Genomic DNA, 138,896 nt, shown 5'->3' on the forward strand with positions numbered 1-138,896 from the left:
ACTGAGGAGATGAGCCTCCCAACCCCTTCTCTGGCAGTGGCCCCTCATCTCTAGCATCAGAACTACCAGGAGGGCTTAGTCAGTAGGGTTGGGCAGGGCCTGTGATAATTTGCATTTCCGGCAAGTTCTTAGGTGATGGTGATGGTGATGCTGCTTCATTTTGAACCACTGATCTCGGGCAGCGGCTCATAGAACCGAGAAACGCCTGGCCCCATATACCCACCCACCCTGGTCCCGCAGGCTGTTAGCTCAAACTTCTTGCACCATCCAACCCTGATGCAAAGCCTTGACGGTGCCAATGGAGTCGCAGATACAGATCTTGCTGACTTGGCCTCCATATCTTCAGCTCTCTGAACTGGAGGCACATGCTTCTGGAAGCCCTTATGAAATGGGTAGAGATTTTAAAACTTTGAGACTCCAAATGTGAAGCAAAAATGAACATAGCACCTGTTCTTAAACTTTTTTCCTCAGCATCTCATTACGTTCTTAAACATTATGGAGATCCCCAAGGCTGATGTTTGTTTAGGTTTTTTTTTTAAGATTTATTTTTATTTATTTATCCATACAAGAACTGGGGTGTAGGCCAGAAGTGCAGTGGGGTGGGGGTGGGGGAGTGAGAGGATTCATCAGAGACCACCACCAGAGACAGAGTGGGGAGAAGAACAGGCAGATCTACTGAAACAAACTGCTGAGGAGGGCAGTGGGCGAGACAGGAGAGGTCTGCTGAGCCATGTGGGTCAGCTCTCTGGCTGGGGATTGAACTCCTGCCACAGTGGCTGGTGATAGCTTCATAGTGCTAAGACATTAACTCCTGCGCCACCAGGGAGGTCCTGTTTAGGTTTTTTTCTATTGCTATTCACCATATTAAAAATTAGAACTACACATACTTATTCATTAGAAATAATAAAACACTATTACATGTTACATAAAATTTTAACTATTTTCTAAAATAAAATATTTAATGAGAAGGTGGCATTTTTTTTTTTTTTTTTTGCACATCTTACTGATGTCTGGTATTAACGGAAGACTAGGTTACTAGAATGCAACTATTGCATCTAATCTGTAGTTACATAAAAATTCATTAGTCTGACTTGTTCCCTTATCCTTGAGTGATTTTGTAACATGCATTGTTGGTTGGAAAGTATTGATGTAGCCAATGACGAAAGCTTTTAAATAATGGCACATTTCATTGTACAGTATATTAAAAAAAAAAAAAAAAAACCCTTTCTTAACACCACCCATCACAACAGAAAGGTTCTAGGATCGGGAAGCCACCAGAGGATTTTGTTTTCCAAAATCCTTTCTCCTGAGAGCTTAAATTTTATCATTGTCAACAAATAGTAAATTTCGTTGAAGCACCTGCCTCCTTGTCCTGGTTTTCAAGAAGATGCCTGCCCATTACCTGTGTCTGCACAGCCGGGGACGGTCATTGATGCAGGTGTGCAGTGGGGACGACAGGGGCTCCCTGTGGGGTTACAAGAGTACTAAGAGGCGTGGATTCCGGGGTTAAAGTTTAACAAAATCAGGGTTTTACCTCATCGCGTTCTTGTCTGAAAGGGGCTTGCGCCCCCAGCTACAGGGAACACGGAGGAGGAGGGGCGGGATGGCTCCACTGCTTTCCGAGGGCACCTGCCGTTGGTGGCTTTTGCACCGCCAGTGCCAGTGCCAGCTCCAGCAGAGCGGAGCAAGGCAGAGACTGTCTTGATATCACTTCAGAGAGCTTTTGGACATCCTGCAACGGTTTCTGGGGCGCCCTTAGTGTGTGGAGGGTGAGGACGCGTGTGCATCCCTCTGCCTCCGAGGGCAGACCCTCTGCTCTGGGAGCTCAGCAACTCATAGGTCAGCCTGAGCTTACACACTGCAACTTTGTGTGCTTACAGTGAGAGAAACGTCAGGAGACCATGCCCTTGGGTGGTGGTTGGGAACCCGCGGTGGCGGGCAGCAGCAGCTCCCGCATCCTGATGCCAGTGCCCTGCAGACTCAGTGCCCTGCAGGCCCCGCGCCCCGGCCGGGGAGCAGCTGCCCGCTCATCACTGACACCAACACTTTCTTGCCAACTCCTTTTTTCTGGAACCCCCAGGCTATACTTCTTAGTTTGGCAAGATTTGGTGACCTTTTTTCATTTTGGTGTGTTTTTGTGTTTAAAAAACTTAAATTATACACAGGAAGTACGTGTGCGTATGAGTCTGCAGTTTCACAAGATGCCGCGGGAGGGCGCCCGTGCACACCCCAGCCTAAGAAATCCAACATTGCGTTTGTTGAGTTTCAGTGTTTTTTTTTTTTTTTAATTTAATTTTATTTATTTGTTTGTTTTGTTTTGTTTATTTATTTATACAAGCACTGGGTACAGTCAGAAGTGCGGGAGGGTGAGAGAATTCACCAGAGCCAGAGCGGGGAGCAGAGCAGGCAGAAGGACTGAAGTACACTGCTGAGGGGAGCAGCGGGCGGCAGGAGATGTCTGGGCGCCATGCGGGACCCTCCTCTGGTGGCCGGGGAGCAGCCGGGGATTGAACTGGCGCTACAGAGGCTGCGGGCAGCATCACAACCCAGCGCTCAACCGCTGCGCCACCGGGGAGGCCCGAGTTTCAGTGTTTTTATAACTGATGACAAAATAGGCGTTTTCCAGTTGTTAGATGTTAGGTCATTGTGTCTAGGTTGTCTTTATTTTAAAATATCCCTCTTAATTATTACATAGGACAGGTAATTTTGAACTTGACTGTTCGCCCTGTACTGCCAGGTTCCCCTGCGTGGCACAGGGTGAGAAAGCTTACTCAGAGCCCCAGTGCATTGGAGCAGTGAGAGGCCTAGAGGGGCTACACCAAGAAACTCCCCAAGGAGGGTGAATCTAGATGTAGCCCCATTACTAGGGCAGCTCGTGTTTAGAGTCAAGCGAGCGAAGATAAGAAGGCAACGAGCAAGAAGCAGCTGTCCCTGGGACATCTGGGAGGTCAGGGGAGGCCTCGGGGTTTTGCTCATCGAAGTCTAGTATCTATTGCTGTTTTCAGCACATGCTGCTTCAGCATGGGTAGATCCTCACACCAGGACTTTTGCCCTGCGAACTGCTTATCTTAAACTGTCCTGTCCCTACCCTGGGTGAAGGGCACAGAAAAGTCAAAGCTCGGACACAGAAAAATCCACGCTCCCGTAATCTGCTATGTGTCGAGCCCAGTGCTTTACTCCTTTACTCCCTGGACTCTCACTCTTCACTCTCACTCTCACTCTCTTCCTAGTCCAAGTGTGTGGTGGCCACGCCTCTCTCTGTCCCCAGTCCCCGCTCTGAACACTCTCTTCCCCTCCTTGGCTTGTCTGGCACTTGGCTGCCCTGGGCCCTCCCCCGGGCCAGGAGCCTGGTAGTGGGGCACGTTGTCAGTGCTTTAAACTTCTGCTTCTCCGGCCTCAGACCCACCCCCAGCTCCATTAGAGCCCCCCACCTGCAGCCCCACCCACAGCGCAAGCCCACTGACCTCAGTGTCTTCATTCCTTTATCTGCTTCCTCGCTGCTGTCAGCCTCTCCCCCACCCCGTCCCTCCAGCTCCCAGCTCCTGCCAGCAACAGTCCCTTTGTCACACACACCCCTTGGTCCCGCCCATGGCCAGAGCCTTTAAGCATCTCACGCTAACCACCTCCTCTTCTCAAAACAGCAGTACTGATCTCCCGGGGGGCCAGAAAGCGGACGCTGGGGCTCCGTCCCGGCCCACTGAGCCAGAACCTGCAGTTTAACAAGCTCCGGGGACGTTTGCACATCTGAGCACCCATGTCCTCACCGGGACACCCTCACCCCTTGTGCCCTCTCACCCTTTGACCTGGACCCCTTCCCACTATCACCCACCTTGTCCTCACTTCCCTCTTGACCCAACTCAGACTGCTGGTTATTTTTTTTTCTTTTAAGATTTATTTATGCAGACAAGAGCTGGGGTACAGGCCAGAGGTGCGGGGCGGAGGGGGTGAGAGGACTCTGACCAGAGGCAGAGTGGGGAACAGAACAGGCAGATGGACGAAATCCACTGCTGAGGGGAGCAGCGGGCGAGATAGGAGAGGTCTGCTGCGCCAAGTGGGTAGCTCCCTGGCCGGCCGGGGATCCAACTCATGCTGCAGAGCCTCACAGGGCCTCACAGGGCTGTGCTTAACAGCTCTTGCGCCAGCAGGGAGGCCCAGACTGCGTTTATTTTAATCACTCCTTTAAAACAGTCCTTGGAAACCTCCGTGGCTTCCCTTCTCCCCTCCGCTGTAATTGAACTGGCATCCTCTGACTAGGTGGACTTTGGAACCACACCTGTGTTTACACCTCTGCGGCTCCACAGAAGGCCGGCAGGTCACTAACAGACCAGGACATGCTGTGCCCATTGCCAGGTGCCCTCAGCCACTAAAGGATGGTGATGGCAGCTAATCCGTGTAGTGAGAGGCTCAGGTGGGATAAGGGGATATGCATGGAAATTATTTCTAAATTATAATCTCCTGTGTGTTATAGTCCTTACCTCTGGGCCAGGAGAGAAGAGTAGTTTGTCTTATTGCAGGTCCAAAACCCTTGATGCGGTGAACACAGGCATCAAACATTCAAGCGTGCTCGGCTTGTTGGTGAGGTAACGTCTTCCTCCTCTGTTCTGCGTGTTTGGCATCGATCACTTTCACCATGACATTCACTGACCTTGAAGCCTCCTGCAGAGATGTTGCTTCTTGGTGATTGTGTTTTGTGGGTCCTGTGACCAAGACTTTGCTCTTTTGTTTCACAGTGAATTGATTTTTTAGAGCAAGCCTGCCGTGTCATTTATTAATAATGCATGAAGAAGAAACTTTAAGTGGAAGGTTTAAAACACCAGCATTGATGGTCCTGCCCGTCATTGTTTTCCTGAGACCGAATGCCTTTTCCTCCTTCATCAGACTTGCTCAGGCTGCGTGCGCGTGCTCGGCGGGCGGGGAGAGGGCTGCGCTCCCTGGTCCCGGCTCTCCCCGCAGCCAAGAAGGCGAAGCGCAGTCATCTGAGAGTCCATCAGTGTTTTTTTCTCTTTGACTAAATGGTCCTGTTTTAGGTATTCTATCTAGAAATATTTTCCCATGGCCTAAAATCCCAAAGTATCCCGCCTCTCTGAAAGGCAATAGGACAAGGTGCTTTTTCTGTTTAAGCCCATAACTTGTAGATTCATACCTGGTCTCGAGCCAATCAGCTTACTGTATCTGTGTAGACAGAATAAAGGTGGTTTTCCTGCATCACTTCCCAGATACGGCTTTTTCTTAAAGAGTTTGACTCCTTCTCTGGTGTAACATATAATACACTTGGTTTTATATTGAGCATTGCATAATCATGTGGCTAACAAGTACACAATATAGGCTGGTGGGCAGAGAACTCAGGCCGTGTAGATGTGAATGAACTGAAAACTGAGAGCTCCCGTCTCTCCCTTAATTCCCGCGCACATTTCTCTGACTCCTTTCCTGCGGAGCGCGGCTTGGAGGGACTATCTGGTCTGGAATTGTGAGTGTCCAGAAAGGGCGCGTCCTGCCAGCCTTCCTCCTGTCTTTAGCGCAGTGGATCGCTTTTAGCTGCATGTCAACGACATCTTCATATGATGAAAACCCAGAGCCCTCGAGGCTCCGGGGTTCGCCGTGGGGCTGGTTTGTCGTCATGTGGAAGGAAGAGTTTGCACTTTGCCTTAGTGACTGTAGTTTCTGCATCCTTCTTCCTGTGGATTCTGAATCTCTTCATATATTTCTCTTTGCAGATTTCACCCAGAGACTGACTTCACGATAGAAACACCCACAGCTGTGTCAATGGTGGGGGACAGATAGTGGCGGCCGGCGAAGGACACACCCGCGGCCCCAGACGATGAGCATGCTCAAGCCCAGCGGGCTCAAGGCCCCCTCCAAGATCCTCAAGCCCGGGGGCTCGGCCTTGAAGGCCCCCACCACTGGTACCTGCTTTTCCTTATAGCAATAAATTCGTGTCCTTTACGAAGACTTTGCATTTGAAATTTTAAAAAATCTTACAAATATCATATTCTTGAAACTATTTGAAAAGGTTTTCATCAAAAGATGTGGAGTTTTAGATCTTGAAGTCATCCGTGAAGAGTTTGGTTTGTCTGACTGAGTTGATTTGGTCTAAGATGCTAAAATTGTCATGTTCAGTAACATCAGGGTTCGATCCTTGCCAGGTTTAGGTACTTGTCTTTCCCCCCACGTGTCTTCCTGAATTCTCCAGGACCTTTCTCCTCGGGCCTTAGGGGTATGGAGAAAACAGACTAGTCGGGCTTAAAGGGATGATTGACCTAGAGCAGGCAGCCCTGCGGCTCAAGCCTGGCGCGGGAGGGCAAGCACCCCACTGTACAGATGAACCCACGCTCCCTGTGCCTTCCCCGCCGCCCCCATTTCAGTTTACACCCCCTGCATCTTCTGTGAGTGAGCTGGGGGGAGGGTGTCTGGTGCTTGCTTTCGGCTCCCTCTGTGCTGTTTGCGCACAGCTGGCTCTGTTAGCCCCCCCTCCAGGTGGCCAGGCGTTTCCTGACAGGAGCGAGTCAGCACGGGCTTTCTCAGGTTCTTCCTGAAGTCACTCCCTGGCCTACCCGACAGCAGGGAGCTTTGAGGGTTTTGGTGTTTGCTGCTCCTTTTTACCCGTGCCCAGAGCACCAGCCTGGCCCAGGGCAGGAGCACAGTAAATACTTGTTGATGGAGTGACCGCCCCCCGTGACTTACACGTTACATGTCAGGACACAGCCGGTGCCGATCAGAGACACCCCGAGACATCGTAGAGGGGAGGAAAGCTTTACTGAGAGACGCTGTGAAGAAAGGGCTTTGTGACCTTGGGGCAGGCGGGCAGAAAAGGCACCCCTTAATCTCCTTCCCGCCCCTCCTTCCTCTTAAGACCCCTTCAGATACCAGCCTGGCCTCGGAGCCTTCCCTGTTTCTCTCATTCCTGATTTAGATTTGTCTTTCTCATCGGCCGTTTTCACGTGCACCCCTTCGAACATGAAGTCCTCGAGTCAGGGCATCAGCGAGCAGTTTGACTTGGTGTGGCAATGGATGAAGTGCTTTTTTTTACCACTTTGTTCACAAAAGAGAGAGAAACAGAGCATCTCTAGAAGGCCGCTTTTCATTTCCTCGAGTTCCTGCTCCTCTGGGGAAGGCGGTGTCTGCTTGGGTAGGAGACCCATCTTTTCCGACCCCCTGCTCTGTGTTCAGTTGCAGCTCCAGCAGAGAAAACCGTGTCCAGTGAGAAAGCGTCGGGCACTCCAGCCTCTGAGACACAAGAGGAATTTGTGGATGACTTCCGAGTTGGGGAGCGAGTTTGGGTGAACGGCAATAAACCTGGATTTATCCAGTTTCTTGGAGAAACCCAGTTTGCACCAGGCCAGTGGGCTGGGATTGTCTTAGACGAGCCCATTGGCAAGAATGATGGCTCGGTGGCCGGAGTTCGGTACTTCCAATGCGAACCTTTAAAGGGCATATTCACCCGGCCCTCCAAGCTAACCAGGAAGGTGCAAGCCGAAGATGAAGCCAACGGCCTGCAGATGCCCCTCGCGGCCAGAGGGACTTCGCCTCTGCCCGCTCCCAGCGCCTCCCCGGCCACTCCCGCGAGCACGCCCCACAAACCCGTCCAGCCAGCCCCGAAGGAGCCTCCAGCTCCCACGCAGATGAGCAACCTGACAAAAACCGCCAGCGAGTCCATCTCCAACCTCTCCGAGGCCGGCTCAATCAAGAAGGGAGAGCGAGAGCTCAAAATCGGAGACAGGGTGTTGGTGAGTCCAGAAGCCTCGCGGCTGGCAGGCAGGGCTGAGATCGTCAGCGGCCGGGGGCTGAGCCTGGCACACAGTTTAGGGCCTGTACAGGAGGAACCCAGTCCTCTGTGGGGCGAGAACCCACTTTCCTAGTTTAGTCTGTGTGAGCACAGGGCCGACTGCAGACCCGCCATGCCTGCCAACGTGGGCTTGCATGGCCCACGCTAGTTCAGCTACAGTCAAGCCCAAAGAATATTGAACTTTCAACTTATAAATATGAGGGTAATTTTCCTTGCCAAAGCAGCCTTTAGCTGTGTTTAAAGAAGTATCTTTAAAAAAAAAAAAAAGGTAGTATCTTGTTCTATGGGTTTTTTTTAAAAAGATTTATTTATTTATTTATTAAGATTTATTTATTTATGCATACAAGAACCGGGGTACAGGCCAGATGTGCGGGAGGGTGAGAGGATTCACCAGAGACAGAGTGGGGAACAGAACAGGCAGACTGACTGAAATACACTGCTGAGGGGAGCAGCGGGGAGACAGGAGAGGTCTGCTGCGCCCTGTGGGCTGCTCTGTGGTCGGCAGGGATCGAACTGGCACTGCAGAGGCTGCAGACAGCGTCACAGTGCTGTGCTTAACTGCTGTGGACCAGCACAGCAGTAGACAATGAGGCCACCTCAGGGTTGAGAGAAGCGTGCAGGGTGGTCAGGGCGTCGGTGAAAGAAATGACAAACAGACCCACTTCAAGAGTCAAAATCTGAGGGTAATTTTCTTTGAGTTTGTGACCAATATGTATATGTTTTCCAAAAGCACAGGGACAAAGAATATCAATGAAATCAGCTTGCTCATTGGCTCAGTCTATCACCATCAGGGAGGTGATCTACATAACAAGCAATGACTTTTATAGAAGAAAGAAGGAAGTTTAGAAAGACAATAAGGGATTAAAGTTTGTAGTTCTAAAAAGACAGGATAAGATTTTTAGCATTCTTGTAGTGGTTCCTGGTGGTCGTTATCTTTTGATAAGCTTCTGTCTTTTCAGGGAACTTCTGCTGTACTTCCTCTGCTTCAGGGTGTTATGCTGTTCTCCCCCTGCGGGACCTAGGGACCATGGTGAAAGCCATTCCTAAAGGTCACTGAAGGGGGAGGTGCAGCAGGTATGTAGGGTTTTGCTGTTCTCCCCCTGCGCGCTGGTTGCCCAGCCGGACCTAGGGACGGTTAGCCCTAAAGGTCACTGCAGGGGGAGGTGCAGCACTTAACCACCTACGCCACCAAGGAGGCCCAAGCTTTATTTATTTATGCATGTAAGAACTGGGGTATAGGCCAGATGTGTGGGGGTGAGAAGACTCACCAGAGACAGAGTGAGGAGTAGAACAGGTGGATCTACTGAAACACACTGCTGAGGGGAGCAGCGGGGAGACAGGAGAGGTCTGCTGCTCCATGTGGGTTGCTCTCTGGCTGGCTGGCGATTGAACTCGTGCTGCAGTGGCTGGTGATACCTTGACAGCACTGTCTTTAACCCCTGTGCCACCAGGGACGCCCTTGTTCTGGTTTTTAAGTTTTTGTTAAGGCGAGCGTGTGGGTCTCTGAAGCCCTGGCCCATGCCCTGCCCTTCTCGGGATGTGCCGCCTGATGTGTTTCAGAATTTCCGTGCCTTATAAATGATCACATTTGGGAAGATGCTGTTGCTTCTGTCTTACTGATGGCAGCAACATCGCCCGTCAGGTCTGCGCTGTGTGTCCAGGGACGGCTGGTCTGACACAGTGATCTGGGCTCTGGTTTTAACCGTGAGGCATGTGGCATGGTGCTGAAAACCCAGGCCCAGGCCTCTCTCTGCCTTTGTGACCTCAGCAGGTCATTTGACTTCTTGGCTGCCTCAACTGTAGCGTGAGGTCAGGCCCCATAGCACTGCTGTGAGGATTGCACGACACGGTGCCGGGTCTCATGGTGTGTGGTGCCACAGGTGGCGTGAGCTCAGGGCGTGACCCTGTGCTTCTGAATCACGTGCAGTGATGGCAGCCAGTGCTGCTTCAAGCAAATAATGAAAGAGACAAGGGAAAAATAAATCGGCGTACATATAATTCCAGTGCCCGGGACATAGTAAACAAGAAATGGCAGCTGTTTTTGTCATTGGTGAGATGTGAGGGTTACGGTGGATCCGAAGGTGAGCAGGAGTGTCCAGGCAGAAGAAAGTGGTGGTGGTGAGAGGGAGTGCCCTGGCCCTGGCCCTGGCTCTGGTTCTAGTTCTGGCTCTGGCAGGGGGAGGGGCAGACTCCCAGAGGAGGGACGGCGTTGGCGTGGCCGGAAGTTGGATGCTGAGGGAGAGGGCGCGCTGGGTGGTGCTGCCCGGGGTGGGCTCGGGGGGATGTCGCTTGGGTTATAAAGGACAGTCTAGGAGCTTCCTCTGGACTGGAAGTGACCTTGGCCGGTAACCCGGATGGAGATGGGGCAGAGCTCGGGTTTCAGTGATGGCACAGCCCCTGCGGGGACGGGAAATCGAAACATCTGATTAGCAATTCTGCTACTTCAAAAAGAATTTCGTTAATTATCAAAATCCTAATGGAACTGTATCTGCTCAATGATTGTTACTAAGGATTGATCTAGAACTTGCCGAGCTCCCCAGAGTGCCCGGGTGGCTCCTGGCTTGTCGGCAGGTGCAGGGCGCAGGGCTCTCCTGCCTTCTCACAGCTCCTGCCTGAACTTGAGCAGACGGCTCTCCTGTTAGGGGTGATGGCTCGGAAGGTGACCCTGCTAACGCCCAGTCCTGAGTGTCCCCCGCTGCTGGCCCTCGGCAGTGTGGATGAGAAGCGTGGTGGGCCACGCCGCTGCTGCGCACGCAGCCCCTCACCGGCCTCCCGCCTTGGTGTGGGGATCAGCCCACTTGTCCTCGAGCATCGCCTGGATCCCACTGTGGGAGCTGCTGTGGCGTGTGCTGTGCCACTGCTGTTTGGGCTGAGGTCAGGCTCCTGACGCCCAGACCAGGGCCCTGGGGTGACAAATCACACTGAGCGCTTTTGACGTGATCTTGCTGCCTTCTGGGGGCTGTTTGACATTCCCAGGATATGACATCAGGCTCTTGAGAGACTTGACTGCCCCAGCTCCGCGGGGCTGTCTCGTGGCTGGGCCTGTGTGTTCTCGGCCCATGACCATATATGAGAGGGAGACTTTGCAGCCTCTCACCGTTGCCCTGAGCTGCTCCCGGGGCTCTCCCACGGAGGCTCTCACTGTGAGAGGAGAAACAGTCTTCCTGAGGATAAAAAACATCTTTATTCAGAGGACCATGTAGCTTGTGCTTGGGCCTTCACAGCTGCATTTCCCCCAGGGACACCTTTTTGGTGTTTGTCTTCATTTGCACAACATCCTCTCCGTGAGGTTCTTCTACAACATGTCTGTTTAGAAAACACATCTCACAGTTTACTTTGGCTGATTCTGGGCATTTCTATGCTGGTAAATACCGCTGTTCATTTACAATAATAAGCTGGTGTTTGGCATCGCATGGCCAGGCCACATGTAATCATATTTAGCTTGCTCCCATTTTTCTGAGTCAGATCATATATAAACATTTAAAATTGTAAAAGATGCTGCCAAACTGTAATCTAAAAAGCCTTTATTTATGTTCCCCCAGTGTACAATTATACTCTTTCTAATCTTTTTTTTTTTTTTTTTTTTTTTTTAAGGATTTATCTACCTATGCATACAAGAGCTGGGGTATAGGCCAGAGGTGCAGGGGGGTGAGAGGATTCACCAGAGACAGAGTGGGGAGCAGAACAGGCAGATTGACAAAATGCACTGCTGAGGGAGCAGTGGGGAGACAGGAGAGGTCTGCTGCGCCATGTGGGTTGCTCCCTGGCCGGCTGGGGATCGAACCTGTGCTGCAGAGACTGCGGATAGCCTCATAGTGCTGTGCTCAACCCCTTGTGCCACCAGGGAGGCCCTCATTTGTTTTTTTCCCCCCTATTTTTTGCAGTCCCCTTGATGACGAACCCCCAGACCTTTGAGTCTGGTTGGGACATATGTGCATTCTGTCTCTGCTCACCACCTCCCTGGGAATTCCTTGGGTTCTTATGGGTGGGCTTGTGCTCTGGGAAGCTCTTCTGACTCGGCCCATCCCTGGATTGCTGATACAGGGGCTCTCAGCAGAAGGGTCAGGCATGCTGTGTGGTCCAGAGGCGAGGAGGCAGGTGCTCACACTGTTCAAAGTTTTTAGAGACCTTGGCATCTTTTCATCTTTACCAGCAGGAGAGGGTTCCTGAGCCTGCCTCGTGCCTTTGCTGTGGAACCTCCCGCATAACCTTGAAATAGCAGATACACCCCAAGGTGAAGTTTGCAATGAGGGTTGCTGCAGATGTTGATTTTAGTTTTGAGCTTTTTCACTTTCAATTTCCAGAAGCCTTAACCTCACTCAGCATAGCCTTGAAGGATTGTCTGGGAGGGAAAGGCGGAGTTGGCTGCATCTGGCTGCTTCCCTGGCTGGCTCACAGCCAGTCCTGCAGTCGTGCTGCTCTGCTCCTGCTTTCTGCAGTGAGAGCGCAGAAGCAGCGTGTGCTTTCCCCATACACTTCTGGGACGTGGGAGTCTCGAAGCTGTCCACCTGCCCGTCAAGTTTCATGTCTTTGGCCTCACGGTCCATCCTCCTCCTGGTCCTGTTGACCAGAACAGCTGGGATCAGCCAGTACCCCCGTGGCTGCCGGTCCAGATAACTGTCCGCGCTGGCTCCCGCCCCTCCATGCTGGCCTTCACGCAGCTGCGCCCGTGTCGAGCCATACCTGCGCCCTGCCTGCTGGCGCTGTGGACTGGCTTTCACAGTGTTTGAAGAATTCTCTGCAGACTCAGTGCACAAACCTACCCCAGCATCTTAACCTGAAGGCGCCTAGCGGCTTCTGTCCAGCCCGAGGACTCTGTGGGCTCCTGGGCTGGGGAGCGTCCTGCCCAGGCCATGGCCAGGCCTGAGCCTAAGGTTGGAATGCTATTGCCAGAGCACGTGCAGCCCGAGCTCCGCTTTTGGGGCTCTTGAGGCATAATTATAAAAATGCCTTGGGCCTGAGATTCTCGGTTGCTTATGATTTTTTTTTTTATAGAGGCATGCTTTATTTATTTGTTTGCTGGTTTGTTTGTTTGTTTTTGTTTATACATGCACTGGGTACAGTCAGAAGTGCGGGAGGGTGAGAGAATTCACCAGAGCCAGAGCGGGGAGCAGAGCAGGCAGAAGGACCGAAGTACACTGCTGAGGGGAGCAGCGGGCGGCAGGAGAGGTCTGCACGCCATGTGGGACCCTCCTCGGGTGGCCGGGGAGCAGCCGGGGATCGAACCGGCGCCGCAGAGGCCGCGGGCAGCTTCGCAACCCAGCGCTCAACCGTTGCGCCACCGGGGAGGCCCATCGGTTGCTTATGATTTTATACAAATTAGAAAAGTGAACTTTACAAAACTCATTTTGCTCAGGTGGGCTTCCCTGGTGGTGCAAGGGGTAAGTCAGCACTATGAAGCTACCCGCAGTCACTGCAGCACGAGTGCGATCCCCGGCCAGGGAGGTGACCCACATGGCGCAGCAGACCTCTCCTGTCTCCCTACTGCTCCCCTCAGCAGTGTTCAGTAGATCCACCAGTTCTGCTTCCCACTCTGTCTCTGGTGAGTTCTCTCACACCCCTGACCCCACCTCTGGCCTGGACCCCCAGCTCTTCTATGTATAAATAAGTAAATAAATATTTTAAAAAAAGCAATAGGGCCGCCCTGATGGTGCAAGGGGTTAAGGTGCAGCACTATGAAGCTATCTGCAGCCACTGCAGCACAAGTTTGATCCCTGGCCAGGGAGGAAGCTGACCCACAGGGCACAGCAGACCTCTCCTGTCTCCCCGCTGTTCCCCTCAGCAGTGTATTTCAGTCGATCCTCCTGTTCTCCTCACTCTGTCTCTGGTGAATCTCACCCTCCCAACCCCTGCACCTCTGGCCTACACCCCAGCTCTTGTATGCATAAATAAATAAAATATTTTTAAAAAGATTGATTTATGCATACAAGAGCTGGGGTACAGGCCAGAGATGCTGGAGGTGAGAGGATTCACCAGGGACAAAGCAGGTAACAGAACAGGCAGATCTACTGAAATACACTGCTGAGGGGAGCAGCGGGCAAGACAGGAAAGGTCTGCGCCATGTGGGTTGCTCCCTGGCCAGCCGGCGATTGAACTCGTGCTGCAGAGGCTTTGGATTGCTTAGTAGTGCGGTGCTTAACCCCTTGCGCCACCAGGGAGACCCAAAATAAATACCTTTTTTTTTTTAAAAAGTCAGCATTTATGCCCACTCTTGAGATAACCAGTTGACCCCCACACCTCTCCCCCGCTTCTTGGTGTTCTTGAGGTCCCGGCTCCTGTAGGAGCTTATGTGCCTTTCAGAAGGAAGATTAATTTCAGGAGTTAAAGTTAAGCATAACTTTTTCATCTGTAGCCTGCTTGTTGTAAGGAGGTGAGAGTTGATAAGAGACCGCTACACAACCTCTGATCTCACTGCATTAATTTTTTAGGAGGTCTGCTTGCCATCACGAGTTACAGTTAGAGACTGGCCCATTTATTCAGGCTCGAAAAAGCACAGTGGCCGTGGCGGCTGTTTAACACCCTCTGGCTCATTCAGCAAGAACAGGAGGGCCGGGTGCGGCTCCGGGTACTGTGGCGTCGGCACAGCCAGACTAACTCAGGGTTCTATGGTCCTGCAAGTTGCATCAAAATAAAACCTGAGGGCCTCCCCAGTGGCGCAGCGGTTGAGCGCTCGGTTGCGAAGCTGCCCGCGGCCTCTGCCGCGCCGGTTCGATCCCCGGCTGCTCCCCGGCCACCAGAGGAGGGTCCCACATGGCGCACAGACCTCTCCTGCCGCCCGCTGCTCCCCTCAGCAGTGTCCTTCGGTCCTTCTGCCTGCTCTGCTCCCCGCTCTGGCTCTGGTGAATTCTCTCACCCTCCCGCGCTTCTTACTGTACCCAGTGCATGTATAAACAAAAAACAAACAAACAAATAAATAAAAAACATGCCTCTATTAAAAAAAAATAAATAAACCCTGAATTCTCCACAGGACCTGGGGGTCCCACGTGGCCTGGACGCTGCCCATCCTGTGACCTCACCCTGCCTTTTTCGCTCCACTGGAGCGACTCTGGCCTCCCTACCATCTCCTCAGCACCCCAGCCTCATCCCCACCTAGGACTTGCTGTTTCTTCTGCTTGGAATGTTCCATCCCCAAGTCTTCTCACAGCCAGTTCCTGTTGTCACGCAAGTCTTGGTGCAGAGGTCACCTCCTCAGGCCATTTCCTGCCCTCCGCCCCCAACCCTCATAGCACCACAGCATCACCCTCCACACTATTAGACGTGATCTTGCCATGTCCTTACTTGCGCATTGCCCTTCTTCCCTGACCAGAAAGTCTGGGCCCTTCTCCCCCTTCACTGTTGCAGCCCCGGCGTGTGGGCAGCGCCTGACATGGAGCAGGTGCTCCTGGGCACCGCTGAGGGCGCAGGGGCTGTGAGTGCAGGTGCCATGTTGTTCCCTGGAGGGCGCGGGTGAACTGTGAAGTATGACAAGAGGTACTGTGAGGACCAGCAGGTGAAGACTGGGGTGTGGGGATCCCCTCTCTGAGAGAGTTGCCAAGGCTGGGTTGGCTTGCTAGTTGAGGAAATAGAAAATGCCTGTGTTTCACAGGTGAGTAAGTTTGAAGTCAGGGCTAAATGTGTATTGGGTAAATACCAGTTAACCTTTACAAGCAGCTGCTTAGCATAGAATATGGCAGGTAAGAAGCCACCTCACAGGGTTCCTGGGGTCAGCCCCTCCTACCACTCACTGGGCGTTTTACAGCTTTATAGGTCAAGGCACAGAGAGATTTAGAAGCTTGTTTGGGACTTGATAATGGACCTAGGGACAGTTCAGAGAGGGCTGGATGTCTCCCCTTCCCATCAGTCCACCCATTCATTAGCCCAGCAAATTTGCCTTGTTCTGACTCGCTGTAAGAGCTCGCAAGGAGGGCCTCCCCTGGTGGCGCAGCAGTTGAGCACTGGGCTGTGAGGTTGCCCACAGCCTCTGCAGCGCTGGTTCAATCCCCGGCCCTCGGTGAGGGTCCCACATGGTGTGCGGACCTCTCCTGCCACGCCCACTGCTCCCCTCAGCAGTGTATTTCTTCGTTAGTCTGCCTGTTCTGTTCCCTGCTCTGGCTCTGGTGAATTCTCTCAACCTCCCGTGCTTCTGACTGTACCCAGTGCTTGTATAAATAAGTCTTAAAAAAAAAAAAAAAGCTCTCAAGGAAGTGTTTGCTCTGTCCCCCAGCACTCTGCAGAGCCCCTTACAATGCTGGTCACCCTTTGCTGAGACCGTGTGTCTGGGTCTCTCCTCATCAATGTCCTGTTTGTCTCTATGCCCCGAATGCCCAGGCCCTCTGGTATGTGTTGAATGAATGAATGGGAACAGAAAACCTGAGCTTTGTTAGCACATGAAAATAGTGACTAGGTTTTCCTGTTGTTGAGTTTCTAGTTTAAGCTAATTTTGTTCCCAGTGGTGACCTCTCATTTGGACTTAAAGCGAGCACAGTTTTAGGAGGTGCACGCTACCGCCATGTCTGAGTTCACTGGAGATTACTCTGTCTCAAAGTTGAAGGCTGCGCCCTTTACTAATCCTGAAATCTGCCCCTCAAACATAATTTGAACACTGAATTTCATTTAATGTAAATGCAAGTCCTAGAAGATGCTGGAGTCTCCTGGGCACATGAGAAATAAAACTAACTTCGAAAAACATGTTGAAATGTTTAGGGAAAAAATTGCAGAATGACTAAGTAGGAAAGTGTTGGAGCAATTTTAGGACTTCATGTGACTTTTTGTCTGGGTGTTTTGAACAATTATGATGATGAACTTGGATGGAGGTGGGAGCTTGCTGTCTGTTAGGAGAGTCAAAGGTTCCAAGTTTGGTGGGATTAAAAAGTCAGGAAACTACCCATCCATCTCAAACCCCCTGGCTTGGTGTTAGCTCCACCCCCTCCCCCCAGGGCAAATGGGTATTGTATTACCTGCATTTAGGCAAATAGTTGCTCCTCTGCTGTTTGTGGTTCCCCCCTCTTCTTTTTTTAAATCCTCCAATCTGGGCCTCCCCTGTGGCCTAGGGGTTAAGTCCCAGCACTGTCACCACTGCGTCCTGATTTCCATCCCGGCCAAGGCGCTGACCCACATGGTGCAGCAGACCTCTCCTGTCTCCCCGCTGCTCCCCTCAGCAGTGTATTTCTGTACCTCTGTCTGTTCGCCACTCTGTCTCTGGCGAATCCTCTCACCCCCGCCCCCTGCACCTGGCCTATACCCCAGTTCTTGTATGCATAAATAAATAAATCTTAAAAAAAAAAGAAGCAAGACCTAAAAATAAGCCTAGTGTTAGTCTTAAGAAACTAGGACGGGAAGAAAATAAACCAAAGGAAAATTGGAAAAAAGGAACTAGTAAGGGTGGAAAGTGAATGAAGTAAAACAGAACTTCAGACACAAACTAAAGGGGGAACCTACCAGCTGTTCCCCCCAGTGGGAGCGAGCCACCTGCCCAGGGTGACCGAAACGAGCACAGTCCCTTAGCCTTTCTTCTAGAACCCAACAAAATGATTTTTAAATTTATTAAATAATGAAACCTACTTAGCCCGTTCAGGGCCTGTTCAGGGGGCTGGCGTGATATGCTGGAGGGCGTCTACACAGTGGGGCCTGTGCAGGTCATGGGAGAAAACAAGGGTCAGGGCGAGTGGATGGCACGTGCTGCCAGCTCCTCATGCCTGCTGGTGGGGGCAGGCCATAGTGCCCGCGGGTCGCGAGGACGGGGGTCTGGGTGGGCAGCCTGGCATGGAGTCCCCTGGCCATGCACGTCTGCCAGGTGAGCCTCGCCTGTCTCCGGAGAGACCCCTGGAGAGTTGAGGCAAAGGCAGAGAAGGGCTGCAGGGAGAGGTGAGGGCCCGCGGGACTGAGACGTGGGTTGCGACCGCAGAGAATTATGATCCTACGCGGGGGAATTGTGTTCATCTCTTCACCTCCATGTTCTCCTCTTCCAGGTTGGCGGCACTAAGGCTGGCGTCGTCCGGTTTCTCGGGGAGACCGACTTTGCCAAGGGGGAGTGGTGTGGCGTGGAGCTAGACGAGCCTCTTGGGAAGAACGATGGGGCTGTGGCTGGAACCAGGTTTGTGGGGAAACATGTTGTCCGCCCAAGGCTGAGGCTGGACACCCCAAGGGCCGCCTGGGCTGGCTCCCACCCCCTGGACAGCAGCTGTTCCTTTGTCTCAGTAACTTGTGGGGTTTGTCTGGGGAGATTTAAAGTGTTCAGTTTGCTTCATTTTTCATTTTAAGGCTTATTTTTTTAGAGCAGGTCTAGGCTCAGCAGAACTGGGAGGAAGGTGTCCCCACCTTCACCCCACGCGCCCAGTGTCCCCACACCGCCTCCTGTCATCAGTTTCACCTCAGAGGGCCCATCTGTCACGGCTGATGGAGCTGCTGGCCACGTCCTCCCAGCTCAGGGCCCAGGACTGGAGCCGGGGTCACTCGTGCTGCTCTGTTGAGTCACATGTGTGCAGACGTGTGTCCACCTCCATAGTGTCATGCACACAGGAGTTTTAGTTTATTTTTCAAAACAGAAAGGAAATACTATGTCATCCTTTCAACACTCTCTCCACAGCCCTCGGCCTTTGGATGCATTTCTGGGTGTGGGGTGAGGAGCAGGAAGTTCCCACTTCAGGGAAGTAGCCACAGCCTCTCTGATGCCCCAAGCTCTGACTGTGGCAGCGGGCAGGGCCCGGCAGCTCTGGCCTGCCATGAGGATGCCTCCTCTGGCTCCGGGGCAGGTGGGAGGCCTGTGTGGATGGGTGCAGGGTGCAGGGCACCTGTGCTGCTGTCAGGGTGTCTGGCGTTGGGCACAGGTGAGGGATAGACTGTGTGCCAACGGCACACATCCACATTAATGTGGAGCTCAAGTATTAAGACGTAGTTAACGTTTTGTTCACAAAATGTGTGCAGGTTGATTTCCAACATATGGGCTTTACCCAACAAATACAGTGATAATGGCTCGAGAAAAGTCTCATTGCTGCGACGTTAGGAAGCCTCCCCCTCTTGACATTAAACCACTGATTCCCCCCCCCCCCCCCAATTCTCGTGATCTCCAACGGGACGATGGTGTCCTCCCGCCTCTGCTTGGGTGAATCTGCCCTAGTTGGCTGCTCCCCCTTCATCTGGTGAAGGCTCTTGGTTCTGTGAGGTGGGGCCACACTATGGTGAACCCCTGTGCTGCAGACATGTCAGGCAATAGAAACGTCACTCCCCGCTCGGGACTCCAGGGAGATGAGGGGCTCCGTGGCGAGCGATGTGCTGGTGTTTCTGCACCACCCTGAGGTTGCCGCCCACGTCTCTGGCCTTTACTTACCCGCAAGCGGCCGTTCACCCCAGGGGTGGCTGGGCTGAGGCCTTAGGAGCTTTCCGGTTGTGCGTGTTGTGACTGCTCCCGTTTTGTGTTCTGAAGGTATTTCCAGTGTCAGCCCAAGTATGGCCTGTTCGCTCCCGTCCACAAAGTCACCAAGATTGGCTTCCCCTCTACCACACCCGCCAAGGCCAAGGCCGCCGCCGTGAGGCGCGTGATGGCCACCACGCCCGCCAGCCTGAAGCGCAGCCCCTCCGCCTCCTCGCTCAGCTCCATGAGCTCCGTGGCCTCCTCCGTGAGCAGCAAGCCCAGCCGCACAGGACTCGTAAGTGCCCCACTGCACCCCGCACCCTGCATTGCTGGCAGCTGGGAGTCGCCCCAGCTCTGTGCCGAGTGTTAGTCACGGCTGCGAGGACTCTGACAAGTTTCACAAAGTAAAACTTTAACCAGATAAACCTTGAGCAAAGCATTTTAACGCCCCCTGTAGGCTCCTGAGGCTCTAGGCGGTGCCGGTTCTTGGTGACGGTGTAGTAGCTGCTGTTCAGTCTACCTGAGGGGGTGGTTGCTTCTCTCGGAAGTTATTTGGACACAGGAACGACAGGAAAGTTGGAGCATTCCTTCTCGTCACGGGCACAGGTCGCTTTCAGTTTTAGGAACTTTTGAGAAAAGGTGTGTCCTCGGGGGTTTTATGTCTGATGGATCCGGCCTGCCCTACCCTCCGAGGGCAGCTCCAGCATGGGGGTCCCTCTGGCCTGAGGACACAGGGCTCCGGAACACGGAAGGACTCTCAGCAAAGTCGTGTTTTGTTTGTTTCCTCCCCCCATCTCCTCTCCCCTCCCATCCAGGTCACCCTCATCCCGTCCCTGGTGTGCACTTGTGTGTGTGTGGGGGGCGGGGGGCACTGGGTATTCGGGCTTTGGCCCTTCAGTTTACTTCCAGAGGTCAGCTAGCCTAGCTCTGAATTTGAAATGGCAGCAGCAGATTACGCCCCAAGGTGGAATCTGGGTCTCTGTACCCCGAGAGGGCTGTGGGTCAGAGCGTCATCCTGTCTGACTTGGGGGCCAGCTGCTGGCCCATGAGCTCTTCCTTGTGGCCGCTGGGCAGGGCGAGCAAGCGGGGAAGTCACTCCCTGCGCTGGCCAGTGCTCGCCTGGCTGGGCCGGCTCTTGCGTCCAGACCAAATAGTGCCTGTTTCCCACGGAAAGGAGTCTGCCTCCGCTCCAGCACGGATGTGGGGGGAAAACTGGACAAGAGCACGAAGTGGAGACGATGAAGCTCTGCTGTGTGGGTCACAGGCCTCAGCGGGACGTCCCGGAGAGCCGCCGGCATCCACGCGGGCCAGCGTTCTCTTGCCAGCCTCGTTATTGCGTCCTCTTCTTTGGAAAATACTCAGGCTCCGCTTGCTTTTCAGACAAGTTCCCCTCCCTCACCTCATTCAGGGAAGAAAACAGACAGATGTGAAATGAGTCTCCCTACGTAACAGCTTATGTTTGTATAACTTCTCCCTGGGGGAGGGAGGGGCTTGGTCTATAAACCAAAAGTCACTGCAAAAAATATACCAAGAATATAGGATAATTGTGTCACTTCCTAGAGTACATCTCAGCAATTATAACCCCAAGTACAAATATAAGAAAAAGAGATTCTGTCATGCAAAGTGACTGTGAAGTTCGTGGAGGGGCCCAGGCTTCCTGCTATCTGGGCCCCTTGGGTGTCTCCACTTACCTCCCCACGTGCCCTTCGGCCCAGACAGCTCCCTGCTCTCACTAGTAAGTAATTAGCTACAAAAGACTTTGTTATTTATGTCCTAGCAGCTCAGCAGCTGTTTGAAAAAAGTGACACACAGTAATTGACAGAACCATGTTCTCGCTCACTGGTGAACACCCACAGCATCACGCCCTGTCCGCCCTGGGGGTGCCACCACATCACTGCCTGCTTTCCTGGGCCACGGGACTTCACAGAGTCGCGTTGTCATGCCAGAGCCAGGCTGCGCTTCGGACAGACGTGGCCTCATCCAGAGGAACGTGTGACCTTGCGCGGGACCTGGAGCGCCCCAGGCTAGTGGTGTTCGTGGTGCCCGGCAGCTGTCAGTGCTGTCAGTCGAAACCCCCCCCCACACACAGAGCCCTGGGGTCTCTCTGCGGCCTCAGATGGGGTATGTCCAGGCAGATGTGATAGTACCGTAAAGCATAATTGAACCGTACAGTGAAATTGGAAAATCAAGGTCAGATGGTTAATACAGAACAGGAAACTCCCCCACCCGTCTGTTAAGTAATTCAAGAAATTGCACTAAATAGAAACAGCAAAGGAAACTTGGGATTGAATGGATTCCTCTGCTCCCATAGTTTTCGGTCAGCCTGTTGATTGGTGGCAGACCTCACCCACGTCTGCATCCTGGCCGAGGGCTTGGGCAGACTGATGGAGAGCAGAGAACCCAGGCCACACTGGGGCTCTGATTGCAGAAGCAGAAGTCGGGTTGATCGCATCCTGGGCCAGCGACCCCGAGTGAACATCCATGGACAGGGATGAGGCCTTCCTGTGGCTGCTGCTGGCTTCTGGAGCCCAGCTTGAGAGCACAGTTCAGTGCCCAGTGACCTGATAGCCTTTCATGGGGAACCACGTTCTCTGCGCTTTCACATGACAGTTGACCTCAAGACTGAGGAGTCGGGTCTATGGAACAGCAAAGGGGAACAGGATGGAACTGACATGTCTTCTCCCCCTTCCCCTACTTCTCGTTCTCCTCAGATGTCTCTTTTCCCTTTTTCCTCTTTCATGTTGATTTGTAAGCGACCAAAGCAGGTTTTTTGCTTGCACTCAGAAAGCCAGACTCGGAACCGCGAGACGTGTCTTTACATGGAGGAGGTGATTTGAGGTGGCCATCATGCGAGTCAGCGCGATAGGCATCCCAAAACCTGACTCCCCGAGTGGCGGGCATGCTGGGGCTTTGTCAGGGGAGGACCGTGAGGACATGCAGGGCTTCCCATGTCCAGTCCAGGGAGGGGGGATAGTCCAGGCAACAGGAGCCAGGGGGCTTGCCTTTCCCAGCAGGGGACACAGAGGATCTTACTCGGGATGTGACAGTCCGTTTCCTCAGTTCCCAGGACTGCAGGGGGAGCCGGTCAGCAGCTGATCACCAGGAGGGGTAAGAGCAAGGGGTGGGAGTTTAACCCCACTTGCTCCTGACTCCAGGCTGGGCAGGGGGCTCCAGCTCCCCCGTGTGCACTGCGTGGACGTCCCCATGCACACTCACGCTCGCCCACACTCTGGAAGACAGACACAGCTCCCCTCCCAAGCCTCGTGACTCTGCTGCTGGGGTTCGTCCTCAAGACTGGACTCCTGGCTAGGGGCTCCCCTGCTGTTCAATTTGAAAAAAAGATGAAGAAAATCCCAACAGATCCAGCCAGCCCGTTGAAGGAAGGCTTATGACTGACTCCCAGGGTGAGCTGGGTTACTTAGTGGGATTGTAACAGCTTAAGAAGTTGAACAGAAAGTCTCAGCCTCAAGCCTAAGGATCAAAAGATTGACCAAAATGTGGTAACAAGAAGTCACTGGTAATGAAGCTCAGGCCAAAGTGGAGTTGAAAGCCAGTCGCTAAATGGCACCTGTGGAATTTCTCTAGATTCCTACAAGGTCCTGCAGCAGAGCTCAGGTACTTTGATTTGAGCCACTCGCTCTCCTTTTAAACATCTTCTGAACATTCCAGGACCACTTTGCATCGATGTGTTCTTTGTGAAATTTGCAGACGAGAGGCACAGGCCCTCTTGTTTCTTGATGAGAAGCTCGGCTAGTAACCGGCACGGGCCCCGCTCAGCTTTGCCAGGAGACGCCCGCCCTGCATGCTCCGCTCGCTTCCTGCTTCCCTGCTGGCCTCATTGCCCTTCACGTCTCTAACTTTCCTTTGCAGTTGACCGAAACCTCGTCCCGCTACGCCCGCAAGATCTCCGGCACCACTGCCCTCCAGGAGGCCCTGAAGGAGAAGCAGCAGCACATTGAGCAGCTGCTGGCGGAGCGGGATCTAGAAAGGGCGGAGGTGGCCAAGGCCACGAGCCACGTGGGGGAAATAGAGCAGGAGCTAGCACTGGCCCGGGATGGACACGACCAGGTGAAGTCTGGGCGCTGACCTCGTTGTGGAGATGGTGATGGTCTCTAAATGAGGGAGGAGTCCAGGCACCGTGCCTGGTGCTTGGGGCCAGGGAGCGAGTCTTGAGAGCACCGGGGACGAGGACAGATGTGTTGAGAGCACTGGGGACGAGGACAGATGTGTCGCTGGGCTGGCATGAGCTGTGACCCGGGCACCAGTGTGCCTCATCTAGAGATGAAGTTTGGTTCTCCTGGCGTCTCCCTTAGTGTTTGGTCTCCACGTCCAGGTTTCTGGCCTGTCTGCATGAGGCGAGCTTGTTGGCCAGGGCCCTCCCAGGGAGGCCAGCTCCTGGTTTGTAGGTTGTCCTCTGTACGAGCTTGCAAAGAGAACACTGGTTTAACCTTGCCCTCTATTGTTTTAATGATGTGGCTTTTCATTGTCTAGTTTCCAGGAGTACTGATTGAGAGTCAGCTCGTAGAAAGCATTTTAACATGCCAGGGTTTTAGGGGAACGCCAGCTCCAGTGGTAGCCCTTAGCCATAGCCCTTTGGAGGCAGCCCCAGGGCAGATAACGGCCACTCACCAACTCCCTTGCCTTTCCCAGCACGTCCTGGAGCTGGAAGCCAAAATGGACCAGCTGCGGACTATGGTGGAAGCGGCTGACAGGGAGAAGGTGGAGCTGCTCAACCAACTTGAAGAGGAGAAAAGGTGATGATGCCTGGACCATACCCTGGCATGCGTGTCCTTTCCGTGCCAGCACATGAGGAAAAGCTCTTCCTGTCGATCACCTTGTTGGTGTCCAGCCTTAGACAGAAATGGCTGACCCCTTGTCCAGCGGGAATTGATCTCTTGATACTGTGTGGTTTTAGATCTAGTATCATGTAGATTAATAATATCAATCAGATATTGGCCTGATTGATCGAACATATTCACTGAGCACCTACTATGTGCCCCACACCCCCTGAGGATCGCTTTGCGTGGGGAGTTCATTCACCCCAGCTCCCATCCAGAGCCATTCCCACTGAGGAGGTCCTGCATCCAAGTCACCAAGTGTTTCTGAAACCCCTCCCATGCATTGATGAAACCATATCCTGCCTGGTGGTAACACGAAGTCCCTGTACTTGAGAAATTCAGCACCTCATTAGGAAAACAAAACTGTCATGTGAAGCAATTAGAATTATCCAGGTCAGGATGCAAACAAGTCGCTGAATTATGTCAAAGGAAACAAATTTGATTCTTTAAAAAGTCAGTTCTTTGAGACCATGAATAAGCAAAATCTCCAAAAAATGTGCATGGAAACCATTTGAGGGTTTTGGGACATTTGTCCTCTGGAGTGTTGAGTGCATCCTCTGTGACTCCATAGTAATGAGCATCACTAGGACTCAGTACAGCCACAGCACCACGAGGGATGCAGTGGAGGCGGATGCCTGAAATCCCCTTCACTCTGGGAGAACGGCCCACCTAAGGGATGGACACCTCCTACAATTGCCCCCAAGTAAAAGGTGGACCCTCCTGAGCCCTTGCACAGCACCCGCTCTCCTGTTTCGCACTGGGTAGTCCGAAATGCATTCCTGCCCCCACCCCCAGAACAACCTTGAGGGCTTTCGCCTGTGATTCTATTTCTGATTTAACTAACTAGACTTGTCTTCTATTTCGTTTTTCTAGAAATGCTTGTGAGTAGGAAAGATTTTCGTTTTGCATGTAGGTCTTGCACCTTGTCCTCCTTTTCTGCTCTTACACCTGATTTCATAAAGATTCATGATATGGATCATGCCAGATCATCTAACTCCCCGACCGTGTACTTCGTGGTGGTGTGATGGTGTTGACTGAAACCCACACCCTTATCGGGGGGTCTGAATCAGGGGATGTGAACTTCAGAAGCAGAGATAGCCTTTGGTTGTTTCTCCCCCACATCAAGCTCAGGCTTCCCCTCAATCTTGGCGCGGGGGTTGCTCTGAGCTTTCAGGCAAGGGCCTCTGCGCGTGTGCCTGCTCGTCTCTTCTCAGCCCCTGATGTGGGTGGTAGGAGATTTGTCTTCTAGGCTGTTTTCCCCTCTGCCGTGTCATTGCAGGTGGAAATGAGGGACTTGACTCACACACGGTGTTTTTCAGATCACTGCCAGATACATGACACATGTTGATCAGAGATTTTCCTCCAGGCTGGTCTGTTGCTTAGATCTACTCTGTGGCTGCAACCAGGGCCTGGCAACTCACCCCTCTCGGCTCATACCTCCTGGAGTCAGTACCTGGCTCTGACGTTGGCGTGTCCTGAGCAGTGTCGTACTTTCGGGTCTGCAGAGCAGAGGCCCAGAGATGCATTCTTTATTTTCTGTGTCTCTAAGACAATTTCTTTCCACCATCATCAGCTAAGTCCACCACACTGTGATGATAGTTTTGTTATTGTGTTTCTGTAGTTTTTTGTTTGTTTTTTGTAAGGCAGGTGTGTCCCTTAGTTGATTTCTTAAGTGTTTTGTCTTGATTTGATTCCACAGGAAGGTTGAGGACCTTCAATTCCGGGTCGAGGAAGAATCCATCACTAAAGGCGACCTTGAGGTAAAACCCCTCCAGCTTGGGAAAGCTTTTGTGGGTGCCACACCCAGACATATGGATGAGAGCCTTGTGCCCACTGGTGCGTGTGTCAGAGCAGGCTGTGGAGGGGGCAGCAGCCGACGGTGCCTGTGCCCGCCCGGTGGCGCCAGCTCCTTCCATGGCCCCTTTCTCTCCCCTCCCGATTCAGAACCACAAATTGGGGTTAATCAAGTCCTAGATCTGGCAGTATGCTGCAGGCGAGACCGCCGTGCCTCTGGTGATCGGAAATGGCATGTTAAAGAGCATTTCTTGTTCCGTCCAAATGGTCCAAAACAAAAACTTTTGCTTTATTTCAGCTTTGCTTCCAGCAAAAGCATAAATCCTTTACTACCCTGTACAAGGGGCACATGTATGTTCTGGTAGTTGAGCTTTTAAAAGGAATTACCAGAAAAAAAAAATAGCAACTTATGTTTCAGTTTCTTTTCCTTCCACACCATAGATATTAAATTCATAGACTTTCCTTTAACTTTAAACTTCTCATCTCTTAATTGTTTACTTTAATAATTTTAATTAGACACCCGAATTCAATGGTTTTGATGCTTTTCAAACCACTGCCAGATATATGACACATGTAAATTACTAAATTTTTCAAATTTTGTGGGGTTTTGGTACTTTAATCTGCAGTGTTTTAGTAAAAATTGCACCTGTCTGTGCTCTCAGAATACACATTTTTGCCACCTTTATAGAGTTCTCCCACACCAGGCTTAACTTTCAAGAGCCCTGCCAAGTAGAGTTATCATTTCTTTGAAAGTAAATATGCAGTTAACAAAGAGTAAGCGAAACATTTTCTGGGTCTGCGCTTCATAAGGCCCAGAATTTAATGGTGATCAGTACTGTCACAGCTATCTCCTCACTCATCTCCCACACGGTCACTTTCCTTTACTTGACTCCTGTGTTGTTCTCATCCATTTTTAAACACCCAGAGTCTCATTAGAAGTCTCATAGCCGCATCTAATTCATATGAAATACAGCCTCGTGGTGTCTGGGGAGGGACATGTTCAGATATTTACTTACATCAACACTAGACTAGTATAGTCTGTCTGGTCAACTTACCTGAACTAATCAAAATTATTTTGAAACCCTAACACTTACTGGAACTTTAGTTGAGTCTTTTGTTGTTGTTTAATTTTTTTATTTTTTTACTGATAGCAAAAGAGCCAGATTTCTGAAGATCCTGAGAATGTAAGAGGGACTTCACTGTGTGGACATTCCCCCGTAACACAGATTTTACAGACTACAGCGCTTATTGATACAATTACTAACTGCATCACCTGGCCTGGAGACTTTGACCTTATTATTTCTGTGCATGTGGCTTTCAAAGCAATTACAGTTGAATCTCGAAGAAATTGTAATGACTAAGCTCACTAAGTCCACTTGTTTGATGCACTGGCAAGTGTTTGACTTACAAAGAATTTTGCCAAAATGAAAAAAAAAATTCAGGGGGGGGGCTAGCCGCCTTCATTTAATTCTTAATGCCTTCTAATTTTAATAGAATCCCTCCAAAAGAGGTGATAGTTGACTTAAGCACAAAGCATGTCAGGCGAAGGGCTTAAGAAATCCCAGGACTCAGTTTCCCCAAGCTGTCAAGGTGCAGTCCCGTGAGCAACTTTGTGCCCTCTGTGCGCGCGCCCTCGGCTGGTCAGTGCCCGCCACTACAGCCGCCGGGACGCGTCGTTCCTCGCGCTGCTGCTGGTGTGTCCCCAGCCCTGTTTGTGAAGTTAGAGTCGCAGCGTTCTTCGGGGAAGACATTGTGTGTTTTAAATTTGTCGTGACTGAAGAGATTTTTCTAAATACAGTGCCACTAGGTAGCTGTTTTTCTTTTCCTTCCTCCCGCTGGTTAAGTTCAAATCCCACCCCGGGGCCCGGCTAGCTGTGATCCAACAGCAGGGACCTCGCGGCCTTTCACTTTAACTTGCCATCGCTAGAGAACAAAAGCACGGCTAAGAACGCCCCCTGCCATCTCCTGGCAGTGGCCCTAGACAGCTGAAGACCGAGCTTGTGAAACAAGCCTCCTTTCTGTGAAGCTCCTTCAGTGATCTGGTCTCCCCACCCCAACCCTCCTCCCCCCAGGCAGGGCTGCTGCGGTGTCTGTGCATGGGCTGCCCTCGCCTCTCTGCGCTTCCCGGGCCTCTGCTTCCCTCTGCAGTCCCCGCCCCAGGCTTTTCCTCCCTCTGTCTTATTCTAAGAAAGGAGGTGTTAGAGCAGGGTTGTCTTGCGCCCCCAGCCCTCGGGGAGGGCTGCACCCCTGAGGAGGAGGCCTGCGCCCCCAGCCTCGTTCACCGTCAGGTCCCCAGACAGGCCGGGCTGCAGTCCTCCAGTGTTTGTTTGCTTTTTGTCCGAAAGTGGTGACCTTCACCCAGGGGACACTGAGCGCAGCTTCACTGGGAGAGGAAAGGGTCTGCTCCCTTCTGCTCTTTGCTCTTTTGGATTTCAGTTCTTGAGACTGTGACCCGGTGATGATGATCTGGGTTGGATGTATTTTTTTTTTTTTTTGTAGTAAAAGCAGGTAAATTGAACAACTGCTGTCAGAGGTACATTGTGGAGCAAGGGGACTGCCCAGACAGTTAGGTTATGGAATTTTTGTCATAAGTTTTGGTGAGTGTAAAAAGCTGCAGCAGGGGAAGAACTTACATTTTTATTTGTTTCTGTTAAATATTCCATGATGAGTTATACCTGATTCATGCGCAAAGCGACCTGAACGCACTGCAGCTCCCAGCGCTGGGGCTGGGCAGAGCCTTCCGCGTCAGTCCGGCACGGCTTTGTGGTTTTAGTTAGACTTTGTGGAGATTCCCCATTGCTCATGAGTGTCCACAAGAGAGACCTGACCACTTAGAACCACAAACTATGTAAATGAATGAATAAAACCAGCAACAGGGTGCTGCTGGGAGCAGTTCTGTCAACAGGTTTTATCAGTCAATTTGCTGCAACCTCCAGAGGGGTGAGTAGGGAAAGAGGTACTTTCAACCCAAAATCCAAATTATTTCAAAGTGTACAGTTCTGTTGCCCCTAAATCTATCGGAAAGAGAGGGCCTTTGGGTTTTTCGTCAGTCTACATCTCAGTAAGGGGTAATAGGGAGTCGGGGGGTGGAGGGGCTTGAAGACAATGGGATCTTACCAGCTCTTTTTGCTTGGAGTTCAAGCTCCTGCCTTTCTGCCGAGTCCCCGCTCCCACGTCTGAGCTCAGGTCTGACCCCCCGCAGGGCCAGGACAACACCCTTGCCAGCTCGAGCTCGGCTTTCCTCCTTCTCCGAGTCTCAGTGATGGCGGCAGCTGAGCACAATTTTTACTGACTTTTCTTTTTGTATGAGTCCCTTTTGTTCCTCTTTTCTGGTGACAGATATAGTCTTCAGAAAATCCACAACTGGAAGGAAATTAAGAGCTTTAGTGCCTCCTGGCCTGACCTCTCTGAGGCTGTTGCTGAGAATCTCAGCTCCTTCTCACCTGTCTCGGCAAAGGGTGAGGTGGGTTTCCTTAGCTTGGGCTTCCAGAATCCCTTTGCCCGGTTTAATACGTGCCCCTTGTTCATATCAAATTGTGTGCCAAAGTGCAAGGGACATATTGAGCACTCAAAAGATGATCTTTCCCATATGCAGGTGATAACAATGATGAATTTGAGGGTGGATCAACTTTTTAACTCACCGAGTCAGTTACATACACATTAATGTCCAACAGCCATGGTGGGGAGGGGGGGAAATGATAGTTTAGAGGAATATTAACTATTCTAATTCGTGCTGATAAACTTCACTTATCAAGATAACTTGTGTTTGGCTGCATGCACCTGACACTCCATCTTGCCTCGCGTGTGTCCATCTTCCTCTCAGTCGACTAGCTCCTGTCCCAGCCCTCCTCACCCGTCGTCTCGTCTCCATCCTCGCCCCCAGCCTCGCCATCTCGGTTCTGTCCCCCACCCTCCTCGGCCCTTGGCCCCTCCTCTGGCGGAAGGTGCTGGCGGCTCGGCCTGCATGCTGCTCCCTCTCCTCTGCTGGCACGTCACGGTGGCACTGTTGTCTTCTCTTCCTCTCCCTTTTCACTAACAGACGCAGACCAAACTGGAGCATGCCCGCATTAAGGAGCTTGAACAGAGCCTGCTCTTTGAAAAGACCAAAGCTGACAAACTCCAGAGGGAGTTAGAAGACACTAGGGTAATGGTTTTCACTATTTCATGAAGCAGAGCCGTGTTTGTGAGTGGCCGACCCCCGGGGTCACGTGCCCTGTCGTTGGCCTGAGCCTGACCCAGTGGTTCAGTCGGAGTCTGGTCTGGCTCCTGCTCAGGTGCTCGTGAGCGGAGGCTCACGGTAGGCACAGGTGTGCGATGTCAAGTATTTTGGAAGGTAAAGACCATCCCTTTGGTTGACTCCTCCGAAGCCAAGACCAGAAACCCTGTCAGCCGTGTGCTGCGCTGCGTCCTGGCCACAGCCAGGTTCCCCCGGGACGCCTGCGATGCGTTTCTCCAGCTCACCACGCGCTGCCAGTGTCCTCCTGTCCTCACAGCCGCTCACTGGGTTTCTAAATACTGTTTTGCTGTTGTCCCACTTCAGCGCTCTCTTCCTGCCACCTTTCCTGGCCTCCTGGGTCAGGGAAGGGGATGGAAACCCTGACTTGTTTTAGTAAGAGTTAAAGGTGACGTCACCAAGTTCCCTTTTCCCTTGGTACCCGATCTCTGCATTTACCTCCTTTCACGTGGGTTAAAGTTTCAGGGTCAGGAGGGATCGCGTGCAGGGAACAGATGGCTCCTCACACCCCCCTTTCCGTGCCCAGCCCGCGGAGACAAGGTGCCAGTCCCCTCGCCACTCTTGCTTGTATGTCGCAGCCCGCACGGAGCGCGCCGTCAGCCTGGCGCCGTGCAGTGTTAGCTGACACGGTCCTGTCCCAGCCCTGCGAGGAGGCGGTGGTACTGTTTTCGTTGTCCAGATGAGGACACTAAGGCACAGAGAGGCTAAGTAACTTACCCCAGGCCACACAGCTAATAGGAACACTGGAGCCAGAATCTCTGCCTAGGCCTTTTGGCGGCAGGGGCTGTGTGCTCCACCACCACGGGGTAGGGGCTCTCGGTGGCAGAAGTAGCTTTTGCTGAACGACTTAAGAGAGAAGCTGAGTCATTTACATACAAGAAGAGACATATATTTGTGCATATGTTTTCTCAATCATTAGTTTGACTATCAATGGCTTAATTGCACATTCTTTAAAATTTCAAAAATTATTCTCTCTGATCAAATTTATTATCCTGATTTTTTTTGTTTCGAATTATTACTATTAGTAATAATTGTCGAAATTCCTCTTCTCGAGAAATCATTGATCTGAAACACTAGGTAGTCAAGTCATTTTTCTTCTCTAAATCATAAGTTTTTACTTTTTCAAGAAAGAAGAAGCCCTCAGTCTGCCGCGAGGGCTGTGTGTTTGGCAAGGGGAAAACCTGGTCTGTCCCTCCCTCGCCCGAAAGCCAGGCTGGGTCTGGGAAATACAAGGGACTAAGAAGCTGAACTCCACTGGTCTCACTGGCTGTTGAAATAAGGGTTTTGGGGTTTTTTTTTTTTTGTATGTCTGGACTCCTCTCCCGTATAGCTTCGGCCAGCAAACAATTCAGTGCCTGCTTTTTTTCGCTGTGAGAAAGCCTCCATTCACAGCTTCGTCTCCTCAAGTATTGATAGTTCAGATTTTTTTTTTCAGTTTCTCAACAATGGACGTCTTAATTGCCATGTGTGACATTTCAGATTTCCGTAAGAAGCCATGTCTTCCTCAAAAGTCTCCTGGTTTGCCAAGTGTGAAACGCAGCAGTCACCCACTGTAGAAGTTTCGTTTTCCCTGCATTCCTTTCTAGGAAACGCGTGGGCGTCCTCTAAGCCATTTAATCCAGTTTATTGGGGTGTGCTTAGTGCTGGGGGGACATTAGCAAGAATAACAAAGGATGTCCCACCTCAACGGCAGACCCCGGGCGCAGTGCTCGGATAGAGAATAAAAAGTGGCAGTGCTGCCAAAATGTCACCCGAAGTCCAGCCCCGTTGCTTGTGATTCTCGCTTGGTATTTTCTCAACCTTACTGTTTGGTTGTGGCTAATTAAGGACTGCTGCCCTCTTGAGTTTAATTTATGTCACGGGCCTTGGATGGAGTTTGTTAATGTTCTGTATCTTATTTTGGGGGTAACAAACTCTTGGACTCCCCTGTCCCAGGAAAAAGTATGTGAATAAATTAGCAGCTTTAACTGGAAACACCAATTCCCCGGAAACACGAGATTTAGATGAGCTGTGAGACACTCGGGGACTGGGTGCTGCGGTGTGGGGAAGGCCGCGCGCTCCCCTTTCTGTCCTCCTGCGGACGCTGCGGCATTTCTGTGCTGCGGGGGCGGCAGAAGCCGGTTGGCAGGGCTGTGTGGGAGAGGAGCCCCGAGCCAGGGCGGGTTTTGAGCCTTCACATTTGGGGCTCGCTGGTGTGAGTCGCTCATGTTCCCTTCTATTTCTCAGGTTAGTCAAAAAACTAATTCCCCTGCCTGAGGCCACCACGTCCCATACACACCTGCCCGCAGGTGGCAGAGGGAGTCATATCCCAAGGACGAAAGGGCACAGGCAAAGTGCACCCTCTAGCCCTGGTGTTTAGGAAGAGCGGGTCCCCTGTGGGTGTAGCGGGACGGGAGCCCGAGACTCGGGGTAGAGGCACCCGCTGCGCAGAATGCCGGCGCTGTCAGACTAGGGGGCCTCTGTGTGAGACTCCCAGAGCACTGCAGGTAAGTAGCCGTTCTTCCTTCATCATTTTTAAAAACGGTCACTGAGTCAGTTCTTCACGACCCAAGTGAGGTGCCTCTGCAGCCGCCACAGGGTGGCCCTGCCAGCCCCCAGCGTGTGCCCTGGCCTCTCGTGCCCACAGCGGCACACACTTTTAATAGGAAGAAACAGGTGCATTTAATGCATTTCCTTTAAAACAGTATATCTAAAATAAATATCAGCAAGATATTTTGTCTTTTCCCCTAAGTCTTCAAAGCCTGTGGCATCCCAGCATGCGGCCTGTCAGACGAGCCCACCGAGGGCTCGGCAGCCGCGGGAGCCCTGGCCAGCACCGCCTCCACTGGAGAGACAAATGTTTCCACACCTTGGGTGGGGCTGCAGCAGGTGAAATGGGAGGAGTGTGCCAGGAGGTCGGTCACTCTGGGAATGTCACAGCTGCTGTTTGTTATTATGAGTTAATGGGTGCTTCCTTGACTTAAGCTTCTTTAGAGGAAAAAGGAATGTTTTTAGGAGTGAGTTAAACTCAGTATCAGGTTTTAGACTCTTTAGCATACCCCAGTGGTGGAGGTTGGCCAAAGAGTGTGATTGTGAATTGGTCCTCCCAGACCTGGGCTTAAGCCGGGTCGTCCTGCAAGCCTGGCTATCACCTGGGCGCTGCGGAGGCCTCCGCCACCTGAGACAGGCGGGAGTCAGAGGGCTTCAAGGCTAAAGAAGCTCATCAGCGGCTTGTTATCTAAATAAACTCTTTTTCTTTGGACTGCTAATAGGTGGCTACAGTGTCAGAAAAGTCCCGTATAATGGAACTAGAAAAAGACCTAGCGTTGAGAGCACAGGAGGTAGCTGAGCTTCGAAGAAGGCTGGAATCCAGCAAACCTGCTGGAGATGTCGACATGTCACTCACCCTTTTGCAAGATATGCGCTCTTTGCAAGAAAAGCTGGAAGCCACCCACGCTGACCACCAGAGAGAAGTCACTTCCCTGAAGGAGCATTTTGGAACCCGGGAAGAAACGCTTCAGAAGGAGATGAAGGCTCTTCAGGCCTCTGCAGAGAAGCTCTCCAAAGAGAACGAGTCCCTGAGAAGCAAGCTCGGCCACGCCAACAAGGAGAACTCAGATGTGATCGCTCTGTGGAAGTCCAAGCTGGAGACGGCCATTGCATCCCACCAGCAGGCCATGGAGGAGTTGAAGGTATCCTTCAGCAAGGGGGTGGGAACGGACGCCGCAGAATTTGCTGAGCTAAAGACCCAGATAGAGAAGATGAGGCTGGATTACCAGCACGAAATAGAAAATCTGCAGAACCAACAAGACTCCGAGAGGTCTGCCCACGCCGGCGAGCTGAAAGCACTGAGGGCTGAGCTGATGAAGGTCGTCAGGGAGAAGGAGGAGAGCCTGGAGGCCATGAAGTCCAAGCTGGACAAAGCTGAGGACCAGCACCTGGTGGAGATGGAGGACACCTTGAGCAAGCTACAGGAAGCCGAGATAAAGGTAAAGGAGCTAGAAGTACTGCAAGCCAAGTGCGGTGACCAAACCAAGGTTATTGACCAGTTCACATCCCAGCTCAAGGCCACCGAAGAAAAGCTCTCGGCTCTAGACGCGCTTCGGAAAGCCAGTGCCGAAGGTAAATCGGAAGTGGAGAAACTTAGGCAGCAGCTTGAGGCAGCCGAGAAGCAGATTAAGGATCTAGAGGCTGCAAAGGATGCTGCAAGTGACAAGGTTTGCGCCCCCACCCTCCATCCTTTTCCATGCGTCGTTTTTATTTTGCGCCGTGTGTTGTCTTTCAGTTGTCGCAGTTCATCCTTCACATCCCACATTTAGTGGAGACAAACTGCTCGGTGCTGCTCATGGCTTTCCCCGCGAGCATGGTCTCCCCCCTGAGTCTTGAGTCGTGGGGTGATTAGTAGCATTGGCCACAAAATCAAGGCGGCCAGCCTGGGGCCCTTTGCACGGCCACGTCTGCGGCACCAGGGTTTCTCCTGTGCCCGGCGAGACTGTGAGCTGCCCCTGCCCCTGAGGGCTGGGCTCGCTGGCTCTGGTCAGGGAGCAGTCGGAGGCACTCGGGCTGCACTTCTGATCACAGAGCCTGTTGTCATCTTCACTTCTAAGGAAGGAAGATGAGAGTGTGGGGATTGAGCACGCTCCCAGCTCTCCTGCCGCTGGTTGACCTGCTGGCCATCGACGGTGAAAGTTCTGAGCTTTCAGCGGGAGAAGCCGCACCCTTGGCCGAGTAGGAAAGGTCCTGATGGTTAATGGAGGGAAGGACAAACAGCCCAAAATTGCAAAGTAACCAGAAACTAGTTACAGGAAATTGTTCTCATATTTCCTCACGTGGTTCCAAAATACCAATCAAAACACAGCACAGTAAGGAGAGGATGTCTAGCTAGCGGCTGGCCTGCTTTTTTCATCATGGTTTAATGAAAGCAAAGCGCAGGTGACTAGTGGTTGAGAGGACTTTTGTTTTCAATGTTGAAATCTTGAAGCATCACAAAATACAGACAGTGCCAGTGCAGGCCACACACACGTACCTGCCGATCCCATCTGACGGCGTGTAAAGTCTGGAAGAGGAAACCGCTCAGGTCACTCACCTAGAAAGTCAGTGTCCTAGACAGCCTTTCTGACTCAGGTCGCGCTGATGTTTCCAACTATTTCCAACTAATCCATAGACAGGGGGAGTCGCTGGCTTGTCAAAGTGTGAAAAACCCAGCAACTTCTTGCCTTTATTCCTTTCAGTTTTGTTTGTGTGTGTTTCTCATACGTGTTTTACATGTTTTTTTTTTATTTCCTCATTCTTTTCGTTTCCTTTTGTTCATTTGCTTGGCTACCATGTACTGGGGTAGGCTAGCAGCGTCACCACCGAGCTGCAGGGGAAAGAGCTGGCCCTTGCTAACCTCCAGAAAAGCTTGAGTGATGCCAGCCAAATGAAGGAGGCCGTGGAGAAAGAACTTCAGGTTTTGGTGAGTACCCACTGGGCGTCTGAATCTCAGGGCGCGGGCGCTGCCTGGCTGAGTGGTTCCTGGTGAGAAAAATCTCTGTAAAGAAAGGAAACCTGAGCACTTTGCATTCTCCTTTAAAGTATTAAAGTAAGTACCCTCACTGGTCACTGCTGTGAGTACATCAGGGGCAGTCGGACCCCCCACTGGCAGTGAAGGTAGGTGCAGCTCCATCAGGCCTGCCCTTTGCCTGGGACAGCGCCCTTGGCACTGCAGTGACCGCTCCGTGTAGCCGAGCATGGGCATCCAGTCACGGGGCTGGGCCTCACATGGAGTGAGGTCCTGAGCTGTGCTTTCTCCTCCTCGCGTGGCGACGGGAGCAGCAGGCCGAGCAGGATCGCCCCATCCTGTGAATGGGGCAGGCAGGGCGCTGACGGAATCGGACAAGTCCAGGATTCTGCCCTCCAGCACAGTCTGCTGTACCTCAGGAAATGACTTAACCCCGTGTTTTAAGACATTTTCTTCTTAGCTGCTCTCAGCCTTCTGGCTCCTGCATCAGGCATGAGCAGGGCCAGGGACACCCACACGGCAGTGCACAGGGAAGCCGTGGGCCGCGGGAACCGGGGGGAGCAGCGTGACCGGGAGGCCATTGGCCTTGTCCCCCCACCACCACCCCACCCACCGCACTTCTGTGCTAACACCAAAGGTGAAGAGAAGTGTCTGGTTCTTTCTTACTTAAATGACACTTTTACCAGTTTTTACTTTTTTAAATGTTGGCTTTTGACGTGGTCGCTAGTGTCCACCTATGACCACAGACATTTAAATAATACAAAATAAAACCTAAAGATTCAGCTCCTTGGCTGCACCAGCCACGTTTTATGTGTGGCTAGTGGCTGTGCTTTCCCGCCTTCAAGGGCAGCCCCGCTGGACGTTCTGGTATTTAGAATCTTTGCTACATTTAGGGGGAACGTTGGCCTGGAAATGACCATTTTGTGATTTGCTGTCCTTTAAGAAAATGTGTTCTGAGTTCCCCATCGTTTCTCTGCCCTCCTCCCTGAACTTTCAAGATGCCCAGTTTTGCACGCATCAGTGAGCGTTTACGTAAATCTCTGTGTACGCTGAGGGAAGAGCCGCCTACATCTGGCTGGAGGAGTTGCTGAGGTGGGCAGCTGTGGCCTGTGCACCCACATTTTTATCGCCCTAGTTAGTTACATGTGCTCATCTAACAATTCCCTTGGTGTATCTACCTCAGAATCCATACAAGAAAATCAGGAGATGGTTTTATCTTGGCCCCATAACGTGTTCAGAAAAGAATACCTGGGACAGTGGGTGAGCAGTGGGCCTTTCAGCTGAAGAAGTAGTTGATCCAGGCCTGGTTTCAAGAGAGCAGCTTCTGGGGTCACTCTCCAGTTCAAAACATTGCAGCGCTCTGTTCAGTGTCTCAGGCACATTTCTGAGACGATCTGACCCTGAGGAGAAGCCCATCTGAGCACGCGCGCGCGCGCACACACACACACACACACACACACACTTACTTCTGCACATCCCTGAAGGTCAGTGCACACCCCCCAGGCACCTGCCCCCGCAGGCCTCATGCTCGTACTGCCTCATCCCATGGACGTACAGTGGTGATTGATGTTGACGTGTTTTCAGATAACTTTATTTTTAAAGCCAGCCACAGAAAGCAGACAGTGTTGCGTCCATGACTGATGAAAACTCTATAATTTGAAACCTTTCTGTTCTGAATGCCCGTTCTTTCTTCTTTAGAAAGAAAAGTTTGCCGAAGCTTCCAACGAGGCAGCCTCTGTGCAGAGAAGCATGCAAGGTACGTCCTACTAAGCGCGTGCTGTCTGTGGAGCACGCGTTGGGGCTCCAGGTTGCGGACACGTGCTGTGAGGCAGAGGCGCCGGGGCTTGGTTTCCTGTCCCCAGGCTGACAGCCTGCCGCGGCGCTGGGCTCCCGGCTCCCTGCAGCCTCACCCTCTCATGAGGGCCTTCTCCTTTTGACTTAAAACCTGTTCCGTATTAAAGTCTAAGCGTGCTTGGGAAAAGTATGCTCTTACATAAACTTCAGTTGTTCTGGCTTTTTGAGTTTTAAGCATCAGGAATAAAGCGAACCAGGCAAAGGCATGGCTGCCACCACCTCCTGCACAGGTCAGGGAAGCGGGAGCTGCCAGCCTGTCCCCTTTCCCCGGGCAGTGCTTGGCTGCTAGGGGCGGTGGTATTGCCATGGCCTCCCACCTCAAGCCTGCAGGACACCATTCCCAGATAACTTATGAGGGATATTTATTAAACTTCTAACTTTATCCTAAACAGAAACTGTAAATAAGTTACACCAAAAAGAGGAACAGTTTACTGCGCTGTCTTCTGAATTGGAGAAGTTGAGAGGAAAACTGACAGGTAAGAAAACCTCTCTGGTTACTCAACACTAAACACAGTAGACTTTCTAGGGTCCGAGGCGGTCATAGGGAGTTCCAGTAGCATGTGCTGTTCGGGCCTGATTCTTCACTCACTGTTGTGACTTAATGTGACGAGACCCTTGCCTGAGCCATCCTCTTGCCTGCGACACATCCTCTCTGCTCTGTTTTCAAAGAAGTCAGAACCCACCACGACTCACAGCTCCTGCTGCCATCCTTGACCCAGACGATCTTCTGGCTGAGCTGCTCTAACAGCCAGTCCCCCTTTCTGCCTGCCTCTGCCCTTGCCCCTCGGCCTTTTCTCAGCATAGCCCACGGAGCAATCCCGGGCCACCCATTCGTACAGCGTCTGCTCTAGACTGCCCAGGGGCTCCATCTCGCTCAGCGGCCCCATCATCTCTCTCCTGGGATCTTGGTTGCCCTTGTTCGTACCTCTCCAACCACATAGGCCTCCATGGTGATACTCGCATGTCAGCCTGTTTGTGCCTCGGGGCCTTTGCACTTGCTGTTCCCTCTGCCTGGTCCTCCGCCCCACGCCCTTTAGGCCTTCACTTAAATGTCGCCTTCTCAGGACTTATCTAATGATGTGTTAACTTCCCGACTCCTTCCTAGTTCTGGTCTCTGCTTGTATTTCTTCTCACAGCACTTACCATTATTATCCCATTTATTGTCCTTATTTTTCTTGTTTATTGCCTGTCTTCTTTGTTAGAGTGTCATTTTCATGAGCGCAGGGACTGCCATATGCAAATGGGCCCAGCGCAAGGTCTGGCACATGGGATGCACCTGGTGAATTTTTGTTGATTATAACACAGCAACACTGCTCTTTTTTCTGTATATATTCAGATATGGAGGCAAAATTTAGAGAGAGAGATGAAAGAGAAGAGCAGTTGTTAAAGGCAAAGGAAAAATTGGAAAACGACATTGCAGACATTATGAAAATGTCAGGAGATAACTCTTCTCAGTTGACGAAAATGAATGACGAGTTGCGTCTGAAAGAAAGGTATGTTGGAAGGATGTGAGCTGGCGTCCAGGTCAGGGGAGCACGAAGCCTCAGGCTGTTCTGTTTCAAGGTTCCCGCCTCTCTCTGCGTGTGCTTGGGTCGGCTAACTTGCCAGAGGAGAATGGCGCCGCAGGCGCTGGGGACTGGATAGGGGAGGTGGTGGTCACTCGGGCCTGCAGGTCCGTGACAGGCACACAGCGTCTGTCTCCCCTCCGTCCAGCAGGCTAATGAGGGTCACACATGTCATGGGCTTGCTGCCTGCCTGCGCCAGCAGACAGCTCTCCCAGGAGGGGATTCTCTAGTCCGGGAGGAGCATTATCACTCCCATCGTAAAGAAAAGCAGCCCCGTCTCAGGGAGGCTCAGTGCTGCTCTGAGGCTTCGGGCCCAGGCCTCTGGCTGCTCTGCTCACTGTGCTGTCCTCAGCCCAGATGCTGCTTTTGTCTTCATCTGTTTTCATCTTTATCTTGAGGTTCTTGCTGCTTTGGTTGTTTTTCTTTTAACATTGGCTGCCACATAAAAATAGCTGTTTTATGAGACAGAAACTTTCGGGGGCCAGTCTAGGGCTGCTAAACTTTGATTCTTGAAGTGTAAATTCTTGGCAAAGTCCTATTTACCAACTTCTCAAAGCCTTTGAGAAGTTCCACCGGGTGGGGACGGTGGGGGGTGTCCAGAGGCCCTGCCCACCCCGCCCCACCCTTGTTCTCCATTCACTTGTTTTCTAAATCGGCAACGGCCTTTGTTTTCCGTACACCTTTGTTCAGCGACACGGTTATCTTTAAGCAGAACTTCAAGGTAGTTACTGTCATTTTTACAACATCTTTTATGAGTTTTTGATAATTTGCTAAAATTTTCCAACTTTCTCAATACTTATTTCCTCCAGTATGTTTCCTTTTCACTCATTTTTCATGATTCATCTGTGGACATATGAAGCTTCACAATTGCATTCGTTGTTACTCTAAATGTATATATAGCTGTCAGAATCAGCAAGATCATTCTTTAGGACAAATAGTGTTATTTCTCCCCACACTTCAGTGTTATTAATTACTTGTAACATTCATAATCACGAATGACACTAAAATCGTCAGTAAATCTTTTAAAGGATAGCTCTGGAATTTAAAGCAGTCTTATGAAAAGTCTGATGCCTGATATTGCAATGTGTTCTAGATGTGTAGAAGAGTTGCAGTTAAAGCTCACCAAGGCTAATGAAAGTGCAAGTGTCCTGCAGAAGAACATCGGGGAAGTCACTCTCAAAGCCCAGCAGAGCCAGCAAGAAGCGGCTGTAAAGCATGAGGAAGAGAAGCAAGAACTGCAGAAGAAGTTGGTGGACCTGGTAAGGAGAGAATAAATGGTACTGCCTGCTGCCAGGGGGCGAGGGGCCGGACAGTGGCGGCTCACGGCTTACTCCTCCATCTGGGACTGCAGGAAAAGAAGATGGAAATGAGCCAGACCCAGTGTCAGGAGCTGAAAGCCAGGTATGAGGAGGCCACCTCTGAGGCCAAGGCCAAGCACGATGAAGCCCTGCAGAGCATGCAGAAGGCGCTGCTGGACGCAGAGGGGAGGCTGAAGGCTGCCCAGGAGGAGAACGGCAACTTGTTGCAGGACATGGTGGAACTGAGGAAACAAGCCGATAAAGCCAAGGTAGGCGCAGGGCGGGCCGGGTGCTGCGGGATGGCTGCTGGAGCTGCGTCAGGGCTGCGGGGACGCTGAGGAGGCAGCAGCACAGGGCAAGAGTTAAGTGGCTGGAGCAGAGAGTCCTGAGGGAGTCAGTCTCCAGAGCTCCTTGTCCTGGAGGGGCTGCACTGAGTGCCCTCGGCCCCTGCTGCTCGGTCTCCAGCTGTCGCCCAGTCTGTGTTGCCTGCACCCGGGCCTGCCTGCATGCTGGAGCAGGTTTTGTGTTAGAAAATCTGCTTCCCTGATCTTGGCCCACCCACTACCCCCTGCACTGCCGGAAGGAGAGGCAGGTGGCCGAGGAGCCAGATGCCCAGACCAGGGTGAGCTTGTGAGCAGGGAGGGGAGCCGGGCTGGCTCGGAGCTCTTGCAGGAGGGTGAGAAGTGCGTCCTCCAAGAGGGCATCTGTGTCTGCGGGAGGGTGCGGAGCCCGTGGACTGTGGACGGGACAGGAGTGGGCTCAGGGACTGTGAGCACAGTCTCATGTAGCACAGTAGACGCTGGCATCCTGAGTGTCACTGTCCCTCAGGTGGTGTCTGCCCTCTGGTGCTTTTTGACTCTGGTAGCTTCATGAAGTTCAAGCCTCCCATGACTACGTAACCTCCTATTGCTTGAAGAAAAGTAAATACTGGTCGTTCTTTTAATGTGGCAGAGAAATGTCTACATAGAGGCTAAGCAGGAGCGCAGGGCCTTGAGTCAGTCTTGTCGGCGCCCGGCCCCTGGGAGCCTTGCACGTGCCTCTCGTGCTCCTGCTGATCAAGCTGCCTCCTCCCCATGCCACGTCTTGCTCACAAGCCACTTAATCCTGCATGTAATCATCAGGGCCTGTCTTTGTGGTTCTCTTTTGTCTGGACAGAGTCCAGTTTTTTGTTGCAGCCTGACTAGCCATAGCATTTTCTGTGGTTTGTGTGAGTCTCCCTGGTTCTGGTTGGTTTGACAAAGGTCCTTTGGTTACAGTCCAGGACTGCTTCCGAACCCCCCCAAAGTGCTCTAGATAGTTTCTGTGGATTTCAGTGCTTGTCACCAGCAGTGACTCGCAGGCTCCTGAGACTGATGGGCCTTCAAATGTTCTCCCCAACAGGGTGGTTCATGTGTACCCTCAACGAGTTTCATGTAAGACTTCAGGGACTTGGGGACCCCACAGAACTCCCACATTCCCTAGTTAAGAGCCAATGACTGTGGCTCTACTGTCCAGTATGTTGCCACCAGCCAGGGTGGCCACTTAAGACAGTTAAATTTTAATAAAATGACAGATTCAGCTCCTCAGCCCCCCTCACTACACCTCAAGTGCTCACCATGGCCCTGGCTACCATGCTGGACAGTGCAGATAAAGAATTTCAGCATCAGGCCTCCCCGGTGGTGCAGTGGGTTGAGTACAGTGCTGTGAAGCTGTCCGCAGCCCTGCAGCACGGGTTTGATTCCCGACCAGCCAGGGAGACTCCCACATGGCCTGACAGACCTCTCCTGTCTCGCCCACTGTTCCCCTCAGCAGTGTATTTCATCAGTCTGCCTGTTCTGTTCCCCACTCTGTCTCTGGTGAATCCTCTCACCCTCCTGCACCTTTGGCCTGTGCCCCAGCTCTTGTATAAATAAATCTTTAAAAAAAAAAAAAAAGAATTTCAGGATAACTGTGGAAAGTTCTGGATAGCACTGGTCTAGATATTGTGGTTACATTGTTCTATAAGCCAATCCATTTTTGAAAAGATAACTCAACTATTAAATGATTTGTGAATCAAGCTGTATCCTGCCTAGCTACTGCCAAACTAATCCATTTTTAAAAGAAAAAGAAGGTTGAGTCGCCAACCCTAGCTGACAGACCTGTATGTGAGGATGCCCGGCAGGTGCGATCCTGCAGGTAGTTTCTGTCCCCTCCCCCTCACCTCTTTTGGGTCAAAACATACTCACTTTTTGTAAGCCTTGGAATTGTGCTTTTAAAAATTCTGCTATGAATCCTTTCTATAAGCAAAGTAATGAAATAATTGGAATGGCAGAAAAGAATCTTATCCCTGATATCAAAATCAAACTTTGCCTTTTTCTCCTATCAGGAATCATTTCAGAAGCTGTTTCAAGTATCCAATAGGCCAATTATTAGCCCTTTGCAAAGCTAAAGATGCCTTTTATTGTCCTTGTGTGAGCTCCGTCTGTCCAGTTCCTTTCCCTTGTCCGGATGTTTCCTATGACATTTAGTGAGACATCTTTCAACTGTTACAGTTTAGGTGACATTAGTTACCTGGGCTTGCATTTGTCTGCTTGACTTCATTTTTGTTTCCATTCTTTCCATCTTTTGTTTCTGTAGTCGCTAACCTATTTGTTAACATCAGCCAAAAAAGAGCTTGAACTAATGGCAGAAGAGCTGAGGGGGCTGAAATCAGAGAAGCAGCTTCTGGCGCAGGAGGGCAATGCTTTAAAGTTAGAGAAAGGTTCACTGTTATCCAAGCTTATGGAGGTGGAAGCCAAAATTACTGTGCTTCAGGAAGACCAGCAGAACCTGTGGTCAGTGAATGAAGCTCTTAATTTAGAAAATGAGAAAGTCTTAGAAGAACGGCAAAATGCTGAAAAGCTTTATCAGCAGGAACAGCTCAGTAAAGAAGTTTTGGCTGTTGAGAGAGAGAGACTACTCGAAGAAATCAACAGTGCACAGGAAGAACTTTTAAAGATAAATGTGGAGAATGAGTCTCTGCGAGCCTCCGAGGTGAGCCTGCACGCGCTAGTGGAAGAACTCCGGTGCAGCAAAGAGGATCTGATGGCTGAGTCCAGGAAGGCCCGGGAAGAAAAGGGTCAGCTGGAGGATCGTGTCAAGAGGCTCGTCAAGGAAAACCTTGCCTTGGCTACAGATAAGGACGAGATTATTGAGAAGCTTCAGAGCTCTTACAAAGAGCTCGTTAAAGACCAGCAGACCTTGGTGCAGGAGGTGGAAGACCTCACGGCCGAGAAGAAGTCAGCATTAGAGAGACAATCGGCTCTTGACCACATGTGCACAGCCCTCCAGGGGGAAAGAGACGGTCTTGCTCAGAGTAACAAAGACCTGCAGTTTGAGAAGGAAGTGCTGCTTGGAGAGCAGGAGAAACTCAACGCCAGCCTGGAGGCCGCCCTCCAGGTTCAACAGCTGCTCAGCACGGAAGCCACCAGTCTTCGTGCCCAGCTGGACGGCAGCAGCAAAGCGCTGAGGAAGGCGGAGCTGGAAGCGCTGCAGCTACAGGCCACCAACTCCAGCCTCACGAAGGTGCTAGAGGAGATTAAGGCCAGCCGGGAGATCACAGACTCCGAGTGCCTTCAGCTCTTGCATGAGAAAGAAACCCTGGCCTCATCTGAGAGGAGGCTGTTGGCGGAGAAAGAAGAACTGCTCAGTGAGAATCACCTCATCTTGGAAAAACTCAACAAGTGCTCCGAGGAGGCCGCCCGCCTGGAGGTAAGCCTGAACGAGAAGATCACGTACCTCACTTCTGAGAAGGAGATGGTTTGCCAGAAAATGACTAAGCTCAGAAGGCAGCATGAGAGTCTCTTGAAAGAAAAGTCTGTACTGGAAATGCATAATGGCGACTTACTTGGCGAGAGGGAAAATTCCATCAAAGCCGTAGGAGACCTCAGAAGGAAGTATGATCTGGAGTCTGCAAACAGAAGAATCATCGTGCACGAGAAGATGAAGCTGCTGGGTGATCTCGACACCCTGAGGAAAGAGCTCCAGGAGAGGAAAAAGGAAAACCGGGACCTGGCGGCCAGCAAGTGTGAGCTGTCCCTGCTGCTGAAAGAGGCTCAGAATGCCAGAAAGAATCTGGAAAAGGAACACACCAATGTAGTGAGAGCCAAGGAGAGCTTGCAAGCCGAACTCAAGACTTGCTGCTCCGAGAAGAACATCTTGCTGAGGGACGGGTTGAACCTGCAGGAAGAGTGTCAGAAATTAAAGGAGGAGACGCAGGCAGTGCAGCAATCCTTGGCCCTAGAAAAAGAAGCCAGAGCAAAGGAAAAGGAGGCCTCTGTGTTTGAAAGCAATAAACTGCATGGGAGGACGTTGCTCCTCGAGCGGGAGATGGAAGAACTAAGGGTGTGCACTAAGGAGCTCCGGGCTGAGAATTTCGCACTGATCCAAGAGAAGACTAAATCAGAGCAGAGAGTGGTGGAGATAATCCAGGAGAAGGAACTCTTGAGTGCAGAAACGGCTCAACTTGCTGCCAATATAGAGACGCTGAAAAGTGACTTTGCTGTCCTGTCCAAGTCCAAGCTGGAACTGCAGGACCTCCACAGCTGCCTCACCAAGATCCTGGACGAGCTCCGGCTGAACCACGAGGTGACCCTGGCTGACCGCGCCAAGGTGGTGCAGGACAACAAGAGCCTGCTGGCTGAGATCCGAGAAGTGACGCTGAGAAGGGATGAGCTTCTGAAGGAGAAGGAGCAGCTGGCCGAAAGCTACTTCACCCTTCAGAAGGAGATCAGCCAACTGGCCAAAACCAACAGCCACATTTCATCCAATCTCCTGGAATCTCAAAATGAAAACCGTATTTTGAGGAAAGACAAGAGCAAGCTCACTCTTAAGATTAGAGAGCTCGAGACACTTCACTCGTTTACGGTAAAGTAGGAGGTTCAGGTAGACAGCACCCGACTACTAACACCGCACTAACACCGCCGCGGCTGAGGTGTGTGTCTTCACTGCCACGCCTGGAAATCACCTCATCTAATCAGTCGCTTACCTGTCTCCAGCTGTTTGTTACTACTTGAAAGGGCAATTCTTTACTAAATTGCTAACTGCAGTAGTTTGGGAAAAGAATTGCAAACTGTGAATAAGAAGGATATAGTTTTTGATTAATTAAGGAGAGATTTTCATGAAGAAGCCAACTGTATTTCTTAAAGGCTTAAGAGCAATGATGACAGGGCGCTGTTGCATAAATTAAAACATAGTATCTTTCATTGGCTTTTAATTATTAGATTGTATCTATTTGGTGTAGAAATTTTCCCTGTGAAATCTTCCACTAGTAAGTAGGGAACACAGACTTGCTATCAGCTTTATTTGACTGCATGAAATTGTCAGCAAGTGCCTGAAAAGATAGTGATTTATTTTTATGATTATTTTTCTCCTACATGGATTTGTCTGTAAATGCACATTATCTTTCTTATTCACAGCCATGTTTATATTCATTCTCCACAGCTCTTCTTGACTCTTCCATTCAGTGCTTCTCATGAAACACTTGAGCCCCACATGAATATTTGCCCAAATAGTTTTAATTCTATTTGAAAAATTCCAAACCTGAATTCTGAGTGACTTCCAAAGCCTCAGATTTGAAAATGGCAAGAACAGCCTTCTAACTGTGCTTGAGAAAATCCAGACACTGATGAGCTTGACCTTGGAGCCTGTCCAGGAGGATGTTGGTGTAGGCAAGGTGGAGAATGTGTTGAATGCATGGGTTACAGTGGGCTCACTGAAAAAGGGCATGAGAAGGGTCTAATTTTGCTCTACTCCAGAGTAGAGGCCTTTCCTGTTGTGTCCTGTGTGGGGTGGGGTTGGTGACCAGGTCCCCCCGGCACTGAGCCCCACCCGGCAGCCCAGGGAGGGGTGTCTCCCATCCTCACGGTGCTTTTTTGTCTGTTTAGACGGCTCAGACAGCAGAAGACGCCCTGCAGATAATGGAGCAGATGACCAAAGAGAAGACGGAAACTCTGGCCTCCTTGGAGGACTCCAAGCAAACAAATGAAAAACTGCAGAATGAAGTAATCAGATTTAAATGGCTTTTTGTACGAAGGACAGCTTATCGACGCCACGGAATATTTGATCACTAACTCAGGATTGTTTATTTTTTGAAGCGTGGTCTCATGCAGGTTTGGTGTATGCAAGTGGAATCGAATGTGCACCAGAACGTGATAATATTAATTAAATAAAGCTTATTACTTCCTTCTTTCTTAGTAGGAGAGACCTTTTAAAAATGAGGGGGAAACATTAAGAATGTGACTTCCCCTGATAATTGTTCGGCAATAGAGCTGATGAGGCTGGTGATGGCCTCGGCTCCTGTAGCTTTAATTTTAATTTAATTTAATTTTAATTTTAAGTCACATACATTATTTCCCCTCAACTTTCTCCTGGCATTAGGCTGCTGAGTTCCATTCCTTAGCCCTAGCTCGACAGAGGCCCAGTTCAGTACCACTCCCCTCCCGTGTTATCTTGATTGAGTCGCGTTTGGGTCTTAGACAAATCTGCAGCATCAAGATAATTTTGGTTCCATCCACAAGTGGCATTTCTCATCCCTGTACTGTTCTTGGGTCGCTCCCCCTCTCCTCTGAACTCAAAGCGACCCTTTCTTTGGAAGCTGCTGCTACATGCTCAGCAGATTGACTTGCTGAAATAGTTGTGTGAAGTTTTTTGCACTTGAGACATTTTTTTTAAGTGCGAGGCAGGTAAGACATGGAGGAAGGAAAGCCAGCGAGGACATGGCCACGCTGACTAGCTCCCGTGGAACTAGGCCTTCTCACTGCGGAAGGCCAAAGAAGGAACTCTGTAAAGGCATGAAATTTTGAGATAACCGTAAGGTAAATAAAACTTAACAAGCAAAGGAGCACCTTTGTAGGATGAGAGAAGGCGGCGTAAGGAAAAGATAGGAAAGTGTTAAAAAAAACACAGATAAAGCGGCCGCTTGAGTAGAAGAGCAGATTTGAGGGTAGGTGTCTAACCTCTGAGGACAGAATGTGGAGTCTTACCTACTTCCATAATTTTCCCCTAGTGTCTTTCTTAGGAATTGTTTTTTGTTTTTCTTACTCTGAATCTGGACGGGAAAGGGCACTGAAAGGAAGACGGTGGTTAAGGCCCTTTCTGGGATCCTAACTGGTGACACGTGGCCCCGCCTGAGGTGCTAACTGCACAAGTCCCCCAGGAGGCCAGTAGGGTGACCCGGCTGCCCCTGCCCTGGACACCCACACCTAGCTGGGGGGCACCCGTGGAACCCCACCTCTCCCCGCAGCCCATGGTGGCTTGCACCCCCCTACTCGGGGCCAGCTTCCCCACCAGGAGCTGGGCCTCCGGCCACTGCACCCCCACAGGAGGCCACGGGCTGTGCGGTGTGAGCGCTTTCCGGTCTCACATGTGGCTTTTTCTTTTTCAGATCAAGGTTCAGATGGATAACTAAATCTTTTCCCATCTACTTTTTTTCTCATTCAAATCTCTTGTAATGAGGACAATATAAATTTGGTACCAATGTTGGAAAAGACCGTATTATTATTAATTTTTTTTTTTGTGGGACCCTCGCTGGTGACCGGGGAACGAACAGGCGCTGCAGAGGCTGCGGGCAGCCTTGCAGCCCAGCGCTCAACCGCTGGGCCACCAGGGGAGGCCCAAGACCATATTATTTTTTAAGTGGGTTAGAAAGGGCGTTCTTCTCATTATAAAGAATAATCCTTGCTGATTATTTATGGATTTTTTTTTTAAGATGCTTCAACTGGAAAATTGCTAATTATACATAGGTGAGCGGGACCTGCTTATTTATGTAGAAGTTCCGCATGCCATTTTGGCCAGGAGTACAGGAGCTGCCTGACTAAATGTTAGGGGGAGGGAATGCAATTTATAAAAGATTTGGTCACCTGTGATTTCTTCTCCCAGGTGACTTTTAATTTTGATTTTGCAAGTAACTCATTTCTCCTCCCTTTTTAACATGTATTTTCATTTATAATTTGCCTTTCCAGTCTTGTCTTTGGAAAATGAAATAATTTCATCAAGTCTTTTTCTCTTGGTCTTTAAGTTGGATACACTTAAAGAAAACAACTTGAAAAATGTGGAAGAACTGAACAAATCCAAAGAACTTCTGACTGTGGAGAATCAAAAAATGGAAGAATTCAGGAAAGAAATGTAAGTTGAGCTCCTTTGAGGGAAATTATGGAATTTGTTGGAACTCACAAAAGTGAACAGTGCCAGTTACTTAAGAACCACTTGACAAGAACATAAAGTAAAATACTCCTGCGGACCTGAGCACCCCCACCCTTCCCACACAGAGATGTTAGAGGAACAAAGTGAAATAAGCCTGGTGATGGGTCAGGACACAAGGGGGGTGTGTGTGGCCACATGAACCCTGGGAACATGCACTGAAGTGGGAGCCTGTCACCGTGGCACCTGCCCAGTAGCCGGTCTTGACACTGGGAAAGTCACACCCTTTATTAATACACCCCTCAAAGCCCTTCCCATGGAGGGGCCTTCCTGGTGGCGCAGCGGGTTGAGCGCCGCTCTGTGAAGCTGTCTGCAGCCTCTGCAGCGCGGATTCAATTCCCAGCTGGCCAGGGAGATTCCTGCATGGCACGGCAGACCTCTCCTGTCTCCCTGCTGCTCCCCTCAGCAGTGTCTTTGGTCCGTCTGCCTGTTCTGCTCCCCACTCTGTCTCTGGTGGATTCTCTCACCCTCCCATGCCTCTGACTGTACCGCAGTTCTTGTATAAATACATAAATCTTAAAAAAAAAAAACCTTTCCCATGGAGAAAAAAGAAAAAAAGCAGCATGTCACTTTCAAGATTACCAATAATCTTGATTTTCAGAGTAATCAGATCATCTAGCATGGAAGTGCGTGTGAAATGACATGAGCAGAGCCTGGAAAGATGCTCACTATTCCAGTGCTACTTCCCAGCCAGGCTGAGCTCAGGGCAACAGGCTGCCCAGGTTTCCTTTCTCAGCACCACCACTTATCCTTTAAGTTTGGGGTCATGGTTATTGATTTTTATCTGGATTTTTTTAAGGATTTATTTTATTTATACATGCAGGAGCTGGGGTACAGGCCAGAGGTGCAGGGAGTGAGAGGATTCACCAGAGACAGTGGGGAATAGAACAGGCAGATCCACTGAAACACACTGCTGAGGGGAGCAGCGGGGAGACAGGAGAGGTCTGCTGGCCATGTGGGTAGCTCCCCGGCCGCGGATCGAACTCAGGCCACAGAGGCTGCAGATAGCTTGATAGCGCTTATCTTTAACCCCTGCACCACCAGGGAGGTCCCTTATCTGGCATTTTTAAACTGAAAAAATTTAAAATCTCTGAGTCTGGTGAATGTTTCAATATGTCCATCACGCTAGGTCCGGTGAAGCCGGGAGGGACATGTGCTCCCGGCCCGCAAGGGTTTATCATTTTCTTCCAGGTCGGGCCAATCCAATAGTTAAGATTTAAACAGAAAAAAAGCATCACTTCTAAACTACTCTCTTAAGACATCATCCTCAATCCTGTTTATTCATAAAGCTTGGATTAAACTAGAAGGCGAGTGAAGAGTTCCATTAACACAGGGTGATACTTGCCAAGAGGGATTCGGGTATCAGGAGAGGCCTCTTGCTGTGTCCCTGCCTCCGGGCCCTCTGGGTCCTCTGGGCTGTGCTGGGTGACAGAGGGGCAGTGCCAGGGTGGACCTGGCCAGGACGGTCTTGGGAGTTGGCCCCTCTCCTGCAGGGCTCCTCAGGAGTCTTTTGCGACAGCCCCTTTGGGTCTGGTCCTCGCCCGCTCCAGGCCCTTGGTGTAGGGTGGTCTCGCTCCATTACCAAGAAAATCATTTTTGTGCCCCCTTCACTGAATGAATAGTAAACACGCTTGCCTTGTGCTGCGGGAACTAAGCACAGGGAACCGGAGACCGTGGCCCGCTGTGGCCCCTCGCTCACTTGCCTGCCTCGCTCCCATGCCCTTCCCCAGAGCGTGGGCCCTGCGGGTGCAGCGCAGTGGAGAGGACCCCAGGATGCCTACCTGCCAGCTTGAAAACTGACAGTCTTTTGTTTCCTGATGTCTTGTCATGTAGAAAGAAAAGTAGCTCAAAAATTTGTTAGCAGTACATTTGCAGGTATTTCCGGAATCATCCCTTAGACTCTTTCCAGGAGCTGGGCTATCAGAGCCTCCTCCGCGCACGGCCCCGCTGCTCTCAGAAGCAGTGAGGGGGTTTCCGTGTTTGAGGCACATCTGAGGTCTCCGCCCGCCCTGGCCCCGGCTCTCTGGCCCCTACGACATGCTGACTTTGTGATTTGGGCCAGATCTTTGCCTCTCCCCCAGCTTCGGTGTAATCATGACGTTAACCTCCTTGGACTTTGAGGATTAAGTGAAAAAGTGTACACGAACACATTTTGCAAATCTTGAAATAGTAAATATTTGTTAAATCAATACTAAGAGGATCTTTTGATAATTCTTTGACTCCGTGTTTTGATTTTTCCTTATTATGGACTGTTAATAGAGAAAGCAAGGATTTAAGAAACTTAAAAAAAGAAAATGTTTAAAAGGGAAAGAGCAGGATCACAGATTTATTACCGACAGGCCACAAATGCTGTGTGAAGGCAGAGAACCCAGAGGTTTTGCTTTCGATGATTTCATAAAATGAGAGATGTAAAATCTCATGTGTCAAGAACTAATGAACTTTGACCCAAAGATGAAGTTTAGCTGGTGTGTGTGTCTCTGTCTGTATTTGGATCCATAATTAAAATCAAGCCTCCTAGCTTTTGAATTTCTGATTCTGGAAATCCCTACTCAGTTTTTTCTTCACTTGCTAAATGAACATCAATGTAAAATCCCTCATTTAATGTACTAGAAGAATTTTTGTACAGATCTATCCAACCAAGTCTTCCTGACTTTCTCCCAGCGTGCGTGCCATGGGTGGATGGAGAATTAGAGACTAAGGACTCGGAGGGGACCACGCAGCCACCCTTAGACAATGGCAGTCAAAAATAGACATGTTCATGCAGCACGGATGGGTTCACACCAAGTGACTCGATTCAGAATCCAGCCACTGGGACAGGCCGCTAAATGCAGTTTAGCCAGCACAGACTTCAGATTCATAATCGCATCAAAACCTTCTAGGGCATCAAACTAAAATGCAGTGATCAAATGCTTGTAATACCCTCATGTAAAGGGTCATAATTTGGGATATGCATTTTGGACTAACTTTAGTCTCGGGAAGATGTCTAGTGAATGTGCTCATCCCCCGTTTCAGTGCTGATGTTCGTGATGCAGGCCAGCGGGGCTCTGTTCTCACTTGCTCCCCGAGTGTAGGTTAGCGCAGGGGGATGACCTTCCAAATAAAACACCTGGCACGTAATTAGAAAACTGCATTTTCTTTGGGCGTCCCACCCCAAGTTGTTCTAAAAATAGGTTCAGACTCACGCCAGCACCTGACTCTGATAGATACTGGCACATGGGACGATCAGATTTTCACTTGTTGGGAGAGACGCACGGCAGATCGGGGCAGTGAGAGCCGCGCGCCTCGGCGGTGAAGCCTTCGCCAGCGCAGTGGGGTGGCATCTGACTCCCTGGTGGGCAGTCCTGGAGAGGATTCCTGACCGTTTCCATCCATCATTTATTTTATAGTAACATCGCCGTCACTGTGGGGATGCTTGGAGCTGGGTGCGTGTGGGCGGTGAGAGTGTGCACGGAGCGCTCATCGGGTTTAAAATAAATGTCATCGCTGGGGGCGACCGGCCCCCACCAGAGGTCAGCGCCGCTTGGCCCCCGAGCCCGCAGGCCACAGCACCTCCCAGTAGAGTGGATCCTGTCAGGCACGTGACCCAGATATATTTTCCTCTGTGCTGTGAAGCTGGTCGTCTCCCACAGTTTCCTTGCCTGTCTTGTTTCTATGGTAACCCTGCGCTCACTGTCCTTGCAGAGAAACCCTAAAGCAGGCAGCAGCTCAGAAGTCCCAGCAGCTTTCAGCGTTGCAAGAAGAGAACGTGAAACTTGCCGAGGAGCTGGGGAGAAGCCGGGACGAGGTCTCCAGTCATCAGAAGGTCAGTGGGCCGGGCCGGGCCGCTCTGCCGGGCCTGTCCCTCCCGGCGGCGGTGCCGGAGCTCCGCCAACGGGCGGGTGCGGGTGGGTGGTTCCAGTGGGAGCCCAGTTACCTGGGTTGTGTGTCTCCTTGTTTTTAAGTGTCTGCGGTAGCACCTGGGGGAGGAGTGAGCGGGCAAGTGGAAAATAAAATCTTTGTGAGATGACCTCATACCATGCTTTCAGATGGGCCGGGGTAATGCCTTCTCCCTGCACTTAACTGCTTGGATTTCAAAATGATTTTTCCCATTTTCCCCCCATCAAATTTAGTTTGAAGGAAACAGATTCCCAGACCATTGATTTGGTGTGAGGGTCAGTTGCTGGTTTGAAATACAATCATACTTTTCTTTAAATTAAAAAATTCAAAGGCACTCCCTGGTGGAGCCGCCCGCATGTGGCTGGGGTGTGTCCCTGCGGGGTGCGCCTGAGCGTGGAGGGGCCTGCGCTGCCCGTTTGCGCCTGTATTCAGACAGCACAGGCTTCTGGCAAGTTGGCCAGACCTGGAGCAGAACTGATTTAAGTGGAGACTATATTTTGCTTTTCATCTTTGACACCTGAGCCAAAGTGCTAAATAGCCAGCCGCATCTGACCTCAGAGAAGCAGCTCAAAATGCAGTTTTAAGCGAAACTTCCTATGCGGTCATGGACCCTGGTGGGGCACTTCCAGGGGATGGTGTCCCCTGGGGTGCAGTGGCTGGGGTGGCTCTGAATCCCCACTGACGGGGTACAGTGGGTGGGGAGCACTTTTTGGCGAGTTGAATTCAGACTGTGAGGCCTTCCCATTGACTTTTCCACAACTCCCTGACTTTGTGAGTGAGGCCACGTCCCTCCGGACTCTGGGGTGATGCTGCCGCTGGGTTCGGCTGCTCAGGTGTGCTGGCGCTCGCCAGTGACAGGTACAGGGAGGGGCAGTTGTCTCTCTCAGTCTCCACAGCACCCCGAGATGGCACGGCTGTTGCCCCCGCCCCTGGCAGTGGGGAAACGGAAGCAGAAAGAAGGCAGTGACTGGCTTAACTCAGCTGACAGTGTCCAAAGATGCTCGGCTGCTTTCTGGCTGGGTCCGGGAAAGACTCGAGGCGTAGACCTAAGTGGTGCGGTGCCCCCCCTCTCGTTGCCCCCTCCTCTCGTTGGGGTGTGAGACCCTGGAGTTCTTGAGAAACAGAAGCCCTTTGCCCCGAGGGCTTCTTCATTTCCCAGCACAAACTCTCCTAAAACATGGGCGCCTCTGACAAGGGAAGTGCTGTCACATTCCCCGGCCTGTTTGATCTCTGCTCATGAGCCTCTGCAGCAAGGGTGGGTCCCCAGCCCATGGACACACAGAGGCTGCCCTCCCTGCTCCTGGTGACCTTGGCTGGAACCTCCCTGGAGGCTGTAGGGCAAGGCCTCCAGGCCCTTCTCTCCTGCACATTGGGATGTGAATTACCATGCTGCTGAAGAGACTTTGAGAACAAAAACGTCAGAATCAGTGACTTCGAAGGGTGTTGGAAAACTGCCTTGAAGAACCGCCAAGACAGTGACTTTCCCTTTAGGAGCGGGGTGGCCTGTGCTTACTGGGGAGGATGGCGGCGTGAGCGGAACCATCACCGGCCTGGCCAACAGAGGCCGGGTGTGGATGCCATGGAGGACTCAGTGCCTCCCCGCTCGGCACCCCTTCCAGAAGAGTGGACACCAGCTCCTGTCTCAAACAGCTGAGTGTAAAGAATACGGGTTGATTTTTTGGCTCCATTTCTCATATTGTACAATCTCCAAGAATCCAGAGTCCCTGTGCTTCTGAAAAACTGTGAATTTTCACCATGTTCTTTTTCACAGTCCAGCCAGGTGGTCAGCTGGTCATGTTCAGAAGCATTGGCAGTGTGGGCAGAAGCCTCGTTGTTGAGCAGGAAACCATCATGATCGTAGTGTAGGACAGCAGAGGTGCGGTGGACACAAGCTGGTGGGTGCTGACCAGGCCAGCTCTGTCCTGCTCCGCCACCAGCCCTGGGTTCCCTGACGTGTGCAGAGCCCGCAGCCCCTGCTGAGTTGGCCTGTGGATGGGAGCTGAGGCTCAGAAGCGGGTGGCCTCCAGGACTGAAGCGGGGCCGAGGGGAGGCGCTGTCCTGCCCTGGGGATGAAGCTGCTGTCTCTGACTTTGTAATTCCTGTTACCAAGATAAAAAAAAGTGACCTCTGAGCTGCGATTGGCACAGATGGAGTCAAACTGCTGTAAAAACACCCTCTCTTCTATTGCTTCTTCCTCATTCAAATATTTCTTTCGTTCAGAAAACCCAGGACTTCCCAGAGTCTGTTCTGCATCCTAAAGGTCTTGCTGCCATTATTGGCTTGGGGTGTCCACTTGCTTCATCACGATGGCTGTTTTACTTCCTGTTCATCATTTTTACCTCACAGAATAAGCCTTTCGAGGTTTCTTACCCCAGCTCTCAGGAGGCCGGGACACAAGCTTATGTGTCAGCATGAGAGTGCCCACCTCTGGGGCAGGGCCTTGTGGCGCGTCCTCTGAGTCTTGCTATAAGCAGGTGGTGTAGACAGTCCCGGGGCTGAGGATGGTCAGGAGCTGCACTAGCTATCTCCAGGTGAGATGGTACAGTTCCCGTTCATTCGACTGTGCCCCTCTGAGGAGGTGCTTTTCAACTAGGGGGACTTGTGTGACCTCCAGAACAGCTAGAAACTGTCTTTGTTGTCTGCTTCCCTGTCAGGCCTTCTCTTTTCCAACTAAAACCATCTGTGTTGCCACTCAGGTGGGACGTGTCACTTCAAGGGGGAGGGGAGGACAGAATTGGCGAGAACTGCAAGAGGCAGACATACTGGGTCTGGCACCAGCAGTGACAGAATCATAGAACATCACACAGAAGTGCCTTGTGAGAGGCTGAGCCTGTTCTGCTGGTGCACGTGGGTCAGCCTGAGAACAGAGCTGGCCGGAGGGCTGAATGCTGCTGTGGTCACTGCCATCGTGTTGGCCTTCATCTTCTGTCTCCTGCTCGATGGCCTGCTGGTTCTGTGCTGGGGTGGTGGGGGTGTGTGTCTGCACATAACAAACTTCTCTGTCTTAACTATTTGACTATGTATTTAATGCACTCAGTGTTGGGTATCACCTCTGTCTAGTTCCAGAACTTTGTTACCACCTGTACAGGAAACCCCATAGTCATTTATTTATTTTTAAAGATTTATTTATGCATACAAGAACTATGCACACAAGAACTGCATATCCTGACTGGGGTACAGGCCCGAGGTGTGGGGGGTGAGAGAATTCACCAGAGACAGAGTGGGGAGCAGAACAGGCAGACAACAGAAATACACTGCTGAGGGGAGCAGTGGGCAGGACTGGAGGGGTCTGCTGCCCCATGTGGGTAGCTCCCTGGCCAGGGATCAAACTCATGCTGCAGTGGCCCCGGATTGCTTCATAGGTTGTGTCTTAACCCCTTGTGCCACCAGCGAGGCCCCCCAGGGCCATTTAAAGAGTCCCTCTTCATTCCTCCCTCCTCTCAGCTCCGAGCAGCCACTCTTTCCTGTGTTTAGGTTTGCTTGTTTTGGACACTTTCTATCAATGGAACCATCTGCTCCGTGTGCTTTTGTGACTCGCTTTTTTGTTTATACTTAGCTTAATGTGTTCAAGATTCATCCAGAAGGGAGGCATTCTTTTTCCTGGCTGAGTAGTATTTTATTGAGTGGATGTACCACATTTTGCTTATCCATTTGCTTCAGCTATTTTAGGTCTCTTTTTTCCTCACAGACAGTTGCCTGTCCCTCCTGAAGTCTCTGCCCTGGCCTGTAGCTACTACCTCTACTGCCGCTGTGGGGGGGAGGGCTCTGTAGCAGTGCTCGATGGCCCACGTGCTGAGGACACGGCACAAGGACCCTGCTGTTCTCTGTGAACATCTGGCTCCAGCCCCACCCACACCCTTGGCTCTCCTCCCTCCATTCTCCACCCCTCACCTCCGCCACCCCTTGCCACTCAGAGCTGGGTTTCCCAGCTCTCCCTGCCCCCTCCCCGGGCTATTCCCTCACTGTCTCACAGAGCTGCGTCCCCAGGTCTCTCTGACCATCCTCAGGACATGGTCTCGGGCCGCTGCTTGTGCTCCTCTCCCCAGAGACGATGAGATAAGAGGGACTCGTGGAACAGTGTGGAGTTTGGGTGAATGAGTACCTGGGAGATGAAGTGAATCTCCTTTATGGCCTGGGCCTTGGGTCCTGTTTTATAGAACAGAAGGCAGAGGCTTTGTAGCTAGGCGGGGGCGCCCGGTGCGCCAGGCAGGTCGTGGGGCCCCGGGTCAGTGAAGCCGTGGCTAGTGGAGTTCTTTTCCTGGAGATGCTAAAGATAGCCACAGTGATGTGGGTTCTGTAGAAATGGTCACCTTTGAAATACCTGATTTATCGTTCCCAGACCTCACATGTATCGGCCGGTAAGGATGGCAGACACTGGGCGCTGTCACTATGGAAACAGTGTGGCTTTTCCTCCTGGTTATTTGCAAAACGAGGTTACAGCTTGCAGGAAAGTGGACAGGGATTAGATGACCTGACAGCTGCATTTCATCAGCTAGTGGGGTCTCGCTAACGGGGTTGCAGCAGACGCAGCATCCAGAAAACTGGGCTCATCCTCGAAGCTGGTCCACAGACCACTGCAGCCTTTCCAGTAAGCTCAGCCCTGACACACGAGAAAGGGGAGACTCGACAGCGCGTCCTGCTTTGCTTTGGAGCCGTGGTGATCATCAGCCTCCCAGTGTGCATCTGGGCTCTGGGGCTGCCGGGCGGGGAGCGCTGGGGGCGGCTGGGCCACAGATGTCTCCCTTGATATGTAATGAATGCACTTTTTTGCCATTAAGAAACATTTCCAGGAAAATCTGGCAAAACCAATTGACTTCATGCTGTAAATGTTCAAATTGACAGCCAAGGACAGAAGCAAACTGTGATGTGACATTTGACGCAGTGCTCCCGGCGCTCAGAGCAGGGGATGCAGGGAGCAAGCCCCCAGCTCTGTGCTCTAACCCGCCCTCGGGAGCCTCGTCCCTTTGGGGAAAGTTAGACTGAAGAGGTGAAGGGGGATCCCCAGGGAAAGCTCCGCAAGGCTAGAAGACTCTGGTCACGCGGGATCTAGCAGAGGCAACAAAAGCTGCTGGTTGTCTTTCCATGGCTGTTCTAGCCGGCAAGCTGTGGCCTGGGTAGCTGTGCATGTGGCGGGGTCTCAGCTGCTGGGGTGGGGTGGGGTGGGGCCGGGCACTCAGGAGAGCCTCCAGGAACCCCCTGCTCTCCCTCCTGCTCTCTGACGCCTCATGTATCATTTTCATGCTCTCTCGCAGGCAGCTGGCTTCTGTGCTGCGCAGCTTCCAGGAGGGGCTGGGAGCGGCAGGTGGGACCAGACAGAGGCCTTTACTCCTGTGGTTTTGTCTTTTCATTTGGCGCGCAGAGCTCAGCTCTCTCTCAGTGTGGCCGCATGCCCACCGCCAGTCAGGAGCGAGGCTGGGTCTCAGGACGGGGAGGGGCGGAGTTGCTGAGAACAGTGGCTGTCGTTGTCTAGGGCTGAAGGCCAGGGCCATGTCCTCGTGGGAACGGGCTCCCCCCTCAGGTGGCGTGACCAGGTGGCTCACCGACAGAAGTCTCCCGGAGGGCCTCTACACATCCGTGCCTGGCAGCGCTGCCCTGTCCCGCCTCTGGCTGCGGAACGGCACAGGCCACGCTGCCCGGCTTCTCGCAGTAGTTTGGAGGCGAAGATTAAAGGCGTCAGATAAGTCAGACAGGTGCTGGGGAAAGGTCATCGGCATTCCGAGCCAGCGAGTGGGAGGCCAAGGTGGAGCAGCCCATCACGGGCACACGTGGCACCAACGAGGAGCAAGAAGGAAACTAGGGACCCACGAGAGGAGGGCCCTGGGCCACAAGGAAGCCCAGCTCATGGGAAGGGCTTCATGTGTTTGTGAAACTGAAGGGATCTCAATAAACGGGCCCAAGAGGAAGTGACGGAACACCACCGGAAGCGGCACAGAGAGAAACACTTTGAGACCCAGAACCACTCCACGTCAGACAGACTCCTCAGAGCAGCAGATACAAAGGGACCTGGCAAACATTTCTAAAAATAGAAAAGAAAAGCCCAAGCAAGTCAGTGGACACAGGAGGAGGCCGGCTCTGAGGACAGAGGTCACCAGTGAGCGGTCCTGAGCAGAGGACGCAACCAAGGCGCAGGAGGAGCCAGGGGGGATCATGGGGGGATCTCTTTGAACCTGCAGACGGGAAGGACATGGATTGTTGTTGTGGGTTGTTATGGAAACCTAGCAAGTGAACCCAGAGCTAGAAATTGATCAAAGCAATTGACACCAAAAAATAGCCTGGTTATTGTTGAAATTCAAGTATGTAGAAATAATTCTTCCAAGCACGCAAGCAGATTCCTTTCAAGAAGCCAAAAACCTGGGTGGGGGGTGGGGGGAGATTCCACTGCAGCCACATTCAGTGCCTGAGAACTGGGGCTGTCTCCAAAGTTCTGAGAACATGAGAAACGGGGGAGAAGCAAGGCCGGCAGAGTGGACGTTGGTGCTGGCCAGGTGACAGCCTGGCCACCCGGGGGCTCGAGCTCAAGGGCCCTTCTAACTTGTCCCCCAGTTGGACTGGACAGCCAGTCCGTAGCCCCTGTTGGTCAGCTGGTCGCTGGAGCCGATCCATTCTGGGGAGAGAGTGTGACCCCGGCGGAGGCGCCTCAGTGGGCCTGGCTGACCGCCGGCACTCCCTGCAGCTGTCCTCCAGGCCCGCCCTGAAAACGGGGTCCAGGCAACACGTCACTATGTCCACCCCCCTCCACCGAAAGGGCTCCTTCTCCTCCTCTTCCTTTCCCCCCATTCCCTCCTCCACTTCTAAGAGCAGAAGTCTGTCTGTCTGCGCGTGGGAGGTGAGACTAGAAATCCTCAGACAGGGCACGGTGAGCGTGTTCTGGGCTGTCAAAGTAGAGCTGCTATTTTGGACCGCAGAGCACTTGCTTGGAGAAGAGACAAAGAACCCAAATACAAACCAGTTGGCTGGGGAAGTCTCGAGGAAAGAATCAGCTGAGCGTTTGTTCTATTAGACTAGTTCAGCAGAGGCCTCGTTCTGTGAGAACCCAGCTCCCGAGAGCCTCAGTGTATCACCCCAAAGGCACACCCTGGCATGGTCACACTCTGCCGTGGCCGCTGAGCCTGGACTAGGTCTCCAGCATCTCAGAGGTGAGGGAGAAGCAGCGGGCAGAGTGGAGGGAGCCTGCCGCTCCCGCAAGGCTCCCCGCCATTGGTGCTGCTGGGCCAGCAGCGGTAGGAGGAGTTGTGCCTGATTCCAGGGCTGGGGCATTTTTAAACATTTTCCTCGCATTCATTTTCCTGCCTTTTGCTTTTTAAACATGTCTAAATATTTCTGTGAATTGCTCTTGGAACCAGAGCCTCTATCGCGATGCCCTAGGAAAGTGGCGTCTAAGTGAGAAAACTACCTTAACCTTGAAAGAGTTCATTAATAAATGTGATTTTTATGTGCAAGACATACATGTGTCTGTCTATTTAAGAACTTTTGAAATCTGAAGACCTTGTAGCCAGGCACGTACATAACTGATACGTAATCAGAAATAAGGCTATTCACACGAGTAGCTTAAATCCGGGGTTGCTGGAAGCATAGTCTTTGGTATTATCCTTTAATTAAAAAATACCACCCCCACCCCCTACAGGAGCATTCTGTCAGCCCTTTATCTTGCTGGCAGTGGGACTCCCCATGGTGCAGGCCGGGGTGGACGTGCATTTCCTCTCTCAAGGTCAGCTGGACCCTTATGCACGCCCCTCCACAGAACAGTGGAATTTTAGAGCTAAAGGGGATGGGACTTCTTCTGAGCCTCTTTATTCTGTAGGTGACAAACAGATGCCCAGGTGTGGAAGGCACCAGGTGAGGCCCAGGAGGAGGCCGGCCTGTTCACAACCCTCCTGGGCTGTTGTTAGTGACCCTTGACCTCTGTTGTTTTAACGAGGGAATATTCACTCATTCATTTAACAAACACCTTTTGGGGCCTTCCTGGTGGTGCAGGGGTTCAGTCTCAGCACTATGAAGCCACTGTGGCAGGAGTTCAATCCCCGGCCAGGGAGCTGACCCACATGGCGCAGCAGACCTCTCCTGTCTCCTCACTGCTCCCCTCAGCAGTGTACTTCAGTAGATCCGCCTGTTCTGTTCCCTGTTTTGTCTCTGGTGAATCCTCTCACTGCCCCCACACACCTCTGGCCTGAACCCCAGTTCTTGTATGCATAAATAAATGAAAATTAAAAAAAAAAAACACCTTTTGAAGCCTACAACCTGGAAGGTGCAGGCAGCTCGGGTGTTGTGACTTTAACTCTCAGGCCCATGAGGAAGGGGTCATTTACATCACAGAGTATTTGTAAACTAAGAACTGTGTGTCCCATGAGCAATGTCACTTGCTTTTTTCTCACCACCGGTGAGGCTCGACTCGTGTAACAAGAAGGCCTCTCTGGATTGTCACACACTGAACTTTGTGTTTTCTTTTTATTTTCAGCTGGAAGAAGAGAGATCTGTGCTCAATAATCAGTTGTTAGAAATGAAAAAAAGGTAGGTCTCTTTTTTGTGCTTCACGCGCGTGTGCTTATTGTGTGTGTTTAGCGTGTGTGTGTTGAGTAGAAAGTTAGAACCTGATGTGTCCGGTGACCTGCAGAAAACATGTGACCACCTCCTGCTCAGAAAACTGCCTCAAGGGAGTTAGACATGCCCACCCTCCAAATCAGGGGCACCCACTTGCACAAGTTTCAGCAGGAATCACCAGCTCAGAGGGTGGCCGGGTGCTCCCGCCTTAGCCTGTGGCCCTTTCCAGAAGTGCCTTGAAACCAGCTGGTTTCCTCTTACACCCTGTCACCTCCTAGTTTTAGTAACTGAAAATACTCCAGTTTTTACATCGAATCATTGATTTGCATAGACACACTGACCTCAGCTATATAAAAATTATATTTTTTTAATAGTAATGGGTGCCACTATTTTTTATTTGTTATTCTTTAATGATAAGCAAGTGATAGCCTGGTGGAAGCTTCCCGGAGCTTTAGTGAGGATAAGCGGGCCTGATGGGTGTCCATCCCGTCGGCTCTTCCGAAACGTGCTGGAGAAGCCTGTGTATTTGCACCGTGTGCCAGGCCAGCTCCGTGTGCACGGCCCCTGAGGGCGCAGCCAGTGCAGGGGCTTCTGAACAAGACCAGACAGGTGGCCCAGCACGCTTGCTGGTGTGACATCATCTTTCTAAAAGCAAAACTGAAAATAAACCTTTAAGAACGGCATAATCAAGACCTCCGCCACACACCTGCAGGGCGCTCATCCCTGTCAGGGCAGAGGACGTGGCCCTGGCTGACCACACAGGAGCGCTCCACACTGGCGGGTCCCCTCCCCAGCCAGCAGCTGCTTAGGGATTGAGGGCCCCATCAGCCTCCATCCAGGGCTGCTGCTCCTCTTTCCCTTTTTTAAATCAAGTCTCACACCAGAGGGTGTGTGCTTCTCCCCATGGCTCGGAGCACGCACCGTGCACTGTGGCTGTGGACGCCCGCCGCAGTCTCACTCCTGTGGACAGCACGGCCCTCCCCGTGAGCCTCAGACAGCAACTTCACACAATGAGGCTTTGTTTCTTTTCAGTGAGCCTCAAGCATGCAGCTACCAAGGGCGTGTGAGCCAGTTAAACAGGCCTCACTCCTGTGGGATCTTGGCAAGGGCCACCGCCCAGGAGGGGCTGCCTTTGCGGGGCCCTCAGTCTGGGCAGCACTTCTCACTCACAGGAACAGCTGCCCTGGAGCCACGCGGTGACGCTCACTCCCAACCACGCACGCGGTGGCTTTATGGGAAGGTGGGGGAGGGAAACGCAGGCGGTTAAGGAGAACTGCTGTGAAAAAGTGGATTATCACTAAGACCAGTAATGCAGGCAATATAAATAGACGCTGTGGTTTAGGAAGATGGAGGTATATATCAACAGGGACGGCTGAAAATGTCACATTGGTTAAGTCTGGAGGGGGAGGAAGATCATTGGCTTTCCAAATTTAAATTCTTTTTGATTCTATTTAAATTTTTGATTCTATTTAAATTCTTTTAAATTCTATTTGATCTTTTTAAAAATTACATGCATGCATTATTTTGATTTAAAAAAAACTAAATAAAGACATAGTAACATTGCAAAATATAAATTAAAAAAGTCAACATTAGGAAAAATAAAAACAACAACAGAAAGACCAGAGCAAAATGACTAGGCCCCCAAACCCCAGCCGACGGCACAGGTGAGCCGGCCCCTATGGCAGGAGAGGTGGCTTATCCATGCCTCCTTGCGCATGAGCAGAGAAAAACAATTTCTGAATAAGGTAGACCTTGGCTTCCTTTGCTCTAAAGTTGCTTATGGAATGGGCGGCACCATTGCTGCCTCGGTGACCAGCACGCACCCAGGGCTGCTGACGGGCCTTCCCACCTGCTCCTGGGACGCCCCCTCACTCTAAGTAGAGGTGGTTTGGGGCCCCGCTCAGAGAGAGCTGAGAGGGACTGCAAGTGGAGACGGGCCCCCCACAGCCGCGCAATCTCTCCTGCATGTGGGTCTGTGCACTGTGATGGACACCAAACGGTCACAGACTGGGCGGCCCAGGCCTCTGTGCACCCCCTTCCCACGGCCAGTGCCCCTCTCCTGGGCCACCCGGGCAGTGTCACAGGGCGTCTGACTGAGAACAGATGCAGGCTCCTGTGCGCGCCCCTGCACACAGTAGGTGTTTTACTGGGAAAGGCCACACAGGGACTTGCACCATCCCACAGGACAAAAACCTGAAACAGACACTAAAAAGAAACCCAATAGGAAACTCAATAGGAGGCCAGAGGTGTCCAGAGCATCCTAGGAGACAAAACAGGACCTAAATAAGTAAATGACCCACCCAGAGAAATCTGTGGGGTGGGGGCTGCTTCTGCGGCGAAGGGGGCAGCCCCGGGGACAGCGGCTCAGCCAGAGCCCGGGGCCGACAGCAGCGGCGCGGTCTGGGGCTCGGGCTCGGGTCGTGTGCTCTGCATTTAGTTAGTTAGTTACTGCTCTTAAATCTCTTTTTGAAAAGAAAGATGCTATGATCTGCTCGCATGTTAGGTCCTGGGTATGCTTAGGAGAATGTCTCTGGAAAATTCCTCTTTTGATCAGTCACTGCAGATCAAGATGGGAGTGAAAAATTTAAAAACGGGTTTCTTTTAATTGACTGTCACGTGAAGTCGCGTCTATTTTGGAAATATGAGCACAAATGCACGCTCGCGAGTGACCGGGGCCCTGATGTATCCTATAAAATGTCAGCTGGTGAAAGATTCGGGTGTGGGTCCTGGTGTGATAGTCAAGTAAATGTTCTTGCAAGAACTACTTTGAGAGGCTCTCAATTTAAGCCTGGAAAGTACTTAAGTCATGAGGACATTCTCAACTCAGTTGCTCGTGCAAGAACTGAGATGGTGGCAGGTCCGTGCAGGAGCAACGCAGTCATTTAGTGCAGACAGCGGAGAGGGCGTCCTTCCCCGGCCGCGGGTGGGAGGGCAGGGCCGCGCTGCTGAGGACGACCGGCGGCTTCTGCCCTCCTGTGTTTCGCTGTGGGTTTGGTATCTAAGCGTTTTGTGGCAAGGGATACATTGTAAAGTTCTCCTCCTCCTTTAAAAATGTAATCATCATTTCCTTGGAAAGCTGGTCTCCAACTTAGGCAAACTTCTTTCGAGACTGGTTCCGAGGTGCCCGCTAGATGGGGCAGAGCCGTCCCGCCGCGGTCACAGGCGTAGGGCGCGTCCTCTGACCACGACCCCGGTGGCATCTTTGGGCACTTGTGTGACTTCCCGCCCCGCCCTAGGCCTTTCCACATCAGAGAAGGGGCCACAGAGCCAAAAAACCTTAGCCGCGGACTCTCTCGGCATCAGAACTATGTCAGTGTCAGTGCAAGGTTGGTCAGGAGTGGAAACCGGTTGCCGGTTACGGTTCTGAAGCGGTCACGTGCTGCCTCAGCCCTTTGAGCTCACTGGGTTGTGACTGTCTGTCTCCGAGCCTGCGCTACTTACCAATGCTCATTTCACCCTCTCTTTTCCCTTTCCCACTCTTGCTTCCCTTGCTATATCTGTGTGTCTTTAATGGTAAGACTAAAGAAAGTCTATCCACGTTATAATAAATAAATTTCATATATTTTTAGTAAATCAAGTTGTTGTATATATTTTTTGGCTGCCTTTGTCCCTCTGTGTCTTGCTTTTGTTTTGTAAAATATTCTCAGCAATACATGCACTCACACTCACACACACTCACACACACACACACACAACTATGTACAGCAAAGAACTTCAGAACAAATTTAGTTCTCCTTACTGTATTTGCATTTCTCTTCATGTTTCTAATATTTGGTTCTTGTTATCTTGCATTTTTAAAGCTTGCCCAGTAACACTGTAAGGTATTTGCTTCAATACTGGAATTTATTTCTTATTAAGTAGTAAGGAAAGAATCTGGGTAACATGTGCTCCCGTGGGGAAAGATTTGTGGCCCCTGTAGCCTTTCTTTCATCTTATGTCCAGCGTCCCTTCTCTCTGTTTCTAGTCATGCCAAGTGTTCGAGCCGAAGGGCGAAAAGTCACAGACCCTCCTGTCAGTGGGTCTGTGACTGAACGGCAGCGATGCTGGGGAAATTGGAGGGTGTTGCCCTCTAGGTTTCTGCAGTGGATTTAAGACTTAGACGGTAAAGATCTGTCTTGAAATAAGCTGCCAAGGTCTGTCCATCTTGTCATGTGGTAAACAGAACCCTCGCTCGGGCCGTGTGCGGGACGATAAGCAAGGATGCCCAGACCCCTCCTCCTGCCTCGACGGTGCCCCCACCCCCGCCCCAGGCCCACCCCTCAGCTAATTGGAGTCTTCGTTACGGAGTCTTCTGTAGTAAAAATATGACAGTTGCACTTTTCAGTTTTGAGTTGAATTTATAACAGGTGAAAGAAGCTCCTGAAATACTTTTTACAATAGAATAAACTATGAAATAATTTAAGAGAAACTTAAGGAGCCCAGACTTACTGCATCTTTGGATAACATCAGATACTTCCTTTCTAGGTGGAAGAAGTACTGCTCAGTCCCCTCATTAAAATCTTTGTTTTAGCCTAAACGAGATCCTTTTCCCTAGCAAGGTGTCACTCACTCAGTAGCTCAGCCACTGGCACCCGCCCCTTTCCAGTGCACATACAACCCTGGGGTGTTGAATCCAAGAAATTTCTGTAAGTCTCAGATTCTTTTCTTACTACTTAGCACTCTGGGGTGGAAGTGTAAGCCACACGATGAGATAAATACAACACTCTAACTTTCATCTTGCCAAGAATTTCAATTCACCATAAGTCACGAGAACTCTGTGATTCGTGTGCCGGATATCTTGGGTCTCACTAACCAGACATACGTTCCGCCATTTCTATCGTGGGCCTCAGTTTCCGATCTCAGTTTCCAGTTCTAAAACACACTGAGCTGTTGCGCGCTCCGCCTGCTCCCAGCCGCTTCTGTAAAACTGGGAGGGTGACTCAGCTGCAGTTACAGGTCCTCGCTCGCGACGAGCGTCAGCAACGCCCCATCCCGGGTTGTGTGACCGGAGCCCTAGCTAGGAGGGTTTTCTCGAGTTGTGTTTTTCCCAAATTATTTTTGTGATCCAAGGGCCTTAGTGCTCGTTTCACACTGCATGTAATTTTTAAAAAGCTTTCTTGTAAAATAATTTTAGATTCACAAAAGAGTTGCCAGGCAGCCCGGAGCAGCCCCCACCCCTGCCCCAACCCTTGTTCCCCCTGCTGTGGATGTTTTACCTTCCGTGGGGACAGCAGCCGTGGCTTAGCGCCCTCAGGCCAGATGCAACTTTACTCAGATTTTCCCACTTTTCCCACAAACTCTCTCCCCCAGGATCCATCTAGGAAACCATAGCGTTCAGTCAGCCTGTGTCCTTAGTCCCTCCCACCCGTGACTGTGCCTCCATCTTTCCTTGGCCATCACGAGCTTGGCTGACAACAGAGATCTAGACACATAGGGTTGTCTAGAGCCCGCCCCGCAGGGTTGTAACTGTTGTATCTTCCCTCCTCCCTGTCTTCATCCTTCCATTTCCCCAATCCCTTGACTCAAGACCAGTGTCCTGCTCCCTCTACTGAAAATCAAATGCTGAGTTGGGCAGAGGCATAAACCGAAAGCTCTGGCTCTCTCGCCAGGCCCCCCTCTCCTTCCACACCCCAAACTCCACCTGAACATTTGTGCACCTCCGCCTTTGTGCGACAACCTTTAATCTCTATGAGCCACTTAACGTCCTCTTCAGTGTCTGTGGATCAAGCTAATACCTTTTCAGTTTGAATCATGGTGATAACCTTTGCTACTATTTTGGCCCATCAGCTCTCAAAACCACATTCTTGGAACTTGCTAAAAACCACTGAAATTAGTGAGAACCAATCGATACTTCCAGCATCAGACTGCTCTGCATGACATGTCCATGTACAATCGCTTTGCATGTGTGTATTTTAATCGTTGTTACTGCCTGGTAATAATTTATTCGAGAAGTAACAGAATTTACTGGGGGTTTGATTTTTAAAAGAATTCTTTGGGGTGTAAGTCTTTTTTTAATTCTACCTCTTCTGAAGTTATTAACTTGTTTCTTTAAATTGAAACGGATACAATGATATGCAGATTTGGCATGTCTGTACATAGGTAAACTTTTTCCTTCCCTCACAGTAAGTAAAATTTTGCAAGCATACTGGCCTTCACCCCTTATAAAACTTCCCTGCGAGACTTTTTTTTCTTTACATTAACCAACGCGAAGTGCGTGTTTGTTCTAGGACATTTGTCCACTGACCTCTGTCTTGGTTGATTTCTGGAATTTTTAACTCTTTGGTCTTTTAGAGAATCCAAGTTAATAAAAGACGCAGATGAAGAAAAAGCTTCCTTGCAGAAATCCATCAGTATTACTAGTGCCTTACTCACAGAAAAGGATGCAGAGCTGGAGAAACTGAGAAATGAGGTAGAGTACCCCCTGGGCCAGCACCCCGCCCCTGCAGCCCCACAGGAGCCTAAGTGACCACTGTGTTTCAGGTGTCGGTGCTCAGGGGAGAAAACGCCTCCGCCAAGTCCTTGCATTCGGTCGTCCAGTCTCTTGAGTCTGACAAGGTGAAGCTTGAGCTCAAGGTAAAGAACTTGGAGCTTCAACTCAAAGAAAACAAGAGGCAGCTCAACAGCTCCTCAGGTAAAGCCCTGGCCACTCGGCTGCTCCCCAAAACCCTAACACCAACACCCCAACACTGACACCCAGCTTGCCGCTACCTGCTATGGAGCTGGTGTGGTAGGGGTGCTCCAACCGCTCCTTCCAGCCTTGACTCTCCCACTATTGAGTCAGGTCAGTGCTAGCCACGACCCAGGCCCCACGCACTGGGGCACCCCCTCTGGGCTTCCTGGGGCCCTGGGTGGCAGGTGACAGTTGGGTTCTGAGAGGGTACAACTGCACAGGGTGCAGGGCCCCCCAGTGGGAGAATGACAGTGCTGCTTCAAGCCCCATGACAAGGAGGGGCACCCTGGGGTAACCCGGGGGGACCTGTACCCCTGCACTCCCTCAGGTACAGAGGTGCAATTCCATGTGAAAATGAACTCCTAACCGGCCTTTTCATTGCAATCACAAGGGGAAGATTGTGATTTCTAAATCCCTGCTCCTCTCTTCTTTTCAACGAAAGGTAATACTGATACGCAGGCAGAGGAGGACGAGAGGGCCCAGGAGAGCCAGGTAAAGCCCCCCTGCTTTGCTTCCTTGCTGTTCTTAAAAATCATGTAACATTTGGAGGAGGTGATATAGTTGAGGTCTAGACATTAGACTTTATTCAAAATCTAAGCACTAATCTTCTAAACACTGTCTCTTTTCTGCTCAGTTCTCAAACCCTCGCCCCAAACAGGTAATCACTGTTACTCGTGTCTTTTTTTATCTTTTCATGGATTTTTAAAAAATGTATATACGAGTCAAGACTAGTAGTCTTTTCCTTCCTTTTTTGCACATTACAGGAACTAGTCTGCACTTGCCTTGTTTGCAGTTTAAAGTGTCCCATTTTGTGGACATGGAATCGCTCCTGTCCACTGCTGTGGCTTTGGGTGTCTCTGATCTTTGGGTGTTTATCTAACAATGACACTGGACAGCTGTCATTTTGCAGATACACTCATATTTCTCTAGGATGAATCCCTAGAAATAGATTTGTCCTCTCAAAACCTTACTTGCTTACCTTTCCCTTATAAAGATGGAGTTCTAAAACCCACATTAACAAGTGGCCTTCATTTCAAAAATGGGATTATGTGGAGCAAACTGTTCCATAACTGGAGATGCAACTCTATATGTGCAACTGACACCCACCTTCATTGTTAATGATACATTGGGATATTTTTACCCTGTTCCAAATTCAAAGGCACAAGTGTCACCTTTCACTTTCAAATAAGAGAACAACTCGGTGGGTTTGAGATCAGTTCTCACTACCTGACATCTCCTACGAAAGATGGGGAGGGACCAGCCAATGTACGAGATATGCCGAGAGCATGTCTGCCTAGTCTGTACATGGAATAAACACTTAACAGTGTTTTTTTTTCCCCCCTTTCCTTTCTGCTTCCGTTTGTTTCATCTGCTGCTGCCAACATTTTTCTTCCAATCAGCAAATGGTTTGTTTTCTGTTTCCTAATTTTGTGAGCGTGTGTGTGTGTGTGTGTGTGTGTGTGTGTGTGTGTGTTTTCCCACTGTTACCGGTGTCTGCGTCTTCCTGAAGTAGAGCTCCCATCAGGCTGAATCCTTAGACAATGTACTTCAGAGAAGCGAGAATAACCCTAGTGGGTCTGCCTGCACTTTAAGGGACCTTCTGCAGGGAAAGACTCGTGATTGCTAGCTTTGTTTGATAACTTGCCTCGGCAGGCAGGAAAGCAGTAACGAGTGTGTGGATGTGTGTGTATACGCAGGCTTTAAAAAATATAGTAAAGCGCGGTTTTTGGTGGCTAGTTAGAGAAATGAGACCTTTTTATTAGCTGTGGAAGAGGAAGAAATCTTTTTTTTTTTTTTTAAGTTAAAGTGCCCCAGGATGAAAATGTCCAGTCTAGAGCCTTTCCTCCCAGTGGCCTCACTGTCCTTCCCCCACCCCTGAGCCCAGGTGGTCCTTCCACACAGCAGCGGCCACCCCAGCCCTGTGGCTGCAGCCTAGAGGGGGCCTGTGTCTCCTCAAGACTTTGTTTTCTCCTGGACTCATTTACTTACTGCCCCACCAGGACCAAGTGATGTTAAATTAATGGTTTCAGAACCTCCATGCAGCTTTTTTAAATTTTCAAATATAAAAGTCCTGAATTGGTTCTAAAGTTTGATGAAACTAATTATGCTTTTTGTAAAATTGTGCATGCACGCGCGCGCGCACACACACACACACACACACACACACACACACACCCCACCCCTAACCCCCACCACTTACAGCATGCTGTGTTCCAGAAATACAAGCTCACAACTTCTGGAGAAAACAGGACTTTTTTCCCCGTTGAAAGAAATGCTTCTTATGGTTTTCAGTGAATCAGCAGCATTCCTCCAGCCCACAGATTATGCACATTTTGAGTGCAATTCCATTTTCCACAGTAACAAGAGAAGCTTATTCATTTACAGCTGAAAGCACTCAGTTTAACATGTGTTTTCCACACAAGACAGCCTCTAAGCAGAAGGCTGTTACTTTTGGAAGATAGAAAGGGGAAGATGCCCCCTAGAGTGCCACTCCCTGGGCATTTGAGTCCAGATCTGTGGTAGAACCATCTGGGCTCTGTGCTCTGGCAGGATGGGGGGCTTGGGCTCAGGGTGGAGCTGCACCCCTGTCAGACCCTGCGGGCTGGGCGGGCCCCCAGGACTGCTAGGTGCTCTGGGCTTACGCTTCTGACGTTTCACACATGGTTCTGGTTTTTTTCGGTTTTGTTTTTGGGCAAATCAGATCGATTTCCTAAATTCAGTAATTGTGGACCTTCAAAGGAAGAATCAAGACCTGAAGATGAAGGTGGAGATGATGTGCGAGGCCGCCCTGAACGGGAACGGTGACGACATCACGAACTATGACAGGTACCGGCCCCCGCGCGCCTCTGGACAGGCCTTTTTTTTTTTAAATTTTTTTTTAAGATTTATTTTATTTTTATGCATACAAGAGCAGGGGTACAGGCCAGAGATGCAGGGGGGTGTGGGGGGGGGTGTGTGTATGTGTATGTTCACCAGAGACAGAGTGGGGAACAGGCAGACTGATGAAATACACTGCTGAGGGGAGCAGCGGGCGAGACAGGAGAGGTCTGCTGCGCCATGTGGGTTGCTCCCTGGCCGGGGATCAAACTCATGCTGCAGTGGCTGTGGTTAGCTTCACAGGTTGCGTCTTAACCCCTCGCGCCACCAGGGAGGCCCTGGATAGGCCTGTTTTTAAGGTGAGGTTCTCGGCGTGTTCCCTGTGTGTATCCAGTGAGTCACAAAGGAGCCCGCATCTTAAAAATAATTAAAACTTTTTTAATTTGTTAAAAAAAAAAACTGGACTGGGGAAACAGTCTGGAAACTGGCGGGAGGGAGGCGGCGGCACCCCACTGGTCAGGGTCAGATCCCGAGGCCTTCACGGGCGAGGGCGAGGCCGGGCCTGCCGCCCGGGGAGACCGCACTTCTGATTTTCTGCCTTTGCGTTTGCAGCGACGACCAGGAGAAACAGGCCAAGAAGAAGCCTCGCCTCTTCTGCGACATCTGTGACTGCTTCGACCTGCACGACACGGAGGACTGCCCCACCCAGACGCAGGTGTCCGAGGACCCGCCCCACTCCACGCACCACGGCAGCCGGGGCGAGCAGCGCCCCTACTGCGACATCTGCGAGGTGTTCGGGCACTGGCCCAGCAACTGCAATGACGACGAGACCTTCTGAGGCGCTGGCCGGGCCTGAGCCCGGCGGCCCCCACCAGCAGCGCGCGGACTTCGGGACAACCTAGGTTATTTTCGACCCCGGTCAGCAAACTAAGAAAATATTTTGCTCGTTCACCAATCTCTCTTTTAGCGTCCCCTTATGAGTTTAGTAATAAATGCTTAGTAGGTGAGTTTTTGCACCTCTAAGTTGGTTGGTTTTTAAAAGTTTGGACAAATGTTGCACCAGATGCCGTTATGTTTCTTCTCCCTAGAGAGCCCTCCTAGAACCAGCCCTCCCTTCAAAACACCTTATTTAAGTAACTTTAAATTATGCCGTTACTTTTCATATTTGCACTAAAATACTTCCAGGCTGCATTTGTATATTTAGGTTTTTGGGTTAAGCTTTGACACTGGAATGAGTTGGAAAAAAATGTGCCATTTTGCATTTTCATCTGCTCGTTTAAAGTATTTCATTCTAAATCAAAGAAATATCTGAGCTCTTTGCACTACCTGATGTCAAAATCATGAAACAGGTAAAGGGAGGGGAGAAGCCCCCCAAAGTGGTGTGGGGACGTTTTATAATTTACATGCTGCACCCACTTGCTCTGCTGTGGCGTTTTGTTGATTGGTTTTGCATAAGTTCAGCTTCTATATAGGATATGTATATATTTTTTAAAGATCTCTATTTTGGAAAAAAGTACATAATGTGTCATTCTTTTCAGATTTTTACTTTTTTGAAAAAGGAAACACTTAAAATGTTCATAACAGCCTAGGCCAGAAATAGCATCATATGACTTTGCAACTTTTTTCTTCATTGTTTCTTTATAAGTAACTGGGAGCATTTTCTCCAAAGTTTTTTCCCTTCTCCAGCCAACATTCCCAGCAGCCAATTAGATAATAAGCCACTGTAATACACCTAAATTAACCAATCTACAATCTTTACAAGTTTTTTTACTGTATTTTTAGATGAATGTATGATGAGAAATTCAACATTAATAATTTTGAATTTTCTTATCACAAAAAATAAATGAAGGACCTCAACCATCAGAAATTTATCAACCAGTTTGAATATATTTATCTTCATTTGAATGTCTTCTAGACTATGTAAAAAGTAATAAATGTATCTTCCATGGTACATGTATAATAAGAACTTCTATAATTGTATATATGCCTTCGATGTATTTTCCCCACAAGATTATCAACTGTGTGTTTGACAAGTGAAAAATCTGTATAATCATTTGAAACTTTGGGTTATAAACGTAATAGGAATCGTTTCACACACACAGTATGTAAAGCAGTATTAAAATTTGAGCAAACAAGTGTTCTGTGTCTACTTTAATGAAGGTGATTCTTTTTGCCAATAATAATAACTGGTATTCCCGGGTTTCTCATAATGGTTTTCCTTCGTGTGAACAAGCACTGCTGGTGCAGCTGGCTGTTTCTACTGCAGTCCTGCCCATAAATAGCTTTAAGAGTTCAGTGTTTCCTCAACCCAAATGCCCAAAAATAGATGACTGGATCAAGAAGATGTGGTACATATACACGATGGAATATTACTCAGCATTCAAAAAAGATAAACACATGCAATTTGCAGCAACATGGATGGCGCTGGAAGGGATCATGCTCAGAGAAATAAGCCAGAAAGAAAAAGAAAAATACTGGATGGTCTCACTCATAGCAGGAATCTAGAAAACTTTAATAAGGGTCCAGGAAAATGAATAACTATAAGAATCAAAATCAACAAAAAACTATGAACCAGAGACACTATATGGGGAGTGGGGGGTGGGGAGGGGAGGGATTGGAGTCAAAATAAGGGGATTGCAATTGTATGGGGAATATAAAAATAAAACTTATTTAAAAAAAAACATGTTAAACCATAAAAAAAAAAAGAATTCAGTGTTTCTTTGTCCATGCATGACCCATTTAGCATAAAATAAACACCTAAGGTGTACTTGTTGCTAGAGCACGTTCTGTTGCCTGACAAAAACAGAAGTGGCACCTTGTATTACCAAATATCTGTTAACCCCTGAAGTTGTAGAGAGAAACAAAGTTGAGACATTGACCAAAATGATTACTGACTCCAACACCTGCTTTGTGAGCGCAGACTCCCCACAGGTAGATATTTCCAAAATGGAGTTACTAATCGAACAAAAACATTTTTACTTAAATAATACCTAATATTGTGTTCTTCAGTATCAACCATGAAGGCTTAAAAGATTCTAAACTTACTGTAGTCGTTTCACAATATATACATAATTTGTTGTACACCTAAGACTAACACAATGTTATATATTAATTATATCTAAAGAAAAAAAATGACCCTAAATTCCGCAGTATGTGGAAGGGCAATTACAAAAGTGCAACAATTTTCAAGCAGTGGGTCCTACACAAAACCTGTTGATCATCCTCTAGCAACCTGAGCCTGTTTGAGGGAGATAATTTATCATGCTGGTCTTGCTCATTTACACTCATGCATACATGTGTGAGATTTCACCAGCTTTGGGCATTTTTACCCCTTGCAGTAGCTTATGCTGTCATTTAACAGCTCATGGCATGTCCTGCCAAACTCAACGTTCTCACAGATGGTGCTAAAATAATACACATTCTCAGTTGATCAGATGCCCCACACGTGGGAAGAGTTTGTGATACAGGTTGAGAACCACTGTGAAAACCAAGGAAACCAGGAGAGGAAATCGCCTGCATATGTGGACACAAGTTATTTTAAAATCTAAATCTTTGGTAGAAGCATGAAGTTGGGAAAGGTGTGTGTGACTTACTGCTTTTTCATATATCCAAATTCCGTTTACTCAGACTCCATGGCAACTGCTTAGTGCATCTGTAGGGTAAAGAAAATGTCAGGCTTTTCTGCCCTTCCGCCATCAGGATAGATGATGGATCCTTGTCCTGAATGCATGCCTGATGGCGGGCACCTGGAATAGGGTGTGGGCATAGGTAGATGGGATTCAGCTGAGCTAAGACTGTGCTTTTAAGGGCGGCGTCACGGGCGGACGCCAGCAGCCCCAGTAGCAGCCCCAGCCAGCAGCAGCAGAACCTGAAGGAGAAGCCGAAGCAGAAGCAGAGAACGCCAGAGAGCCCAGATAGAGTAAAGACTTGCTGGGGGCTGGGAGGCCTGCCAGCCTCCCAGCCCCCCAGCCAGCACCCCTGCCTGCCATATGCCTGGTGAACCCCAAATAAAAAACCTGCAAAACTACTGAGGACTCTGACTCCTCCTTTACCCGGTCTGCATGGGATCAGAAAACCTGCACTGTGCCCATGTCCTGACCTTACAATTGGCGTAAGTCGGCAAGATCCATGCAGACGGGTATTGGAGCCCTCCGAAGACCTGGAAGGGACTAAGGAGTAAGTGTTTGCCTGTGACGACGCTGGAGGCGCCAGGGCGGCACAGAAGATGGATACGGTCCGGGAGCTGCAGGACGGGACATGGCGTGAAGGAGACGCCCGAAAGGACCAGCCAACGACACCGGAAAGGACCAGCCAACGACACCGGATAGGACCAGCCAACGACACCGGAAAGGACCAGCCAATGACCCCTGAGGCAGCAGGCCGTTGCTGAAGCAGGGAGAGGCCAATGGACTTGGACTGATAGACTGATGAACTGATGATCTTGGACTGACAATCCCGCCAGAAGGCGGAGGACCTTGGCAGGTTATGTTTTTTTTTTTGAGAATCTGGGGGTGGCCAGTGGGCCTTGATGGCCAAAAGCAGCCTGTGCATGCCCAGCAGCCAGGTGGAGGAGAAAAGCCAACTAAGGCAGCAAAAGCTGGTACTGATGCTAAGTTGAGAAGCCCTGAGTGGCTGTTAAGCAGCCTGGGTATGCTGAAGAACTGTGAGTCTCGTAAAATCACCTGTGGGTGATGCCCTGCTCATTCTTGAGCGAGGGTGAGGAGCTGAGGAACCTGTCCTTGGGGGACGGGTGGGGAATGTGGCTTGGGGTGGAGCCCAAGCCGAATGCAGAGTTTGAATGCATGTGATTGTGCAGTGGGTTGGCTTGAGTGCAGGGGTCTGTGAGTCGCATGGGTGGCCATGAAGGCCGAGTGTTGGAGCGACTGCAGACAGAAACCCTGAGGGTTGGCGATTACCCCCAACAGAATAAAATTGCCAATCCCAGAGCTAGTGCATCCTGGGGGTGGATGCTGTGTGTGCCTTGTAGCCGAGACTACAGCCAGAGAAGGCCAGGAAGCCTGACGGCTCCTGGTGTGATACAGTAGATGCCGTGAGTGATTCCCCTCCCTCGTATGAGCAGTGCCTTCGGCAGCAGATTTGGTGGCTTATCTGCTGGTACCAATAATTGTCTTTTGCACTAGGTTGGTGCCCTGCCTGGACTTATTTGTGTTCTGTTGTATTTTGTTATATTGTGTTTTGTTATATTTGATGTATTTGCTTTTGTGGGCCATGGCTGCATTGTTTGTTTGCTTAGAAAACTGTATATATATGTATAGACTGTATGGCAGAAAACCCTGAGGGGGTGGACTGTAGGGTAAAGAAAATGTCAGGCTTTTCTGCCCTTCCGCCATCAGGATAGATGATGGATCCTTGTCCTGAATGCATGCCTGATGGCGGGCACCTGGAATAGGGTGTGGGCATAGGTAGATGGGATTCAGCTGAGCTAAGACTGTGCTTTTAAGGGCGGCGTCACGGGCGGACGCCAGCAGCACCAGTAGCAGCCCCAGCCAGCAGCAGCAGAACCTGAAGGAGAAGCCGAAGCAGAAGCAGAGAACGCCAGAGAGCCCAGATAGAGTAAAGACTTGCTGGGGGCTGGGAGGCCTGCCAGCCTCCCAGCCCCCCAGCCAGCACCCCTGCCTGCCATATGCCTGGTGAACCCCAAATAAAAAACCTGCAAAACTACTGAGGACTCTGACTCCTCCTTTACCCGGTCTGCATGGGATCAGAAAACCTGCACTGTGCCCATGTCCTGCCCTTACAGCATCCTTCACGACATGAAGAGTATAAAAGATGGAAGGGAACCAAACATTTTCAAGTCTCTCATCAGTTGCCAAATAGCCAATTTACACCTCAAAGCATGGAAACGCATCTATCATTCTAATAACAATAGTTACTTATTGAACAATTAAGCCCCAGGACCTTGCTAAGTCTTTTATATGAACTAGAGAATATCCTCTTGGATACAGCTCACTAGTAGCATGTGACTTTTACTGATGAAGCAAGTGGTGGTAATGGAGGCTTCACAAGACCAGAAACTGGAGGTGGGGGTAGAAATGACTAACGCCCTCATTAAACCAGCTACAGAGATGAAAAATCTGTAAGTGTGACCTGGAGATGGGACTATGGGAATTGTCAGTCATTACAAAGGACTGCTATAAAAAACATCCGTAGGTGGAGATCATAAAATCACGGGCCCTTTCAAACTAACCCAGTCACACCCTAAAAGTCAGGAACAATAGATAAAAATTTCAAAAAGGAATGAACCCCTCCGCTAAAAAGGAACACTGTCAGGACAACCTGCCTTGGCAAAACCCCTCCTTCTAAGACTGCCCGCCTATGTCTATGCAGGCAACTCTGACAAAGCTGCCCCATTCAAATGCAGCTTCTCTGCCCGCTTGTGTCTGCGTCTTCCTTTTTTTCTAATACATTTGCCCTTTTGGATAGAACCTTCCCTGCCTGTGTCTGTGAAACAGCTTCATGGTAAGTTCGCCATGTGCTGCTGAAAGGGGAACTTGGCTGAAATTTTTCTCGCATAACCCAAGATCCCCGCTCACTGAACCCCAACATCTCATCAGAACACGGTCAGTGGGACTTGGACTGCACATCGGATGGTGTTTGTGTGAAATACCAGATTGCAGTAAAAATCTGGGACGAGTCAAGCAAGTAACATCACGGTCCCTCGGTCCCTTATTTTGGTAAATCTTAGCCCACAAAGAGCCTGAATTCCTGCAAAGCGGAAGCTCTTTTGATTGCTATGACTTAAAACCTCGCCCTTCAAGCGCCCCGCAAGCCTCATTTCACAGCGAGGACACCTGTGGCCAGGAAGGTTGAGAGTTATTTTAAAAGACAGGTTTATTAGGAAAATGAGCAAAAGGGAGGCCCCTGCAGACTCAAGTGGGCAGGACAGCTGCCACTCCTGTCTTACAAAGGAAAAAAAGTTTGTAGAAAGAAAGATGTGGAGATCTTTTAATCGGAGCCAGGGAGCTCCAGGCGGGGTCTTTGGCCTCAGCCCTCGGCGGGGAGGGCCGGGAACCCGCGGGCCCGCTGGCGCGGAGGGTGCGGCGGCCACGGAACCAGCGGGCGGAGCCGGGCGCGGCCCCGCCGGAAGAGAGCGCTGCGACGCCAGTTGAGCCCGGCTTCCGGGTTGGCGCCCCGCGTCACGTGGACGCGCGCTCACGTGACTCCGTCCCTGGGCCTCGCGCCGGGGCGAGCGGACGCGTTTAGGTTGGGGGCAAAAAGGGGCGGCCGGGCAAGATGGCCGCGCACCTGTCTTACGGGCGAGTGAACCTGAACGTGCTGCGCGAGGCGGTGCGCCGCGAGCTGCGCGAGTTCCTGGACAAGTGCGCGGGGAGCAAGGTGAGGGGCAGTTTGCGGTGACACCCCCGTCCCGGCCTAGTCCGGTCCTGACCGCTTGCACCCCCGGGTACGAGGTCCCCACGAGTTTTCAAAGAGCCGAGCAGGCGGGAGCCGGGAGGTGGGGCGCTTGGGGCACACAGTCCCGGGGCCGCCTGCCGTCTGTGGCAGCAAAAAAGGCCACCGTGACATCCCTTGAGCCTGTGTGTGCCAGATGCTCTTCATCCTCAGAGGGGCAGATCAGGTGCCCCCCCCCGAGACGCCGAGAGGCATGGCGAGATCCCGGCCCACGGATGTAGATGGTCCAGGGCCTGTTCATTACAGTGATCATTCGTGTCGCACTCAAAAGTCTGAAGCACCGACATCTTTCAACTTCACACGGATTCTGAGAGTTCTTATTATTGGAGGGTTTCTCTTAACCTTCCTGAGGTAGAATTGTGTCACCTGTCAACCAGCCCACCATGTGGTCAGAAACTATAGGTCAGGGACTTTTTAGGATTTCTTTTGAGTGGTGGTACCTCTCCCCGTTTCCCTTAGGATTTATCAGTCCCCCTAAGTTACTAGCAGTACAACTCTGAAGAGAAAAAGGAGCACTGGGAAAATTCAGGGATAAGTCTTAGAAAGAATAGAACCCTAAGATATAGAGTGGGTGCCAGCAGCCTGTGAAAGAAGATAAGCAAGTGATCTAGGTGCCCAGTTCAAACTCAAGAAATGATGCTGAACTCTAAAGATCATAGATTGCATCCATTCAAGATGCTGGGTCTAACATTGTCCTATATGGTTTTTTGGAAAATGGTGCCATGGGGGAACAAATGTACAATGGCTCTCTGTAATCCCTCCTACAAATGAATGTTAATCAACAGTTAACTCTAAAAATTTCCACTAAAAAAGGAAAGAAAAAGAAAGGAGTTGGAGGTTAGCAGTGGAAATGTTCATGGGGCCCAGAGCAACTGTCATTTAAGTCTAGGGCTGGAGTCCTGACTCCTTACTCCACAAGTAACACCCACATTCCCCTGTATGATCTTGGACTGTTACTTTAAAACTTTCTTCTGTCAAAATAGGAGATGTGATAGCTGTCTAAGAGATTTTCATTTTAAGAATTGGATTATATGAAACTTACATATGCGATACTAGGTTGATGATTGCCATTGGCAATTTCCTTATGGTTCAGTGTTATCACACCATGACACAGTTACACAGCAAATTGTAGTTCCTCATCTTCATCACTTGCCCTTGATGCTATTTTTCTTTAGACCCATAGGATATGAATGCAATCAAAATCAGTACAAAAAATTTCTTAATTCAGAGTTTGAAGCCAGTATCCCTCCTATGTACACCTTCTGATTTCTGTTGCTATTGTTGAAATGTGTATTATCAGCTGTTAAATGGAAATGTCTCTCCCCTCTGTAGGCGATAGTTTGGGATGAGTACCTCACAGGACCATTTGGCCTGATCGCACAGTATTCTCTACTGAAGGTAAATAAGCTACCCAGGCTTTGTTCAGGGAATAATAATTCTGTACTTCAGCGATAACGGGGTTTTGCAGTTCCTCTTGAGCAATGGCCTTGCAAAACTGTCTGATGTTTATAAACATACTATTAGCGCACATGATAGCATTTTGTATACGCCGGTCCTTTGGCAGGTGATTCTGCATTCATCTCATTCCGGGGGAATTGCTGGCATGTGTCTATGGTAACTCGTTGTGTGAGAGCCTTTTCAATTCTGATGCAGTAGCAGTGGCCTCATACTAAAACTGCCCCATACACACCTGGTGTTGGGGAATCTAAATTGATGCTAAGTTACTAATGTGGATTTATTCGACTGGGAACTTAGGTTGTCTGAGAGTGGTCATGTTACTGGACTGGTGCTGGCAGGAGACCTATATGGGATAGATAAGTTTTAGGGGCTTTGTTAACCTTTTGTGTGTTTCCCTAGGAACATGAAGTGGAAAAAATGTTCACACTTAAAGGAAGTCGTTTGCCAGCAGCTGATGTCAAGAACATTATTTTTTTTGTCAGACCCAGGCTAGAATTGATGGATATAATTGCTGAAAATGTGCTCAGGTATCTCTCAGAGCTTATGGTTGGTCCAAATGCGGTTGGGCTGTCTAAAGGTTTAACGTTCCGAGCTCCTTACTGCAATGCCTTCTCTCCAGGCCTTTTGGAAGGTGGCCTTTGGAAGACGGGGGCAAGAGAATGGGGAATTTGTGAAGATCTTCAAACAGCTTGAAAGGGGGGAGTCGTCATGTAACCCATTCCTTTAGGATAGTTAAAAGTTTAGCCCTGGGCCTCCCCGGTGGCGCAGCGGTTGAGCGCTGGGTTGCGAAGCTGCCTGCAGCCTCTGCAGCCGGTTCGATCCCCGCCTGCTCCCCGGCCACCGGAGGAGGGTCCCACATGGCGAGCAGACCTCTCCTGCCGCCCGCTGCTCCCCTCAGCAGTGTCCCTCAGCAGTGTCCTTCGGTCCTTCTGCCTGCTCTGCTCCCCGCTCTGGCTCTGGTGAATTCTCTCACCCTCCCGCGCTTCTGACTGTACCCAGTGCTTGTATAAAACAAACAAATAATAAATAAATAAGACATGCCTCTAGAAAATTAAAAAAAAAAAAAAAAAAGTTTAGCCCTGCATCAGTAACAGCAGAGAGAAAAGAAAAACCTCTGCTGCTTATTTTTCAGTGTATTGATTATAGTGTGCTGGAATTTTGTAAGCAAAATAAATAAAAGCTGATTCAAATTTAATACAGCTTCAGTCCATAGAGGAAGTGCTCCAGGCGCTGCACTCCTTGGGACGTTGATCGATGTCACCCCTAAAAGCTTAAAAGCATGTTGGGGGTGTCCACTGTCAAGGAAACTAGAGGTGGAGGTGAGCTTTCGTTTTCATAGAGGACTTTGTGTCACTGCATTGATCTAGTTAAAGAACTATTTTCAGATAGACACAGACATCCTGTTTTAGTAAACCCAAAGCTTTTAATGCTTCATAAATGGCTGCAGAGAAACCTAAAAAATGCACCACAAAATACTGACTGCTTTCCTATCAGGGGAAGAAAAAAAGATAGTAACAGAGCTTATTTGGGTCTGGAAGTCGGTATGTTTATCTAACCAGCTTTTATTTAGTGCCTGTTGTGTGCCAGGCAGTGGGCTGGGCTCTGGGAATAAATTGAGCAGTCCATCTGTGGCTTGCAGGACCCCATAACCCAGCAAATGGCCCCTCTTTTGCAGTGAAGATCGACGTGGCCCAGCAAGAGATTTCCACATTTTGTTTGTGCCACGACGGAGCTTGTTGTGCGAACAGCGACTGAAGGACCTGGGCGTTTTGGGATCCTTCATTCACAGAGAGGAGTACAGCCTTGACCTCATTCCATTTGACGGGGACCTCCTGTCCATGGAATCAGAGGGTGCTTTCAAAGTAAGTCTGGCACTTTCTCTTCTAGTGTTAGATGAATTTTTGCCAAATGGATACATGTGATAGTGTCAGTGTTCAAACTTGTGTTTCCGTGGTTACTGGGAAGCTGAAGCTCATCGTGTGGGCTTACTGACGTGTATCGTTTTTCTCTTCAACATGGCTCGTTTATTTCTTTGCCCTTTTTTTTTTTTTTTGATTTTTGAAGAATGCTTTGTGGTAATTAACCACTGTGGGTTACCAAAGTTGCAGGTATCTTCTCCCAGCCTGGTTAGTCTTTATCTTTTAATTTGATGTTATCTTTTTTGTCTTTAGATTTATTTTTATTTACTTATGCATACAAGAACTGGGGTGTGGGCCAGAGGTGCAGGGGGTGAGAGGATTCACCAGAGTGGGAGGCAAAACAGGCACATCATTGCTGAGGGGAGCAGTGGGCGAGACAGGAGAGGTCTTCTGTATCGTGTGGGTCAGCTCCCTGGCAGGGATCGAACTCATGCCACAGTGGCTGGCTGTAGCTGTTAGCTCTGAGACGAAACCCCAGTGCCACCAGGGATGCCCAAACTTGATGAGATATCTTTTAACATGTAGGTCTTTTCCACTATACAGTAGTTAATTTTTAAATCATAGTTTTACTGATAGATAATCACAAACCATAAAATTCACCTCATTACATCAGTGTGCAATTTAGTGGTTTTATTCAGTCATGTAACTATCACCACCATCTAATTCTGGAACATTTTTCTCATCCCCCAATAGACCATGCCCTTTAGGATTCACTCCCTATCCCTCCTCCTAGCCACTGGCTGCCAGCAGTCATTACAGTCTGGGTAGACTTGACCATACTGGGCATTTCCTGGACTCATAGAAAGGGGGTCTTTTGTGTCTGGCCTCTTTCTGAGTGGGATGTTTTTATGACTCACCCATGTCATAGCAGGGTTTGGTGCTTCATTCATTTTTACGGCCAAGTAATATTCCACTGTAGTGCTGCCCCCGTGTTCTGTTTTTTCATTCTATGAGGGACAACTGATGACTTTGCCCTTTGCGACACTCACCATGCTGTGGACATTCATACATGTTTTTGTGTGGATGGATGTTTTCCTTTATCTTGGATGGGCCTACAAGTAGAATTGCTGGGTCATACGGTTAAACTCTAACATTTTGAGGAACTGACTGTTTTCCAAGGCGACTCTACCATTTTATACTCCCACTAGCAGTGTCTGAGGGTTCCAAGCTCACCTCATCATCGACACTTACTATCGTCTGTCTTTTTTAATTTCCCTACTGTCATGACAGTGAAGCATTATCTCATTTTTTTTTTAATAGAGGCATGTTTTATTCATTTATTTGTTTTTGGGTTTTTTTGTTTTGTTTATACATGCACTGGGTACAATCAGAAGCGCGGGAGGGTGAGAGAATTCACCAGAGCCAGAGCAGGGAGCAGAGCAGGCAGAAGGACCGAAGTCCACTGCTGAGGGGAGCAGCGGGCGGCAGGAGAGGTCTGCGCGCCATGTGGGACCCTCCTCTGGTGGCCGGGGAGCAGCCGGGGATCGAACCTGCGCCGCGGAGGCCGCGGGCAGCTTCGCAACCCAGCGCTCAACCACTGTGCCACTGGGGAGGCCCTATCTCATTTGGTTTTGATTTGCGTTTCTGTAATGACTCAGTGCTGTCTATCGTCTTTTCATGAACCTGTTGGCCACCTTTGTCTTCCTCTAAAAATGTCTACTCATATCCATGGCACTTGTTTAAAATTGTGGTTCTTATCTTTCTATCATAAGAGTTGTGAGAATTCTCCAGATATTCTGGATTCAAGTCCCGACCCAGTATATGATTTGCAAGTATTTTCTCCCTTTCTGTGGGTTCTTTGCTCTCCTAGTGCAAGTGGCATCTGTTGTACGAAAGCTTTTCATTTTGATGAGGTGCCATTTACCTTTGCTTTTCTCGTATTGCTTATGCTTTTGGTGTCCAATCTAAGAAATTGCTACCCCTGAGGTCACAAATTTACCCTTATATTTTCTTCAAAAAGACTTATGGTCGCAGTGTCACATTTAAGTCTCTGCCCCATTTTCAGTTCATTTTTATCTGATGTGAGGTAGTCTGACTTCTTTCTTTTGCAGGTGGTTTTTATCTACTTGTTCCAGCATCATCTGCTGAAAGACCCGAGTTTCCTCACTGAGTTGTCTTGATACCCTTGTCCAGAACCTGTTGTCCATAAATATGTGTTTCTAGTGTCTCGATTCTGCCCTGCTGACCAGTGGCTCAGGCCTTCTCGCCGGTCACTGTCTTGGGTACTGTAGCTTTATACTAAGCTTTGAAATTGGGAGATGTGAGGTATTACTTTTTTCTTTCAGTTTGAATCTTCATGAATCCCGAAATAGAAAATTTTTATTTTCTTCCAGAGTTTTGAAGTTTCGCTTCTCATACTCAGGTCTTTAATCTAGTGTGAGGGGAGTGTGTGTGTGGGGGGGGCAGGGGTGGTCAGGGAAGGGGGGTAGTACATGCTGGGAAGTGGGAACGTAGTGTATTTTCCCCGCGTGCCAGCTGTCCCAGCAGTGCCCCCACCCCAGCTCCTTCCTGTGAATGTGCAGACTTTGTTCTCCAGTTCCAATAGGGGTTTTGCAAATGTGATTTTATGTATTTGCTTTATTTGCCATCTTTCTCTTAACGAATATGTATTTTTAAAGAACCAATTTGAAAGCATTTTGCAAAAACCTTGCATAAGGTTCATTTCTTTGCATAAGGAAGGATAGAGAGTGAAAGGTAAAGACTGTCCCCTGCCACTCTCTCCAGACCCCTGTGCTTCTGATGAGTTGGTTATAGGTCAGAGGTTCCCACAGTGACCTCCCACATTCTAGTAACTTGCTAATGGGGCTCACGGAAAACTCAGGGCCACACCTTGTGACATTTACCATTTTATTAAAGGATGTGACAAGGGACAGACAGGTCAGCTTCTGTCCCTGCAAAGTTGGGGTGCATCACATACCCAGTGGGGGTCACTCTCCCAGTGTGGGTATGCTCGCCAGCCTGGGCGCTCTCCAAGTTCCATGCTGTTGGGGTTTATAGAGGCTTCCGCACATGGGTGTGATTGATCATTAACTCCATTTCCAGCCCCTCTCTAGGATGGGGGATGGGGTTGAAGATTGCCAGCTTCTCAGGCCTCCCTGGTGGTGCAAGGGGTTAAGATGCAACCTATGGGGCCTTCCCGGTGGCGCAGCAGTTGAGCGCTGGGTTGCGAAGCTGCCCGCGGCCTCTGCGGCGCTGGTTCGATCCCTGGCTGCTCCCCGGCCACCGGAGGAGGGTCCCACATGGTGCGCAGACCTCTCCTGCTGCCTGCTGCTCCCCTCAGCAGTGTATTTCAGTAGATCCGCCTGTTCTGCTCCCCACTCTGTCTCTGGTGAATCTTCTCACCCCCGCACCTCTGACCTGTACCCCAGTTCTTGTATGCATAAATCTTTAAAACAAAAAAACATTCCAAGCTTCTCTTCCCGGGGACCAGCCCCCACCCAGGATACCTGAATTGAAACAAAAGATGCACCTGGGACTTTCACCGCATAGCCACGTAGAAGGTTCCCGGAACCCTGTGCCAGGACCTGGTGCTGGGACCAATATGTATTTTCTATTAGCTCACAAATGGTGTGGCCGCGTGTAATTAATTTACATCGTGTAATTAATGTGAATCGGTAGCAGCTGAGGAAAGCTTGACAGAACCTACCCAGAGGAGAGATTTCCTTCATTTAACCAATGATTTGCAGAAAAGAACAAAAGTACTTTCCACTGAGAATTTCATGCCCTTGGCTTTATATGTTCCCTTAAGATTCTGCTTAGAAATTAAGGATTTTGCGGGGATGGTAAAGCCAAGAGTTCTACTTAATGTTAAATTCACCCAGGATTTTTTTTTTTAAGATTTTTATTTATTCATTTTTGCGTAGGAGAACTGGGGTGCAGGCCAGAGGTGTGGGGATGGGGGTGAGAGGATTCACCAGAGACAGTGGGGTGCAGAACAGGCGGGTCTACTGAAATGCACTTCTGGGGAGAGCAGCGGGGAGACAGGAGAGGTCTTCTGTGCTATGTGGGTCAGCTCCCAGATTTCTGGTGCAATGTATTTTACTTATTTATGTCATTTTAAACAATGAGCATAACCCAGCATTTCTTAGCATCAGGAGGCATATCTAGAGCTTTCTGTGCTTTGGGGACATGATTATGCTCCTCTCCATCTTGGAGCCCTACAGAATGTGGGAACTAGAGTTTTTCTGCCCAGTTGAGGGCGCGATAACAATGCTGAATACATTGAGACCTTCATTTGTGGAGGGGGAAATCGCCACACTTCACTCGAGCCTAGATTGAGTCAGTCAAGTTAATCACCCCACTGCCAGTTATGTCAGAGCAAAATATTCCAAGCTTAGTATCTGTTATTTTCGATCTTTTTTTTTTTTTTAAAGATTTATTTCTTTATTTATTTAAGCACTGGGTACAGTCAGAAGCACGGGAGGGTGAGAGAATTCACCAGAACCAGAGTGGAGAGCAGAACAGGCAGACACTGAGGGGAGCAGTGGGTGGCAGGAGAGGTCTGAGCGACATGTGGGACCCTCGCCCGGCAACCGGGGATTGAACCTGTGCTGCAGAGGCTGCAGGCAGCTTCGCAACCCAGAGTTCAACCGCTGCGCCACCAGGGAGGCCCTATTTTCGATCTTTTTTAAAAGACAAATTACAGAAGGGTGATTTCTGTAGTAATCCAACTTTTAAAATCAAAATATAAATTTTGGGGGTGTAAAGGTCAAGAACAGGACACAGTGCAGGTTTTCTGATCCCATGCAGACCAGGTAAAGGAGGAGTCAGAGTCCTCAGTGGTTTTGCAGGTTTTTATTGGGGTTCAGCAGGTACGTGGCATGCTGGGGGGCTGGGGGCTGGGCTCCCAGCCCCGAGCAAATCTTCACTCTATCTGGGCTCTCTGCTTCTGCTTCGGGCTTCTCTTTCGGCTTCTTCTAGCGTCCCCGTGACACTGCCCTTAAAAGCACGGTCTTAGCACAGGTGGACCCACTTCAGGTGCCCGCCATCAGGCATGCATTCAGGATCAAGGGTTCCCTCATCTATCCTGATGGTGGAAGGGCAGAAAAGCCTGATTTTTAGCCTTACCCTACAGTCCACCCCCTCAGGGTTTTCTGCCATATAATCCACACATACACAACTTTGTTTCTTAGCAAACACAAACAATGCAGCCATGGCCCACAAAAGCAAATACATCGCAATATAACAAAATACAACAGAACACAAATAAGTCCAGGCAGGGCCCCAACCTAGTGCAAAAGACAATTATTGGTACCAGCAGATGAGCCACCACATCTGCTGCCGAAGGCACTGCTCATACAAGGGAGGGGAACCACTCACAGCATCTACTATATCACACCAGAAGCCATCAGGCTTTCTGGCTGTAGTCTCGGCTACAAGCCACATACCGCATCCACCCACAGGATGCACTTGCTCTGGGATTGGCGATTCTATTCTGTTGGGGGTAATCGCCAACCCTCAGGGTTTCTGTCTGCAGTCGCTCCAACACTCGGCCTTCATAGCCACCCATGCGACTCGCAGACCCCTGCATTCAGGCCAACCCACTGCACAAGCACATGGGTCGGGGATCCAAACTCTACATTCGGCTTGGGCTCCACCCCAAGCCACGTTCCCCACCCGTCCCCCAAGGACAGGTTCCTCAGCTCCTCACCCTCCCTCGACAACGAGCAGGGCATCTCCCACAGGTGATTTTATGAGACTCACAGGTCTTTAGCATACTTAGGCTGCTTAACAGCTGCTCAGGGCTTCCCAAACTTAGCATCAGCACCAGCTTTTGCCTTCTCAGTTGGCTTTTCTCCTCTGCCTGGCTGCTGGGCATACACAGGCTGCTTTTGGCCACCAAGGCCTACTGGCCACCCCCAGATTCTCAAAAAAAAAAAAACATAACCTGCCAAGGTCCTCCACCTTCTGGCGGGATTGTCAGTCCAAGTCCATCAGTCCAAGTCCATTAGTCAAAGTCCATTGGCCTCTCCCTGCATTAGCACTGGCAAGCTCCGAATTGTGGTCCTCTCTTCCGACGATTCTTGCTGACTCAGGGGTCATTGGCTGGTCCTCTCGGTTGTCTCCTCCTCCAGCTGAGGTCTCGTCCCGCATCTCCCGGACGGTGTCCACCTTCTGTGCCGCCATGGCGCCTCCAGCGTCGTCACAGGCAAACACTGTTACTCCTTAGTCCCTCTAAGTCTTCGGAAGGCTCCAATACCCGTCTGCATGGATCATCTTGCCAACTTACGCCAATTGTAAAGGTCAGGAACAGGACACAGTGCAGGTTTTCTGATCCCATGCAGACCGGGTAAAGGAGGAGTCAGAGTCCTCAGTGGTTTTGCAGGTTTTTATTGGGGTTCAGCGGGTACGTGGCAGGCAGGGGGGCTGGGAGGCTGGCAGTCCTCCCAGCCCCCAGCAAATCTTCACTCTATCTGGGCTCTCTGGCGTTCTCTGCTTCTGCTTTGGGCTTCTTCTCTTTCAGCTTCTTCTGGCGTCCCCGTGACACCGCCCTTAAAAGCACAGTCTTAGCACAGGTGTAACCACTCCAGGTACCCGCCATCAGGCATGCATTCAGGATCAAGGGTTCCCTCATCTATCCTGATGGCGGGAGGGCAGAAAAGCCTGATTTTTAGCCTTACCCTACAGGGGAGCTTGGAGTTCTAAGTAGTTTTGCCACAAAGTGTGTCTTAATTTTGAGCTGTTCTCAGTGAGATGTTAAAACCATCTGAAAGTCCTTTCAGTAATGACCAAACACTCCTTGCAGTATCTTTCTGGAAACAGCTCTCCTTCCTCCCTGCCCCACCACTAATGAAAAAAACAGCCAAACTGTTCTAGATAGTAAAAGCTGACATGTATTAAGCACTTACCGCTGGGATTAATTGTTTCACTTGTGTCTCCTTGACCCCTCGGCTGTAGAACATACTCCCTCCTGCAGGCGAGGCCACCAGCACTGGGAGGCCGTCTGCGGCCCGGGCCCAGTGGCCCAGGTCGAGGCACTGCTGTCTGAGCCTGAGCTTTCACTGATATGGCCCCTCATTTCCCAGCTGGCTCTGTGGTGCAGGGGTTGTTTTGTTTCTTTTGCCCTTTTTCAATGCAAAAGAAGTATAATTTTGTCTGTTTTACAAAACGTCTTACATATTTTATCAAGTATAAACTATATTTTCCAAAATGAGTTCATACTGTGAAGATTGTTCAGCAACCCCTTTCATTTCTCAAGTGTAATGACCTTATTGGCCATCAGTGTATAAGGAAATACACTCACCTCAGTAAAAACTGCAAAATGGGGACCTCCCTGGTGGCGCAGGGGTTAAAATCTCAGCACTGTCAAGCTATTGCCATTCACTGCAGCCTGAGTTCAATCCTCGGCCGGGATGCTGACCCACATGGCACAGCAGACCTCTCCTGTTTCGCCCGCTGCTTCCCTCAGCAGTGTATTTCAGTGGATCCGCCTGTTCTGCTCCCCACTTTGTCTCTGGTGAATCCTCTCATCTCTCACACCTCTAGCCTGCACCCCAGCTCTTATATGCATAAATAAAAATTAAAATAAATCTTAAAAACTGCAAGTGTGCTGTCAGGCGGTCATCTGGGACTTTGGGGGTCAGAGAAAAGGTGGGTGTACGGGTGTTAGCCCATAAATGCCCCTCCACCAGTGGACACATCACAGTGAGTGAGAGAACCCACCTACCTGTGAGACGTTTTTAATCAGAGGTTCACTCTAGAACTGATTGCCTAAAAGCTAGAAAGCTGGAGGGCTGGGCACTTCCTTCCAGAAGGCTCAGCCCCATGAGAATTGCTTCCACCTCGTGGCCTGGATGGATGGACAGCAACTTTGTAAAATGAACTTGAGTCCAGGTTCCCTGGCAAAGTGGGAAATGCTTGGAAACCATCCTGCCTGCTGCCAAGTCCCAGTGCTGGACTGGCGGACACTGGGCCGCCCGTGCCTAGACACTGACCCCCTCCTTCCTCGCAGGAGTGCTACTTGGACAGTGACCAGACGAGCCTCTACCACGCGGCCAAGGGGCTGATGACCCTGCAAGCTCTGTACGGGACGATCCCCCAGATCTTTGGGAAAGGAGAGTGCGCCAGGGTGAGAGATGTGGAGGCCCCCGGTGGTGGGGGGACCCTGGGGCCTTAGGGGCGGAGGAGTAGGAAGCTATTTATGGCCCGTCTTCCTTTATGAAATGTGTGCTTGTGAACGTGCCTGCTTGCTGGAATGCACCTGTGCCCCACGTCTGCGTACACCGTGTCTTGTGCACCTGCCTAGGGCTACAAAAGAAACAAGCCCATTGCGCTGCTTCCAGCAAAGCCAAGCGCAGTGACGCTCTGCCTCTCCTTTCAGCCTCTTGCAGTGAACATGTCCCCTTAGCCAACCCTCTGGGCCAGTGACTACCTCGGGCCACCATGTTGGCATTTCTGTTCTTCTCGTTGGTGATTTTGTGGTTTGCAAAGACCCCGGAGTGCAGAGCTAAAGCACCAGCTGGTGCTCCTGATGCACGTGGGCCGTGCCGGCTCCCCAGCCCTGTCCCGCTTGCCCCGGGGAGCAGCGGTTCGGTGTTTGCTCTTCACTGCGCACGCAGCCCCGGCAGAGCTGCCGAGAGGCAAGGCTGGGTGAGAGCGGCTGCCCGAGTCTTGGCAGTCCTGCGTGCCCGTGGTATTTTGCCTTTTACTTTTTTGATGAATCGTCTTTCTGTTTTTAGCTGAATTTTAAAATCTGCTAATTCGAAGGAGGGCCCCTCCTGACCCACTGTTTTGTTTCCAGCAAGTGGCCAATATGATGGTCAGGATGAAGAGGGAGTTTACAGGAAGCCAGAATTCAATTTTCCCTGTTTTTGATAACCTGTTGTTGCTCGATCGAAATGTGGATTTATTGACGCCTCTGGCCACCCAGCTCACCTACGAGGGGCTCATCGATGAAATTTATGGCATTCAGAACAGTGAGTAAACTCACATCCACCTTTACCGGGAGGGGGTCCGAGAAACATATCCTTTCAGCTGGTGCTTCCTTTTCATGTAACTCAGAGTATTTGAAAAACCAAAATACTGACTCTCAGGTGCCAGAACAAAGCCCTGTCTGAGCAAACTGCTGTGCTTGGTCACACGAGGGCTGGTCAGGGGTTCAGGTCACAGGGCTGACCCTGCGAGGAGAGGCCAAGGGTTAGCGAGCAGATACTCCCAGCTGCGGTTCAGGAAACTTCCAAAGAGGTGGTATCTACGTGGAGGTGGGGTGCTGGCGGGAAGGTCAGAGGTCATGAACATGTCTGGTTTGGTTTGGCCCCCATGGTGTGTGTTTTCTGTCAGCATTTGAAATTTGAGATAATCATCCTGATTTATGCCCCATCTTTTAAAATACCTGAATCAAGACAACCCAAGCCCACATTCACACCCAGCAGCTTGCATCTGGGGGAGACCTGTCTCCCCTCTAAGGGGCCCCTTTCCAGCTCAGCACAGGCCCCGCCACTCCTCTGCCCGCTCCAGGCCTCCTTCCCTCCTTCGTATCGGTTTCTGGCCTCTTTGCTGTCCCGAGTTACGTCACAGGGAGCAGGGAACATGTGAGGGAAGCGACATTAAGAAGGGTGCGCCTGAAATCCAGAGAGATGGGGAACAGGTGGCCAGCAGGGCAGGGGAAGAGGGACGAGAGCGCCTGCTCGTTGGGTACTGGGGTTCCTCTGGAATGAAAAATTCTGGAAGCAGATACTGGCTGTGATTGTACCAGGGTCTGTATCTACTAAATGCTCCTGACTTGTTCACTGTAAAATGGTTGATGTGGTAAATTTTATGTTATGTGTATTTTACCACAAGAATGAATGAGTGAGGGCCTCCCCTGATGGCGCAGGTGGTTGAGCGCAGCACTGTGAAGCTGTCCGCAGCCTCTGCAGTGTGGGTTTGATCCATCCTGGCCGGCGAGAATTCCCCATGGCGCGGCAGACCTCTCCTGTCTTGCCCGCTGCTCCCCTCAGCAGTGTATTTCATCAGTCTACTTGTTCCCTGCTCTGTCTCTGGTGGATCCTCTCACCCTCCTGCGCATCTGGCCTGTACCCCAGTTCTTGTATGCATGAATAAATAAATAAAAAAAAAAGAATGAATGAATGAGTGAATGAATGAATAACTCAGGGGAAGTGGACAGCCAGGCAAATACAGACAGTCATGAAGAGCTTTTTCCACAAAACAGACTCTTCATGGTCTTTAAATATGAGATTATGCAGACTATTATGTTTTTATTATTTGTTCCAAAAGATGGCTTTTTTAAATACTTTTTTAAAAACTCCATTTTCATTGAAGAGGAACTCATTTCAAGAGAATGCTGTGCTCCAGGTAGTGGTGGGGAAAAGGCTGCCCTCCTGGTGCTTCCTTCCGGGAAACTCTGGGGGGTGGGGGTTCGAGGGAGCTCTGAGGTTACCCAGGGAGGTGATCTGTGAGTTGACCTGGGGTAGGTGTGTAAGACAGTGAGAGGTGGGGCTCCTTTGAGAAAACAAGGAATTTGTGTAAACTCACAGCCTTTTTGTAACAAGTATTTTCATAGATCAAACATGAATTAAGAGAAAATGGGAAAATAAAGAAGGAAAACGTAGATCCACCACGATCCCTCGAACCTTACCCTGCTCCGAATGGCCCAGGCCTTCCAGCGGCCAATATTACTATTTTGGGGGGTTGCCTTGTGATCTTTCTCTGTGCAGTTATTTTTGGTGACAAACAATAGAATCAGCTTGTGCAGATTGTTTTGATCCTTTTTTTTTTTTTTTTTTTGACTCCGCGAGCGTTTTCCCAGCTCTGCATAATTCTAACCGCATTCTGAAACGCTGCAGTCCATACCGCACTGTTTGCAGGGTCACTCCCCTGATATTGGGCATTTGATGTTGTTTGGGGGTTTTATGATTAGGAAAGCATTTTCTTTCATATATCCATGTTACCGTTCTCCACATTCTCTAATGCAGGGTTTTGGGGTCACTGCTTTGCTAAAGGGTGACACCAGCTCCCGTGTAGTTCATGAGGCCGTGGGGGGTGGGGGTGCCAGGAAGGGTGACTGCACTGGCCTTAGGAGCAGAGGTGTAAAGGGTGGGTTAAGGCCACTTGGGAATTATTGGGCCCAGGGCTAAGGAATTTGGAAGCTTATTCTAGGAAGGGCTGCAAGTGCTGTAAAAAGCCTGAAGGGATTATGATAGACTTTCACAAGTCACACAGTGCCTTTGGGGTCTCCTCACCTCTGCCATTGTAATGTGAAAGCAGCCATGGACAACTCAGAAAGAGACTGGGCCGTGTGTCAGTAAAACTTTATTCACAAAAACTGGGAGTGAGCTAAAATTGGAAGCAGGCAGTGGCTTTGAGGCCATTTTGGACATCAGACTACAGTAAGATAGATTTATATCATGACCCCCAGGACATATATATACATGCATGTGTATTTGTGGGTAAAACTGGGACCAAAGTTTCTTTTTTTTTTTTTTTTAAAGATTGATTTATTTATGTATACAAGTGCTGGGGTATAGGCCAGAGATGCGGTGGGGGGTGTGTGTGTGTGTGAGGGGATTCACCAGAGACAGAGCAGGGAGCAGAACAGGCAGATTGAGTGAAATACACTAAATACACTGCTGAGGGGAGCAGCAGACGAGATAGGAGAGGTATGCCACCCCATGTGGTTTGCTCCCTGGCCAGCTGGGTCTTGAACTCGTGCTGCAGAGGCTGCAGATTGCTTCATAGTGTGGTGCTTAACCCCTTGCACCACCAGGGAAGCCCTGGGACCAAAGTTTCCTTTGGGGAAAAAAAACAAAAACAACTTTACCTCCTTCCTGTCATATGTTCTGGCATTTTCCATTCTGTTGTATTCTGTCTTAGTTGTTTTTGTTTAATGCTAGTTGCAACCAACCCACTAAACTGCATACTCCATTAATGATGTGACCTACAGTCTGGACAACTAAGTACACAGAGGGCAGGGGATCCCTGTTAATGTTTTTGAGTGAAGTGACCCAATCACTGAATAAGTATGGGAACTGGACATGGCTGTAGTGACTTAGATAGGACCCCAGGGACATTAGGACCAGGATATTAATAGTTAAGAATCACTGGGCCTCTCTGGTGGTGCAGGGGTTAAAGTCTCAACACTGTCAGCTGTCGCCAGCCACTTGGACGAGGCTTCCTTCCCTGGCCAGGGAGCTGACCCCCATGGCGCAGCAGACGACTCCTATCTCGCCTGCTGCTCCCCTCAGCAGTGTATCTCAGTAGGTTTGCCTGTTCTACTCCCCACTCTGTCTCTGGTGAGTCCTCTTACCCACTGTGCCTCTGTCCTGTGCCCCAGTTCTTGTATGCATGAATGGATAAAATAAATCTTAAAAAAAAAGAAAAAAAGAATCACCACTCCCTGTTCTTTGATCATGGAAAAATCAAGACTTGGGTGGGCTGTCTGCCCTTTGTCTTCCGCTCTCCCATGAGGTGGAAAGTGCTGTCTGTGCCTGGCCACTGACTCGCTCCGCCATCAGATGCAGCAGGCGCTCCCTCCCTTCTGTTGCCATTCAGGTTATGTGAAGTTACCTCCCGAGAAGTTTGCACCTAAGAAGCAGGGCGAAGGGGGTAAGGATCTTCCCACAGAAGCCAAGAAGCTTCAGCTGAATTCCGCAGAGGAGCTCTACGCTGAGATTCGGGATAAAAACTTCAATGCGGTGGGCTCGGTGCTCAGCAAGAAGGCAAAAGTGATCTCTGCAGCCTTCGAGGTGAGCGTCTTGGTTATCTGCCCGCCGCCCCACCTGGGCTAGATTGTTCGCAGCGCGAGCAGAGCAAGAGCCTTGCCAGGCCATGAACTGGGCTTCGGAGTTTGCCGCTCTCTGATCCCAGGAAACTGCAGGTTCAGCTCTTGGGGACCCCAGGGTTTCTTTTTACCTTTTCCCCAGGCCTGTGAGAAAAGGGGTTCTGTTAAGTTCTTATCCCCCCCCTTTTTGGGAGGGGATACTGCTTGCAGTTTGCAAGCTTTTATCATAAACATTTGTTTTCCCTTTTAAGTTATTTTCTGCTTCATTTAAGAGAGACCAGCTGCGCTATAAATAGTAAAGACCTGCTGGAATGGGGCGGCACTTGCGTGCAAGCTCCAAGTGCAGCCAGTAGGCCGCTGGCGGGGGGGCCCCCAGAGAGGGCTGGTGATAATGAGAGTGAGGTCCCTGCAGCCCAGAGCATTCAAGTCCGCGGCTTCATCATCACTTTCCTGCCTCCTCTTGCCCGGGCACTGGCTTGTGTTTGGTTAAGCTCATCTTTGAAACATGGAATTCAGTAAAATGACAAACTCTGAATATTTAGCCTTTGGAAACAGATTGAGAGAATTTCTGGAAACTGCTCTTTCGCTGAGGATGTATGTCCAGGTTTTCTCTTTCTCAGGGCTGCATGGATTGAGTTCCGTATTTCTGGAGTTAGTTTTGGTCTAAATGATCAAATGTTGCAAAGGAAAGTTTCTGATCACTAAGCAGAGTTCCCTTCACTCGGGGTTCAGTGGAGAACAAGAGATTTTTTGTATTAGAGAGAAAATATGGCCCTGTTTATGTTCCCTTCTTACATAATGTTTTCTTGTTAGTCTTTTACTCAGAAAATTGGATTTTCTTAATGCTGACCCTGCAGACACTCCGTGCCCCGGGATGCTGGTCACAGTGTGAGCTGGTGCCCAGGAGGAGAGGGCTGCTGTGGCGTGACCAGCCCCTGGTCTGCTTTTCTGCTGTGTTGAAGCTGGGTGTGGCCCGACTCACTTGTAGTCTGTCTTTCTAGTGCATTAATTTAAATTAAACATCCTCTGAGCAGTACATAGAACAGAGCACTTAAAGTATCTTAGGAACAGATAAAACTAAGTCAAAACAAGCCGCAGAAATCAGACTGCAGAACTAAGACCCGTGGGGGCTGGGGAGTGAGGAGGAGGGGACCCAGTGGACTAGGTAAGGATTGTGGGGGTTTGGGTGGTGGGCATGCTGTGGTAACAAAGAGGGAGCACCTACACCCCTCATGGATAAGACAGGGTTATAAACTGATGTTTCTGCAATAAAAATAAACAATTAAAAAGTTGCTCCATGGATAAAAAATTACACAAACAACAAAATTAAACAATTCCTCCATGGAATACTAGTCAGTTGTTTAAAAAACGATCAACTAGTGCCTTTGGGGACAAAGTAGATGGGCCTCAGTGATGGTGCTCAGTGAAGTCAGGAAGGGAAAGGCAGATGTGAGCGTTTCACTTATCTGTGGAATATAAATAACCAAAAAAACCATGACTGGCAAAGCTCAGCTAAAGCAGATCTTAGACTAGTGAAAAGAAAACTGTTTACCGGAAGTAATGGGCGGTGGGGGGACAGCGGAAGGAAGGGCATTGGCATGAGGGGTTGTGGGGGGAGAGTGGGGCTTATGCACCGATGGAGGCGGGAAGGTGTAACCCCAGAGTCAGGGACACGGGGAAAGCGCTGACACATTTATAATAAGCAAAAATGAGAATCGGTAAGTTAAATAAAAATTCTTCGGGGCTTGTCCTCTGCACACTGTCTATCAAAAAATACCCGAAAGATCCCCTCTCCCAGCTGAGAGGCTCTGGGCTCTCGTTTCAGGAAAGGCACAACGCCAAGACGGTCGGGGAGATCAAGCAGTTCGTTTCCCAGTTACCCCACATGCAGGCAGCCAGGGGCTCCCTGGCAAACCACACCTCCATCGCAGAGCTGATCAGGGACGTGACCGGTGAGTACCTCAGGCCTGCCGTCCGCGCTCCCCTGGGCTCGCCTTCCCTGCACCAGCGGCTGCTGGGGAAAATGTGCTCTTGTTGAGAGTTTATGGTCTGGATGTTAACTAAGCGCGTGTCTGTGCAGTGAAATGTTTCCTTTGTACTTAACTCATTTACCCCCCTCACTGTTAAAATACTGCAAACACCCGATAAGGTATTTGGAATATCAATGAGGGGAAAACATTCTTCCATTAAGTTTTCACCATTGAAGGAGGAGGGTGATTATTTCAGTCTGGTTTCCCCCTGTTAAGAGTTATTTAATCAGGGTGATGGGATATTTCTGTTTCTGTTTTTCCCTTGAAAACTTTGTGCAGAATTGGCATAGAGCGTTCATGGAGTATTTTGAAAGAGCTCAGAAATTGTATATTAAACCAAAGACAAGCTTACTCATTAAAACCCAGGTGAGAGGTTGGTGCCAGTGTCAGGAAGGATACTTTGATTTTCAGGTAAGCATTGCTAGAAAAGTCCATCCCTGGTTTTCATGTTAATAGACTGGGAAGTCCGTGAGAACTGGTTGATAAGGATGACGTATCCTTGGAAATCAGTTTTCATTGATTCTTGAGGTCTGTGTTGGCGTCCTTAGGGGAGCCAAGGCGTGCAGTAGCCAGCTGTGTCTCGATGTATTTTAGGGGCACAGGGGCATATGGGGTTTCCCATTGTTCTCAGAAAAGAATTTTAAGCACCTGGAATGAACACTGGCTTTTTTCATAGTTGTGCTCTGAAGGTGAAAACACTCAAGTAGATGAGCATTTATTTTGTTTCTAAGTTGCCACTGTGCTCGTTACATTTTAGCTTCTGAAGACTTCTTTGATAAATTAACAGTGGAGCAGGAGTTTATGACTGGTGTGGACACAGAGAAGGTATGTGAACATGAAACTCTCCTAACAGGTAACTGACAGTTTCGCAAACATCGTAAGATTATAGCTAGAAAAGCAGTTGATTTGATTCCCAGGCCTTTCCTCACTGTCCTTAATGCAAAATGTGAAAGTGCAGGTTTTATCAAGTAACATATTGGGACATTCCCCTGTGCAGGGCACCCAGGAGAGGAGGAGGAATACAGCCCCTGAAGTTAAAGATCTTTAAGTGTTGCCATAGATAAAGTAGAATATTTGCCCTCTGAGGAAATAAGTCATATAATTCCTTTAAAATAGCCATCTCCACTAATAAATTTCACATTATTCAATTTATGGAAATTCCCATCTCCTAAAAAACTTCCAGTTACTTTACACTGAGAAATGACTGTGGCTGCTGATGTAGACTGGGCCACACGGGCCCCAGACATGAGGCAGCCCGGGAGGCTGCCACAGAGGCAGGTGTGTTCAGACAGGCCCTTGGCCTCTGCTCCTCAGCACTCGGTGCCTGTCGGGTGGGACAGGATCCTCCGGAGAGGGGCTAAAGAATGAGGGAAGAATAGAAGGAGCCGTTCACCCTCACATCTCCTCCATGCAGCCCCCAAGCCAGTGTGATGGTTCTGCTCTGTTTCTAGGTCAACGGTTACATTGAGGACTGCATTGCCCAGAAGCACCCGCTGATCAAGGTGCTGAGACTCGTTTGCCTGCAGTCCGTGTGCAACAGCGGACTCAAACAGAAGGTTTTGGATTATTACAAAAGGGAAATTCTCCAGGTCCGTGAATCTTTACTCATTTGCCAGGAGAGAAAACATCTTTGAAAAAAAAAATTTCCAAAGCTGCTATTTTGGAATTTTGCTTCTTTGCACTGTGATTTAGATATTTTCACCCCTGGAGCGCTTGTCCTGGGCGCGGGCTGGTGTTGACTGTGTGTGCGTGATGGAGCTTCTTGAGCATTCACTGCTCGCCAGGCTCTGTTGGCAGAGCTTTATGAGAGTTCATTTGTTTAATCCTTCCGTGAGTTAGACATGCTTATCTTCCCCCTTTTTTTTTTTTTCTTTTTTGGTGAGAAGCTGAGCCTTGCTTGTGTGACTTGCCCAAGGTCACTATGCTAGGAAGTGGCAGAGCCAGCCCCAAACCAGGCTCCTGGATCCGGGTCCAGGCCCAGACAGTGCTGCTGGCGGAAGGGAACTCTTCACAGACTCACAGTTCCCCAGCCCACTTCCTTCAGTTAAGGCTGTGTTACTTTATGATAGTGCAAAACCCACTGTTATTTAAAAAATTCTCTCCTCTGCTTGAAACGCCTCAGGCAGTATTTGCTGTTAACAGTCACAGTTAAGTACATTATTGTTAAAACAAAATGCTCACTACATGTTATTTTTGTGTCTTTTAATCACACACATAACAATTCTCATCCCCGATCCCCCCTACGCCCCTTCCCAGAGGACCAATGTCAGTGGTTTGATCGGCCTCCTTCGAGACTCTGACGATTATAAGCAGAGTGTTTGCATACATGGACTTTGGGGCAAGACTGACTGTATCCAGGGCGCAGCCCTGTTATTCCTTAGCTGTGTGACCTTGGGCAAGTTATGTCAGCTTCTCTGTAGAATGGAGAGTATAACCTTGGGGGGTTAGTATAAAGATGACTGGGTTACGGTACATAGAACAAATACAGTGCTCCCCCCCACCTTGTGGAAACTATGACTTGTGTTGGCCATTGTTATGTTCTACATTTAAAAAATAGAAGTAAAATCCTACTGTAGCTAGTATTCTGTTAGTACATTTTTGCCCTTGGGAATATATTCAGAAGATATTTTTATCAGGATATATAGGTCTGCCACATTCTTTTTCTTCAATAGCTAAGTGTACCCCATATATAAAAATAAACTCATTTGATGCCTATTTATGTTGGGTCCATAAATCCTGACTTTAAAGGAAACATTTTGAATCTTGCTCTGCAGCCACCAGCAGGGTAACTGACGGCGAGCGCTGTGGAGGCCTTTCTCCACCTGCCCTGCCTGTTGCCCGCACTTGGGTCACGTGCCCCGAAGAACAGAGCAGTTAATTTACTGGAAGTGCTTTTTTTTTGAAAGTCACAGATATCCTTTTCCTGAGCTGACATCAAGGCCCAATGACCTCTCTTGCAGACGTATGGCTATGAGCACATCCTGACGTTGCACAACCTGGAGAAGGCTGGCCTCCTGAGGCCACAGACAGGGGGAAGGAACAACTACCCCACAATCCGGAAAACCTTACGCCTCTGGATGGACGATGTCAATGAACAAGTAAGACACACCCCAGCACCTCCAGCCTGCTTAGCTGCTGGCCAGAGGCTTACTGCCTGGTCTGAAAGCTGCTTTCTTTTTTTTTTTTTTTTTTATAGAGGCATGCTTTATTTATTTGTTTGCTTGTTTTTGTTTATACAAGCACTGGGTACAGTCAGAAGTGCGGGAGGGAGGGTGAGAGAATTCACCAGAGCCAGAGCGGGGAGCAGAGCAGGCAGAAGGACCGAAGTACACTGCTGAGGGGAGCAGCGGGCGGCAGGAGAGGTCTGCGCGCCATGTGGGAGCCTCCTCCTGTGGCCAGGGAGCAGCCGGGGATTGAACCGGCGCCGCAGAGGCCGCGCGCAGTTTCGCAACCCAGCGCTCAACCGCTGCGCCACCGGGGAGGCCCTGAAAGCTGCTTTCTAGTGTTTTTTTAAAAAGTAGTGCCCTCATGAGCGAGGCCTCCAGAGCCCTGGGGAGGCAGAAGGGCTCTCACTGGAAGTTTGAGGAGAGTTTGATAATGATGCAGGCGGGGTAGGGTCCCTCGAGCGGCCCTTGCCAGCCTGGGCTTAAGGACAAGGAGGGAGCGCTGTTCCAGAAACCTGTTCCAGGACTTGGAGAAGAGCTGTCTGGAGAGGCCTCTGGTTGAGGGACCTAACCGCCTCCCACCTGTTCCATGGAGAGAGGATGGTGGCCAGGGCAGTGCGAACCCTGAGCACACACTGCTGCCCTCTCTGCAGAGTGGTGCCTCCACCGGCCAAACCCCAAATTCACTCCTGGCAAAGTCACAGAAACTGCAGGAAGTGGAGAAGGGATAAGGGGGTGCTGTGTGCACAGTATCTTTGTGTTTGGACCGTTCTCCTCTGGAGAGAAGCATACAGCACTGCCAGCAGGGCTGGAGCAAATGGATGGTTCTGGATCACCCAAAAGGCCTGTTAGGTGGTTCTAAGGCATCTTTTCCTTCATTGAACAGAATCCCACGGACATCTCCTATGTGTACAGTGGCTACGCCCCACTCAGTGTGCGGCTGGCCCAGCTGCTCTCCCGGCCCGGCTGGCGGAGCATCGAGGAAGTTCTGCGCATCCTTCCAGGGCCCCACTTCGAGGAGCGGCAGCCGCTGCCCACGGGGCTGCAGAAGAAACGTAGGTCCACAGCCACGCAACATGGTGGTGCCAATGGGTGGCGCTGGCGTCTTAGGCAGTTGCTTTGTAAACACAGTTGTCAAGTAGTAGGCATCAGAGTCCACGTTAGCTGCTGTCTTAAGCTAGAGCCATGGTGCCCTTGGGAGTAGCAGCTTTTGGCCTCTCAGTTGAGGATCTCAGTAGTTAGAAAAAACATTGAGGTCAAAATTGTGTCCTGAGTGTTAGATGTGCTGTCTGGACCAAGACACATTCGACTTCCTCCCAAGACACAGTAAGCTTCCCCTCTCCGCCCCATAACGCAGTTTTTTAAGGGGTGGGGAAAAAAGCATCAATCATAAGAATTCTTAAGTCTGAACTGTTTACATTTTAGGGCAACCGGGAGAAAACAGAGTCACACTGATATTTTTCCTCGGGGGTGTCACCTTTGCTGAAATTGCCGCTCTGCGATTTCTCTCCCAGCTGGAAGACGGAGGCACAGAGTATGTGATCGCCACCACTAAACTGATGAATGGGGCCAGCTGGATCGAGTCTCTAATGGAAAAACCTTTCTAGACTGTTCAAGAGACTTAACAAATGAACTGCATCATCAGCTGCCCCTTGAAGGGGAGATAGGAAGCCCCGTAGAGGAATAACAAGAGAACAGAGTTTCCTTTGGGGTCAGCATCTTAAATTATACTGTTTCCTCCTTTCTGCTTCTCTTTTATGTTCTTAATTTCCTAGAGGGAAATGAATAGAAGAGAATCAATGTGAGTAAAAGAAACACCAATTTCAATATCCTAAGCTCAGGTTTTTCATTAGAGACCTCTGGAATCTTGCTAAGCATGATGGGATGGCAAGCAGGCACTGGGGGTAACAAGGAAGATAAAAGGGCAAGCCCTCACCCTAGTAAGCAGTGCTGCGTTTCATACAGGGGCCAGAGTGCGTTCTCTCTGCAGCGCAGCGCCCGACACCTCTGCTGGCTTCTTACTCCCCCACTAATCTCTGCAAGGACAGCCTGACTTCTGCTTTTGATTCATCTGCTTCTATAAAGCAGGAGGATTGGTTACCTTCTTTCCCCAAAACAAAGTTCATCCTCTCTCTGATATGCTAAATCTGTGTGGGTCCCCCGCTTGTCCAGGGCTTCTTACATCAAGGACTGTATTCATTGGGGAGCACCTTTTCTTGCAGTGTAACCACCCGGTGACTCTTCCTAGGAATCCTAAGACATTTCATTGGGAGATGCCACCAATGAGGTTTGGGTTTTTGCCCATCGTGGGCCCCAACATCCTCCTGGTCCCTCTGTGAGCTGTGGCCACTTGCACCTTCAGCACCTTACAGCTGTCTCCCTGGTGACTGCAGCATGTGCTTCTGTCTGTGTTGCCTTTGTTTCGCCTAAAAACACTTCTGTGCAGTCCTGGTCAGGCGAGATTGGCCTGCCCTGGTACAGCACATTAGTGATCCAGCAGCCACATGCCACTGCTCCCACAGGGGATGTCCAGGCTGTGACAAAGAGGGGGAGGTTTGGTGAAGTTGGCAATCCTCACTTGTTCCCTGTCCCCTCCTACTCCAAGAAAGGGGCCAAAGTGATTCCTTCGCAGGCCTTACCCAAGTCTCCCGCTGGGGCTGGCGGTCAGTGTCCCTTCCCAGGTGTCAGTGTCCCTCCCCAGGTCTGTTGATAATTAGTAAGCACCCACATGTACTCCTCACTTTGCAGTGAAATTCTGTTAGCACCTGCATGTTCGGGTGAAAGGGAAATCCTGTTTTTTTACACTTAAGAATGAGAGGTGGAATAGGTAGGTAACATGTAAAAGACTTGCTTCTCATGGCTTCGCCCTTGACATTCAGTATTTGGAAATGTCTTAAAAGTAGTCCTGTTTTAGAAAATCCTTTTTCAAATACTTGTTATCCCAGGGAGATTAGTTTATCCTGGAAGGTCTCACAGTTGTCAGCCTCAGCCGCCTTGGAGAATGAAATTCCCCTTTTGCTCAGTGTTTCTGGCTCATGGGATTCAATTCAAGCCTGGTCAGGTCTCCTTGGCTGGGGTTTTTGTCCTGGGAACAGACACTCGGCTGTGTCTCATGTGTCCACATTCACTCGTGACTCTCTACTGGCTTGCTCAGAGCGTGGTTAGGTCTCAGCTCCTGAAAATGCATTCGGCAGAAGACTTAGAAACATCACTTGCTTCATTTGTATGAAAATAGAAAGTGGTGGATAATTATGTATTATACGCCTTTGTGTCAGTTCACCTAATACTTGAAGCAGTCTTTGTCTCCGAGGAGGAGGCCCTTACTGAGAGGCGCTATGTGAATGGTGCATTCATCCTTGGAGGGGGTGGATTGTTTACATCATGTCTGAACTTTTGTCTAGGTGGGTAGACAGTTCTGCTACCCCAGCGGCCCCACAACAAAGAAGTCTACGTAGATTTAAAAAAACCTACATAGGCTCTGTTTTGTGTCTTATTATAAACTTGGATTTTAGCCAACAGAGAAACACTTGAACTTTAACTGTGGAACAAGAGGGTAATGGAGTCAAGGGAGGATTTAAAACACATTTAATCCTTGGAGAGAACTGGGAAGTGAAGGTCTCCGTGAGAGTTCTAGTCCGTTCTAGCTCTGCTCTCCCTGGAAATGGATTGTGCTGGTCTGTCTTGTTCTCAGATGTATATTAAAGCTCAGCCTGTCACTAGAAGGAAGCGTCTTCAGGAGAGTTGAATTCAAGAACTACATAAAAAGAATGAGCTGAGTGTCCACAGCAGGCAGGAAGAGGGGCTATGAGAGCTGCGGCGGCAGTGCCGGCAGCGTGCAGACCCTAAGTGTGTAGGAGATTGAGACACTCGAGCTGATGCCCCAGTCAGATGGTGTTATGAGAAAGAGGGTGCCTTTTTGTCAGTCAAAAATTGACGAGAGTCACGTAAAACGTCTCATAGTTTTCTAGATGAATGCATGTGAACCTCGAGTCACATTTCTCAGCTTCAGTTACTCAGTTGCTCAGATAAACTGTCTCCAGATTAGGTGGTGACTGGAGGCTGCAAAGGCTGACCATGTGCACCTGCTGTGAGAGGCCATTTGAAGGATAGGATTTCAAGGGAACAGCCTCTTTGAATAACCTCATTTTCATCTATTGCTTCTTGTGGGACGAGGGTATAAATCCCGGTCATCCTTCCCGGGACACAGGGGCTCTTCAACGGGCCGTTCTCTGAGAGAGCAATTACTCCCGCCGGCTTCCTGGGCAGCCTGATAATGTTCCGCTCCTGTTTTCAGCCAGGCTCCGGCCAGGCACTGATTTGATAATAAGAGATCCTGATCAAATTAAGGAGCCATTTGCTTCTGGATGATGATATTGATAGAAAGGGCTGGTGTCCGCACTGCCTGCTTTTTAAAAGGTCAGGACACAGGCTTTAACTACAAACTACTACCCAAGAGCAAACCAGAGGCAGCATCAAGTTTGTGCTTTCTTCTCCGTCGCCGTCACCGCTGAGCAAGAGGCTGCTCAGTATCGGCTGAAATCCCAGCTGGCTTGTTTTGCCTCCTGTTTGGAGGGGTTGAAGCTGGGGGGCTCATTGGGGAGGCAACTGTATAATGACTCTCTAAACTGCTAAACTATAAATTCGAGTCAAGCGCTTTGGGGGCTCTTGGGTCACTAAGCTCCCGGCTCTCACACCCAAGCATCTTAGACTTGCATGTTCTTGAAGACAACAGTCTCTGCTCCAGTTAGACCTAGGTCCTAAGTGTGTGTGTGCCGTTTGTATGCTGGGTCTTCTCATCTGGAGCTTCGAGAGTAGTGTGGGGCCGCTCTCAGTGTGAGTTTGTTAGACAAGGATTTGGACATTATCCCATCTGCAGTGGTTAGAGAAGACAAGCAGGGGTGTGAAATACCCCCTGGAGTGCCATGTGCTCAGCCTAAATCAGGAGCTTTGCAGACAACCCGGAGCCCTGTGGGCTGCGGTGATGACACAGGCAGAGGGTGGGCAGGGCTACCAGTGCCCTGCTTGGCCTGGGATCAGCTGTGCGCAGCTCCCTGAGAGCCCAGGGACCACGTGGAGATTATGATTGGTCTCTAGACCACGCCTAGTTGATGAGTGCGGCAGCTGCCTGAAAATCCCTCAGCTCTGCTGAGATCACCAGAGTGTGCACAGCCTACCTTCAGACTCCCAGACCCAAGAGGAGCGGTGCTGTCGCGGTGGAGTGGTCCCCGAAACTTGGGTGAGTGGATTGGGGAAAGGGGTGCAAGTGGCTGGCATTGAGAGGAGTTGCTAGAGAGGGCAGCAGTGGAGGCAAAGGCTTATACTTGTTACCATCTGATTGTGTCTGTGGTGGACAATATTAGGGTTGGATCAGATGCCTCCAAACACCTTGGGGAAGGGGAGTCCAGCGTCAAATAGATGGCCGCCAGCTGGCACTCCTGCTCTGAAGGGCATTTCACACCATGTACCAGAGCTCCTCAGCTTAGGGTGGGGAATTACAGAGGGTCTGCGGTGAGTCTCCCGCCTTTCTCCCACCCCAATGGGTCTCTTCTCCCCTCCCAGGCAGCTCTGTTCAAGTGCAGCTTGAGTGATGGGAAGAGAAAGCTTTATTATATCCATTAGCAGTACTCACAGTATTAAAAATGCAGGAGGTGGGTGGGAAGGAGAGGGCGGGCGGTGGTGAAGACTAATGCAGCAGGCGAGGCTCTGGGAACAAACTTCTCTGAGCCCAGAGCAGATCAATGAGGGGAAGTTTTAGAATTCCCCGGTGTAAATGCGAAGAGAAAGCGCAGGAGGTCATTATGGAGAAAACCATCCCTTGGCGCCTCCTTAGCCTTAAAGTGTGTTGACTTTTTGAGGGCCAGGGCCTGGTCCCACCCCCTGTATCCACTCTGCCTGGAACAGTGCCTGGCTCGGAGCACGTGCTCGGCGACTCCTGCAGGCGGTCGGGCCCGGGCGGCTCCGTCGGCTGCGAGCTCAGGGTCTCCCGGCACCCCTGTCCCGCAGGTGCTGGGGCCTCGCGCGCAGGGCAATGCCGGCCTCGTCCGCCGTCCACGTGCTGCGGCTGCTGCGGGAGCTGCTGGCCTTCGTGCTGCTCAGCTACACGGTGCTCATCGGGGCGCTGCTGCTGGCCGGCTGGACCACCTACTTCCTGGTGCTGAAGTGACAGCGCCCCGCCCGCCCCGCCCGCCGGCCGCACCCGACGCCGCTCGGCCGCCTGTCCGGCCGGTCGCGCCCCCCCCCCCCAACGAGAGAGCTCGGCCTCCGGCCCGGGCGGGGCGGCCCCTCGCGACGCCGCCCGACCCCGGCTCCAGGGCCCCGGCCCGCTCCGCGCGCTCAGCCTCGGGACGGCCCCGCCCCGCGCGCCAGCTCCGGCGGTTGGGCGCTTAGCGCGGCCGTTACGGCCGTTAAACCCCGCCCCCTCCCCGCCTGCCCAATCCGGGCTGCGTCCTCGGGCGGGGGCGTGGCCATGGGGCGGCCAGAGGCGGCCGCGCCCCGCCCCCGCCTCGGCGTCACTTCCGGCGTGTGCGTCTGGCGTCCGCCCGCCGCGGAATGGCGGCTCTGAGGAGCTGGGTGTCGCGGAGCGTAGCTTCCTTCTTCAGGTACCGCCGCGGAGGGAGGTGACGCCGAGAGCACAGTAGCCGCCCGGCCACCGCGCGCGCCCTTCCTCGGCCGAGCGGCCCGCCCCTCTCCGCTGCCGAGGACGCCCGACTGCCCGGGGCCGCGGCCTCCCGCCCCTCGCCCGGCCCGGCCCGGCCCGCCTCCCCGGCCTGCCCGTTACCTCGGCTCCCGAGCCTCCGCCGGCCTGGCCTCCCGCGGGCCCCGTTGGCCCGGTGAGGTCACGGAGGAGCGCGGGGCGGGGCGGGCTTTGCACGGGAGCCCTCCGGCGCCGAGGGTCGGGGTGCGGGCTGGCCTGGCCGTCGGCCCCCGCGCCTCGGCGTCCGGCGCCGCCTGCGGGAGCGCGTCTCGCGGCCTGGGGCGCCCCGAGCCAGGCACCTGCGGAACGCCCCGGATCCCTCGCCGCCTTCCGCGCCGCCGCCCAGCCCTTCCGGCGGGTTGGGGTCTCCCCAGGGCCCCCTGCGCCCCGCGGCGCCCAGTCACCCGCCAGGCCCGGCCGGCGTGGTCTTGAGGCTCCTGTTTGGCCCCTGTTGGAATTCTCGGCCCCCGTGGTACGTTGGAGAGACGGCAGTGGGTGGCGGTGCCCAGTTCAGCCAGCCTGTGTTTCCAGGTACAGACAGTGCGTGCCGGTGGCCGCTCACTTCAGGAGGCGCTGCTTCTCGGAATTGATAAGACCATGGCGCAAAACGGTTGCAGTCGGAGTCGGTGTGACCCTGTGTGCGGTTCCTATCGCGCAGGTAAACTACTGCCCTGGCTCTGCGCGCCTTGGAGTGCCGTGCGAGGCCTTTTGAAGTCTCAGGTGCCCAGTGATGCATCAGCCAGGCTCTCAGCTTTACCCGCCGCTCCCGCCCGCAGCATGATGGTGTATTCTCCACGGGTGCCAGCCCCTTCTTTTCAGAGCTGAGCAAATATAGTCATGTTCCCATATGTGAAGTTGTTGTAGACCAACCCCAATACAAAACAGGGTGCCTGACTGTGGATCTGCTCAGGACATCATTTCTCCCTAACAAAGTTACTAAAACTATATAAAGGGGAAAGTTCTGTTCCCCACTCTGTCTCTGGTGAATCCTCTCTCTCTCTCTCTCACACACACACACCCCACCTCTGGCCTGTACCCCGGTTCTTGTATAAATAAATAATTTTAAAATCTTTAAAAAAATAAAGGCGAAAGGAGAGATCAGAACACATATAGTCTGCAATTCAACAGTTTACTACTTGTTAAGTGCCTACCATGAGAATGTAAGAACAAAACAGTTGCTATTCTCATAAAGCTTGGGGTGGGGCAAGCAGATAGGCATAATACAAAATGCTAGGTGATATGGGCTAATGCAGAAAACAAATAGGATAAGCAAATAGGGCTGCTGGGAGGTGGTGGGTTTGTTTTATGTAAGGAGGTCACAGAAAGCGGTTCTGAGAAGGTGATGTTTAAGTAAAGACATCAAATGACCTTGAGAGAATGAACCAAAATAATACCTCGGGGCAAGAGCTTGCCAGGTGGGAGGAACTCTCAAGTGCAAAGGCCAAGAAACAGGATATGTGTAATGAACAGCAAGGAGGTTAGTGTCGCTAGATTGGAGAGAGGAAGAGAGAAATAGATAATGTAAGAATTAGCTGAGGATCAAATCGTGTTTTGTGCTTTGTAGGCCATTGTAAAATTTTGGATTTTATTCTGAAAGTGAAACTGCAGAGGATTTTAACACAAGATTGTTACAAACTGACAAAAGTTTTTAAGGTTGCTGTGTGGAACCAGAAAGACCAGTAAGAAGCTGTTGCTCTAGGCCAGCATCAAGTGGAGTGGGCCGCAGTGGAAATGGGGAGAAAAGTCTGAGTGTGGTCAGGAGGTGCTGCTGCTGAATTAGATGAGTGTATATAACCTAGATTGCAATGTGGAAAAGACCTAAGCAACTAAATGAAATTGCTGTTTACTAGGCTGGAGAGGAGAGGGTTTAGAGGAGGAAACCAGTTTGGGGAATGTAGACAGATACGATTTTTAAAAAATCAGTGGCTGAGGGGCCTCCCCTGGTGGCGCAGTGGTTGAGTGCTGGGCTGTGAGGCTGCCCACAGCCTCTGCAGTGCCGGTTCAATCCCCGGCTGCCCGCGAGGGTCCCACCAAAAAAAAAAAATCAGTGGCTTTGCTTTACCAAGAAGAACTAAACAAGAACCCAGCTAAACCCGGTTTTGGCCAGTTAGTCCTTATACCTTATTTGTGTATTTATCACAAATATATTTCCAGCATCTTCTGAGGCTCACTTATGCACCCTCACCCTTTGTCTCACTTCAGCTGTCACCTCTGCATGTTGACCCATCTTTTTACCCCAAAACCCTTTATTGAACACCAGACCATTTTCAACCCAATTAGGATTAACCTTTTCTTCCTTCAAAACTTTTTTTGGGGGTTGTCGTTTCTCAGTTTGTAGTGTTCTTGAACCCGTTGCCTCAGTTCTGGGCCACATGACGGGACCCTCTAGTCGTTCTCCTGCAGGAGCCGCCATCCCATTTTTGTTTTATCATAAGCCTGCGGTGGCCCTCCGTCGTGTGTCCTGACAGCCAGCTCCCCCAGCACTCCCGTGCCCCGGCCAGTGCCCTCTCCCTGCTCCAGCTAGTGCTGTCTCCTGAACACACTTGTGTGCAACAAATGAATTTACCTTATTGTACCTTCCAACTCAGGAGCCCTGGTCTAGTCCCTCCTCTCTTAAAGCCCCTCCTGACATGCAACAACAGTTTGATCACTTATCAGTCAGCAAGTCATAGTGGAAAGGGCACATACAAACTTGGGATTAAGTTTAAGCTTGAGGTCTAAATGTGTCGCTTAATGGGAGAAAGTTAGAAAGTTAGTCGGAACAAATGGGGAAACAAGTGATAATACCTGGACAAGTGAATAATGCAGATTTTTATGTCAGTCAGCTTCTAGACTCAATTCACCCTGCCCCTTGTAGGCATTTTTTTTTTTAAAGATTTATTTATTTTTACAAGCACTGGGTACAGTCAGAAGTGCGGGAGGGTGAGAGGATTCGCCAGAGCGGTGGAACAGAACAGACAGACCGATGAAATAGACTGCTGAGGGGAGCAGTGGGCAGCAGGAGAGGTCTGCGCGCTATGTCGGACCCTCGCCGGTGGCCGGCTCGATCCCCGAGTGCTGCATAAGGCTGACGGGCAGCATCGCAACCCAGCGCTCAATCGTTGAGCCACCGGGACATTTAATTTTTTCGATTTGTTTCCAATTCTTTTTGGGAGGGGGGCGGAGGCGGGGTAAGGGAGAAGATTTATTGACACACACTAAGGGGAAGCTGCAGGCAAGAGGACAGGCCCGCTGTGCCCTGTGTGGGTTAGCTCCCTGGCTGGGGCTCGAACTCAGGCCACTGTGGCTTGATAGCACTGAGTCTTAACCCCTAGACTACCAGGGAGGCTCCGATAAGCCTAACTCTTGAAGCCTCTTCTAACCTGTTCTCACTCGCGTAAGTGATTGGCCACCTGGGCATGCGCCCCCCCCCCCCCCCCCCCCCCGCCAGTACAAGCACTAGCCACGGCTCTCAAAAGTCACTTAATTTCCCAGTTTCCCCTAGCCTTTCACATGCTGAAGCTTTTTGATGGATGGAGAGTACATCCCAAGCATTTAACACTGTGATAATGAATAACTCATGGTACTTTACTGGTTATATAAAGAAGTTTATTTGAATTATTTCGACATTGTCTTAGCTAAAATAAAGCTGAAAAAGTTAAAAAGCATAGAACAAATGCTGCTCAAGCCCCAGGCACCTGCACACTCTTTCACTTGTCTCTGTATGATGCAGTTCTTAAACTAAGATGAGAAGCTGAGTGGAAATGTTTTGTCTTTCAGAAATCAGAGCCTCATTCTCTTAGTAATGATGCACTAATGAGGAGAGCAGTGTCCTTGGTAACAGATAGCACCTCTACCTTTCTCTCTCAGACCACGTATGCTTTGATTGAAGCCATCACCGACTACACTAAGGTAAGTGTCCTCTAAGCTAAGTCTTGATCATCTAAACCAGGAGTTAGCAAACTGGCTCACAGATCAAATCCAGCTGATGCTTGTTTTTGTAGTTTTCCGAGCACACAACCAGGTTCATTCGATGATACGTTCCGTGACTACTTTCATCAATGGAATGGTTGCAGCAAACTCTGATTAAGCCTAAGGTGTTTACTCTGGCTCTTTACCAAAAAGGAGTTGGCTGAGACCTGATGTAAAGCACTGTATTTTAGACTTTTTCTGGGAACCCTTTTTAACTATGTCAGCCCATTGTATAAGATAGGGGAAGCAAGCTGATCAAGGTCAGTCAGGGTTAAAGGGATCCACAATCCACCAGCAGCACCAGAGTTATTCTGTGAGGACAGTTTGAAAACCACCATAATGTGGGTGACCACAATGATTTGAAAGTCCTACTTATGTGTTTACCTTTATTTCCCGGCAGCTTTACCTCTGTCAACCTTCTGAATTTTCCCTGTATATTTTGCTCTTTTGCCTTCTAAATTGCTGACAAGCTCTTAAAAACACAAGTTGACAAGGGGAGATACTCATGTCTTAGAACACCTTTACTTCATAGGACAGTTTAAATTCAGTGAGGCGGGACTGAAGAGCAGTTTCACTGTAATGGAACGTAATCTCATGAAGTTGTTTCACTAACCCTAATATATGTCACTTATTTACTCAGACTCGTTTATATTTGTAGGCTGTTTATACCTTGATTTCGCTGTACCGGCAATATACAAGTTTGCTGGGGAAGATGAACTCCCAGGAGGAGGATGAAGTGTGGCAGGTGATCATCGGCGCCAGAGTGGAGGTAAACAGAAAAGCAGCTGTTTCTGTCGCACTGCTCTTGCCCCGTCCCGTCGTGGCCCCCACAGCATTGCAGCTGGGCAGCCAGGAACTGTTCTCTCAATGTACTCATCTGAGTAAGTCCACTTAAGGTGCCTCACCTCTTCATGCTGTGTTTGGTTAATTTACAGATGACCTCAAAACAACAAGAATACTTGAAATTGGAAACCACTTGGATGACTGCAGTTGGTCTTTCAGAGATGGCAGCAGAAGCTGCCTACCAGACTGGTAAGTGGCATCTCCATAGTAAAACCCTGAACTTGGTTTTCATCTAGTTGTAAAATGAGGGACTTAGATAGTTTAAGGCCATAAGAAAATGTTTCCATTTCCAGTATATTAAACAACGCTTTATTTGCACAACAGGAAAAATAAACTTATAAACCAGACAGTAGAAGCTAGGTTGTCAATATCGAGAAAATGGAAGATGATAAAACTAATTTGGAAGTTTTCATTGCTTCCAAGTAGATTCTATTTTTTTTAAATAACCGGATAATTTTATGACCAGTCATGGAGTCGAGACCATTGATCTATGTGAAGCTTTTTGGATGGGTAGGAGCAGGGAGGCCCGGAATCTCAGTGACAAAGCCACTACCAGAACAGCTGTCACTGATTGAGTATGTGTCTGTCAGGCCTGATGGTAAACATTTCATATACTTTAAAGTAGGAGCTGTTGTCGTCATTCCCACTTTGCTGATGAAGATATTGGGGGACAGAGGTTAAGTAATTCACCCAAGATGCTATGTTATAGTAATAGCCCAGTGGGGTGTGGTCAGAGAGATCAAATTCTAAAGCTTTTGATCCTGATGGCCAGGGCTTCGGCCTCTTATTTGGGGACCCACATATAGAAAAGCAGTTATTAAAGTTAACCAAGATGTTTTTGAACATTACTCTCAATCACGTGGCCATGAGCCGAGTGGTTTATAATTAAATGTATTTTGAAGGAAACCTTAGGTTAACATCTTCCTGTATTGGTACCAAGCTAGGTAACTCACAGAAATTAGAGCTTAGGACCAGCTTTTACTAACCATTATGTTAAAATACTTTTAGCTTTGGTGCTGCAGGCCCCAGTCTGATAGAAGACTTTTTAGTCAAGCCTGAGGAATTAAAGATTCTGAAAACAAAGAGTGAAACAGTGGAAGTGTGAAAGTAGCGATATAGTGGCGCCACACCAGATGTGGGAGCAGAGTTTCCAGGTGTAATGAGCAGGGACACTGGCTGAGATGCTGCAGCAGCGCGAGCATCTCCGGCTACCTTTAGACTCACCTGTACAGGCTTATCTGTAGGAGGAGTTAGCATGTTCTGGAAAAGCAGGCATTCCCCAGAACAGAATGAATAAAGCACTGAAAAGAGATGTAATTTAAATGTGAGGATGAAGATGATATTGAGACAAAGTTTACCAACCATACATTCTTTCTGGATAACGAGTCTGAAGAAAAAAACTTTGTTTTGAAAGAACATTGCATAATACTAAATTTCAGGTGTGTGTCATTAAAAATCAACTTGTATATATACTATATTAAGTTCACCTTTAAAAATTCAGTTATCTTTTACCATACAATTTTACCCGATTTATTCACACCCCCCCCAAGAAAAATTAGCTTATAAAGATGCAACTGAGATACAATGTACAAGATTTAGTAACATTTGTCAGTAGTTTTGAAGGTTAAATTTTAGTTATTTATTTTAGAAGTAAAAGCTGTTAAACACCACAAAAAGAATTGGAAGGATCAAAGAAAACTTGATAAATTTTATTAAGGCAGAAAAGATTTAAAAGAAAGCCTGTTAATTTAAAAATCCAGAATAAAATCGGAATAAGTTTAAATATCAGTAATCACAGTAACTAAGAATAGATTAAGTGATACTTTTATATTGTGTTAAATTCTAGCCACAGCAGTTTACAGAGGCACACCTAAGAGAAAATGACCTAGGAAGGTTGAAGATTTTAAAGATTAAGCAAGCCATTAGCTACAAGCTATCCCCCAGAAATTGGCAGAGCAATGTCAGAATCAGCTGAAGGACCCAGGGGTCCTTTTTTCTCTTCTGGAGCTGTTGTCTGGAGGTGTTCAGAATGGTCCAGGATTGGACATTCTGTCGTAGGCTGTCCTACAGAAATAACTGTCTCCCCCGGCCCTGGTAAAATGGTTTACCTTGATACGAAGAAGGTTGGGAAAGCTCCACAATCCACATGTGATGTGTGCCCAGCATCAAGGATTTTGTGCTGTCAGACCTAAAGTTCTTATGAGGCATCTAAAAGGAAAAACCATGTCAGTAAGACCTCTGGCGTCTCCCCCTGTGCCGAGTGTCCCTGGGCAGGGGAAAGGGTGTTTTTGTATTAAAGAACAGATTATTGAAGGCACAGTGGAGTCAGAAAGCTAAATGAAAAAAATGAAGCTTTTTTGCATAAGTAAAAAGGGATGGAAGGAATGTTCAAAAAGACCTCAGTCATGAAATATGTAACAAGGCAAAACTGATACAAAGCTCTGAGGTCAAGACCAAAAAAATCAAAAGCTTAAGAGTTTGAAAAGAATGATTTTGGAATGTTTAACTGGAGAGATATATACTGGATATAGAATTTGCCCCAACTCAAAAATAAGTCTTCAGGTGGCCTCCCTGGTGGCGCAGGGGGTTAAGTCTCAGCACTGTGAAGCTATCAGCAGCCTCTGCAGCACAAGTTCTATCCCCCGCCAGGGAGCTACCCACACGGCGCAGCAGACCTCTCCTGTCTCCCCTCTGCTCCCCTCAGCAGTGTTTCAGTAGATCCGCCTGTTCTGCTCCCCACTCTGTCTCTGGTGGGTCCTCTCACCCCACACCTCTGGCCTACACCCCAGTTCTTGTAGGCATAAATAAGTAAAAAATCTTAAAAAAAAAAATACCATAGTTCATTCAACATGGGGGGAAAACTGTCAACAGCATCCACTACTTGAGATCTGCAGACTAAATCGTAACAGTATATGCCTAAAAACTGTACAATTATGAGTAGAGAATATTCTTAACATGGTAAAGGTTAAATAATCCAATTAGTAAGAAAGATGAAGGTCAGAAATTCAGAGAAAGATGCCTGCTCATCACCACCTTCCACCATTGCACTGGAGGTTCTCAATGTAGGGAGATTAAAAAAACCACCTGTTCTAGAAATGATTTCATAAAGTGTGCATATCTGTATAACAAAATGCACTAGTGGCGTGTAAAAGGAATCCTAGAACTCAGTTTTAAATGAAACAATTACAAAATATGTCCAGTATCTTTTATGTATTATGTAAGTTAACAGTAACACACTCTTTTCTGTGTGCCGTAGCCAGGTTAGCTATCTCTGAAGATCTGAGTAAGGTGATGAAAGAAACCTGAGAATTTTAATAGTGATCTTTTGTCAAAAAGAAACTGTATTAAGAAATTCATAAAGCATCTAGACCCAAAGCTAACTAAGCTTAGTAGCTACAAAATTGTGGGAATTATATTTCCTAATTATGATCGCCACAGAGAGGCGCAGGTAGACGCTGGGGTGTTCACCATAAAGAGGAAGGAAGCTGCAAACCGGGATGTGGACGTGGAGAAGGCTGGCGGGGGAGGGGCTTCAAGAGGGGCTCTGAGGACAAGCACAGGCCCTGGCCGCCTCACCTGTGTCCACTCGCCTCTCCTACCCTGTTCTTTGCTCAGCTTCATCGTCCTCTCCTTTCGCAGGAGCAGACCAGGCCTCTATAACTGCCAGGAATCATATTCAGCTGGTGAAATCGCAGGTGCAAGAAGTACGTCAGCTCTCCCAGAAAGCAGAAACCAAGTTGGCAGAAGCACAGACTGAAGAGCTCCGCCAGAAAGCACAGGAGGAAGTGGACGAGCGGGCTGAGCCAGAGCAGGAGGCTTATCTGCGCGAGGATTGAGGGCCGCGCCTCTGCCACGTTCCGGTGTGGGGAAAGCGAGGGTGGACGCAGCTTTCTCTGCGCGCGGAGAGGAGGCTGCGGGTCTCGTCCAGGGCCCATCGGGCCAGAGGCCTCTGTGCCGAGTGCCTGCCCCTCCCTGTGGTCTCCAGCTTGCGCTAGGCCTGTTTCTTAGCCATGGGCACTGCACCCCGTTTCACATTTCACCCCCCTCAGCTTCGCTGCCCTCTCATCCACTCTTCTGCCTTCCACCCGGAGCAGCTGACCAAGCTGGGTCAGGAGGAGGAGCCTCTTTTGTCATGCCCACAAGTTTAGTAGCTATTTAACTTTCGTTTTCCCTCTCACTCACCTTTTCCCATATGGTTTAGTGGCGGCTCCCTCCGGAGACAGGCGTTTCGGGGCGGGGAGGGGTGGCTGATCCCGTTAGATTTCTTTTTGTTCCTAACACCTCTGTCCTGACCGCAGCGCCCTGGAAGGACAGCTCAGGCCCAAGGAGCCAAAAGTCCTTTATTCACAGGGGGCTGGACAGAGTGTCCCTGGTGCTCTCAACAGGACTGACTTCCGCACAGCTCTCATTTCCTTCTTTGAGTTTATTGTATCTGAAGGAGAATTTTTTTTTGCATTTAAAAAGGAAAATGTGTGTTATTTTCTGGAGCCCGCTGCAGCCTCCGCTCCACCACCAGGCTGGGACAGCCCCAGGGCCCCGGGTGCGGCAGGCTTGTGTTTTTAATCAGCAGGGTTGGGGGGAGGGGACAGAGACGCGGCCGACTAGACGGCCAAGGGCCCACTGTCCCGGCTCCCAGTGTCCCGTCGAGACGGACGTCGGCACCGAGTCCCCTCTGAGGCTATTGCTCACTCTAGCCCTCGGCGCCCGGGCAGAGGGGCGGCTGCGCACTTGAGCCCCTCATCTGTCACCAGCGCCCACATGGTCCACATCTCCAGGGGGCTGAGGCGGTGCACCAGCAGGAGCCCTCTGTACAGGCAGGGGTCCCGGGGGTTCAGGGGCTGCTGTATCCCAAAGGTCTTGAAGCCAGCGTGGTGTAGGGGGCTCACCCCCAGCCGTCGCAGGCACATCCCCACGAAGACGTCATCGATGGGGAAGAGCTCAGCCTCCTCCACGGCTGTCTGGAGGCGCCGCATGGTGGCTCTGGACACGACGTAGCCTCCGCCCCCCGCATAGGGCGGGTAGTGGCGGGCCCTGTACATGGAGGGCGGGATGAAGTACTTGACCTTGGTGTTCCTGTTGGGCAGCGCCTGGCGGATGACATCTCCCGCCAGGAGGTCCTGGGCTGGGTCCCGGCCGTCTAGGAACTCCAGGACGTTGGGGACGTGGACGAAGACGTCGTCGTCTCCCTTCAGCATGAAGTGGGCCCGAGGGCACGCAGCTGCCACCCAGCGCTGCAGGTGCAGCTCCTTGAGCGTCAGGTTGAAGAAGTCCTCGGCAAAGTCCCACTGCAGGATGTCGTCGAACTCCCGGCTCTCGTAGGCCAGCAGCTCGGCCGGGGGTGCGGGGCCTGCCACCCCTAGGAGGAACAGCAGCTTCAGCCGCCGGCCTCTGGCCCAGCCCCCCGCGCGCCCCCAGGTGCTGCGGATGGCCGCGCGCCGCTCCACGTGGCCGGGCTGCGACTTGATGGCCAGAAGCAGAAAGGTGTCCTCGGCACAGGCCGAAGGCGCCAGCAAGGTGGCGAAGCTGCGGCAGTGGCGATAGGTCAGGAAGAGGCGGTGGCGGCCGGGCAGGGACGGGGAGGCGTTCGCCAGCGTGAGGTTGGGCGGGCACGGGCTGCGGCGCGGGCCCGGGGGCGCCCAGAAGGGCTGGGGGGCCGAGGAGCCCCCCGCCGGCGCGGCCGGCCTCTTCAGGAGGAGCAGGCAGCCGAGCAGCAGCACCGCGGCGCTGGACAGCACCGGCCAGCCCGGCCTGCGGAGCATGGCGCGTCCTGCAAGGAGAGCGGGCTGAGCGCGGGGGGCCGCCGCCCTGGCCCTGAGGCCGGGGTTCCCGCGCCGGCAGCTCCCCCGCCTCCTGGGGCTTTTCCACGCTGTCCGCCGACTCCCGGGGGGCAGAGGCCCGGACCCAGCGCCCCCAGGTTCGCTCTTCCCGAAAGCACCGGCCGGCGCTTTAACCAGGCGCTCCCGGGCCGGGCTTTGCCCAGCAGGCCCGGAGCCTTCGCGCCCGGCGCCAGCGCAGCTGCGCCTGCTGGGCTCATTCTCCGCCCCGAGCCCGGCCCCGGGGTTCCCACCTGAAGCCGAACCATTTCCAGAGTGCGTGGAGTTGGGGGGGGGCGTCGGGACAGCCCGGGAGCTGCCCTTGGGGAGCCTGCGCCCGCGGAACCAGGCAGCGCCGCGGGTGGGGGCGCCGGGCTCCGGGCTTCAGGGGAGAGCCAGCTGCAGGCCCGGGCTCCCCCGAGGCCCCCTCTCCCGCCCCCCACCCCGGCTCCGGCCTCCCCGCAGCCTCCACACGCTCTTCGGCGCCACCGCCCGCTGAGCCCGAGGCCTCCGGGCCCCGCGGCCCCCGCCGGAGCAGCTCTCGGCCGCCGCGCCGCCCCCGAGCCGGGGGTCCCGCCGCACTCAGGCCTCGGGCGCCAGGAGCTCGGGCCGCGCGGGCGGACGCGACGAGGCCGTGTGACCAGCGCCGCTCGGCGGCCCCGGGAGCGGGGAGGCGGCCGCAAGGGCGGGGGCCGGTGCCCGCCAGAGGGGCGCGGGGGCGAGGGAGGGCGCGGCCGGGGCAGGACCGCCGAGACGGGGCGCCGGCGCGAGGCGGCCGCGGGGGGCGCTGGCGGGGAGCGGCCACGGGGTGCGCTGGGGGGGCTGGCGGGGTGCAGGGGGTGCCTGGCTGGGAGGGGCGCCGCCGCTCCCCGGGCGACGGCGGGGGGCCGGGCACGCGCTCCGCAGGACCGCGGGGCGAGCCCGGGAGGCGCCAGGGGCGGTCGCGGCCTGAGGAGCCGCACCCGCCGAGGACCCGCCGCGCCCCCTCCGCAGGGAGCCCCAAGGCGAGACCTCGCCCGCGTCCGGGGCCTGCAGCTGTTTCTGGGGCGTCGGGCGGCGGCCGAGGGTCCTCGGCGGGCCGCGAGGGGAGGACCCGGGGCCGCTTCTCTCCGGCGCAGCCTCCGCGGGCCCAAACGCCGCGGGGGCCGGAGCCAGTCCCGCCCCGTCGTGGGCCCGCGGCCGGCGCCAGCCCGGAGCCCGCTGCACGTCCCGGCGTTCGCGCCCCGGCGGGGCCAGCAGAGCCGAGCGGCAGCGGGAGCTCCCGCGCGGGGACCCCACGTCCACCGCGGCGGGACGACCCCCGCGCTGCCCCCGGCGCCCCGAGCCCACACGACCGCCCCCGGGGCCTACCTGCGCCGGGCGGAGGCGGGAGCGCGGGCCGCGGCACCCTCTGCGCGGGCCGCTCCGGGTTCCCCCGCGTCTGCACGCACCTGCGCCGCACCCGCACCTGCGCCCCGCCCGCCCGCACCTGCGGCCCCGCCCGCCCGGCCCTCGCGGCCCCGCCCGCCCGGCCCTTCGCCCCGCCCACCCGACCCTGCGCCCCGGCCCTCGCGGCCCCGCCCGCCCGACCCTCGCGGCCCCGCCCGACCCTCGCGGCCCCGCCCACCCGACCCTGCGCCCCGCCCACCCGGCCCTCGCGGCCCCGCCAGCCCGCCCCTCGGGGCGCCGCCCGCCCGGCCCTCGGGGCCCCGCCCGCCCGGCCCTGCGCCCCCGCCCGCCCGGCCCTCGCGGCCCCGCCCCTCGGGGCCCCGCCCGCCCGGCCCTCGCGGCCCCGCCCGCCCGACCCTCGGGGCGCCGCCCTCCCGGCCCTGCGCCCCCGCCCGCCCGGCCCTCGCGGCCCCGCCCCTCGCGGCCCCGCCCACCCGGCCCTCGCGGCCCCGCCCACCCGGCCCTGCGCCCCCGCCCGCCCGGCCCTCGCGGCCCCGCCCGCCCGACCCTCGGGGCCCCGCCCGCCCGGCCCTCGCGGCCCCGCCCACCCGGCCCTGCGCCCCCCGCCCACCCGCCCCTCGCGGCCCCGCCCCTCGCGGCCCCGCCCACCCGGCCCTCGCGGCCCCGCCCACCCGGCCCTGCGCCCCCGCCCGCCCGGCCCTCGCGGCCCCGCCCGCCCGACCCTCGGGGCCCCGCCCTCCCGGCCCTGCGCCCCCGCCCGCCCGGCCCTCGCGGCCCCGCCCCTAGGGGCCCCGCCCACCCGCCCCTCGCGGCCCCGCCCGCCCGGCCCTCGCGGCTCCGCCCGCCCCTCGCGGCCCCGCCCACCCGCCCCTCGCGGCCCCGCCAGCCCGCCCCTCGGGGCCCCGCCCGCCCGGCCCTCGCGGCCCCGCCCACCCGGCCCTGCGCCCCCGCCCGCCCGGCCCTCGCGGCCCCGCCCACCTGACCCTGCGCCCCGCCCGCCCGGCCCTCGCGGGGCCGCCCCTCCCCGGGCGCGGGGAGACCGAGCGCGGCGGCGGCAGAACACGCGGGGCCGGTGGTCAGAACAGCCTTTAGTCGGGGCCCAGCAGGGGGACCGCGCGCAGCGCCTCCTCGGCCGAGCGGCTCTGGCCCAGCTGCACCTGCACCTCCACCGTCAGGGGCTCGGGCCGCGGCGGCGCGGGCGGGGCGGGCGCCCACGACCGCCTCTTGTCTGCGGGGAGAGCGCGGGTCGGGCGCCCGGGCCGCGGCCTCCCGGCCTCCCGGAGCGGCCGGCGGGCCCCGGCCCCGAGCGTCTCCTGCCCTCGCTTTCCGGCATTTCTTTTTCCGTTGAAATAAGAGTCTCCTCAGACTCGGCCGTCTGGCCGCGCTCGGGGCACCGGCCGCCCTCGCCCCCCGCGGCCGCCGCCCTCTCGGGCTGCTGTGAGCCGGGTCGCCAGGGCCCTGCCTTCCGCCGCCCTGACCCCAGGGTCCCCCTCCCTCCCAGCCAGCTGGCTCTTTCCAGGACTCGGGGGGCCGCCCTGCTGGCCAGGGGTTACGCTGCAGCCCGGGAAGCTGTGCCAGCCGCTGCAGCACGAGTTCGATCCCGGGCCAGGGAGCAGCCCACAGGGCGCCGCAGACCCCTCCTGCCTCCCGCGGCTCCCTCCGCAGTGGGTTTCAGCGCATCCGCCTGTTCTGCTCCCCGCTCTGTCTCGTCCTCTCACCCCGCCCCCACACCTCTGGCCTGTACCCCAGCTCTTGCATGCATAAATAAATCTTTTTAAAAAAGAAAAGAAAAGAAAACTGAAACCTAAGCCTCCTCTATTTCAGACGCTCCGTGGCTGCCCGCGGCCCGGCCACAGCACGTCTGAGCCACGCAGCGGCCTGTGAGGCCCGAGGCCGGCGGCGGCAGCTGGACAGTCGGGAGCCAGAAGGGCCAGGGCGCCCGGTTCAGGGTCCCCCCCCCCGGCCCCTCCCCGAATGCCTGTCCCGGCATCACCCCCGGCTGCAGGAAGCCGGGTTCCCGCGCGCCGCTCCTCCCGCCCCAGGCCGAGGCGGACGCTCGGGAGATGCTGCCATCGTCGGGATGTCTGCGCCCCCCGCCCGCCCGATTCCTGTGTTGAGCCTGAACCCCGAAAGGCAAAGGCGCTAGGAGATGGGCCTCCAGGGGGTGCTTCGGCCACGAGGGAAGAGCCCCCATGAGGGGTTGAAGCCCCGGTAAAGAGGTTCCAGGGAGACCTCTGACCCCCAAAAGGGGCGGACAGAGCAGAGCGGCTCAGCCCGCGGCGGGGCTCGGGGCTCACCTGTCCCCGGCGGCCTGGGCCTGGGCTTCCCACCGTCGGGAGCTGCAAGAAGCAAACCCCGCTCTGGACCAGCGCCCTCGCCGCGGCCCCGGTTCCACGGCCCGAAGGGGGCACCCTCCGGGAACCCCAGCCCGCGCCGCACCTTTCGGGGCCTTCTTGCCCTTGGCCTTTGAGTCCTGAGAGCGAGAACCACAAAAGATCTTGCTGGGGCGCGGGAAGGGGCAGAGGCTCCCGCCCCTGAGAGGGCCTCGGGGCCAGGAGGCGGGTCAGGGTGTCCGGGCAGGAGGTGCTGGGCCTGCCCGGGGGGGACTCCGGGGAGGGGTTCAGAGCCCGTCTCCCCCCCCCTCCTCCAGGGCCAGCCCGCCGCCCCTCCTCGGCCAGCCCCGTTTCTGGGGGGGCAGGTGACGGGGGCGCCCCGTACTCTCAAAAGCGGCGGCTTCTCGGTGTCCGGGACGTGGAGCACCCCGAAGTCGCAGAGCGCAGCCACCAGCGGCTCCCCGGCCAGCAGGGGCTCGAGGGCCACCGGGCTGCTGCCCAGCACCCGCAGGACGGGGGGGTCCTGGCGCAGGTCCTTGGGGAGCTCTTTCTTCTTCTTGACCAGCTTTCGCTCCTGGGGGGCAGGCCCGGGGTGAGCCGGGCGGCCGGGGAGCCCTGCGCCGCCACGAGGCCGGCCCCACGCACCTTCTCCTCCTTCCCTGCCCGGTCCCGCGCGGCGCCCCCCTTCTTGTCCTGCTCGTCTCTGCCCTTCTGGTCTCTCGCCCGCCTCTCCTTGTCCGGGGCGCGCCTCCTGCCGGGCAGGGAGCTGTCGGAGGGCGGCGCGGCGGCCCAGGAGACGATCTGGAGGGCGGGCGGGCGGATCTTTCTGGAAGGCCGACGGGGCGCCGGGCCCCAGGACACCCCGCAGAGCCCCGCGCCCACCTTCTCCTCCACGACGGTCACCGTGGTCCCCGCCAGCAGGAAGGCCTTGAGCCGGCGCAGGTCCGCCAGCGCGTGGAGCATCTCGTAGCCGAAGGCCATGGCCTCGGCCCAGGGCTTGTGCGCGGTGCTGAAGAGGACCGTCCTGGGGGAGAAGGAGCCCGAGCACAGGGTCCCTCGGGCCCGCAGCCCGCGACGGCAGAGAACAATCCAGAACGTGTCCAGAAGCTCCGCCGGCACCTGGCGCTCCCGAGCGGTGCGAAGGGGACGCCTGGAGCCCGCGAGCCTCCCCGGGGCCCGGCCTCGCAAACGGAGCGCGGCAGGACTCGGGGACCCGGGACGATGCCCTGCCTTGGGCGAGCAGGAGGGGGGCGGGGGGGCGGGGGGGGCACTCGCAGGCCGACTCAGGGCAGCGCCCGACCCCAACCCACGGGGGAGAAAGCGCGGCTCGCGCCCGGGGAGCTGGGAGGGCGTCAGCCTGGGGGTGCCCCCCCCAGTAGAGCAGGGCTCAGCGCAGCCGCGCGCCCGAGAACGAGGCCTCAAGCCCTGTGAGTTCACACACCCCCCCCCCCGGGGGTGAAGCTTCTCTGCTCGGCCCAGGCGGCGGCCAGGTGGGCTCACAACAGAATTGGCCGAAGCTCGTGCCCCCATCTGTACATTCCTGCCCCTTTCGTTAAGCAAAACTGGTGAACCCCCCCGGGACCCCACCTGCGCGCCCCTCCCCCTGCCCCCCAGCTAGGCAAGTGTTTCTCTCTGCACCCTGAAGGCCCAGCGGGGATTCTCCCGATGGGCCCCCCCCCAGGTGCGTCCTCACCTGCGCTGCCCCGAAGTCACGAGCCCCGGAGGCCCTCAGCACCCCTGGGCCCAAAACACTGACTAAAGAAATGCCGCCGGGATCAGAGGTTGCGGCCATTCAGGGAGCGGCGGCTCGGGGGGCCTCGGAGGGCCCAGGGAGAGGACAGCGCGAGGCCCGCCCGCCGCCCGCGGGGCCCAGCGGGGAGGCGCAGCCGCCATGGCGCCTGGGCCGGGAGGGAGCCGCAGGGCTGGCTGTGCTCCTGGCGGCCCGGGCCTCCCCCGCCGGGCCTCCCTCCTTACCCCGGGGACGGGAAGAGCCGGGGATCGATCTTGGGGCGCAGCTTGGCCAGCTCCTCGGCAGAGTTGGTGGACTTGGGCAGGGCTGCCAGCATGCCCGCCTCTTCCAGCTCTTCCGGCTCGGACGCCGGGGACAGCTCCGCAGAGCCCTGCGAGGCGTCCACCTCCTCCAGGAAGTCCTCGCCGAGCTGCTCCGAGGACAAGGGCTTGACGATCTGCAGAGGAGACGGTGCTGCCCAGGGCCCACGCCGGGCGGGCTGAGCGGACCCTGGCCTCAGAGGCGGGGGCACAGAGCCCGGCTTGTGGCTCCTGAAAGTTCTGCGCCAAGAACAAAGCGAGGCAGGACCCCCGCGCCGCCTGGCTGGGGAGCCGGGCTGAGCAGCGGGGAGCTCAGGCAGGGGAGCCGGCCCCCCGCTTCGGCGGGAAGAAGGGGTGCGGGTTCCCGAGCAGCCGTGGCCTGGCTGCCGGCCGGGGGTGGGGGGGGCGGGGCGCAGGCGCTCACCTCGGCCAGCACGCTGCCGTACTGGGTGCCTTTGCTGCCTTCGTCCTCCACGAAGTCGTAGGTGACGTAGTAGCTGTAGGTGACGAAAGGGCCCAGCGGCCCGGGCTCTGGGTCCGAGACACTGGGGTCCGGGAGCCCCACGACATTTCCGATCGTCACCACCAGCTGCGCCTCCTGCGCCAGGAACTCTGCAGGGGGGACGCGGCAGTGCGGGAGCTCGAGCGAGGGGGCCCGTCCCCGCCACCCAGGTCTGCGCCCCGCCGTCCGCGGACTTCTGAGCCCGAGCACGGCGAGTGGGGGGCCCGGACACCGACCCCCGGCGCGGCCCCTGCAGCCTGTGCAGCAACGTTGCAGATCAAGGGCCTCTGTCTCCCCGGGGGGCGCCCGGGAGGCTGCGGGAGCCCCTGTTCTCACCCTGGCGTGAGCTCCCCAGCCTGGAGAAGGCCGCGGTGCACCTCGCGGTGAGGCCACCAGGGGGGGACCTCAGGCCGCCACGGGAGGCCGGTTTCCCGCGGCCAAGGGAGGGAGGGGACGGCGAGCAGCCTCCTGGCCAGTCCCGTCCCCAGGATCCCAGTCACGGGGGTCAAAATCCGGGTGCGGACTCTGACCAAGGAGGCGAGCCGACGGCCAGCCCGCGGCCGGGGCCTCCGTGGAGGCGGGGCAGCCCCTCACCCCCGATGTGGCTGAGCCCCCGGAACTGGTGCTTCTCGCTGGGAGACACGGTGATGTCGTCCAGCACGCAGAGCCGGGCCAGGCTGTCGATGGTGAAGCCGCGGTAGTAGGGCACCAGCGCCAGCGGGTTCCCCTGCAGCAGCAGCAGCCGCAGGCGGGGCAGCGAGCGCAGGCTGGCGACCATGCTCTGCAGGCCCGTCAGGTCGTTGAAGCTCAGGTCCAGGGAGACCAGGTTGGGCCTGGATGGTGAGCGGGTCTGGGGGTCAGGAGGGGACTGTCCTGGACAACCTCAGGCGCACGCTGACTTCAGCGCCATCCGGCGTGGCCCGAACTTCTGAACCCGGGCCACTGGGGGGCGGGGGTGCTGTCTGGAGACTGGGAGGTCCCAGCTGGGGCGGAGGCCGGGGGGCCGCCCAGCGTGCTGCAGGTCCGGGACAGCCCGCACTAAGTGACCGTGGGGCCAAGGGCGGCAGCCCAGGGCTGAGGACTGGCCGGGCAGCGGGGTCGGGGCGGGCACTCTCACTGCGCCCACGAGCCCCGCGCGGCTCCAGGGCCCTGAGGGGGGCATTCACTGCGGGGGACATAAATCCTAGGCCTGCAGCTCGCGGCCAAGCAGGAGCTGCTACAGAAGAGAGCAGGGCCGGCTCGCCAAGCCACGGGGGCACAGCCCTGCCTGCCGCTCGGCCCCGTCCTCCCTCAGGCCGGGCCGAGTTACCAGTGGTTCGAGGTGATGAAGGCACTTTCCAAGGGGCCCAGCAGCTTGTTGTGGCCGAGCCCCAGGTGCTGCAGCAGGGGGGGCGGGCGCGCGCACAGGCACTGCAGGCTGCACATCTGGTTGCCGTAGAGCTCCAGCACCTGGCAGGGAGGGGCCCTCAGAGGCACCCCGGGGGCCCCCCCACCGCTGCAGGAGCCGGAGGAGCCTCGGCCCTGCGCCCGGCTGGGCTCCCGCAGGAAGCATTCCCGGGGCGGGCGCTGTGGACTGTTCTTGAGGGGGAACTGGAACGGGCAGCGACGTCAGGGCGGGCAGGAGAGGACACCTGAGCCCAGGCGTCGGCTCTCCGCGAAACCACCCGGCCCTGGACGGCATAAGGGGCAGCCCCGGCCTGCAGGGAGCGCCCGGCCCTCTCCCCGCGGCCTCCGGTCTCGGCCTTTAGCGTGGACGCCACTGCCCCAGGCTCGGCCGAGGGCTCGCGATGGAGCCCGGCCCACCCTCCGCTGGGGGGGTGAAACACACGCCCCGCGAAACCTGCCGTCCGCCCGGGGCCCGGGGACGGTTCGCCGGCGGGAGCGTCCGCAGCGCCAAGCGGCACCGTCGCAATCTCCGAAATTTGTCACCACCCCACCCCCGGGAAGCCACGACCCGGCCAACCGCCCGCCGGCCCGGCCGCTCCCCGCCCGGGAACAAGAGCCGAGCCCCTGCCTGCGGCTCTGGGGGGGCCTGGGTCTGGAACTGCGGGGCCTGGGCAAAGTCACTGAACTTCTGCCTCGGCCTGACCCGCGGCTCCCACGCCCGGGCTGCGCTCGGCCCCAGCACCCCCGGGGCCTCCCGAGGCGGGGCCGGGCCTGGGGCGTCGCTGGCCCCAAGGGACCTTTACCTTGAGGGTCGGGGGCAGATGGGCGGCGTCGATCTCCCGGATTCGGTTGGCGCTCAGCACCAGCTCCTCCAGCCTCCGGAACCGCAGCAGGTCTCTGTCCACCTCGTCCACCTGCGGGGGAAGCGGAGCGGGAGCGCTGGCCCAGGCCCGCCGGCAGCGGGCGGCTCCTCGAAGCCTTCTGCGTCCTTCACCCTCAGCCCTCCTCTGCCTGGAGCCCGCACCACACCCGCCGTCCCGGGTCCCCTCCGCCGCGAGCTGCTTCCCCGAGCCCCGGGGACCCCGAAGGGCTTGAGCAGTCACGCCGGCTCCCGAGCTCAGGCTGGAGGTGCAGGGCCGGGAGGCCCGGCTTCCGTTTGGTTCCGGAGACATCGGGCCTCCGGGGCCCTCTCCTCCAGGGGCACCGCCGGGGCCAGCTGCGCCAGGATTGAGGGGTCCCCTGACATGACACTCTCAGCGCCAACACCAGGGAAGTCCTAGGCACACTGGTGGGAGCGCCCCGCCCCCCGCCCCGGGCCTGGGTGTCACCGTTTCCTCGGGAAACGAGCCAACTCAGGGACCAGGTGTCCCCGGCACTGGGGGCTCTGCTGGGCCAGGCGCAGAGCAGGCTTCTCAGGGCCAGACTCTCCTGGGCGGCCGGCTCCCCGCCCCGGCCCGCGGTCGGAGGACGAAACCAGCGCGGGGCCTTCAAAGGGCGCCCCAGGGCAGGCCGGGAGCGAGCTGCAGGACACGCGGGCGCCCCTCTCCAGTCTCCAGCACAAGCCCCAGCTGGCCCGCGGCCTCCCACCGAGCCCCTGGGGCTCACCCTCATGCTGCCGCCAGCACCCCCCAAGCCCCGGCTCACCTCCTTATCCACCACCCGCAGGGACCGGAAGTAGGAGAAGAAGAAGCCGTTGGTGATCACCGGGGGGCTGCGGATGGCCAGCTCCCTCAGGAACCGGTCCTCGGCGCTGGAGCCCTCCGGCAGCGCCCAGGGGGACTGGGGGCTGCAGGCCAGGTCCAGCAGGGCCTCCACCGTCTCCTCCCCGGGGCTCACGGCCTCCTCCTCCTCCCCGGGGGCCGGCTCCTTCCAGGTTCGACAAGTTTGAGGCAGAAAACGGGATTTATTCTGCAGGGAGGAGAGAGACCTCTGGCTGGGACCGTCTCCCAGGGATCTGAGACACTCAGGCCCCAGCAGGCCGAGCAGCAGGACGGCCGGGCCGGCGCGTCTAGACCCTGGGCAGTGAGGAGCGGCGCTTGTGGCGGCTGCGGCTGCAGATCTCACGCTGAACAAGGGGAGACGCGCGGCTGGAAAGGTCCATTCCTGCCTCTAGGGGCTTGTTCTCAACCTGGGAACCTCGTGGCCCGCAAGGCAGGTGATGAGACACTTGATGTGCCACGTGCAGGCTCAGGGGCACGCGTGAGTCAAGGAGAGCGCAGGGGGGCAGCGGGCTGAGGGGCAGGCCCAGGGCCTGTCCAGGCGGCGGTGGAGGACAGAATTGGCCCCAGAGGCGCCTTCTCCCACCGCTGCCCGGGGATGAGATGCGCGGAGACCCTCCACGGCAGCCCCAGCCAGGCCTGAGTGAATGAAGGGCCCTGACTGGCTCCTCCAGGCAAATGGGGCCACACAGCCCCCCTCAGCCCCGCGGGAGACCCAAAGTGGCCCCAGGCTCATTTGAGAAGCCGGACCCCTTCTCTGGGCCTGCTGGCGCCCCCCCCCCCCCCAGCAGCTCGCAGGACCAGCGCAGCAGGCAGAGGGGGCGGCCCTCGGGCGCCACCTGCTGGCTTTACCCCCCCACCCCGTACCCGTCCCGGGGCAGGGCTCGCTCCACCCCCCCCGCCCCCCGGGAAGCGGCGGAGGGAAGCCTCCCTCCCCCAGAGACTGGAATGCAGAGGCCGAGACTCTTCTCCGATCCACCAGCCTCTCGGCGGCAGAACGGAGGGGGCTCGGGGGGTCTGGGGGTCTCCCCATGTGTCCTTTGGATCTTCGCCCGGATGAGCTTCTCTCCCCAGGAGCCTGGAATCTGCTGGCCCAGGTCCCTGCGCCCCGCCTGGGTGCGCGCCCACAGGTCCAGGCGGGCCCTATCCGTGCCCCCCGCAGGGCCCCGGGCCCCAGAGCGCCCGCCCCCCACCAGGTCAGGCCGCTCCCGAAACGCCCAGACCCGCACCTCCCCGCCGGCTGCTCCCGGACCCGCGGCTCCCGGGGCGCCCCCGCCCTGCCCCGGCCCGTGCCTGCAGCCCCCGGGCCCGCAGGCCGCCCCGCCGCACCCCGTTACCGCGCCCCGTTACCGCACCCCGCCCGCTCCCCGCCCGCTCCCCGTTACCGCACCCCGTTACCGCGCCCGCCCGCGCCCCGCCCGCACCCCGTTACCGCACCCCGTTACCGCGCCCGCCCGCGCCCCGCCCGCACCCCGTTACCGCGCCCCGCCCGCACCCCGTTACCGCACCCCGCCCGCGCCCCGCCCGCACCCCGCCCGCACCCCGCCCGCGCCCGCCCGCACCCAGCTGCCCGCGCCCGCCCGCGCCCCGCCCGCACCCCGTTACCGCGCCCCGCCCGCACCCCGCCCGCACCCCGTTACCGCGCCCCGCCCGCACCCAGCTGCCCGCGCCCGCCCGCACCCAGCTGCCCGCGCCGCACGGGAACTCGCGCAGGCACAGGCGCCGCAGGTGCTCGCGGACCGCGGCGCTCACGGTGCTGCGCGGCGCCTCCATGGCTCCCGGCCGCTGCTAGGCAACCGCGGGACGCGCGCCCGCCCAGCCCCCCCGCGCGCACCGGGGCCTCCCTGGGACCCACCTGCGCGCCGCCCGCCCCCGAAGCGCCGCGCACCCCGCCCGGCGGAGCCCGCCTGCCCCGAGCGCGCCGCGGCCGCTCCGCGGGGTTCCGCCCGGCACCCTCCGGGCCGCGCGGGCCACCAGCCCCGTGGGGCCGCCAAGGAGGCTAAGTCCGAGGCCCGACCCCCTGAGCGCCTCCACGCGGCTCCCGCGCGGCGCTCCTAGCCCTGAGCCCCGGCTGCCTCCCCGCTCGCTTCAGCGCCAAGACCCAGGCCCGGCCGCCCCGCGGCCCGCCCTCAGAGCGTCGGGCCCGGGCCCAGGGGCGCTGGGGCCGGGTGGCGACCTTCACGGGAGAGGCCGACTCTGGATCCCGCGGTTGGGGTGGGGGTGGGGGTGCAGCTCGTCCCGGCAGCTGTTGCGCCAGGAGCAGGACAGCGCGGGAACGCGGAGCCCAGCGGCCGGGCGAAAGCAGGAGGCGCCGCCACTAAGCGCCAGGCTAGGCCTAGGGAGGCCGGGCTGTGTGGCACAACTCACACCCCATGACTCCACCGTTTAACGTGCACGAGAATACAAGGACTGGCTGCAGGCCAGAGGCGGCGGGAGTGGGTGGGAGGATCCACCAGGACAGTGGGGAGCAGAACAGGGGGATCCACTGAAATCCACTGCTGAGGGGAGCAGCGGGGAGACAGGAGAGGTCTGTGCGCCCTGTGGGCCAGCACCTTGGCTGGGGATCGAACTCATGCTGCAGTGGCTGGCGAGAGCTTGATAGTGCTGAGATCTTACCCCCTGCACCACCAGGGAGACCTGGCTTTGGTCATTTTAAAACTAGGTTCCTTCTCTCTCTATTGTCAGGTTGTAGGAAGTTTTCTGTGTTTTGGACCCTAGTCCCGTCTTCTATATGATTTGAAAATGTTTTCTCTCATTCTGTTGATGCAACTGCGTTTTCACTTTCTTCACGGCATCCTTTGACAAGCAGAAGTTTTTAATTGTGATAAGATGTAATTTATCTATTTTCCCTGTGGCTACTGGTGCTCTCAGCATCCTTTCAAAGATGCCCTTGCAGGCCCCCCTGGTGATGTAGGGGTTAAAGTCTAAGAGCTATCAAGCTATTGCCAACCCCTGCGGCCTGAGTACAATCCCCAGCCAGGGAGCTGAGCCATGTGATGCAGCAGACCTCTTCTGTCTCCCCACTGCTCCCCTCGGCAGGGTATTTCAGTCAATCCACCTGTTCTGCTCCCCCCTCTCTCACCCCCACACCTCTGGCCTACACCCCAGTTCTCTTTTTTTAAGATTTATTTATTTGTTTGTTTGTTTGTTTGTTTATACAAGCACTGGGTACAGTCAGAAGCGCAGGAGGGTGAGAGAATTCACCAGAGCCAGAGCGGGGAGCAGAGCAGGCAGAAGGACCGAAGTACACTGCTGAGGGGAGCAGCGGGCGGCAGGAGAGGTCTGCGCGCCATGTGGGACCCTCGCCGGCAGCCGGGGATCGAACCAGCGCTACAGAGGCTGCGGGCAGCTTCCCAGCCCAGCACTCAACTGCTGCGCCACCAGGGGAGGCCCTACACCCCAGTTCTTATATGCATAAATAAATGAAAAAATAAATTTTTTAAAATAAATAAAGATGCCCTTTACTAATCCTCTGTTAGATTTGTGACTGGCAAATGTTTTTCTGCCAATCTAGCTTGTCTTTTCATCATCTTAACAGTGTCTTTAGAAGAGCAAAATGTTCTTTGAGAAAGTCCAATTTATTGATTGTGATCTTGCCCCAAACAGCCACTGTGGAGACATTTGTCGCTCATTTTGAGTCTCTTGTATCAGAACATCTTTTGACTGTCTTATCAGCACATCTTTACTATATTAGAAAAATTCTCCAAAACTGCAAAGTAAGGTAGACAGACTATGTTCACTCAAAGGATGAACTAATTCTCTATCATTTGTATCATGGCATTAACAAATCACAGAGATGGGGGTGACTTCTGATTAACGAAGCAGCGGGTGGGGATGCGCAGCGAGGCTATCTGGGGAGGGGGACGGGAGTCCTGTTTGGACAAGTTGAGACAGGGATGTCCGAGCAGCCCTCGCCCTGACGTCAGCTCAGCCAGTGACAGGGAGAGGGCAGGCCTGAGTGGTCTTAGAGCCCAAGAGCCAAACAGGAGGAACAGGGGAACCCCCTCGGTCCTGATTCCTGCTCCCCGGCCAGTTGCTGCTGTCTCTTTCCTCTTCGGATTAGGGTTTCTTGACAGAGTGGTCTCGGCGCACTTCCCTGGCGGCCCCAAGGTGGTCCTCAGCCGCAGCCATGCGCTCAGACTCCCCTAGTGAAGCCCCTGGTGACCCTGGTGACCCCGGTCAGCCATTATCTTGTTTGACCTCTTGTGGCTTATGGTGGTGCCATCATTTCCTCCTTGAAACCGCTTTTCATTGTTCCATGACTACACGCTTCCTCCTGGCCTTGCTTTCCTCTGAGAGCCTCCTGGAGGTGTGTCCGTCCCTGCGCCTGACTCAGTCTTCTGCGGGTCAGCTCTCACAGCTCAGGATTTGGAGTCACATGTACAGCAGCACCCCAACTTATGTCTAGTTCCTCAATCTGTTACAGGGAGAGGGGCACCCCAGAGGCCCCACACCTGCCTGCTCTAAATGGGTTCTGCCGTCCACCGCATCAACACAAAACATATGAGACTGTAATGGGAAGGAACTTTCATACAATTAGCGAGCAACACAGGAAAGGCAAAGATATAGTTTCTAAGCCAAGCACCCAAAGTTACCCGTCCCCTCATGGGTGAAAGTGCACCCAAATGGGACTGGCCTAGAGCAGGCCCGAAAACCTGCCAGGAGTCTAAAGCACCCTCCAGGGGGGACCCACAGAAAAGGATCAGAAACAACCAGACAAGCCTGGGAGAAAAAGAGCAAAATCAAAACCAAGACAAAAACCGCCACTGTCACCTCCCCACGCATCTCTCACCCACGTCTGTGTCACCCAGTCCACGACCACAAGGCAGTGCAGTTTCTTCACGTGTCTCTTGGCTCCGCGTGCCTCCCCCAGGGCTCCTTCTGACTCCATCCTGCTTCCTCCTTCCTCAGTCTCCTCTGCAGCTTCTCCTCTCCCTGCTTAGCTCCACCCTCCCTGTGGGTGGGGCAGGAAGCCCGAAACTCCCCCCTTCCTGGGGACCACCCTGTCACACCTCGAGCCCCACATGCAAATGCCCGTGACCCACATCCATCTCTGCTGGGGAGTCCCAGCAGAGTCCCGCGTCCCGTGTCAAAACCGGATTCGCCACCTCACCCGTGTTCCCGACCCCTTCAATTTGTCTCAACACCGTCTACCCAACTGCTCAAACCCGAACCCTGGATGCCTCCTCCACCCCTCTCTGCCCACTGTGCCCAGGCAATCAGCATCTGCGGGTTCTAGCTCCCGAGGCCTTCTCCACTCCGCCCCTGTCTTCCACCCTCTCACACGATCCCCCGGCTCAGGCCTTGGCCCTGGTAGGGCTGCAGGCACAGGCGCCCACTAGGCATCCGGGCATCTGCCCCTGGGATTTGAAGGCGAGAGGCGTCCGTGTGGGGAATCCAGCTGACGGCTGGCTCCTTGGAGACAAGTCCACTAAAGGGCCAGGCAGGGAGGGTTTTCCGCCCAAGCAAGCACTGACAGTGGGGCAAAGTATATCGGGATGACGCTATCATGGGAAGAGGAAAAAGGAGGATGCGGCTGGCACTGTTACACGCACGGAGCTGGCGAGCACACGGAAGGCTGGAACGAAGCCAGTACATCTGGCAACAAGACCACCGGGGGCCGTCTTGGTTCTCCATCACTCGCTGCTCTCACAAACACCAACAAAGCCGTTTAAAACCACGAAGGTGCTGTCCGATGTCTCCGTGGGTCCATCCAGCGCGGGGACACGGGGTTTTCTGCTCGGGGTCTGACGGGGCTGAAGTCAAGGTGTCAGCTGGGCTGCGGTTCCCATCTGGGGCCCAGGATCCTCTTCTACCCTCACCGATTGTTGGCCAAATTCATCTCCGTTCTATGTCCCGTGGCTGCCCACCCTCAGCCAGCGCTGGAGCCGCGTCTTTCCCCTGCTTTCAAACTCGGACTTCTGCCCTCCATTTTTTTTAAGGCCTGATGTGATCACATTGGACCCATCTGGTAATCAACCTAGTTTATTAATAACCTTAATTAAACCTGCCAAGAAGAGCTAAAAAGATACTTCTTCAACGAGGAAATGCAAATGGCCAAGAGGCATATGAAAAAATGCTCAACAGCACTTATAATCAGGGAAATGCAAATCAAACCACACTGAGATACCATCTCACACCAGTGAGAATGACCCAAAAGCTGGCAACAACAAATGCTGACAAGGATGTGGAGAAAAGGGAACCCTCTTCCACTGCTGCTGGGAATGCAAACTGGTCCAGCCACTCTGGAAAGCTGTGTGGAGGACCCTCAAATTGCTAAAAATGAGCTACCATAGCACCCAGCAAGTCCAGTCTTAGGAATTTACCCAAAGGACACAAAAACATTAATTCAAAAGGAAACCCGCACTCCTGAGTTTTTTGCAGCACTATTTACAACAGCCAAGATATGGAAACAAACAAAAAGCAAGAAGACTGGTTCAAGAAGATGTGGTGTATTTACACAGTGGAATACTACTCAGCCATCAAAAAGATAAACTCATGCCATTTGCAGCAACATGGATGGAGCTGGAAGGGATGAAAAGAAAAAGAAAAATATTGGATGGCTTCACTTATAGGAGGAACACAGGGGAGCCAAGTAAGGGATCAGGAGAAAAAAAGACAAAACTAGCAGGCAGCTATCAATCAGAGACACTCGGCAGGGAAGGGGGAGAGAGGGGGGTCAAAAAGGAGAGAGAAGAGCCCAAGAGACTGTGAAGAAGGCTCACGGGTGATGTGGTGGCGGGAATTTTATGGGGACTCCACCTGAAGGAAGAAATCAGTGTACAAAAATGAACAACGATGTGAAAAAACTAAAATAAAATAAAAACACCTGTCAAGCCCCCTTGTCTATGGAATGGACACAATTCCACAGAACCCGGAGAAAACAGCAGAGCAAGTTCTGCCTACTGGGACACTGAGTGAGTGTGGAAGAGGAACCTGCTGTCTCTTCTGTGGAGGATTTTGGGTTCTGCCAAACACGCAGGCCTGACCCTACCCCTGAGCTCCTGACTCCCAGCCAGCAGCTGACCCGACATCAAACACATGCTCGTTGGCATTTCAACCTCAACTCTCTCCCAACGGGACTCTTGGTTTCTCCTCTCCCGACGCCCTGTTCCCTCACTGCATATCCGCCACCCATCTGGATGCTTCATCAAAATCCCAGGAGACATCCTTGACTCCTCCCTGAGGCACCTCCACACCACTTGTTGGCCAGTCCTGTCCACGCCATCTCCCTCTGCCCCTCCCTGGCCCAAGCCATCGTCAGCTTCACCTCAGCTGTTGTCCACCAGGCAGCTGGAATTAAGGCCTGGAATCTGAAGAGACAGTAGAGTGAGTAACACAGGCCGAGTTTGGGGCTGGCAGACATGTCCGTTCAAGCAGGAAGGTGATTCAGCCTGAAAAAGGCACCATCACAGGGGCAAGCGGGGTCGGGATGACATTGTGAGGAAAAGAGGAAAAAGCACCGTGAGCTGAGTGCCTGGGCCGCTGCGAACTCCTGGTCGGCCCTCGGCTCCCATCTTGGACTCCCACGATCCATTCTCCACTCAGGACCCGCCTCGCCCTCCCTCGTGAAAGCAACCAAGTCCACGCCCTCCACCTGCAGCCACCCCTCGCCGTCTTGTGAGGCCCTTGACCCTGGCTCTGCTACCACCCCCAGACTCCCCTCCTGCCCCCTTCACTCCAGCTGCCAGGACCGGCTGTCCCCTCCTGGCCGCATCAAGCTCATTTCGCCCAAGGACTTCTGCACAGGGGTCCCCGCTTCTCGGTGGTCTGCCTTCTCCCCTAAATGTCACCTCCTCGTGTTTTCCTGAGCACCTGACTCAACGTAGCTCGCCTGTCACTGTCCCTGCCCTGGCCTTGCTTTATTTTAATGACTCTTGTGGCCTGCGACGTGGTGACCGATGCGGCCGCTAGCCTGCCCCGTGCCGCGGGAATGCCAGCTCCGGAGGGCCGGCAGCAGGTCTCACTCCTTGGCCTCTACTCCTGAGACCCTAGAATGGGTCATTGTGGGCAGCCGGAATCCCAATAAGTGGTTTCGATAAATAACGCCTGAGCAGACTCTGGCGCTAGGCCTCGCAGACGCAGATGCAGTTGAGAGTTCAGTGATGTTCGAGATGGAGCCGAGCGGAGATAAGGCCTTTGACTCACCACATCCACGGTGCTTATCAGCGCTGTCCCCACGCGGCATGGGCATGCTTCAGAAATTTCCAAAGATAATACGTTTTGCAAACCTCATGCCAACTTTACGCCTACGCTCACGCACTGTGACCCCCCACCCCAGAAATTCCCTGTGGGGCGCTGACCCTCAGCTCCTGTAAGTCACAGGGGGTTGGTGGTTGTGTCTGCAAACCCCGCGCTTCAAAATTTCTTTCAGTCAAATCAACAAGCTCTTTCCAAGAAGAAATGATAAAGCTGTGTGTGTCTTCCTGTGTGTGCCTCTACTGAGTCAGGCCTCTGCCCGGCTTGAGGGTAACCTCAGCATTTCCTTCCAACCCTTTCACCCAGCCTTGGGTGGAAGAATTTTGAAAGTGCTTTCTGGAGAAAAGCTGAGCAATGGTTTGCCATGGGCGGGGCTTGGATTGTTGCTCTCCCTCACATCTGGCCCCTTATATACGTCCCGACACCATGGCGAGCACACCTGGCTCGGGAAGCTGCCGCCGAGGGAGGCCCTGCCGCGCCCCACCATGGCCTCCCGCACAGGTACCTGGCGTCCTGCCACCTGCTGCTGCTGGGGCATCATCTTGTCTCCTCAGACAGAGGAAGGCTCTGGAGGGGCTGAGCCCGCCAGGCGCTCCACGGCAGCTCACGTGATGGCAGCTGGGGTGCGGGCCCCCGGCCTTACTGCCTCTTCTCTCTCTCCAGGATCTGCCAGGCTCACCCTGTTCCTGCTGTGCTGCACGGGAACCTGGCTGGCGTCCCACCTGACATCCATCCATGAGCCTCCAGCAGCGGACCGGCGGAAGATAATCTCGATGTTAGAGAAGCTGTCTTGGAAACTCCTGGAGGGCTACGTGAGTGCCCTAGAGATTTCTTTCCCAAACTCTCTCTTTCAAATGCCTTCCTCTGCCCCTGGGAGCAGCTACTCTTTTCAGAGCTGAAGCTCGGACTGTGGTAGCCCGCAAGGGGGCTCGGAGCAGGCTGCAACGGGAAGCTCGTGGACACAGGAGTCAGAGGCAGCGATTGGCGCAGACGGACCAGAGCGCCGCGGCCTGTAGATAACACTAGCAGATCTGCGCAGAGCGGCCTGCTCGTCCCCAGCGCTCTAGGTCACAGCAATGGTACATGAGTCACCCCGAGGGCCCGCACATCCCTGGGTGGGCCGACTCATCCCTCCAGTCACCCGCGGGGGCAAGGAAGGCCTGGCCGGGCTGTCGAGCACGTCCGGGAGAACGCAGGATGTTCCGCTCCTGGCGTCTCCCGCCACGGGAAGCAGGGGGCGCATCAGGTGTCTGCTTCCTGCTCGATGTGTTTAGTCAGGACCCAGCCTGCCTCAGCAGGGCAGAGCCGGCCCGTCAGGAGGAAGGTGTGTGGCTGGGGAGATGGAGGTCCTCTTTCCTCTTCTCAGAAGCTCTGAGGTCACGCTGAGCAAACAAGCCAATACCCAAACGCGGGAACAATTTGTGAAACTGCTCTCGCCCTTCCCTTCCACTTGGCACTTAGACCTCAGCCTGGACGTCCAGACACAACAGCAGAGCTGGTTGTCCGCGCGAGCGTGTGGCGGGCCCAGCGGCCGGTGCTTGCTCCTGGAGAGGCAGGAGGAGAGGGGAGGCCTGGAGTCCTTGGACTCACGCTCCCGGCACCTGCAGCCCCGAGACCCCTCGCCCGGCATGAGCAGGGGATGGGCGGGAACAGGGTCACTAAGAGCCCGGAGAGGCGTGAAAACCCAGGTGTTCTCCTGCCCCACCGCCCTGGACCCCTGAGGGCAGGTTCTGGCTGTGAGGCCTCAGGCAGAGGGGTCGGGGAGGGGGGCTGGGGCAGGGGTATCGGCTCAGGGTCGGACCCCGAGGTCTCCCACTTGATCTGGGACCAGCTCGGCCCACCGGCTGGGCTTGCGTTTCTCATGGGAGACACTCTCGGCCTTACAGGGGTGGGTGAGCCGGCGAGGGGATGCCTGGCCAGCCGGGCACCGGAGCCGTCCAGACCCGAGCCGCTGGGTCTGCAGCTATGCCCGCCCGCCCAGGCCCGCCCAGCGCTCACCCTCTGCTCTTCCCGCAGCTGGCGAAGGAGAAGGGAGTGCAGGAAACCAAACGCTACTCGCTGCCCTGCTCCACGGCGCCCTCCCAGCCAGCAGACCTCGTCAACAGCTCGGCCATCATGCCCTATTTCCAGGCCATCAAGCCACTACTCCCTGACCTTGCTGAGGGGGGCACAGAACCACCACTCAGCCGTCTTGTTGATGAGATCATAGAACAGCTTGACAAGCTCAAAGCCCCACACGAACCAGAAACAACTGTCGCTCTGCCCCCCGGAAACTTCCAGCAGAAAAGTTTCATCGTAACCATTTTAAAACGGTTCTTGAAGTGCATGCAAGTTAAGTCTGCATTGCTGAACCCTGGGACCCAGAGGGTCATGTAAGGCTCTGGCGGAACCTACCCCTTTCGGAATGGCGGCAACATAGGAAGCCAGAAAACAAGACCGCCCCCGCCTGCCGAGAGCTCCGCTGCGAGCTCCTGAGTAGAAACGTCTGTTGAACAATCTCCAATGAGTCCCCACCTGGGTCAGCTCCAGGAGGACCAAGATGCAAATGTGCGAATTAACTTGGAAAAGATTTCAAGGTGTGTCCTGGAATGCACAGCACGCTCTCCCGCGCAGGTTGAGCCCACTCGCACGCCCTCGTGGGGGGGGGGGCACTGTATTTATTTATTAATATTTATTGTGTTGAGAGTTGTTAATGCTCCTGGAGGAATCTATTTAATAAATTATGTTGGGTTGTTTTCATGATCTGTTTTGGATTTTGTGAGGTGGTTAAAGGGCGTGACGGGAGCCCAGGGTGGGTGGTGCGCGGCCGGGGAAGCGGGGACACGCTGGGGGACAGAAGCCCCTTTGGGGTGGCTGCCACGTCTCCTCCTTGGACAAACAGCTCTGACAGCCACGGCCACACTCAGGGCATCCTCTCGATGCCAGGCCACACAGGGGCAGTTGGTCCTCCTCTCGGGGGAACTGAGGCAGGAAGCAGCCCCCCAACCCCCGGCAGGGCGACTCAGCCAGGCTCCGGGAACCTCCACGCGCCCTCCCTCCATCCCTGGTGGTGAGTGGGCAGTGAGGCACTCGGTGTCCCACCTGGCATGGAAATCACTGCGTGTCTGCCCTGAGTCGCCCCTGGAGCTCCAGTGCTGTCCTGTCACTTCAGCAGCCACTTCTTTGTAGCCAGGGCCAAAGGTTTCATCCTCCGAGTGAATGTTGAGTCCCAAGTTGTGGAGGTACCGGAGATAAACTGGAGCGTGGCTCTCACAGCGCGGTCTCCGGGCCAGCACAGCACTGTCAGCACCATGTTGGAAAGCAAGTCGTGGGGCCCCACCTAGACCTAGTGAGTCAGACATTTAGGGGTGCAGCCAGCAATCTGTTCAATTGAGGCCTCCAGGCGATTCTGAAGCAGCACTCACAGCTTCATCTTATTTGGGGGGAAGGCAGTGTGATGTGTGCAGGTTCACACATGGGGGACACAAGGCAGGGGTTGGGGGTGTAGGGGCAGGATGGCGCAGAGCAGGTTCTGTGTGATCCGGCAGACGGGTAAAGGAGAGTCCTGGAGCCCTCGGTGGCTTTCTCGGGCTTTTATTGAGCTGTGACATGTAGTGTGGCAAACAGGTACACGGCAGGCAGCAGGCCTCCAAGCCCCGGGCAAGCCTTCACTCCGGGCTTCTCTCTCTCTCTTCTGGCTTTCTTCCTCCCCTTCTCTCTCCAGCCTCTCTCTTGCTTCTTCTCTTGGTGACTCTGTCAATACTCCTCCCAGGGCCACGGAAGGAGGCGAGTCAGCTTACAGCAGTGTAACAGCTGCAGGTGCCCATCAGGCGGGGCCGTCCAAACGGTGGGAGGGCAGGAAAGCCTGAAAACCATTTACCCTACATCAAGCTTCTCTTACAATAACACCTATTATTGTAGGAAAATATTACAGAAAACTCATCCAAAAAGTGGGAAAGAAGCAAAACAGATAACCACGGTCCCTCCAAAGAGCACACACCACCGACCCAGGGCTGAAAACAAACGAATGGAGGAAGGAGGGAGGCGGAGAGCGAACCCTCCCGCGGGGGGTGCGGCTTCCCGGGAATCCGAGTGTGTGAGCCTGGCACTAGTATCATGACATGCCCTGTGATCAAAACACTCGAAAATAACGCCTTTTAAAATCCAGAGTCACCAACTCACAGTGGACAGGAACGAGGCCCGGTGGCTGCGCAACGGTCAGGCAGGCTGGACAGCGCCGGCGGGGGTGGGGGGCCCTCAGGGAAGCCAGGGTGGGGAGCCCTCAGGGAAGCTGGGGCATGGGGGGCCCTCAGGGAAGCCAGGGCGGGGGGCCCTCAGGGAAGCTGGGGTGGGGAGCCCTCAGGGAAGCCGGGGTGGGGGGCCTCAGAGGCCAGGGTCTGCGTGGCCACAGAAGCGCCCAGGCAGCAGAGACGCCGGCAATGGGGGTCTGCAGTGTCTGTAATTTTCCTGTGCCTAAAATTATTTCAAAATAAAGCATTTTTAAAAATACAGGCCCTCCGCGACTCTAGCTGCCCGGTGCACAGGCCGAGGTTTCCATCCCCGCGGAAAGTTCTAGGCTCGGCTCTGCGCTCAGGGCCGGGGCCGCCCAGGGGCCGTGGCTCGCAGGACGGGCTAGGCCGTGAGCAGGCCCGGCCCAGCCCGGCCGGCCGCCACAGGCCGCAGTCCACAGGCTCGCGGGCCAGGCCGGGATCTCACCAGACCTGCCGGCCGCCGGGCCTTTCTCCTTCATGAAAGCCACAGCTCTGGAGATGACTCACCCCGCGGGGCTCCACAGGGCCTTCTGACGAAAACCGCCCGCTGCTCTTGCAGGGGAGGAAGCCTGCTCTTGAGGGGTTTGCTTTCTCCTCTCCTCCTTCAGCGCCTCCACCTACAGCTTCTGCCACGAAGCCGGGTGGGCCCTGCTGGAGCGTGGACCTCGGGCCCGCGGCTGCCTTGGAATTCGACATGACTTCAGAACCAGGGGCCTTCACTTTCGTTTTGCATCGGGCCCTGCAAAAGATGCGGCTGGTGCCATGGGGGATGGAGGGGGTGGGTGGGAAATGCAGATTC

General features: G+C 53.0%; 7 protein-coding genes across 23 annotated transcripts; 5 read left to right on the plus strand and 2 right to left on the minus strand.

Moving 5' to 3' along the window:
* Nucleotides 1-5,818: 5,818 nt before the first annotated feature.
* On the plus strand, nt 5,819-71,088 carry CLIP1 (CAP-Gly domain containing linker protein 1; the record flags this gene model as incomplete). Of its 10 annotated transcripts, XM_084253677.1 has the most annotated exons (25): nt 5,819-5,903; nt 7,168-7,724; nt 17,731-17,855; nt 19,185-19,407; nt 22,983-23,180; nt 23,763-23,866; nt 25,650-25,710; nt 26,896-26,928; nt 29,784-29,888; nt 33,230-34,174; nt 35,296-35,412; nt 37,156-37,213; nt 37,704-37,787; nt 38,648-38,804; nt 39,970-40,135; nt 40,228-40,443; nt 46,057-46,173; nt 48,189-48,295; nt 52,052-52,172; nt 60,702-60,754; nt 67,055-67,172; nt 67,244-67,394; nt 67,876-67,925; nt 70,135-70,259; nt 70,863-71,088. In XM_084253677.1, the coding sequence occupies 25 exons, from the start codon at nt 5,819-5,821 to the stop codon at nt 71,086-71,088; spliced, it is 4,302 nt and encodes a 1,433-aa protein (XP_084109803.1). The 10 variants fall into 10 exon arrangements, with proteins under 10 accessions (XP_084109803.1, XP_084109804.1, XP_084109801.1 ...); XM_084253678.1 differs by lacking the exon at nt 26,896-26,928; XM_084253675.1 differs by lacking the exons at nt 26,896-26,928; nt 29,784-29,888 and adding an exon at nt 42,770-45,037.
* A 6,416-nt stretch (nt 71,089-77,504) lies between these two features.
* VPS33A (VPS33A core subunit of CORVET and HOPS complexes) lies at nt 77,505-100,577 on the plus strand (the record flags this gene model as incomplete). Of its 5 annotated transcripts, none has more annotated exons than XM_084253686.1 (13): nt 77,505-77,606; nt 79,014-79,079; nt 79,539-79,666; nt 80,815-81,001; nt 89,010-89,135; nt 89,760-89,973; nt 93,548-93,741; nt 95,602-95,728; nt 96,564-96,631; nt 97,258-97,395; nt 98,767-98,904; nt 99,857-100,025; nt 100,396-100,577. In XM_084253686.1, 13 exons carry the CDS (start codon nt 77,505-77,507, stop codon nt 100,575-100,577), a joined length of 1,839 nt encoding a protein of 612 aa, XP_084109812.1. The 5 variants fall into 5 exon arrangements, with proteins under 5 accessions (XP_084109812.1, XP_084109813.1, XP_084109814.1 ...); XM_084253687.1 differs by having other exon boundaries at nt 89,010-89,126; nt 89,799-89,973; nt 97,258-97,399; nt 98,756-98,904; XM_084253688.1 differs by having other exon boundaries at nt 89,010-89,126; nt 89,799-89,973.
* A 4,421-nt stretch (nt 100,578-104,998) lies between these two features.
* Nucleotides 104,999-105,133, plus strand: LOC311184274 (uncharacterized protein; the record flags this gene model as incomplete). The annotated part of the gene is made up of 1 exon (XM_084254129.1): nt 104,999-105,133. One exon carries the CDS (start codon nt 104,999-105,001, stop codon nt 105,131-105,133), a length of 135 nt encoding a protein of 44 aa, XP_084110255.1.
* Nucleotides 105,134-105,355: 222 nt separating this feature from the next.
* Nucleotides 105,356-114,390, plus strand: DIABLO (diablo IAP-binding mitochondrial protein). 4 transcript variants are annotated; one of them, XM_084253070.1, is made up of 6 exons: nt 105,356-105,569; nt 106,196-106,322; nt 109,424-109,555; nt 110,274-110,384; nt 110,551-110,647; nt 114,098-114,390. In XM_084253070.1, the coding sequence occupies exons 1-6, from the start codon at nt 105,520-105,522 to the stop codon at nt 114,292-114,294; spliced, it is 714 nt and encodes a 237-aa protein (XP_084109196.1). In that variant the 5' UTR covers nt 105,356-105,519; the 3' UTR covers nt 114,295-114,390. The 4 variants fall into 4 exon arrangements, with proteins under 4 accessions (XP_084109196.1, XP_084109198.1, XP_084109197.1 ...); XM_084253072.1 differs by having other exon boundaries at nt 106,202-106,322; XM_084253071.1 differs by having other exon boundaries at nt 105,356-105,552; nt 106,179-106,322.
* Nucleotides 114,391-115,143: 753 nt separating this feature from the next.
* B3GNT4 (UDP-GlcNAc:betaGal beta-1,3-N-acetylglucosaminyltransferase 4) lies at nt 115,144-116,217 on the minus strand (the record flags this gene model as incomplete). Its single annotated transcript, XM_084253176.1, has 1 exon — nt 115,144-116,217. One exon carries the CDS (start codon nt 116,215-116,217, stop codon nt 115,144-115,146), a length of 1,074 nt encoding a protein of 357 aa, XP_084109302.1.
* A 2,531-nt stretch (nt 116,218-118,748) lies between these two features.
* LRRC43 (leucine rich repeat containing 43) lies at nt 118,749-127,421 on the minus strand (the record flags this gene model as incomplete). The annotated part of the gene is made up of 11 exons (XM_084253177.1): nt 118,749-118,888; nt 120,100-120,133; nt 120,379-120,567; nt 120,639-121,017; nt 121,968-122,179; nt 122,467-122,654; nt 123,139-123,377; nt 123,854-123,993; nt 124,734-124,844; nt 125,575-125,838; nt 127,329-127,421. 11 exons carry the CDS (start codon nt 127,419-127,421, stop codon nt 118,749-118,751), a joined length of 1,989 nt encoding a protein of 662 aa, XP_084109303.1.
* Nucleotides 127,422-134,332: 6,911 nt separating this feature from the next.
* IL31 (interleukin 31) lies at nt 134,333-136,223 on the plus strand (the record flags this gene model as incomplete). Its single annotated transcript, XM_084253178.1, has 3 exons — nt 134,333-134,348; nt 134,511-134,659; nt 135,864-136,223. The coding sequence occupies 3 exons, from the start codon at nt 134,333-134,335 to the stop codon at nt 136,221-136,223; spliced, it is 525 nt and encodes a 174-aa protein (XP_084109304.1).
* Nucleotides 136,224-138,896: the final 2,673 nt, after the last annotated feature.

The sequence above is a fragment of the Talpa europaea genome (assembly GCF_964194135.1).
Source record: "Talpa europaea genome assembly, chromosome: 14".
Classification (NCBI taxonomy): domain Eukaryota; kingdom Metazoa; phylum Chordata; class Mammalia; order Eulipotyphla; family Talpidae; genus Talpa; species Talpa europaea.

What these genes read in the sequence shown, in the direction of transcription:
- DIABLO (XM_084253070.1), top strand. Translation starts at nt 105,520, where the DNA reads ATGGCGGCTCTGAGGAGCTGGGTGTCGCGGAGCGTAGCTTCCTTCTTC. An exon ending in GTGCGGTTCCTATCGCGCAG is followed by an intron (nt 106,323 to 109,423) that starts GTAAACTACTGC and finishes TTTGTCTTTCAG; the next exon opens with AAATCAGAGCCTCATTCTCT. An exon ending in AGAAGCTGCCTACCAGACTG is followed by an intron (nt 110,648 to 114,097) that starts GTAAGTGGCATC and finishes CTCCTTTCGCAG; the next exon opens with GAGCAGACCAGGCCTCTATA.